General features: G+C 42.2%; 10 protein-coding genes and 1 long non-coding RNA gene across 24 annotated transcripts in view; 4 read left to right on the forward strand and 7 right to left on the reverse strand.

Moving 5' to 3' along the window:
• Positions 1 to 2,417: 2,417 nt before the first annotated feature.
• Positions 2,418 to 18,073, reverse strand: dcaf5 (ddb1 and cul4 associated factor 5). Of its 3 annotated transcripts, none has more exons than XM_034577327.1 (10): positions 17,182 to 18,073; positions 14,255 to 14,398; positions 13,635 to 13,671; positions 13,405 to 13,544; positions 12,456 to 12,585; positions 11,043 to 11,256; positions 7,520 to 7,586; positions 6,295 to 6,422; positions 4,071 to 4,493; positions 2,418 to 4,031 (listed from the first exon to the last, which is right to left on the reverse strand). In XM_034577327.1, exons 1-10 carry the CDS (start codon positions 17,387 to 17,389, stop codon positions 3,165 to 3,167), a joined length of 2,358 nt encoding a protein of 785 aa, XP_034433218.1. In that variant the 5' UTR covers positions 17,390 to 18,073; the 3' UTR covers positions 2,418 to 3,164. The 3 variants fall into 3 exon arrangements, with proteins under 3 accessions (XP_034433218.1, XP_034433219.1, XP_034433217.1); XM_034577328.1 differs by having other exon boundaries at positions 2,418 to 4,028; positions 17,182 to 18,072; XM_034577326.1 differs by having other exon boundaries at positions 2,418 to 4,034; positions 17,182 to 18,070.
• Positions 18,074 to 25,281: 7,208 nt separating this feature from the next.
• On the reverse strand, positions 25,282 to 78,370 carry pacs2 (phosphofurin acidic cluster sorting protein 2). Of its 5 annotated transcripts, none has more exons than XM_034577322.1 (26): positions 77,973 to 78,368; positions 39,959 to 40,046; positions 39,077 to 39,166; positions 38,197 to 38,322; positions 37,546 to 37,708; positions 37,191 to 37,264; positions 36,932 to 37,012; positions 35,539 to 35,595; positions 35,258 to 35,412; positions 34,107 to 34,197; positions 33,706 to 33,774; positions 33,300 to 33,424; positions 33,042 to 33,174; positions 32,810 to 32,914; positions 32,457 to 32,563; positions 32,214 to 32,368; positions 31,965 to 32,075; positions 31,744 to 31,852; positions 30,754 to 30,786; positions 28,678 to 28,722; positions 27,936 to 27,978; positions 27,796 to 27,838; positions 27,408 to 27,543; positions 26,618 to 26,838; positions 26,392 to 26,505; positions 25,282 to 25,694 (listed from the first exon to the last, which is right to left on the reverse strand). In XM_034577322.1, the coding sequence occupies exons 1-26, from the start codon at positions 78,089 to 78,091 to the stop codon at positions 25,576 to 25,578; spliced, it is 2,712 nt and encodes a 903-aa protein (XP_034433213.1). In that variant the 5' UTR covers positions 78,092 to 78,368; the 3' UTR covers positions 25,282 to 25,575. The 5 variants fall into 5 exon arrangements, with proteins under 5 accessions (XP_034433213.1, XP_034433211.1, XP_034433214.1 ...); XM_034577320.1 differs by having other exon boundaries at positions 35,539 to 35,598; XM_034577323.1 differs by lacking the exon at positions 28,678 to 28,722 and having other exon boundaries at positions 35,539 to 35,598.
• LOC117756685 (homeodomain-interacting protein kinase 1-like) lies at positions 59,802 to 60,928 on the forward strand. Its single transcript, XM_034577367.1, has 4 exons — positions 59,802 to 60,062; positions 60,282 to 60,376; positions 60,515 to 60,635; positions 60,746 to 60,928. The coding sequence occupies exons 1-4, from the start codon at positions 59,880 to 59,882 to the stop codon at positions 60,872 to 60,874; spliced, it is 528 nt and encodes a 175-aa protein (XP_034433258.1). The 5' UTR covers positions 59,802 to 59,879; the 3' UTR covers positions 60,875 to 60,928.
• A 2,837-nt stretch (positions 78,371 to 81,207) lies between the features above and the next one.
• srsf5a (serine and arginine rich splicing factor 5a) lies at positions 81,208 to 87,846 on the reverse strand. Of its 4 annotated transcripts, XM_034577350.1 has the most exons (10): positions 87,669 to 87,828; positions 87,138 to 87,143; positions 85,393 to 85,529; positions 85,233 to 85,303; positions 84,826 to 85,002; positions 84,220 to 84,289; positions 82,688 to 82,761; positions 82,498 to 82,602; positions 82,106 to 82,314; positions 81,208 to 82,075 (listed from the first exon to the last, which is right to left on the reverse strand). In XM_034577350.1, exons 2-10 carry the CDS (start codon positions 87,139 to 87,141, stop codon positions 82,008 to 82,010), a joined length of 915 nt encoding a protein of 304 aa, XP_034433241.1. In that variant the 5' UTR covers positions 87,142 to 87,143; positions 87,669 to 87,828; the 3' UTR covers positions 81,208 to 82,007. The 4 variants fall into 4 exon arrangements, with proteins under 4 accessions (XP_034433241.1, XP_034433237.1, XP_034433238.1 ...); XM_034577346.1 differs by having other exon boundaries at positions 81,208 to 82,314; XM_034577347.1 differs by lacking the exon at positions 87,138 to 87,143 and having other exon boundaries at positions 81,208 to 82,314; positions 85,393 to 85,526; positions 87,726 to 87,846.
• A 3,578-nt stretch (positions 87,847 to 91,424) lies between these two features.
• On the reverse strand, positions 91,425 to 99,506 carry LOC117756681 (deubiquitinase DESI2). Its single transcript, XM_034577360.1, has 5 exons — positions 98,346 to 99,506; positions 94,509 to 94,581; positions 93,012 to 93,105; positions 92,775 to 92,916; positions 91,425 to 92,009 (listed from the first exon to the last, which is right to left on the reverse strand). The coding sequence occupies exons 1-5, from the start codon at positions 98,382 to 98,384 to the stop codon at positions 91,764 to 91,766; spliced, it is 594 nt and encodes a 197-aa protein (XP_034433251.1). The 5' UTR covers positions 98,385 to 99,506; the 3' UTR covers positions 91,425 to 91,763.
• Positions 99,507 to 100,787: 1,281 nt separating this feature from the next.
• Positions 100,788 to 108,342, forward strand: LOC117756691. The gene is made up of 3 exons (XR_004612834.1): positions 100,788 to 101,004; positions 105,000 to 105,006; positions 108,331 to 108,342. It is a non-coding gene; the product is annotated as an uncharacterized LOC117756691 (long non-coding RNA).
• Positions 101,798 to 106,038, reverse strand: synj2bp (synaptojanin 2 binding protein). The gene is made up of 5 exons (XM_034577370.1): positions 106,022 to 106,038; positions 104,873 to 104,997; positions 103,838 to 103,974; positions 102,657 to 102,752; positions 101,798 to 102,256 (listed from the first exon to the last, which is right to left on the reverse strand). The coding sequence occupies exons 2-5, from the start codon at positions 104,934 to 104,936 to the stop codon at positions 102,113 to 102,115; spliced, it is 441 nt and encodes a 146-aa protein (XP_034433261.1). The 5' UTR covers positions 104,937 to 104,997; positions 106,022 to 106,038; the 3' UTR covers positions 101,798 to 102,112.
• Positions 106,714 to 111,796, reverse strand: lgals3a (lectin, galactoside binding soluble 3a). Of its 3 annotated transcripts, none has more exons than XM_034577342.1 (6): positions 111,593 to 111,794; positions 111,154 to 111,252; positions 110,288 to 111,016; positions 109,000 to 109,088; positions 108,091 to 108,247; positions 106,714 to 107,733 (listed from the first exon to the last, which is right to left on the reverse strand). In XM_034577342.1, the coding sequence occupies exons 2-6, from the start codon at positions 111,166 to 111,168 to the stop codon at positions 107,578 to 107,580; spliced, it is 1,146 nt and encodes a 381-aa protein (XP_034433233.1). In that variant the 5' UTR covers positions 111,169 to 111,252; positions 111,593 to 111,794; the 3' UTR covers positions 106,714 to 107,577. The 3 variants fall into 3 exon arrangements, with proteins under 3 accessions (XP_034433233.1, XP_034433232.1, XP_034433234.1); XM_034577341.1 differs by having other exon boundaries at positions 111,154 to 111,171; positions 111,593 to 111,790; XM_034577343.1 differs by lacking the exons at positions 106,714 to 107,733; positions 108,091 to 108,247 and adding an exon at positions 108,787 to 108,859 and having other exon boundaries at positions 108,919 to 109,088; positions 111,154 to 111,171; positions 111,593 to 111,796.
• A 952-nt stretch (positions 111,797 to 112,748) lies between these two features.
• Positions 112,749 to 121,630, forward strand: gmfb (glia maturation factor, beta). Its single transcript, XM_034577371.1, has 7 exons — positions 112,749 to 112,829; positions 116,442 to 116,538; positions 118,072 to 118,121; positions 118,328 to 118,377; positions 118,913 to 118,995; positions 119,122 to 119,195; positions 119,330 to 121,630. Exons 1-7 carry the CDS (start codon positions 112,827 to 112,829, stop codon positions 119,399 to 119,401), a joined length of 429 nt encoding a protein of 142 aa, XP_034433262.1. The 5' UTR covers positions 112,749 to 112,826; the 3' UTR covers positions 119,402 to 121,630.
• A 2,303-nt stretch (positions 121,631 to 123,933) lies between these two features.
• Positions 123,934 to 130,639, forward strand: cnih1 (cornichon family AMPA receptor auxiliary protein 1). Of its 2 annotated transcripts, XM_034577368.1 has the most exons (6): positions 123,980 to 124,137; positions 125,468 to 125,536; positions 125,835 to 125,882; positions 128,249 to 128,361; positions 128,491 to 128,634; positions 129,317 to 130,639. In XM_034577368.1, the coding sequence occupies exons 1-6, from the start codon at positions 124,057 to 124,059 to the stop codon at positions 129,342 to 129,344; spliced, it is 483 nt and encodes a 160-aa protein (XP_034433259.1). In that variant the 5' UTR covers positions 123,980 to 124,056; the 3' UTR covers positions 129,345 to 130,639. The 2 variants fall into 2 exon arrangements, with proteins under 2 accessions (XP_034433260.1, XP_034433259.1); XM_034577369.1 differs by lacking the exon at positions 125,835 to 125,882 and having other exon boundaries at positions 123,934 to 124,137.
• A 112-nt stretch (positions 130,640 to 130,751) lies between these two features.
• The window catches only part of cdkn3 (cyclin-dependent kinase inhibitor 3), a 3,967-nt gene continuing 40 nt past the window's right edge, over positions 130,752 to 134,678 (reverse strand). The window contains exons 1-8 of one of the 2 annotated variants that reach the window (XM_034577358.1): positions 134,604 to 134,678; positions 132,917 to 133,013; positions 132,742 to 132,797; positions 132,602 to 132,646; positions 132,254 to 132,476; positions 131,905 to 131,936; positions 131,604 to 131,707; positions 130,752 to 130,986 (exon numbers count right to left, since the gene is read on the reverse strand). The exon at positions 134,604 to 134,678 is cut by the window's right edge and continues 40 nt beyond it. In XM_034577358.1, the coding sequence (XP_034433249.1) occupies positions 130,897 to 130,986; positions 131,604 to 131,707; positions 131,905 to 131,936; positions 132,254 to 132,476; positions 132,602 to 132,646; positions 132,742 to 132,797; positions 132,917 to 132,996 (630 nt within the window). In that variant the 5' untranslated portion in view covers positions 132,997 to 133,013; positions 134,604 to 134,678 and the 3' untranslated portion in view covers positions 130,752 to 130,896. Of the gene's footprint in view, positions 130,987 to 131,603; positions 131,708 to 131,904; positions 131,937 to 132,253; positions 132,477 to 132,601; positions 132,647 to 132,741; positions 132,798 to 132,916; positions 133,014 to 134,319; positions 134,363 to 134,603 lie in introns of those variants that run through there. The other variant, XM_034577359.1, reaches the window with a different exon arrangement.

Consider the following 134,678-nt stretch of genomic DNA (forward strand, 5'->3'; position numbering starts at 1 on the left):
CAAACTCCCACCACACATCAGATAGTTTTAACAAACAACGTAAGATCTATTTCTATGAGCATATCGCCTTTATTTTATACCTTTTAGTAGTTCTATGCTTTTACCCTAAGATTGGTTCATTGCGAACGTGTTCTTATTGATCTAACTTATTTCATGTCTGTAACTTTAGCAGAAAATAGTGTGTTCATGTCGGACCACAGCTCTCGATGTGAGAATCTGATTGAGAAGGTTTTTTTGGGCTTTTAAGAGGCTGAAAAAGTTCTGGTGTCACCTCAGAATCCAATATGATCCATCAGACTAAACCAGTGGACGACCTCAAGGGTTCCTCCCTGTTGAGAGTGTGACCTACAATAAGAGGGAGAACACACAACCTGCTAACCTTCCCTGAATAAATACAGATAAAAACCTCCATTGCTGCGTTCACTAATGAGTGCCAGTCTCCTCCGATGTGACACTTGAGCTCTGTGGGCAAACAAACGTGACTTGATTCCTTCTTCAGGGAATTTGTAAAATTCGACTCGACACACTTTTTGATTGATGCCCCAGCTGTAGAGCAGTATTGTTCCCTGTGAACGCAGCCGACTCTCTGCATCTGTAGCCTGTAATTAATCATTAAGCCATGTGCAGCCCAGCAGGCGCACTCCAGTCAGAATGTAAACAAGCCCGCAGCATACAATATCCCTATTTGAATACGTGTCCTGGGGGAGGGATGGGGGTTAAATGAAGGGTGTCTACTTCCTGCAGATAAGTGACAGCCTCACTGAGAAGTTCTAAGAAGTCGAGGAAACTATTTTGACAAGAGAGCTGTGCAAACAACTCGATTAACCCTCAGCTACATGTCTGCCTGCCCTCAGATTACCACTTCACCGCCATGGGCTGTGTTTTCTTTCGGAATCATTCCTCACGACTGCCTGTGAGTCTGCTTTGTCTGGCAGAGGAGGGCCGTCGTGCAGGTGGAGACAACGGGCATGGCAGCTTCCTCACAAACCAGTGACATCATAGACAGTCACCACGCTCCCAGGGAAACTGAGGAGGAGAGCGTCTCCGTCCATTTATGGTTGTTCACCTCATCGCAGGTCAATACCTTGTCTGGTGTTGTTTTACTTTAAAAAGGGCATTGATATCAACCCGTTTGACGTCAGAGCTTCATAACAAACACGCAGATATCGATCTAGTGTCAATTACGAGTTCAAAAGGAAACATGATGGGCACTGAGTTAGTTGATTAATCAATTGTTTTAGAATGAGATATATTTCAATTTATTTTTGTTCATCCAGAACAGTTTTGACAATCAGACAGAATATCTTGTTAAATGAGAACTTGGTCTCGTCATCTGATCAGAATGTTTTTATACCAATTTGCTCATTTGTTTCTTTTTTAAATCAGCTTTTCAAAAATAAAAGGGGTTTGTACAGAATCATCTTGTGTTGTGTTACAAATTAAATAACATTTGACATGTTCTAAGTTGTAAACACCACCCAGATAATCTGCTTTAACTAGACTTAATATGTCAAATGAATGATTGAACTTTAGTTGACAACCACCACCTGCTGCACTTTCTCTGTGTTCTGCAGCTTTTCAATGATATCACTTATTTTCCTCTGCAGCAAAGGTTTGACCAAACACTATGAAATTAATTAATTAGATTCCTCCAAGTCCAATTTTCCTTGTGATGATTTTGCTTTGTAGAATACAACATTTATTACCATCTATAATTCTCTGACAACTGAGGGATATAATTAGGAGCTTGAGAAAAGCAACCAAATGGACCTTGTTCTGTCAACTGATTGAAATAAATGTTTACACAGAGGCCTGAGACTTTGGGTATTTAATTATACGCATCGTCCTCATCCATCCAATTTTCAGAGGTGGATCAACTCTGAAAAGAAACTTGTTTATTTCTCACTAATGTTGAACTGTTCTCATGACATGAACTCCAGAAAATGTCCGGAAAATTGAGTTTGGACATTTTCCTGAGTTTGTCTTTCACAGCTAAACGCAGCAGGAGATTGTCCAGTTCAGACACGTTCACAACAACAAGATAATATCCAGAACACGTAGGCGAGGGGTGGAGCCTGGGTAGAGCAAGCAAGAGGCAGGCGATGACAGATAGATAGATTCCCCTGTAGAACTCATGAAAAGCTCTTGAACCTGGTTGTCTTTCCAATTTGACATCAAAGATGGTTTCTGGATTTAATCAATACAATATTTTTGCTCTGGTTGACAATGGTTGCTCAGGCGTCACGGCCAGATGAGCAGGCTTCACATTTACTTCACGGGAAGTTGAGGCTGTGTTGCCATGGCAACTTGGTCGTGGAGGCCCCGCATCTGCAATAAAAATGACTCGTGATAGAAAAAACATTTCATCACTCAAACAGTTTTGTGAATCAGCAAGTCCTCAGGAAGAAGACGGTGCGTTGTCACTGGAGAACAAATTAGTCTTTAATTGCAAGGAAACAAAAGCGAGCTGGCTTGTAATGGCGCCCAGGGGCTGGATAATGAGACAAAAAGAAAATTGGTATGCAAGACAATGAAAGCATCATTTCAATGCACAGATTAAACAAATGCTGCTCCTTAGGATTTCTATGGCGACTCAGTCAATTCTTCAGGCACCCTGAAGCAGTCACAGCCGAGAACCTCTTAAAAATGACAATAAGCTCAATCAGATTTACGCTCAGTGTGAAACCGTAGAAATTAAAACTCTGCAAAGCCTTTTTACTCAATAAGAGATTTTCGTAATGGTTGGAAAAGCTCCAAATCCTGGGAGGAGCTTTCTGCAACCACCAGAGCGTGACTGAGAAAAAACCCACTAACGCTGCATGAAAACAAATGATGAGCCATTGCAGTTCACTTAAAATACCATTGTTAGCAACAATATTTACCGTTTGTTTCATACTTCCCATCTTTTAACGTCATCTATGGTTTGACCTAAAGAACGATGACACTCAAATTCTTTTTGTTCTGAAACAAAAATTAACCACATCGTCTTTTTTTAAAAAAGTTGCTTAAGGTTTTCTGCTCATTAGCAGCACAAGCTCAAACGTGTCACATGACAACAAGACACAAAATGAAATCGCTGAGTTGTAAAAACCCATAGAAAACCCACTTCCAAATTAGGTCCGTTAACAAATGATTTCCTTCTGGGATGAAAAGAAAATAGTTCATTATGTTTTTAATTTCTTTTCTGAGGGTGAGGAGCCTGACTCTCCCTCTTCTGAGCCCTTGTGAGTCCGTTTCAGAGCCGGGCCTTTTCCTCTCTGTGGCCTGGTGTCTTCAGGCGTGACGTCAGTCTCTCCGTCGGATTCTGAGGAGACACACAGGGTCTCGCTCATGTATGAAGCCACAGTCCGGTGCTGCCCGTTCACTCCAGTGCTCCGTCGGCTCTTGGAGTTACGCTCTGCAGCTGCTGAGCTGCTACACGCCTCTCCACTGTCGGAGCTGTCCAAAACAAAGTCTGTCAGAGTCCTCGCTTCAGTCCTGTGTCCGTCCAATGTCCTGTCACTCCCCTCCTCATTCTCCTGACTTTCAGGGGTCATTACTGGGCTTGAACACACAAAGTCAGAGGGGCTCAGACATTTTTCCTCCTCTCCGTTGCCACCACTTTGGGGCTTGATTTGGAGAGATTTTTGTACTTCTGACGAGGAAGAAGACAGGTCCTCGAGGGAGATTGATGGGTAGCTGCAGGAGTCAATGGCTGAAAACAAAGCCTGTACAGACTCAGGTCGATACCCCGCTCTGGAGACCACACTCATGCGCCGTCGTCTCATGACATTGCGCCGCCTCACCGCGCTGCGCCGCTCCTCGTCATCACTGCTGGAGCTGGAAGTGGACGTGGAGGAGCTGGAGGCTCCGGCGGGGAGTGAAGGGGAGGAGGCGGGGCTGGACAGCGTGGAGTTGTCCCGGGGGCTGGGGGAGCGAGGCCGGGGCATGGGGTCCAGCCAAAACCCACTCGAGTCTGAGTCTTCGTTCACCAGAAAGCCGGACTGTGGCTGCTGATTCCTGCTGCGTCTCCTTGGCTGCTCCTCTTCCTCTTCCTCTTCCTCTGCCTCTGCCTCTGCCTCTGCCTCTGCCTCTGCCTCTGCCTGGGTGGGCTCATCCCCTCCTGAGGCCTCGGGTCCAGCCAAAGAGGAGGACGACGAGTTATCTGAGTCACTTGGCTGAACAGCAGGCGGGGCAGCGATAGGAGGCGCTGGCGTGGGTCGTGTAGTAGTGCGACGTCCGCGGGCGTGAAGCTGCATGATGGCCTCCTCACTCAAGTCGCTGTCGGAGTCTGAGCTCCAGCCCTCGATCTCTCGACGCACCAACGAGTCAAAGAACGCCATCATGCGCGGGTCCTCCTGGATGGACTGGCTGACGTAGTCATGGGACAGACCGCTGCCACTGTTGAGCACCAGGCTGATGTACTCCTCATGGGTATAGAGGCTACGGGATTTGTCCTCCACACGTCCCTCCAGGTCACCAAGACTCTCAGGCTGCTGGTAGGGACTCCACACCTGCATGGATGGAAAACAATGGTGGAATGAGAAGTGGAAGATACAAGGAACAGATTAAAAAGTTGGACGGAACGAATGAAAAATGGATGGAGAAACAATGAGAAGCCAGAAGGGAGAGGGTCAGTTTAAACTGTCTGTTCTTCTGAACACCTGGGCCTGTATCATCTTTCACTCTGTACAGTCTAATGTACAAAACAGAGCTTGTGTTACTGTACTGACACAAAAGAAAAAAAAGTCTTTGTCGTCTTCAATGGAAATAAAAAACGACTTCTTCTACTAAATGTAATTTTTGACAATGTTAATGTTGAATTACATATTCTTAGATTCCCACAGTTAATACAACACTGATCATTGCCTGTGGACTTCAGGGTTAGAACACGTTAAAATGCATTTCAGACATTTGCCAATCTGCCTATTTGAATAAATGTAATCTTGCATCGTTTACATTCATACTAGTTTCCTGTTCTGCTTTTGCATAAACACCATAAACCGTCCACAGACTAAAGAGCAAGAATCCAGGAGCAGAAATAGGAATCCTGTCACCTACAGGTTGTGTTTATACAAAAGAAATGAGGTACCGCTCATAAACACTGGTAAAAAAACATTCCAGAGTAGATATTTCAAATGGAGACACTATTTAGGCTATTTACCATTTAGACGTAAATAAACTTAAATTAAAACGACACCTAAAAGATGTTCATGTATTCACCTTCCAATTGATAGAAAGACTTTTGGGTCCCAGTGTTTCAGTTGGGTTAATGTGCTGATGTGAGGTATTTTATTTAACAATAATAACAAGGCTCCATCAGACTTTCCACTGTGTCTATCTGAACTGCCCTGAAAAGGACATCTGAGTGTTTGGGAACGATTACTGATAGTAAAACAGCATGTGTTACGTTTCCTTCAGCACTGGCAAAAACAGTGAGTCAGCCGAAAATTGGTGAGACGTGAACTTTAAATGTTCCCTGGATTATTTATAAGGTCAGGATCCGAACTGTGACTCAGAACTTGTACTGAATAAGACTCGTAATACATCAGTCGTGCTGTGATAAACCCTAAATTTAACTGTGTAATATATCAATGTTAGAGCATGGTCAGAGCATTGGGGCCAAGCAAAACAAAAACTTTTCATTTTAAGAATAAAGTCAAAATGTCAAGAATAAAGTTAACTCTTCTGGTCCATTAAAGGAGTGACTGACTCTGACCTCTTCTGTCTTTTTTTGCTTAACACTCAAATAGTCAACAGATAAACAAAATAAAACATGTTGTCTAATTAATCTTGAGCTACAGTTCAAGCTTTAGCTTTGATTTACTTTATAGGCGTATAAATCCATTTCCGTTTGACTCCGGTTACTTAAGCCTGCTGAGACTTTAGACCGACTGGCTCTGCATCACAGCCTGGCTCTGCTTTAAAAAAAACTCTCTGAGGAACCATCCCCGTCTCCCCATGACCCAGTTTCAGAAAAGTGACCAACATTATCTGTTACAGGCGGCAGTCAGTGGTAGAGGAAATCCGTCTTTGCTCATTCCCGGCTCCACAGGGGGAAGTCAGAGCTCGTTCAGTTGCCGAGTGGTGTCACTGGAGATCAATGTCTCACTTAGTGGCACATCTACTGTCTCAACAACTGAGGACACTGACAACCCAACGTTCGACAGTCCACTTAAAAAACTATTTCTCTAACCACAGCATCTAAAGTCCAAATCCATCTACTCCTGTGGCACTTTTAGATAAACCAAAAATACATATAACACATAAGAGAAAGGAAAGAGTGAAAAAGCATCATATGTGTCCTTCACTAACCTTGATGACCTTCTCCACACCGGACGAGCAGATCATGTAGGTGTGAGGGTTGAAGCGAACCTGGTTCACGATGGAGCGGTGGCCTTTCAGAATCATGAAAGCCCCGTTCACCACACGACCTGCGCCTCCTGAGAAGTAAACACACATCGCAGGTTTTTTTATTCAATGCGATACAGGCAGAATCAAAATAAATATAAACTCAGAGTCCCAGAAATTAAAAGATATACGGACGAGGATTCATGAAAAAGAAACACAAACATTCAACCTGTTTCTGGACCTGAGAAATGTGAAAAATACTGCTGGTGAAATTAAACAGTCCCAACAGCAGTAATGTAATCCTCAGAATATGCCATTAGTCTGACACAGAATAGGCCCAGTGAGTGCACATATTTTCAGTGTGAGTAACTCCGGGGAAAATAAAATCCAGAAATGTGTCAGGTGGTGCCACAGAGCTGCACACGACCACATTCTTGGATTGCTGCATTCCCCAAAGTAATTAGTACGAATAGACTTAATTCTTACGTTTCTCTGTATTTAAGCTTGATTTTTAGTTTGGTTTGAGCAGGTGAACACACTCAAACCTGACAGATAGTTCATGCAGTTTAATACAAATCATAATTAAGAGTTAAAATGGAAAGAATCATGCCTGGAAAATATATTGTGTCCAAATGAACTGAGGGCAAACCACAGTCTGGGCTGAGGCTCTTATGTTAAGAACACAGAGGAGTCTATTATGCTTCAGATTGTGGTTAAAACCTACAGCGACTGAAATCGGGTTTGTTTTTGCCTGACGCTGACGCCACTGAAATCTTTAACCTTGCAGCATGAAAAGGTCACGAAAACTCAAACAAGCTCCTTTTCAGTCATGGGACGTGTGTTGAGCAGCTCCACTGACGATGAACAGAGTGAACTCACACAAACCAGACACACAAAGGAAAACCAAGTGAAATATCCCACTATTCTTCAGAGTAGACACAAGAAAATGAACTGTCTGATGTTGGGATATATTAATGAACTTCTTTTGTCATGTGAAGTTGATTCATTGTGTGAGTACAGGGTTTCTAAAGGTTTTAACAAGTTAAAAGACTTCTTAAGACCACAATGAATGAAATTTCAAACCTTTGTAACGAAGGACAAGAAGGAAAATCTGAATCCCATTATCAGTTATGTATTCCCATAATTAAAGATAAGATTAAGTAAAGAATAAACCCGGTCGATAACTCACCTGCTTCTGGATTCTTTGGGATTCTCCACATGTAGAGGTTGAAGTCATCGGATCCAGACAGGATGTACTGCCGGGTCAAACAGGGATATTTACAGATTAGATTTTCTTTGACAACAGAAAAATAAATGTTTACATATATATCACAGTTCACAGTGGGGGAGGTAGATCCTTGGGTTGGAGGTCTTAGCAGATTAGTCAGTCTCATAACCTGCTCTTGACGTGACATGACAATCTGACCCAACACAGTTCCTGCTCCTTGTCTCAACCTTGGGAACAGATGGTTCCACTTAAACCTGTCGCCGACGGCAAGTTTGGACAGGTGGGTGACGTTTACTCTTATAGATACAGATGTGGTAAAGCAATTAGAAGAAAAACTACAATTACCAGCTCACAGTTGTACGTCTCTGCCTGTCGACCAGTTAAAGGTCCAGTGTGTTAAAGTGATCCATTTAATATAAAATAATCCTAGTGAGGTTTTCACGAGTGTGTGATCATCTAAATTGTTGTTTTCTTTACCCTAGAATGGGCCTTTATATTTAAATACTTTATATTTAAATACTTTATATTTAAATACTTTATATTTACATCGGGAGCGGTTCCTCTCTACGGAGGCCGCCATGTTTTGTACAGTAGCCCAGACGGGACAAACTAAACATCTTTTGAGTTTTTATGACAACCGAAGGCTGCCACAGGTTCTCTTTTGTGTTTGGAAGAGGAGGGTGAGGTGAGGGGTATTCGCCACTAGATATCACTAAATTCTACACACTGAACCTTTAATTTTCCGACCGTAGACTCTATATAAAGATGGACGACATGACAGCTCGCCAAAAGTGAAGCCAAAACATCCTGATCGCAAACCTGGTGGCTGTGTCCGCCTGCAGCATAACCCTAACCCATAAACCACGCCTCCTCCATGTTAGCAGATGGGACATAAAGAATTTTGAGTGTTTAAAGCAGCGTCTTGTGCTGTTTAGTAATTTGTGAGTTTAACTCTTTGACCAAATTCAACTCACATTGACAATTGAGTTAATTAGCATTGGGTGGGAGGTTGATTATGCAGTCAACTCTCACAAACATTAACTTATTATATTCATGTGAAGAAACCAGCATATTTTCCTTTTAAGAAAAATACATTTACCTGCCTTATCCTCCTCTGTTCTGCATATTTCCAGAATGTTTTTTGAGCCTTGTTTGACCATCTGGATGCATATTTCTGTTAAATCATGTGGATTTGTTTTGAGGCACCGTCTTGTGGGCTGACATCGTGTCAAGATGTGGAGTATTTTTCTGCCAATGATTTAAACAAATGTCTTCAATTTCCATCTGCAAATATTCTGCTGGTCTCTGTGGCTGCATTTATCTTTTTTCTACCCCCCTTATTCTAAATGGTTTGTGTGAAAAATAGCAATATGACTTCATCTAAAAAAATTTCTGCAGCGATAATAAAAAATCCTCAAACTGCAGCTCAGACCAGTTCAGCTTCAAGACACATGAACCCACTCTGATGTAAACACCTGTGTGCTCAGCCTCAGGTTCCCAGAGGACACGTCAAGTAGGAATGTCACACCAGGAACGCCCTGGCTTCTTTCCCTTCTATCAATTCCATCTGATATAAGCTCCCACTCTGCACCACGGCGCTCGCACCATAGTGAGAGAATCCTCTAGTAGTTGTGGTTGTGTGTCTGTATAAAGAGGTTTGTGAGAGTGTTGTGAGAGCAGGGCTGAGAATTCTGGATAAAGCTCCTTCTTAAACAAATGAAATGATCTCACAGCTTCTCCTCTTCTCATTTCCTCTAAACTCTACTACTATACCTGACATGTACTTTCTTATATATTGGCATGAAGGTCCTAATGGTTCTTGATTTGAGTTTTTGTATTAAACTGGATGGGCGGGTCTCAATGCCGCTAAATATTTCTCACAACCCCTGCAACGGAACTGTAGGCGGTTTTTCACTGCCCATAAATGTTTATACAATATGTTGAGGCAGCAGGAGCAGGTGGTATGAATGAAATTATCACAAGATACGTACAATAAGTCTGTGTAGTATATTGCAATATAGTATTTTTATAGAATATGTATGTAAAATAAGTCTTTTTGGCTAAAATCTTCACATTGGTGCAAAAAAATCCTAAAAAACATGAAGCAGTCCTGTTACAATATAGTCTACATTTCATCCAGATATATTAAAGAAACAGCCACTGGTATAAACACTGTGGTGTAATCTTATCATGTCATGTTTACTCTGTGTGGTCATATTGCTCAACTTAACTTCAAAGCATCAGTCCAGTTTTTTCTGGCTCTTCGCAGCCATGAAGTCTTGAGAAATGTCTCATGCAGCTTTAAGTGTATCACTAATAATAAATAAACCTATTATTTAATGTAAAATCACCAGCAGGACAAGATGTTAAAGAAGAATTCCATGTTAGTGACCACACCAGACATCAGTGCTGGGTGTAGTTGGATGTGCCCGGTTTCATCTCTTACCACAAGCACCAGTGATGTCACAGCGCACACACACGCTGCAGTGCACTTCTACATTAAGAGTTTGAAATGGTATCAGGTTACACTGCATGGGCCTGTAATCTGGAATAACATCAGGCTTGGGTCGGGCTTGGATATAAAAGAACTGAACGCCTGTCGGGTTCGGGTCGGTTAGTTTTCTCTGGGGCTCGGTCGGATTCAGACAGAAAAGAATTGGGGCCCCGAGCTGGACGCTAATCTACATCACAGTGAGACGTTTACCTTGATTAACAGAAGAGTCGAGAGCTGATCATATTTGAACACGGTTGCACGAGGGATGTTAATTCATATTTCTCATCTAATACACAAGTAAACCTCAAAAGCTCAACAGCGCCTCCGCTGGTAAGGTAAAGAGATTAGAACCAGCAACCTCCTTCTCCAGTCCTGACCTGCTTCTGGAACCTTTAAACCACCTCCTTCCCCTCCTGTAGGGAGGATCACCTTTAAGCCCCCGTGAGCTCCAACGACACCCGAGGATAATGTTAACATAACAAACATGACTGCGGAGTGATGTCATGTCTGAGGAGGACCACTGGGAAAACCACAGGCTGAACATAAGGAATTCTGGCATTTATCCACAACTCATCATTCCCAGTTTCACAGACATAACTGGTATATTCTTCTATTTCTGTTCTATTTATTGATCCCACATGTTCCCAATATTCCTCTTAAGTTGACTTTAAAGTGAGCAGACATCAAACATCTCCAGCGTCTGACATCATTTCCATTTTGCTGTGTCTGCTTTCTCCGACAGAAGCCAAATCCCACTCTTGGGAGCAATACGTTATATTTTAAGACCTCTTGTATAACATTTCACATTCTCCTTGATATAAAATTTGATGTATACAGAACATGTTATCTTAAAAAGATATCTTGAATATCTTATGTATCACGGTGATCACGTTTTTTTTAGCCAAGTTTCTAGTATATTCTAATAGTAGTTATCTTAGTGGCTGTAGTACTTTTTGCTTTATTTTCACATTCATTCATCTGACGACCGACCTGATCTTTGTCGCCGGCGAAGCAGCAGCTTTTCATGGTGCAGGAATTGAAGTAGCCCTGGTTGTCGAACTGGTAGCTCGGCAGGCGGGAGTGCAACTCGTAGAGGACCGGCGGCAGGCGGCGGCGCAGCGCCAGCAGCTGGGTGCCGGTGCTGTTGAAGCGAACGCTCATGGCGCTCTGCAGGGACATGTTACCTCCATAACGCAGAAGCGAGCTGAGGAAATAGACGGAAAAGAAAATGTCAGATGTTGGTTAGACCGATCCTCGTGTGACCAGACAGTTCGGTGTTGTTTTTAAAGCTGTGGACGGACATTAGTTGGGTATTTGCTCCAATGTTTTACTTTTACTCCGAAGCACTTTTAACAAACAAAATAAATAAATGTCAGACCGTGCAGCTGACATAACATCGCCATCAGAAAACTGCAGCATAGTGCAAGATTAAATAAGTGTTTCATCACAAAGGCATTTCATTGAAACTTCTTCATCTGTTTTTAATAGTAATAACAGACATTAAGTGACTAACAGTGAACATTAGCTCACAGCAGAGACAGAGCCAACAGTGGAGGACGAGAAATGACTCAGTGCTTACTTTAATTTAAAGAGCCGTCATTCATGTACTAATAACTTAAACCTAAGCAAACCTGAGGATGTGTAAACACACTCGCCGCAGCTCAGTGTTTTCACAGAGTAATTTTATTGGTGTAAAGATTAGTTGTGTTTTTCTGAGATGATGCTGCAGTTGGCCGAGGAGCTGCAGTGCCGAGTGTAACAGTAGGCCAACGGCGCCACCCAGTGGGGAGAGGATGTTTGTTCCTCGCAGGGTAAACACACAGATCAATAATCTTTGTTAGGACGATCATGACTCGATCGAATAGAACGTGAACGACAGGCCAAAGTCAAAATGAAGAATCTAAATGACAAAGTGACCCAACTTCTTTATCGACACAGAACATACAAATGTTTAAAATGGATCCTCTTTCATTTTAGAGAAATTACATTTCAGTAATGTACATCTTTTATAATCACTATTTTATTGGATGTGTAAATATTGTGTATTTTTCTTACTATTGAATAAAACAATTGAAACAAAGAGTGAAACAACAATGTCCATTATATTTTTAATCTTCCCACATTTCCACCCATTTCCAAACTTCTACATTGAGATGGATAAACAGCATCTTAAATTTAAACAACCTCCAAAAATGATTCTCGTCCATTTTACTCCCTCAGTGGCTTTTACCGTTTTATTATTTCTAATAATGCTTACAGCTCTTCTTGTTTTTATTATCTCTGCGGCTTATTTTAGTGCGGCTGTAACAAACAGCAATTTCCCCACAGGGAACAATAAAAGTTTCATCTTGTCTTAGAAATTGGGTCAAGAGATAGAAAGAGAAAGAAAAAACAGACTCCAACCTGCGCGGTTTGCGGATGTCCCATAATCCAACTCCCTCCTTGGAGTTGGCGGTGGCGAGCAGCCTCGGCTCCACAGGGTTGAACATCACGCTGTGGAAGGCTGAGGGGTAGCTGGCCAGGCAGAACGGCTCTACAGGAAGAAATTAAAAGGTAAACATGAGAATTGCATGATCACTAAAAGAGATGGATGCTTGTTTTGTTCAGATCTTTCATTATGTAATGTCGAGGTTTTGCATTCCAGCTGCAGTCCTGCTGTTAAACACACTGTCACTGTTAATAACCTAATAACAAATACATCTATATTTACTTTGGTGAATCCTATAGAATGAATAATATTTTGAACCAGGCTCATCAACACCGCCATAAAAAGCTGCTGGTGGAAATAGAGAAGATATTGCTACTTGATGTATTATTAGTCCAACGTGGTCACAAGGAAGAAAGATGTGGACATCATGAAAGATGATCCAGCTGCATATTTAAAATCTCACTAGGTCCGATCATGAATTACTCTACGAACACAATTCAGCCCAACAAGATATGTCTGGGCCTATGAACAGTTTTTTAACTTTACAAAGAGACAAACTTTTATTTCAAGTAATCTGTCCAATGTGATGATTTGTTGATTTTCTTTGTTTTGTTTAGTGAATATCTCTGGTTTTGGGCATAACTTAACAATAAATAATCAATTTTATCAATAATTCAATAAATAGTTGCAGCCCTGCACAATATAGACTGTAAAAAATATATTTAAATTTGATGTTTCGGTTTAATCTTGTTTTGTTTTGTTTTTCAACAGAAATTAGGGCATGAGGGTAAAGGGCATCACTGTTGGAAGTGCATGTTGTGTAATTTGGAAAATGCTTTAATTCCTCATGTATTTCAGCTTTAAGCACAAACATTAACAGCAGCATCATCAAGGCACTGGAGCGAACATGGCTCCTCCACTTACCTCCGTGTGGCGGCTCGCGAGTGTCCCAGATAAGAACCCGTCCGTCGTCAGATGAGCTGGCGAACACGTTGTCGTTCACCGGGCTGACGGACAAACTGTACACGGCATCGATGTGCAAGAACACGTTCAGAGTTTCCCGTCTGTGTGGAGGCAACATCCATCAACACATACACATTTATGACGTTTATAAAAATGTTTTGATTCTACAATACTGAATAGTTTGTACCCACCTCTCCACATCATGGAGAATGACTTGTTCATCATTTCCTACAAAACAAGCAAACAGAGAGGTTGTGAGGTGAGTGAAGGACAAATACAACTTTCTAATCTTAGCTTCTTCCTCGGGTGTGTATCAGATTGTGAGGTGACGTAGTTATTCATTTATTAGTGGACAACTAAAGCTTCACAGCTCTGTACAGATTTAAAAAGCAGCTTGACAGTGGACAGTCCCTTTATAATTCAGCAGCTGCAGCTTTTTGGAAAATGTTCACTTTCCCATCCATAATTTACACTCAGGAGTCAGGACCATCACGTGCAATGAGCTAATGACACGTTTTCTGTTTCCCCCGGTACTGTTACCCCTTTAGATTTTATTTCACTGCTCTGAACCTGCACTTTCTAATGTGGTGTCATTTGCTGCAGCTTTGTTTTTGCAGCACACAAGTGACACAAGTGTCTAAAGTTTTATCATTTCGTCAGATTCACATTTTACCTGCAACCCTCACACTGATAATTCGCCCACAACACTTACATTTCCTGAACAAGGACTAAAAAATAAAAGAGGAAAAGCTTTTCTGCCTGTTGTGAAAAAGTCAGCAGAGATCAGACAGAGTTTTTTTCTCATTCTTACCACCAGAGAAGACCTTGTGGTTGCTGCTGTCGAAGGCCAGGCAGAAGATGTTAGACAGATGCTCCCCCTTCAGTTTCACAGGCTTGGACCGAGCATGAAGGGATTGCTCCATGTGCCACAGGAGAACCCGGCGGTCGTCTCCTCCTGCAGACGAGCAGAAATGTAGTTAAACCAACTTCACAGGAAAACAAAAGCTTTCCATCAAAGACTCTCACAACACTGTCCAGCCACTACAATGTGATGATTTGCTGCTTTTCTTTGTTTTGTAAGTTTCAGTTTTCCCAGTTTAAAAGGAGCCTGGTTTTCTTATCTGAATTAAAACTGAAGATGGAGCTTGTTGTATGTGGTACTGAGGCTGATCGTTTCATGGAGCCGGACCAATACGAACCTTTAGGGGCCAATACCGGAAATTCCAACACCAAAATATATATTAAAAAATAGAAATTGGCAATGATTCCCAAGATGTTGTTGTCAAACACTAATGACAAAGAAATGTGATTGAGGCTTGATACTTTAACCATTAATTAAAAATAACTGTAAATAAAGGAAAACACAAATACGGCCGGGCTACATCTATTTAATTTGTAGTATTGGGGAGAATAAAAAGTGAGAACTGAAGAAAATGTTGGATGTGCAAAATGAGTACTTAGAAAACAACCCCTCCCAGTTTATACCAGATGTCTCAACTTGCTCAGAGTTTGTCTATTCCTGATCACTTCAAGATCTTAGAAAGTTTTGGGGTGACACACACACAAAGGATGTTTAAGATCTTCCCACAGATTTCAGTGATGTTCATGAAGTATTTAGTGGTTTGCGCAGTTTCAGCTTCTTGACCAGCTGCAGGACATGCGCCTCCTCCCTGTGGAATCCATTTATTTCCCTGTATCGTGCAACTCGCTGCCACACACAACCCCAAAGCACAACATTTCCTCCCCCTCCATGTTTTACAGTTGTCAAAGGGGGGGGACGAGGTCACAGTCCTGACTTGGTGCACAAACTTTTGCACATTATGCAATTACTGCATAGCTTTAAAAAAAATGGGAAGTGAGAGTGTGGTCAGATTTGAATTAGGGATTTTTATCATTTAATATTCACCCTTTTCACATTCTATTTCAACAAAATGTGCAATCCTCATTTCCTGTGCTTCTTTACATGTGTTCACACTGATCTGGTGCATCTATCAGCAGGGAAGGAGAAAATCTGTATAGATTTACATGTTAAATATAGGTGAACTGCAGGTCTATGGTGCCCAGCAGAACCCTGTTTATATACAGTCTATGGCTGAACCCTGTTTATATACAGACTATGGCTGAACCCTGTTTATATACAGACTATGGCTGAACCCTGTTTATATATAGTCTATGGCTGAACCCTGTTTATATACAGTCTATGGCTGAACCCTGTTTATATACAGTCTATGGCTGAACCCTCTTTATATACAGTCTATGGCTGAACCCTCTTTATATACAGTCTATGGCTGAACCCTCTTTATATATAGCCTATGGCTGAACCCTCTTTATATACAGTCTATGGCTGAACCCTCTTTATATATAGCCTATGGCTGAACCCTGTTTATATACAGACTATGGCTGAACCCTGTTTATATACAGACTATGGCTGAACCCTCTTTATATACAGTCTATGGCTGAACCCTCTTTATATACAGTCTATGGCTGAACCCTCTTTATATATAGCCTATGGCTGAACCCTGTTTATATACAGACTATGGCTGAACCCTCTTTATATACAGTCTATGGCTGCTACACTGTTTATATACAGTCTATGGCTGAACCCTCTTTATATACAGTCTATGGCTGCTACACTGTTTATATACAGTCTATGGCTGAACCCTCTTTATATACAGTCTATGGCTGCTACACTGTTTATATACAGTCTATGGCTGAACCCTCTTTATATACAGTCTATGGCTGAACCCTCTTTATATACAGTCTATGGCTGAACCCTCTTTATATACAGTCTATGGCTGCTACACTGTTTATATACAGTCTATGGCTGAACCCTCTTTATATACAGTCTATGGCTGAACCCTGTTTATATACAGACTATGGCTGAACCCTGTTTATATACAGTCTATGGCTGAACCCTCTTTATATACAGTCTATGGCTGAACCCTCTTTATATATAGTCTATGGCTGAACCCTCTTTATATACAGTCTATGGCTGAACCCTCTTTATATACAGACTATGGCTGAACCCTGTTTATATACAGTCTATGGCTGAACCCTCTTTATATACAGTCTATGGTTGAACCCTGTTTATATACAGTCTATGGCTGAACCCTGTTTATATACAGTCTATGGCTGAACCCTGTTTATATACAGTCTATGGCTGGACCCTGTTTATATAGTCTATGGCTGAACCCTGTTTATATACAGTCTATGGCTGAACCCTCTTTATATACTGTCTATGGCTGAACCCTGTTTATATACAGTCTATGGCTGAACCCTGTTTATATACAGTCTATGGCTGAACCCTGTTTATATACAGTCTATGGCTGAACCCTGTTTATATAGTCTATGGCTGAACACTAGGCCACATGATTGTTTCTTTAATCCTCTCGGGAACATAAATAGCTTTGTGATATCGGGGGGTGGTGGGGGGGGGGGGGTGAAGAAGCCATGATTTAGACTCATCACCGGGGTAATAAAGGTGCTGCTCCGCGGGCACGGGGCTCATGTTGTGGGGCTGCCATATGGGACAGGTCTGCTGCTGCCCCCCCTCCTCCATGAGCCGTTTGGTTTGACGTTAGCACGTTAGCACGGAGAGGGGAAAGCGCTATGCTAACCTAGCTTAGCCCCGGGGGGGGCAGTGCAGCGTTTCAGCTGACTGCCAGGCTAGTTAGCGTTAGCATGCTAACACTACAACAGTGTAAGCTAGGGGCTGAGGGAGAGGATTTGTCAACTTACCGGACACCAGCCATTCGCCGCCGTTGTTGGAGAACTCAATGGCGTTGACGCAGCCGAAGTGTCCGAGCATGTCCTTCTTGAAGAGGCTGGTGCAGCCGGACAGCCGCCGCCTCTGGAACTCCTCCTTCAGCAGCGGCTGGCCGGTCAGCTCTCTGCGGGACAGAAAGCCCACCGAGGAGCGCATACCGCAGCCCCGCAGCTCCTTCATCTCCTCCACGCAGGAAGAAAGAAAACACCGGAGAAAGGGATGGACCGAGGGAGGCTCGTGTTCGCGGCCCCGCAGCCTCGACACCTGCTCGTGTTGTGGGGTGGATGTGGCGCTCGGCTGGGTCTACATCATGGAGGATCCCCCGCTGTCTGGCTGCTGTCGACGTTGTTCCGCACCTCCTCTGAACCTCGGGTCGGTCCCAGCAGCTTCCTGCTCCGGCGGAGGATGTCTCTCTCTCCCCCTGTCTGCCGCCCAGCTCCACCGGGGGGAACCGACTGTACCGGCAAACTGTAGTTTAATGATCCGGGGTTGAATCAGGCAGAGCCGGGGAGTTCGAACAGGAGAGAACCTGCTGACAGGAGCATTTACCGTTTTAACTCCAAACAACAGGGATAAACAGGTCATCCTACCTGGTTTATCTGCAGGGAAGAAAACACGTCCAATAAACCTGTAAAATTCAATTCAACTAGGAAATAATATTCATTATGAGAAAGTGTTTTTATTGTTTTTAAATAACTTGGATATTTAAATTTGTGCAACTTGATTTGTTTGATTCCTCTGCAATTCAGCGAACAGTCACTTTTGTACTCAGCCAGGTTTTTTAATGACTACAATGACCAAAGGTACAGATTTAGTAACGTGTCCAATCTTTTTTGCACATGCTACCATTACAGTTTATTATATAATCTATTTATGGTGGAGAGTGAAGTTTGAAACCTTTGCGTTCATCCTACCTGGTTTATCTGCAGCGAAGAAGACATGTTCAAACAAACCTGTTGTAATTTTGCACAATATTACATTTAAATTAGGAAATAATATGTGGAAATAAATTGTATTTTTTTTATTAGTATGTTATAGTCATTTCACCAGGGACAACAGTTATTAAGTACTTGTACCTGAATTTTTACTTTTGTGTTATAAAACATTTCTATTTCTCTGCAATTCAGGGAAAAATCCGACAAGTTACGTTGCTGATTTAAGTTACCAAAACTAGCAAGTACAGATTTAGTTGGATTCTCTGACTTTTGCATGAGCCAAAATTAGTTTAATTAATTTCTATTTTTATCTCCATGAATGTTTATTTTTAATGTCTGCTAGCTGTTGCAGTTACAAAATCTAAATTTGTATTAATTTATTTGCTTGTTTTTAGTGGTTTAAAAAAAAAAATCCTCTTAAAAATAAAGCGGAAGAAGACATGCAATAATAAAAATGCAAATAAAAAAGATCCTTTAAAAAAATAAAATCCCCTTCAGCCTATAACACTATTTTCATCCAATTATTAAATATGAGACTGATTCTAGTAACTAACACGTGGAAATAAAAGTACATTTTAGTGTGTATAGTATTTTATTACTCCCAGTTTTGGGATTACAGTGGTAGTCTTTAGGGGAACCTTTCAGTTTCAACAAGCCTTTCTCTGAGACAGACAACATGGGAAAAAAAAAAACATCTATAACATCTTTATAGAGAAACAAATGTACGCTTTAACATGAATGGACTGTATAGTTTTGACGGTTATGTTCTTATAATAAATCCAAACCCATGTCTGAGAGTCAACTGGCCAGAGTGTGATTTCCCCTCCTTCCAATGAACATAAATCATCGCACTGTACTAAGATATTTGGTTGTTGTCGCACCAGAATCAGCACCATGTTAGCCAGCGACCTTTATTTACATTGATCTGTCAAAATTAAGCAATTTAGGCACTTATCAAGAAATTGGCAAAGGTTGTGATGAAACTGCTACGGAAAGAAATGTTTATAAGCAAAATACTTTTTTTTTGTTTAATAGTCAACTAAAGATTGAATCTACTGACAGAACATTTTTTTGAGATGTTAACGTCACATACACGTTCTAGGCCAACCTGACAAAATATTCAACTAAAACCTAGCACAGCCCAACGAGGCTTCGGGTAAAGTGATATTAAACAGCACTGAGAAGATATAGATGCCTGGTTGACTTTGCATATGCACGATATGCCCCGTCGCCCCTGCTTGTGCTGTTGTTGACCTCAGGTATTGTGTCATATGTGCCTCTGTGGACCAGTTGTGTGGCCTTCAGGTTCCTGGGAGCAGGTCGAACACACTAAAATCTATCATGGACAAACATTTAAAAGTGCTTTACATTAAGGTACCTTCAATACATTCACCTCTACGTCATGAAGTCATCTATAATACCACACAGTAGTGATACAGAGGGAGCTGCAGTGGATGAATATTCCCTTTGGCAAAAACAACACTTGCTTTTAGCAAAAACTATGGAGTGTGATGGAGGAGTGTGGGGCTTGAGGAGGAAGAGTTTAATAAAATACATTTGAGGAAACGATTATTTAACACGGAGGAAAAACTCTAATAAACAAGCTTATGGGAAATAATTTGTACTTTCTTGCTGAGAGTTCGATAAAAAAGATCAATGCTTTGAGGTGGTTCACTTAAGTTTAGCACAAAGGTGGGAAGCCTGGCTCAGGTTTTGCACGGACTAAATAAAAAAGATTTATTATTTTGTGTTATTTGAAGAGGCTAAAAAAAACATCTTTTGTTTAATTCAAACTAAATCTTGACTTTAAATCTCGACAATCGGCAATTGATGTTCCCTGTAAAACCACAGAGAACCCAACTTGTATTTTTACTACTCTGTTTCTGTAAAAATGTAACAAACTAAAAGTAACAGTGTAGCTGGTGGGCAGATTTTGTTCCCATGATTAGTTCCAGAATGGCTGTTTCCCCCGTGCTAAGCTAAGCTAGCTGCAGCTTTTTGTTCACCCTACATACGAGAGAGTTCATCCATCTCATCTAACTCTTGGCAAGAAAGCAGACAAGTGCAATTCCCAAATATTCCTTTATATTTGTATCACCATCTAAAAGTTCCCCTCGTGTTCTAATATTTTGGACCAAGTTTTGGAGCAAGTCTTCAAACCTCAAGCCAGTTCACCAAGAAAATAAAAAACCAGAGGGGATTACGTACAGTGAAAATCACAACTAATCTTCCAACAGTGTCAGATTATTAAACGCATTCACACAGTCTATTGCACATTAGACGTCTTCATATAGTGCAGAGGGTCAAAGGTCAGGGGCCATTTATTTTTAGTTCTTCGGGGTTAAGAAGAGGAATCGACAAGTCTCTGAAGAAGAGCGTCCGTCGTTTCTTCATCATGGTTAGAAAAGAAGATGCTCGTCTTCATTACAAATCCGGTGCTGTTGTCGTTTTTTTTGTATGTTCTTGATTAATTGTGCTGGGGCCAAGTGCTTGAAACCGACCTCACCCAAAGAAAAACCAACATGCTCACACTCGTACGGTTTGTCGAAGGTTATTAGGGCCCGAGCACCGAATGGTGAGAGGCCCTATTGAAATTGAAAGGATTATTCTTATTATTAGGGCCCGAGCACCGAATGGTGAGAGGCCCTATTGAAATTGAAAGGATTATTGTGACTAAAGTGAATTGGCTTTTTGAGGGCTTCAACATGCTGAACTTCTTACCAAACTTTGCACAAAATTAGAAAGTGGTGAAAATTTACGTATTCTGGAGTAATTTGAAATGGGCGTGGCAAAATGGCTCAACAGCGCCCCCTGGAACACAGCCCCTAGGTTTCCCTTTGACCGATCTTCACAAAAATCGTAGCCCAGGTGTATCGTGACCAATCATGAAAAAAAGTCTCAAGGAGCATTATGAAAAACGCAACAGGAAGTCCGCCATTTTGGTTTTAGTGGCCATTTTGGCCATATTCCACATTTTTACTTTGATGTACTTGTCCCAGGGCTTTTATCTGATCAACTTCTAATTGAGATGAGTGTCATCACAACAAGACGGAGATCAAAACTAACTCAAAGATCGATTTTTCGTCACACGGTGTGACCGTGGCGTGGCGTCAAAATTTGATTACACGCCATCAAAACACGAGGTTCTGTATCTCGGACATACATGGTCCAATCGAGTCCAAACTAGACACGTAAGACAAGAGTCCCGGCCTGATGACATCTACACAGAAATCATGACTTAAAATCACAGCGCCCCCTGGTGGCAACAGGAAATGTCTTGTTTTTGGAACGTCTTACACGTGGAGGTATTCCTCCTCACCCACTGCCCGCAGCCACGTCAAACCTGTGTCAAATGGTTCTCAAGACATTGATAATGAAGGCATAAGATTACTGTGACTTTTCCTCAAACGCCATAATAGTGGCGTGGCGTCAAAGTTCATCACCTCGCCGTGACACACGAAATTACTATATCTTCGGTGTTGGAGGTTCAAACTCCCTCAAACTACATTTGTGTAGCAACAGCCCCCCCCTGCAGACATTCAGATGGTTTTAAGAAATGGGCGTGGCATAATAACTGACTAGCGCCCCCTAAAGTGCAGCCCCGGCACTACGATTGGCCGACATGTACAAAAATCGACAGGGACATGTGTCTTTTCATAACAAACAAATAAGTCTCTTGGATAGATATGCTCGACCAAACAGGAAGCCCGCCATTTTGACTTTAGTGGCCATTTTGGCCATATTCCACATTTATACTTTGATATACTTGTCCCAGGACTTTTATCTGATCAACTTCAAATTGAGATGAGTGTCATCACAACAAGACGGAGATCAAAACTAACTCAAAGATCGATTTTTCGTCACACGGTGTGACCGTGGCGTGGCGTCAAAGTTTGATTACACGCCATCAAAACACGAGGTTCTGTATCTCGGACATACATGGTCCAATCGAGTCCAAACTAGACACGTAAGACAAGAGTCCCGGCCTGATGACATCTACACAGAAATTATGACTTAAAATCACAGCGCCCCCTGGTGGCTACAGGAAGTGACATGTTTTATACTTTGATGCACTGCTCCTGGCTGCTTAACAATATACAGCTCAAATGAGCTGAGAGAAGTCAATGGATCATGGTCAGAATTGTGACATTTCCTCAAACCGTGTAAACATTGAGGTGCGGCGAAGGATCATCCTTCGCCAAAGGACACGATGTTGTCATAACTCCAGTGTGCATTGTCCCATCACCGCCAAACTTCTGTCACATGATTATAGTCCAAGCCTGAACAGCTCCACGTGTCAATATTTCCTCAGTGTCATAGCGCCACCTACTGATTCGCCATGACACAGGAAGTACTTTGTAAATCCACTCTGCATTATCCAACCGGCTCCGAACTGCTGTCCTATGATCACAATCTTGACCTGAACACATCCATATATTAATATTAGTTCAGGGTCATAGCGCCACCTACTGATCGGTGTGAAAATTAAGTTGTTGTAACATTGTCCGATTGACACAAAATTGCTCACGCTACATCAGAGCCCCTACTTGAAGAGATATATCAGTCTGTAGGTAATAATAGTGATGGCGCCACCTACTGGCAACAGGAAGTAAGCTTTGTTTTACAACTATCATTCGATTTACATAAAATGTTCACAGTGTGTTGTGCAATTGACAGCGTGGATCGCAATGAGCAATTAGCAGGCAAGGATCGACGTCGCTCGACGGACGCAGGAAGCGAAGCGTTTGTCCTTGCCGCAGTGCGCAAAACGCGTGCAACGCGGAGACGTGCGCTTGGTCATTGATCGCTCTCTCCACCGACCGCAACAGGCTTCAACGTGCGGGTGCTCGGGCCCGTCAGTGCTACAACGTAGCCCTAGTTATTATTATTATTATTGTCATCCAAATGAATTGGCTTTTTGAGGGCTTTAACATACTGAACTTCTTACCAAACTTTGCACAAAATTAGAACGTGGTGAAAATTTACGTATTCTGGAGTAATTTGAAATGGGCGTGGCAAAATGGCTCAACAGCGCCCCCTGGAACACAGCCCCTAGGTTTCCCTTTGACCGATCTTCACAAAAATCGTAGCCCAGGTGTGTCGTGACCAATCATGAAAAAAAGTCTCAAGGAGCATTATGAAAAATGCAACAGGAAGTCCGCCATTTTGGTTTTAGTGGCCATTTTGGCCATATTCCACATTTTTACTTTGATATACTTGTCACAGGGCTTTTATCTGATCAACTTCTAATTGAGATGAGTGTCATCACAACAAGACGGAGATCAAAACTAACTCAAAGATCGATTTTTCGTCACACGGTGTGACCGTGGCGTGGCGTCAAAATTTGATTACACGCCATCAAAACACGAGGTTCTGTATCTCGGACATACATGGTCCAATCGAGTCCAAACTAGACACGTAAGACAAGAGTCCCGGCCTGATGACATCTACACAGAAATCATGACTTAAAATCACAGCGCCCCCTGGTGGCAACAGGAAATGTCTTGTTTTTGGAACCTCTTACACGTGGAGGTATTCCTCCTCACCCACTGCCCGCAGCCACGTCAAACCTGTGTCAAATGGGTCTCAAGACATTGATAATGAAGGCATAAGATTACTGTGACTTTTCGTCAAACGCCATAATAGTGGCGTGGGGTCAAAGTTCATCAACTCGCCAGGACACACGAAATTACTATAACTTCGGTGTTGGAGGTTCAAACTCCCTCAAACTACATTTGTGTAGCAACATCCCCCCCCTGCAGACATTCAGATGCTTTTAAGAAATGGGCGTGGCATAATAACTGACTAGCGCCCCCTAAAGTGCAGCCCCGGCACTACGATTGGCCGACATGTACAAAAATCGACAGGGACATGTGTCTTTTCATAACAAACAAATAAGTCACTTGGATAGATATGCTCGACCAAACAGGAAGCCCGCCATTTTGACTTTAGTGGCCATTTTGGCCATATTCCACATTTATACTTTGATATACTTGTCCCAGGGCTTTTATCTGATCGACTTCAAATTGAGATAAGTGTCATCACAACAAGACGGAGATCAAAACTAACTCAAAGATCGATTTTTCGTCACACGGTGTGACCGTGGCGTGGCCTCAAAGTTTGATTACACGCCATCAAAACACGAGGTTCTGCATCTCGGACATACATGGACCAATCGAGTCCAAACTAGACACGTAAGACAAGTGTCCCGGCCTGATGACATCTACACAGAAATCATGACTTAAAATCACAGCGCCACCTGCTGGCTACAGGAAGTGACATGTTTTATACTTTGATGCACTGCTCCTGGCTGCTTTACAATATACAGCTCAAATGAGCTCAGTCAAGTCATTTGACCATGGTCAGAATTGTGACATTTCCTCAAACCGTGTAAACATTGAGGTGCGGCGAAGGATCATCCTTCGCCAAAGGACACGATGTTGTCATAACTCCAGTGTGCATTGTCCTATCACCGCCAAACTTCTGTCACTTGATTATAGTCCAAGCCTGAACAGCTCCATGTGTCAATATTTCCTCGATGTCATAGCGCCACCTACTGATTCGCCATGACACAGGAAGTACTTTGTAAATCCACTCTGCATTATCCAACCGGCTCCGAACTGCTGACCTATGATCACAATCTTGACCTGAACACATCCATGTATTAATATTAGTTCAGGGTCATAGCGCCACCTACTGATCGGTGTGACAATTAAGTTGTTGTAACATTGTCCGATTGACACAAAATTGCTCACGCTACATCAGAGCCCCTACTTGAAGAGATATATCAGTCTGTAGGTAATAATAGTGATGGCGCCACCTACTGGCAACAGGAAGTAAGCTTTGTTTTACAAATATCATTCGATTTACATAAAATTTTCGCAGTGTGATGTGCAATTGACGGCGTGGATCGCAATGAGCAATTAGCAGGCAAGGATCGACATCGCTCGACGGACGCAGGAAGTGAAGCGTTTGTCCTCGCCGCAGTGCGCAAAACGCGTGCAACGCGGAGACGTGCGCTTGGTCATTGATCGCTCTCTCCACCGACCGCAACAGGCTTCAACGTGCGGGTGCTCGGGCCCGTCAGTGCTACAACGTAGCCCTAGTTTCTAATTATTATTTAATTCGGCTCTTTTTCTCTCAAAAGTCTATAAAACATCAGCAGGATTCTTTCTTTTTAAAAAGCAGAGTAAAGAAATATTCCCTCAGCAGCTTTGCCTCGGGACATTTCTTTACATAAATAGAAAATTAAAAAAAACACGCAAAAGATTAAATAATTGGACAAATTGCAACAGTGGAAAGCAGGAGCTTAAATTAAGACAGCAGAACAGAAGACGTGTGCCGGGGGGGAGTGAGGTGAAGGGGGTTAAAAACTGTTGGCACCAGGGCGAGGGGAGGTGGGGGGGAGCTGTCCTCAGTGTCTCTTAGGTGCTAGTACGGGCCTTTCGAGTGTCCAAAGATCCCGATGGGGAAATGTTTGACGTGTGACGACCACTGTGCCGCCAGCTGGAAAAACTTGACGTCGTTCCACTCGACGCCGTCGATCAACACTGACGAAACACAAAGTTTATTTACATTACAAAATACGTTTGAGAAGTTGGGCAAGTGGAAGGTTTGCTTAGAATAACAATAATTAAATAGTAATAATGATAATTTAATAATGAACAGCATAAAGTTTGTTGGTTGCAGTATTTGACTAGCAGCATAGTGACGATTTAAAAGTAAGCAACACATTCACACTAATAAAATAAAGTACACTTAAAAATCCCAACATAAACCAAATATACTTGCAAAGTATACTGATTGTTTTTTTTTGTATTCTGTCATTAAACTCTACATTGAACACGATATTTATTTGGCAACACACAGACATGAGCTACTTACATATGATATATTATTTAGAAAAATGAAAATAACATAAATATATTTATAGAAAAAACTATTAGAATGTATTCAGAAAAATAACTGAAGATTTTGAAAAGGAAACTTTAATAACACCAAGCCTCGGAATATAATATAATTATAAAAATCATTTTTGTCTTGATGGTTTTATTAGTCAGGAGACTAGTCAAAACATTATTCATCTTCATTGTTGATTCATTTATTGTGTAGGAGACAACTAATGCTTTGTTATTGCAACTAATTCAATTGAGATCTTTAACTAACAAAGACTAAAGAAAAAAACCTGTGATGTCTGTGTGGACAGTTGAGCAGGGAGGACACACGGGGCTCTGTGGGGACAGTTACCTCTCAGCATGGTCTGCTGGTGCTTGGCAGTGCAGATGAGGCGGCTGATTCCCTCGATCACTTGACTCTTGGACTCCACCTCCTTGTCTTTGCTCTTTTTTGGCAGGAACATGACTGACGGGGGGGGAACGACAGAGATTCATGCTGTGAGTAACTGAGGGATTCAGACTTTTTCTGGTCTGTGAGGATTGAAATGTGATGACGTTTGGCCTTTGGCAGATCTTACCCTTCTTATTCTTCTCCTTGGTGACCACTGTCATGGACATGGTGGGCTGGGGGCTCGGCTCAGCGCCTCCCAGTGGCAGCCGGCTGACCTGCAGCGAGCGGAAATTGCACTTCAGAGTATTTTTGGAGGAGGAATCTCGCTTCTCCACGTCTTTCTTCCTTTCTGTCGGAGCCACCCAGTAGTCCACCTGAAGCCCCATCAGCTCCGCGTGACTGCCAGAGCTACAGAGAGCAGTAGAGTCAATGCAGTAAAGCAGAAGAGTCAATACTGGGCAAGTAATTTTCAATTTGGAATTCTACAAATAAGAGTTAAAGCAGGTAAATGTGAGGATATGTGGAGGAAATAGCACCGTGACACAGCAAACACAGAAGTCATGTTAAGAATCTCATGCATGAAATATGTAATTAAAAATATAAGTTTACTTTACTTTTTAATGACATTTTTCATAGTATTTTATAAGAATTTAGTTACAATATATGTTCTTTTACAATTTCTATATAATCTTTTTTACCTACACATGATAAAACAATTCTAACAAACGAAAAACGATGGTTCTTATTTTAAAATCAAGAAAGAAAACAATCTGAATCAAGGATTCCAAATACTAAACAATTGATGGGATCGGAAATAATCAAAGAACACATTCTGCTACACAAAAATATGTAAAATTATACTTTAAGGACTTTTCTGCGATCATTGTATTTTTCTTCATGCTGGCTGTTGGTTTATTATTATTTATTATTTATTATTATTTATTATTTATTAGCTGAAATGTCTCTTTGTGTTCTACCTGTAAGCACAGAAGCTGGTGTTGACGGACGGAGAGGAGGGCGGGGTGGGCGACGCCTCTTTGAGAGCAGGAGATATCTGTGGAGGCGTGGAGGAGAGCAGCGAGGAGACCAGAGGTGCTGCATCATCAGAGTCTCCTGAGGAACCAGACGATACACAGGATCATTCGAAAACTAAAAACTGTAAGACATTCGTTTTCAATTTAGACAAATATTTGCACCAAAATGAACAATTTGGATCCTCCCTCTAATGATTTACATCTCTGATCATAACAAGGAATAATAGCAATGTAAAAATTAGCTTTTTATTCATAGACTACATGTGTAAAAGATGCATTTTTATCTGTATTCTACTTTGAAAGTCCATAAACAAACCAAACATTGGCTGACCTGACGCTGCCGACGACTGCTCCACGATGCCAACTTTCACCATCTGAAGATTTATAAAGGAAACAAAGACACACAAACATAAATCAGCTGGACAACGACTGAACCAGAGCAGGATTTATAGGGAAAAGGACGAGACTTACCCCAATGAAAGGGATGAATTTCTGACACGAGTCCTCGTCGGGGCTGTGGAGAGGCAGTGAAAGGACGCGACAGCAAGAAGAACATTTAATTTGCCTTGTTCAAATGAGAAATCTCATAGAAAGTAAAAGAAACTTAAAACCATTCTGTGAAAATCTAAAAGGTGAGAAATGAAAAGAAATGGCATCTAGGGGTTAATAACACTAAGATCAACTGTTAGTTCAACTTGTGCTGATTTCCAGTGCATCACATCTGGAAATACTGCGGTTTCCCCATTGCATGTAAAGTATGCAGACACAATCAACAGAGCATGCTGCACAGATTCACGATCCCGTCTGCAGGCCCCCTGATTGTAGCTGGAGAAGCAAGAGAGAGAAAACATGCAAACTATCGGGCCTCCGCAGAAACCGTCCAATCGCTGCAGAGACGGAGCAGATCTACCAGAGTAAAGTCAGCAGGGGGGGGGGGGGGGGGGGGGGGGGGGGGGCATTCAGGAGGCAGCAAGTCCGTCAGGGGAAACACTCAACTGGTAAAACCATAGAGAAGAGGATGAGAAGGAAGAGCACCAACCTAAGTTTAAAACCTCACATGCACTACCTGGGAGCGGTAGTGCATGTATACGCTTACAAGCCTTCTACACTATGAACTATTTTCCCAGTAAGGACCGGAAAAATAGCCAGAATGGAGTCGTACTGAACTTTTTTCTAAATGTGAAGACATGACGTGAAAGGTTGTTGCTCTTGCCTTGAAGAAACCTGCCATCGCCCCCCCAGGGAAGAAACAGAGAGACTACAGGAGGAGGGGGAGAGAAGAGAGAAGACAGTCTAGGAATCAGTTTGTCTTTTTTTGGGGTTTCCAACACAACATCAGCCTCAGCCGCAGCCACAGAGAAGAAGAAGAAGCCAGATGTCTGCCTGGTATGTGAGTGATCTGCGCGGAGTCTGACAGAACACGTGACTTCTGTCCATTGTATTTGTTCCAGATGCACATGCATGTCAGTCCGGGTCAGAGGAATCAAACTACAGACATTACACATGCACTTTTCTTGATAACAGCTCAGGGCCAGGGATATTTTGGTCTTTGATCTCGATAACAAACTTGATTTATTTAATTTCTTGAATCCAAAAATACGCTTTGATTTACTGGAGCAGCAAAGGTCTGTTCAGAAGAGGGTAGGATTCAGTTTACATTACTGCACGTGTTCTTCCTCTGCCGGCAAGATTATGCAAAAAAATACTGAATGGATTTCCATGAAACTTGGTGGAATGATGCAACATGAGCCGACAAAGACGCCATTAAATTCTGGTTTGGATCCACTATTCAGTTTTTTCTTTTCCACGTTATTTAATATTCTGAGGGCTTCTTTTGACATTTTCACCAATTTCCTAGGGAATAATTGATGGATCTTGATGAAACAAACATATTTATATATATATATTTAGAGGACCTTGGCCTTGGTGGAGGTTGAGTGCTGTTTCACAAGATGTTATTACTTTTTATTTTGTCAAACAAGAATAAACCTAACATTTATTTAGTTTCCAAATGTCTTTTGAAAGTTTTACTCTATTTCTTTGAGTATATAATTTCTCCAGTTATTATTAAATCCCAATTCATGAAGTCCTTTTACATATTATGAATAAGATTGATTATGGTCAGTTTCATAAGTTATTTACCGTCACACTTTGCTGTATTAAATATGTGGAATCTCTTGATAAATGTGATTTATTCATCCTATTTATCAAAAACCTTTTCACTACATGGGAATTATTGATAATCTTTCATAAATAAGTGACAATACTTCCCTATATGTGACACTTTGTAGATTAATAGTACAGAAAAAAATTACATTAACTCTGCTCCACGGAGAGTTATATAAGCTTATAGGCTTCCTTTAAACATAAGAGGTTTTTATTCCATTACCATTAAGACATTACATTGAATCATGATATGTTTGATGTTGGTACTAGACGAGGACAAACCCAACATATAACTTTAATAACTTAACTACAGCGGAGGACGTTATTTGCACTGTGACGTTTGTTATTTTAGTGACAATGTGCAGGCGTCGTACATCTAACTGGACAGAGAACAGACACGATGGCCAGAAGCACATGATGATGCAGAGGAAAGAGGAGGGAGGACGACACAGACACACCTCCAGAGGAGGGAGGACAGACATGATTGGTTCTCGGGTCTCCTGCCACTTTATCAGCATATTTTGAGAATGATTTCTCTTTGGAATAATAACAGGAGAGAGCAAATATTTAGAAATTGTCTCACAAAATAAAATAAACCCAATATGAGCAGACATCTTTGGACTCCCACTGTTTCCAGTCCTCATGTCAAGGTAAGATAACTGGCTGTGAGAGCGCTATCGATGTTCTCACCTAAAGTCTAAAGTCTAAAGTCTAATTTTGCATTTGGCCGCTAAAAAACTGTGCATCATGATATTGTGACAGATGTTTGAATCAATAGCTCCCAATAAAGTTTAACGAGGAGTTTAGCATCACAAGTTCAGTTTTTGTTTTGGATATAGTTTGTATTTTCCTGCAAACCAAATAATAAACACTCGTCTCTATTGCATCATCTTATAAAAACCTCTCAATAGAAACTTGAAGCTTTAATTAGTTGAAGAACTCTCCTACAGTGTCGTCTGTTCTGCGGTGTGAGCGGCAGATATACAACTTTTCTGAAGAGGCTGTTCATAGCAAACACAAAAACAAAAAACCTTTGTGAGCAGCTGTTAAAGTGGCAGAGAGGGTTGGGAAGGAAATGAAATCACTGGGCTACATGAGAGACAAACTCAATTGACCACAATACCTTACTGCAAAATCAAAATGAAAGCTCTTTTTCCTTCAAAGAAAGAAAAGAAAACATACAACAAAAAGGTCAAAGGTGTTATTCACACACGCAAGTGATGGAGAGACGCTGATGTTTAGACAGACTCCACCACGTCCACCACAACACCTCCACACAAACACCACAAGTGTATTCTAACTTTCACCTGTTGTTCAAGAGGGGATTTAAAACAAGTAAATGGAGGACAGAACTCGCAGTATTTGTACACGTGATATTAGAGGTGAACGTATTAATCACTTCAAACCACCAGAAGTCGATGATTCTACTGCAATTTTATAGTATTACCTGTCGCTAGTAGTTATTATAGTGATTTGTAGTTTAGTTTACACTTTTCTATCTTTTCACGTTCGCTCTTTTGGACTCGTTGTACTGTGAACTTTGATTAAATACTTCGATTAGTTCAACTATTGAATTGCAAAATCTGTCAACAAGCTTCTCCAACGCCAACAAATTCACTTCATTCATACAAAACCATGTTAAAGTGTCAAAATTACAATTTTTCTTTTCACTATGTGCCAAAGTGGAATCGTCTTAATTAGTCACTCTAGCTCTTTTCTCCTATTTCTAATCTATGTGCCTTAAAATCTTTGTAATATAAATATCTTCTCATCACTACATTTGTTGTCGAGTGCTGCAGTTAATACTCTTTAGTGGAGGTGTCTTGATCTCACTGTATACCTCCATGCTTTGTGGGCATCAGGTCTGTCTTGTGTAATTATAAAATTGCAAAACTTATCTACTTTGCTTTCGTTGCAAATTTGTCCCAAACCGTATGAAATGCATTTTGAAAAGACACCGACAAGTTCAATCTCCCTTTTGAAAAACTGGTGAAAGATCCGCATTCGAAGCATTTGTAAGACGAAACCTTCAGACCGATCTAAATTCAAACTTTAGTAGTTTCACAAACACATCTCAGGTCTCTGCACAATAACGTAACATGAGAACATGTACCTCTTCTGTTTGTAGGTGAGCATGGCCTCTGCGATGGGAAGCTGGTGAGCTCCGTTAGCGCCCACCATGTACTGAGTGACCCTCGAGACCACGTCTGGATTCTCCTGGGCTGCACGGGACACACGGATTAACACCCACAGCTTATCATCTTATATCTTAAAGTTAAGTTACGTTAAAATAGTGTTTTGTAGTTTAAAAGTCGATAAGACAAATGAGCCCACCAAGAACAGGAGCTTCTGGCTTGAGGAACAGGTCCCTCCAGGCAGAGTCTTGGAACAAACTGTTGTATCGATAGTCAATAGTGCCCAGATATTTAGAGACTGGATGTGCACCTGAAGGAAATAAAACATGCAGTGGTCAGTCTTTATGATGATCAGGATTATTTTCTACTTCCTATCTTCTAATCCACTTTTAAATATTTCCAAAACTAACACAGACCACACAACCTTCAGTGTTGGACGGTCACTGACCTAGAGGGATGATGAGGAACCTCATGTATCCGAGCCAGTCAGGGGTCTTATGGGTGAGGTGGTCCACAAAAAGCCTCAGGACTGCACTGAGGTAGTGCTGCGCTCCGGCCACGGCTATCTTTATGGGAATGGGCGTCTGGGAGTTACAGTTACAACTGAAAAAACAAAACAACAAGGCATCATGACAACTTACAGAGCTTCACAATAAACTGATCTTATCAAGCGTCAGTCACTCAGACTCACAATCTCTGTATGCGGGAGACGATGGTGTTGAATGCAGCCTGGATGTCTGCTGTGGTGCAGGTGCACACCACTGGGAGGTGGTGGTTTTGAAGCATATCTGAAAGATACTGGGAGGAAAAGAAGCGAGTGAAAGTGAAGAGTGATTTTATCATAAACATAACAAGGTGAAAAAAGCATTTTACTGTCAGGAAGTTACAGATTTAACCATCTGCTGTCAGTTATATTTCAGAAACTTGATAATCATTTTTTAAACAATTATCAGAGGCTGAAAAGCTATTATACAATATAGATAATATTCTTATTCAAGTATAGATAAAGTCAAATTGTTGTTTAATATTTGTAGTAAATGTTACCTGGCCCTGCCAGTCTGACGTGTTGATGAGGATGATGCTGTCAGGGAGGTGGTTATCAGACACCAGGATGTGGTTCAGTTGGTCATAAACCGTCTTCCTTGGGATCTTGGGAGGGAACATTAAAACACATAATCCTCATTTTAGTCTCCAGATTCAAACTGTTGATGTTTTACCAGTAAGCAGAAGCTGAACCATCTAAACATGCTGTGTTAGTGAGGCTCTCCCTTCATACCTGTAGGTGGCAGCGTGTGTCCAGGGACCGCTCGTTGTCCAGGCTGTTGGCCCTCTCGTTCAGGGGCCTGCTGGGCTGACGCTCCTTCAGCGACGTGCTCCTGCCTCGTCGACCGGCCAACTTCGGCTCCTGCCTGACAACCAAAACACACATTCACTCTTCCTCCCCTTTGAAAACACTGTTCACGTTGATTTTGATGATAAATACTCATGTCAGCTTTGAAAAGAAGCGATTTAAAGAGGTGGATTTATTTCTCACCTGTTGGACGAAATGATGAGGGACTCTGTCTTGGTCATTTTTCCACTAGGTGGCAGTCTCTCTAGAAACGTGTCCATGTTGTCCATCTCCAGCTCAGTGGTGGGAGTCACCGCCTCCGGCTGCTCCTGAGGGAGAAACTACAATATGAGTCCAGGGCTGACAGATGTGTTTTTATTTTCAAAACAACAAACTGAACTTTTGCTTCGACTGGACAAGAGCTGTTATTCATTATGATTTATTATAATTATATCTACAGGTGTACAGAATATACAGTCATGCATAGCTGAACATAGCAAATGTGCAGTTTCTAGTTCTCATTTTTCTTTTCTTTAAGTTATTGACCTTCAGAATAACACTGGTGTTATTGAAGGTTATTGATGTAGCAGCTGTGAGAGTTCATACTCACAAAGGAGACGTTATCGGACACATTATCATCTGGAAACTTGGCTCCGCTCTTGTTTTTATCCGTGTCAATCTGGAACGAGACATTTTGCAGGGAAAATAAACATTACCTGGTTTTGATGGAATCCTCAGAGTTTGTATTTCACACAGATTAAAGCGTGATGGAATTCTGGGTTGAACAGAAATCCTAGAGTTTCATAAACAAACTGCTGATCCCATGACTGATGGGAATGTCTGAGTGGGCCGAGTGACAATTCAAAACCTTTCTGCTCCAGTGGACTTTGCTCACTGGCTCATCAATGGTTACACTGGGCTGACTCCAGCTGTTTCACCGTGGTATTGAAATGCTGAAGGGAAGCTACAGCCCTGATAAAGGTTTTTAGGAGAGAGGAGCTCTGGTCTCACCGGGCTCGGAGGCTCCCTGTGGCTCCGGATGCTGTGGATGCTGCCGATCTCCGTTTGAGAGCTGGAGAGGGAGAGACCCTCGAAGTACGGCCTGAGAGAGAAAACAAACAAGTCTGGGTTGAGTCAACGTGATTTATAGACAGATATGAGGAGTCGTCTCGGGATCAGTGTTTTTTAAGATATTTTCCGGGCATTTTTCTGCCTTTATTGATGGGACAGCTTCATCGTGTGGAAGGGGGACAGTGGGGAAGACGCACAGCAATCTGCCGCAAGCCAGAATCAAACCAGCTGCCCAGAGAGACTCTAACCGAACTAAATGAGAACAGTACTTTGAAGAAGTTGTATGAGAAATGAAGCTAAAATACTCCGGATGTGAACGCTGCCATCTTGAGCGTTTGGACCCGCAGTCTGCATAGTAGCATTCAAGGGGATGAAGCCATTTTAGCGAGGTCACGAGTCTGTCTCAGCTGTCAATCATAAAATGACAGAAACCATCTTTGATAAAACTGTATTTGATATTTTGAGTTTATTCCATGTCCCATCCACTTACATAAAAAATGTTCTTAACATAAATGTGCAAACGAAATCTAAACGTGTCCGTTATGTTCACAGTATAATGTAGTGATGCTCACAGCAGATACAGTGGAGGTTAGTGTTACTGCTGTATCGCTTTAGCTTTATCTTGAACCGTCTGCTGGTTAAAAACTAAATAATCCGTTCCTCTCAAGCTGCTTTTTACACATTAGAGTTAATTCACCAGTCGAGATGAGGCCTCAGTTGTTTAATGTCTTCTGCTGCTCTGGAGCGGATTTCTAAAGTGGGAGGAAATTACTCGAGGGACGTTACAGCTCGAGCCGGGGAGAAAGCCAGCGTTAGAAACTGGAGATGTGGAGTCTGATGAAAGAAAGACACTATAGAATTGCATGATGGGAAACGAAGGATCCTGTGTGAAGAATAATATAAATCTGGGGCGTCGACCCTCCAGCACCAGTAAATCCATGGATATGTTCCAATGTGGTGTTAAAACATGCTGAGCTGTGCAATTTTCCGTCATGTAACTGTGGTGTTGTCATTCTTTGTCTTGCAACACCACTAATAACAATCGGTGTTTGGAGAATGAAGATACACACTCCTCAGTGAGAGCCACTCACTTGAGCTTGGGTTTGGGCGTACTGAGGACGCTGTCGTCGTCATCCAGCTCTGGGCCGCTGTCACTGGGGTTCTCAAACTCCACGCTGTCCAGGTCCAGGTCCTCCTCCTCCACCTCAGGAGGCGGCTCTGCAGGGTCCTGCTCCGAGTCCAGCACCTTCTCACACACACACACACACACGCAGAGGCATTCGATGTTAAGTGGTTCAGCAGCTCCACAGTGGAGGCTCAAAGGAAGATTAGATTCCCAGTAGACGCAGCAGCATCTGGAGAAAACACCCACCTCATCTGTAACTCTGAACCGCTTCAGGAGAGCCACCACTCGCTGCTTGAAGTTCTGCTGCTAAAACACAGGAGAATAAACACAAGTCAGAGTGTGACCTAGTTCTGATTCATCACAGAGCGCTGATCAATGCAGCGCAGAGGAAACAGCTGCAGCTCCTTTACTTCACTGAATTTACCGGCAGTAGATACATTTGCAGCGTCGGCTGCTGATCGATTTTACTGCGCGTGTTCATGTAAATCAATAATCACACAGCATCATGCTTCATCTGCTTTCTGGGGCCTTCTCACTTCCTGCTTCTGCTCACTCGATAACGCAGCAGCATCCCCGGGCAAGAAAACGCTAAAGCTGTCTCTTTACCGCTCATTAAAAGGTGTTTAATATAACGCGTTAGCATTCAACCACCTGCTAATGAGTCACATAAAAGATGGGACGCACTGAGGTGTTACTTGGAAAAGCTGGTGTGAAAAAAACTGCAGCGTCTGGACTCAATATTCCGTTACAACCACAGACCTGTAGATATGGATTCATATGTTCCATTTTTATGCCTTAAAAAAAAAACTATGAATCTCTACCATGTATGTGTTTCTGTAACTGGCTGTTACCTTCTCAAGATCAGAGTTAGGACTGTAGTTAAACACTTCTTTATAAAATTAAAGGTAACAGATTGACCTTTTGACCACCAAAGTGAATTTTTGTACAACATCTGATGACATTCCCTCAAGCATAAACATACTTTGTGAGGCAAAATAACAGCAATACAGGACAATCTACAGGGACGTCCTCTACCTCAGAGGTTTCTTCCACAAGAACGATAAGAACGTCCTTCTCTGGCTTCTCAGCTGCCGGTTGCAATGCTTGCATATCACAATAGAGTGTTTACATCCAAATAAATGCTCTGCTATGTTTCCTCTGGGGTGAATGTTGCCCTGGCTTTGTTAGAACGTGAGCCAGAGCAGCCACAAGGTGTTCGTTATGGACATGTACCTCCCTGGAAGTATCAGGAGGACGATGACGAGGTGTTTCAGGATCAGTGTTTTCTGTTCTGTGGGGGAGAGGAGCTCCCTTCGCCACAGACTTTGGGCTTTTTAACTTTGCAGACACTCGACACAAGTAGAGGAAAGAGAAACTGAAAAAGCATCACGTGTCTCTTTTAAAATAAACAGCTGGTTGACACTTTATGCTTTAACAAGTGTAAAACTGATGAATCGTGCGTTACAGCCTTTGAAATCATGACCTTTACGAATAAATATGTTTTATCTGTCCAGTAGATTCAAGAGAAGAAGCTCTGAAGCTGCTCTGTAGGTTTATGATGGTCCCAGCACCTTCATGTTGTTATTCATGCACCAGCTGACAGAATAATGGATTCCTTAAAACCCAGCCTGGTTCTTACTCTGGTGATGGAGGCCGTCCTTACAATCGACCTCCTCTGCTTCTTTGGCTTCCTCACATCGTACTCATCGTCCTCCAGATCCTGAAAGCACAAGTTAGAATGATGAGAACAGCTCCTCCCATAAAAAAAAAATCTAATACATAATTTACACGTCCACGTCCTTGAGCTCTCCTCAGCAAATGGTGCAGTGCCAGTACAGATGTTTTATCCCAACCCTCAGCTTTATTATGAACCCGCCGGCCACCGAACTCGGACTCACCTGCGCCTGCACGGCGTCGTCGCTGGCCTCCTGCTCCGAGGAGAAGCTCTCGTACTCTTCCTCCGAGTAGTTATCTGAAGCAGAGGAAGTCAGGGGATTAAACGCTGGAGTGTAGAAGATGTCTCATGAATATTTCAGCTACCCCCCTTTTAAATTTGACACGCAGCCAGGTTCTAAAAATACACGACGAGCCGTACGACTTCATTTGAATGCTTTTCTGCATGAGAACAGAGGAAGAAAAAAAGCCATTCTGAACCCTGTGACCCCTCCTCTGTTTCAGCTCTTTAGAATATTAGGTGATTATGATGGCTCCGTGCTGTTTGACCTCAGATCAGCGGGGGTAATGAGAGCGTACCGGAGCACTTGGTCTTCAGTCCGTCCTGCAGGGCGGCCTCCTCGTGGTCTATCGGCTGACTGGACAGAGAAAAGATCCAGATCTCCGCCACGTTGCCCAGCGTTTCTTTCTGGTTGCTGCAGAGAGGCAGGACCTGGCCTCCCTCGGTCGGGTGCTGCATCACCTGGGAGAGGAGGACAAAGGAAAAACGTGAGATGAATGATTCACTGCTTCATCTGGACTCACTCCCTAGTTAATGTGATTCTGCAGACTCAAACTGCTCCACCTGCATTGGACTCTATGTATTAAACAAATCTAAATGTTCAATTAAACCTGATTCAAACACTGGAAATGCAGTAAAAATGCTACGTTTTTATCTTATGTCTATTTTAAGACCAATTAGATGTTTATTTTTAAGAAGGCTGTGTGATTTTAAGAGCCAGGAGTACAAGCAGAAGAATCAGAGCCAGATCCCGGGTGAGCATGAAGAGGTCAAAGTCGTGAACATTAAACTGCAGCTACACCATCCAACATTTTCTCATTTTACCTCTACCCAGGTCCTGAGAAGATGCACCTTCCTGTCCCGAGACGTCAAGAGACAACACACAACCCAGTGATCTTCTCCACACAACATGCTCTCTGTCAACCCTCATTAAATCAAGCAGCGTTTACCTCGGCCATGTCGATAGATCCCACCGCCAGAGTCTTGTAGCCCAAGATCGTCCGGTTCTTGTATCTCTTCCGTCGCTGCAGCATGATCTGCAGCTTGTTTCCTTCTCGTTTTAAGAAGTGCGGGTACTGGACGTGGAGGAAGGAAGAAAATATACAAGTGATTCGAGGAGAAGGTCTGATGATATTCTTTATTTTCTCAGTAAATCCCGTGAAAAGACCAAAACCATGTGTTGTCAGTGAACTGAAACCTGACATATCTCATACCTCAGTGCCACTGAGCCCCAAACACCAATAAAACACACAAGTGAGTTGGTAGAAATGTTTCTTCATTAACATGGACATGATGCTCTCCTGCTGTTTTTTTTTGATTACACACTAAGTTTGTGCAGTGCTCTCCAAATGACATCATTACCTCCACCGAGGACGACATGATTCCATTTCTTTCTTTTACATTGAGGGCGTTTTTGAAAAGAATCTACATTTCTGTCGATTTCTCAGAGAAGTAAAATATTCAGGCATATTTAGGGGACTGATATTTATGAGTGTTTGCAATTTGGTGCAGATCCAAATAAAAATCTGCTTGTAGAAGAATAGAATAAATAAGTATTACAAGAGGAGGAAGAATGTAATGTTGATTTTGCTCTCACACAGGAAAAATATCTCCATACAGTATATATAAAATTCAAGTCTCATTAATAGCTAATGCATATTTGAATGGTTGTCATGGTAACAAAGTAGTAGAGGTAATAATACGCACATAAATTTCACTTCAATAAGAAACAGTACAAAACACTAAACAATGAGCTGCAAGCTGTTAATGTATTATTGATTGTGGGCTTATAATGAACAACAAACAGCTTCGTGGGGTTTTGTCTTGTACCTGTAGTGAGAAGGTGAGAGCCAGGTCTGTCTCCACAGAGCCACTGGGGGGCAGCACTATCTCATGGGACCTCAGAATCCGTTTGGAACCCTGGAAATAAAATAAACACGTAAATAAAGGTTTGAATTCAGTTTGCAGCGCGACTCGGTTCACTGTGCAGCGAAGGTGCAGGACATGTTTTATTCAACAGGATTCAACTCATTATAAAACACCAGGCAGATGTTTTCACACGTTTTACCTTTTTTACAAAACCCACAGTATTTACAGCGGAAGATAATATACACAATGCAAACTAAAGTATTTCACTGTATTCTTGATGTGATGATTGTCCTCAATTCTAATCAGATCCTCTTTGAGTCTAACTTTGTGGCTGATGTGATCTAATTCCCTCCGAGTGTTCCTGATACGTCACGTTCACAAGAGCGTGAGGTCACATGACTTCTATCTAATTAGTTCGTCCTTGAGTCCAAGTCGGTGTTTGTGCAGAATCTTAAGGAATTCCCTGAAGGTTCAAAAACACACTCCCATCCTGGAGGCGTGAAGATAGAACCAGATATGATGTTGTGTTTACTGGAATATAAAACAATATAACTCAGGTCCGTGCACGTTGGTATTTACACCATACAAGGGAAAGTACGGTGGCCCTGCAGTGCAAAACACATCAACAAGTTAGAAAACATTCACTTCTAACAGATGAGGAACAGGCACCTGCTGTCCACAGGGCTCGTCACTGATTGGATGGAGACACTGGCCACTTGTTTGTGATTTGCTGCATGTGTGTGTGTGTGTGTGTGTGTGTGTGTGTGTGTGTGTGTGTGTGTGTGTGTGTGTGTGTGTGTGTGTGTGTGTGTCCTACAGGTTTTTGCGTACAGACAAACATACCTGGATTTTTACGGCTATGACCACAGAGATCAGCTCTTTATCGAGTTCCTTCATCACGACCAGCTTCTTCAGAGTCAGGCTGCACAGCCTGCAGAGAGACGCAGAGAAACATGTTTGGTTCAGCTCCGCCGGCACGATTCTCTAAATCTGCACAAACACATGAGTCATTCACAAAAAAAGGCTGAACACGTATTTATTAAACAGTTCCACGTAAACTGTTTACAGAAAAACACTTGAGGTTTGGCAGGAAACACGTCGGACCAGATGCACCAGAGCAGCTTCAGTCCCCCCCCCCCATGTGCGTTCCTGACATGTTGCACTCACAATAATGTGAGGTCGCCGTGACCTTTGACCTTTGACCACTAGAATTCAATCAGCTAATTTGTGAGGATTCTCTCAGTCGCTCTTAAGATAAAACATTCACAAGCCTCTTTAGGTTTCATGAGGTCACTGTGACCTTGACCTTTGACCTTCGAGCAGCAAAATCGAATCAGTTCATCCTCGAGTCAAACTGTTGGAACTAAATATGAAAAGAAGGTTTTTCTGAAAATGAATAATTATCAATATGCAAATATAAAAAGAAAATCCCTGATTTAGTTAAAATTGAATCTCGACATTTCAACTTTATTCACACAAGACAAATAAATATCTTCCTGCGTTTTATTTTGACTGTATTCCCGACATTCTTGTCATCATTTCAACTTTATTCTTCAGAGTCCCTAAAGACATGTGAGCACATTTTTAAAGTTTCGTTTGTGCAGGAGAGACTTATTTTTTTCCGCCCATGTCCCCATAAGGACTCCATATTATTCTCCAAATGCATTTTTGTCCTCATCCCTGATCATATAAATCTTCAGTCCTGTTATAAATCAGCAAGTGGGGTAATAAAACAGCAGAAACCAGCTCATCTAAGTTGTATCCTGCAGGAACGACTGGCTGAAGATCACAGAAACATTTCAGGATTCCCACACTGGTGAATGTGAAGCGAGGTTGTCGCGGCACGCTGAACTAAACCCTGCCACCGCTGAGGCCGGATGGTGCCGGGGCAGCCGGGGGTGGCGTCGTTAGGGATTCTGGGCAGCAGAGGCGAGGAAGGGCGGGAGGAGGGGGGGTGTTTTAACAAGCCTGTCACGATTTTGTCACACACTTTGAAAAAGAAGGAACTTTTTCTTTTCATGCATTCACCGGCTCCTTTCATTAAATCATTCAGGAGAGCTGCTCCGGACAAACTGGCTGCTCACACTCTGCGGAGGCCGACCATTTATCATCCTGGGAAATTAAAACGGCGTTAACACGGCGGTGCTGCCGGTTAGGATGACATCACTCCTCAATTATTCTGGGGCAGGAAAACACGGCATTGAATGCGGTCCAGCAGCAGCAGCGACGGCCCATTGTCACGCAGAGTGAATGAATGTGGGTCAAAATTGCCGCGAGTGACCCAGGAGGGTGAAGTGTGCAGAGTGGAGGTGACATTAATACGTCCCTCCGAGTCCAGACTGAGGGGTCGACCTTGGAGGAAACCTCACCCCTCTCGGATTCTCCTATTTTCAGAACAGGAGGTAAAACACTGGGAAGGTGAGACAAAAGAAAACCACACAGTTTGCTGAGTGACATGAGCAGCAGAGAGGGAATCAATCAGCCTGGACTGAAAGGAAAACACTGCGATGACAATGGCAGGTTTGAAGAGGCCTCGACGGGCTGAATGACGACCTTTCACTTCTTCTGCGGACCGAGACGCGACCCAAGAAATGCCGGGCACAATGGACACAAGCCAGTGAAGGCGCACATTGTCTTCAGCGCTGCGCTCGCACTCGCACAATACGCAGCATTCTCCTGCTTCGTGTTCTGCCCCGTTTCCATCAGCTCCGAGCCCACAGCACCGTCCACGTCGGTTAATGTTATAGGTGGAGTTGGTTTGCGGAGGCAGCTGTGATAAAAAAAAGTCACATTTGGCTTTGGGGATTTTTTTTTAGATTTGACATTTCATTTTCTTTTATCCCCGACAATGGGTTTGTGTTGCTCGAGGAGCTAATCGGCTGAAAAGAGCTGCACAAAATGTGGTTTCTGACGCAACAGCACTTCATTTATAAGAGGATCTGTGCTGTTGACCCATTTCTCTTTAGTAAGTGACCTCAAACTCAACACGGGACTTTTCCTCTTTTACAGGTTAATTGTTCTGACATTGGAGATTTTTTCTTTTTAAAAAAAAAAAGTATTTGATTTCAGCTTCCAGAGATTCACACCAGCTTCTAGTGAATCAGGCTGTAAAGAGTGAGTCACAACTATACCATGGAAACATTGTTGGTTTTCCTCCTCACCATCATATCTAAAACATCAATATCCCTATTATCCAATATTTATATTTGGGAGTTTTTAAAAGTCTGACAACAATATTACACATTTCTACCTGTTCACCAAGACTGATATGTATATAAATAATCTCATATTGGCAGATATAGATTGTGGTTGATACGATACTAGAAGAGAAGAGTTTATTTATCCCACACTGGGGAAATTCAGTTGTTACAGCAACAGATAGTTAGAATGAGGAGGACAAGAGAATAAAAAAGGGCAATAGAATAAACATTTTAATATAAATACGGAATATGTACATAATATACACCTTTTACGACAGACATACTGTTTGTGTAGAAATGCACTTGAGTAAACTACATGGTAAATGGACTGTATGGACATAGTGTAGCTGCTTTTCCAGTCTTATCGACCACTCAAAGCACTTTATAGTACAAGTCGCCTTCACCCAGTCACACACACATTCATACAGCGCTTCTACCACACACCACACACACACACACACTGTCGGCACAATCCTCATGGGTACTTCTGCGTATAGGCTCTTGCCCAAGGACACTTCAGAATGCAGACTGGAGGAACTGGGGATCGAACCACTGACCGTCTGGTTGGTCTGTGGGCCGGGACAAATTATTGGTGTTTTGCAAACTTGAAAACATAGCGACTGAACAGAAGAGTTCAAATCTCAGAGTTAGTCAACTTACAGAAGTAACAACCCCATAAATCTTCATATTTTATATTATTATGAAACATATTAGGTTTAATGCTCCTAATAACCTCTATCGCTAACTCTGCAATGGGAGAAAATGAAATAGTAACAAATCCATCACTTGCTTCTGACTGGTTACAGCAAAACTCTCTAATTAAAATAGAAGCTGGAGAACATGAACAGGATGAAGACTGCATAATAAAATCATATTCTGTGATGTACAAAGTATAAAGGGAATAAATCCTGAGTAATTTTGTTCAGTTGAGAGAAAAGATTTTCTGTTACAAACTGACTCAGTTTGACATTTAAATCAGCCTTTAATTCTCAGTTCAACTCTGTTACTGGATCAAATTGGGTTCAGTACAAATCGACCTTTCAAAGGTTAATAGCTCCGTTCCTGTGGATTTGAAGCTTCGATGGTAAAAGCTACAGACTCGTTCTGCAGCACTGATGTTTCAGCTGGAGATAAACACAGCTTTGTTTATTCAGACTCTAAACTGACAAAGTCAGATTCATTTTTTCCAGCTGTGACGTCAAACTGAGATCAACTAACTTCAACTAACACTTGAATAACATCTCTGATCGCAAAATCCCTCCAGGACGACACAGTTCTTGTTTTCCTTGATGCTGCCTCCCTCTCTGTTTAGGAGCAGCTTGTAAATCCAGGGGCGTGGGATGGGTTCTTTCCCCATCTTCATTTAAGAGCATGGTCTTTCTGTTGGAGAGCAGGACTTATCGATTATACGTTCAGATTTTGTAAAGCTTGCACACTCAAACAGCCCCTGCTTGGCTCCTGAATAAAGATGCGTCAGGGAAGACAAAGCAGGCAACTTCCTGGGCCCCTGCGATTGATGACGCTAGTCCACAGCAACGGCAACTTTGTGAGACCACCTTTAAATTCAAGGATAAATTCAAACCCCCTAACGAGGCGCCACGACAATGACTTTCTCCCAAAAGCTTCGTGATCTGTTGGTTTGGTTGAAGACGACAACGTATAAATGTGTGAATGATGTGTCTGAGATGCTGCTGGAGGTTTGCACTTAAACTTTCCAACTGTATTATCTATGTTCATGCACAGTCTGCATTTTGCTTTTATGCATCAAGTGATTAAAAAAAATTTGGGATGGTGGTGGTGGGGGGGGGCTCATGCCTTTTGCCCGGGGCCCCTAGGGTTCCTTGAAACGCTCCTGTGCAAATCCTCTTTGTTCCTACACAACAAACCAAATATCAGAACTATGCAAACGAGAGGTTTCACGTCAGGGACAAACTCACTGCCACTAGCTATAGTGTGTTTGTGTCAGTGTGTGTGTGTGTGGTGTGTGTGTGTGTGTGTGTGTGTGTGTGTGTGTGTGTGTGTGTGTGTGTGTGTGTGTGTGTGTGTGTGTGTGTGTGTGTGCACAGCTGCAGCTCTGGCGCCGCAGCGGAGGAGCCTGTCCCCTGTCCCGTCCCAGAGGGACTCGGCTCTGCTGAATCACGCGGCCGGCAGCCTGAAGCGTGGCCCTGCCAAATCCCCGTCCAGCGGCCAAGCTCAGCACAGATGCTCTGGCAACCGCCGAGGGGACGACCCGCAGACCCAGTGCGGAGCTGCGATAGCACAGTCCCAGTCACCTCGTCAGCCAACAACAACAAACCAGCAGGAATTTGTTTTGGTTCCAGTGAAGCAGAGACGTAACAACAGCGGAGGAAGATCACCTGAAGAACTGTGTCGGATCACATCAACACTAGATTATGATGATAAATATAAATTCTCTGTGAGCGGCTCTGAAGCTGGGATGAAAAGTGGAGGACGGATATGTGCCCTCATGTTTACACAAAAACTAGAATTCCACGAAACCCAGGATGGGACCTTGGCCGAGAAGGAACCTGCAGATCTGCACCTTCACGTACTTTAACACAGCGAGATAGATTTTCACTGATTTCACAGGGAATCATTCCTGGATCTCAAAGAAAAATCATCATATCTAGTGGACTGATATCTACGAGTGTGGGTAATATGGTGCAGCTTGTTTGAATTTAAGGGGACAGTTGGGCCTTGGCGGAGGAATATGTTGTGAATCTTACAATTCAGATCACACAAAGATTAGAGGTTCATTTCAAATGTAAAATAGATTTCAGATCTTAATCTCGTTTTATATTAACAGGAAAAAGGCCACAAGTCAAATCGTGATGGTTTTTACTGTAAGAATGAACCATGTGTACCTGCTGTTTATTTATTTTCTTTGGTCGTGACCTTGAGTTGTACACATGTTTCTTTTTTTACACTTCCTGACGACTACAACAGACAAAGAAGAGCTTCTTGTTGTTGTCAGGAGGTCGACATCATGTTTTCTACTTCAATGTAGTATGAATAGCATGAAGGAATGCACTGTATAGATGTGGGGGTATCTATCTATCTATCTATCTATCTATCTATCTATCTATCTATCGACCTACCTAGATATCCATCTTTGAAGAATATTTACCATAAATATTTAATATGAATTTTTCCGGCTGTGTATCTGCTCCAACCTCCAGAGATGTTGTTCTGCTTGTATAAAGCCTGTGGGTAAATACTTCATTAAGCTCTGAGAGCTCAATAAAACTGGAATGTCCCTCAGACAAGTGCATCAACAATCCCATCAGCTCGGGTCTCGTGGCAGCGGCAGGAGCTGGACAGTCAGAGAACAATGTTTTTTACGAGAGATTTGCATAAAGAAAATCAACCTAAATCTATTAAATCCTCCAGTGGAAATGGGGAACGTCGAGTGTGTGAAGGTCAGACAACATCCAGGGTTCAGCTTCACCTGCTGGATTAGCTCCTCGTGTTAATATGGAGAGAGAGGCAACTGGAGACGGCAGCGGCGCTGCATCCTTAATGAGATTTCCATACTTCACACGGCCACTTCCTGCTCCTCTGCCCTGGAACTCACCCACACACAAGAGACACTCAAAATAGAGGCTCGAACACAAGGTATGAAATGAGTTTGCAGTGTGTCGGGTTTGCACGATGGGTCTTCCCCTCTCTCACAGACTAACACGTTTATCACGTGTGAGAGAATCCCAGTTGTGCATCTGAAGAAATAAATGGTCTGATTTCAGGATCTTTGAGATTAGAAGCTATTTCAAAACTGAATTATTATCCAACAAAAGAGTATAGAGCCTTATTAGTGGGAAAGATTCGGAGATTTCAACAATAATGTCGTAATATTATGAAAATAATGTCGTCCTGCCACCACCAGACATCGGCCACTCGCTGCTCAACATCTTTTATTAATCGACACAGAATATAACTAGGCTCCAGCTCAGTTCAGCTCAGCTCTCCCAGCTAGTGTCCTGTGTGTGTGTGTGTGTGTGTGTGTGTGTGTGTGTGTGTGTGTGTGTGTGTGTGTGTGTGTGTGTCTCTCTCTCCATGTGTGTCACTGTGGCAGCTCTCTGCTTCCTTTTAAACCTGGGGGGGGAATTATTCCGCTGGTACAGCTGCTCCCTGAGCCCCCTTCACGTCCTCTTATATAAAAAGACAAAAGTCAGAATATTATCAGTAAGAAAAAGAAAAAGAAAAAGAAATAAGCAGCAAAGAGAAACCGTCCTCGCTGAAAATTCCACTCTGGCTAAATCGTGAAATTGCGACTATGTTCTCGTAATATGTCAACTTCATTGTTGCGATATTGCAACTTTAGTCTTGTAATATGAAAACTAAATTCTCTTAATATTAAGACTTTAGTTTCATGATATTACAACTTCATTTTCAAACCCTTTCAGAGGGAATAGTAATACTCAAGTCTGCTTTTCTGAATTATGACAAACTAATGAGTCTGGTTTTTGCCTGACAGCAGCAGCACTGCATGTAGCTTACGTACATATTGAGTTGGAGGCTTAGACTACCGGGCCAAGGATAAACCAGAGGATTTACCATTTGATCTGCCTGCATTCCTTTTTCATTACATGACAGAGCTCTAAGGTGTAATTTAAAAATTACAGTCTCTGCTGTCCTGTAAAAGGATTGGAGGACAGTCGCTGCTGCTGCTCCTGTTTCAGGCAGAAAGTAAAAGATTCAATCTCGTCACAAGCGACGCATCAAGCCTGAAGAGACTTTCAATCTCTTGAAGAGAATATCCAATTTCTGAATGTGCTGAATTGAAACTGGATGCAGGCCAACGTTCTGCCGTTCGACGACACCTCAGGGCCGAGCGACAGAAAGAAAGTGATTTCAGAGAACCACAGAAGTCCCGACTCTCCTGACCTCCACACCTCAGCCTCAGTCTGGCTGAGCTGGCACCGCAAACCGCATCGAATTATACTGAACCCGACTTTTCTCTGCAAGCTCGCCGTTATTCCTCCGTCCTGAACCAGACATCCGATCTGGGTTTGCTCGCTTGTGTGTGAGAATTTTTTTAAAATGTCTCAATATTTGTGGTGTCCAGTGTCTGTCCAGGGTATCAGTGGTTCAGGGAGTCTCTCATGAGGCCTCGTTACGTTACAGTTTTGTCTTTACCTGTTTTTTCAGATGGTCCCCAAAGTGTTCACCACATCCCTACACTCGAGGCTCATGCAAGGCTAGCTGTTTCCCCCCGTTTCCAGTCTTTATGCTAAGCTAACAACCCCTTAACTCCAGCTCCATACTTAAAACAGACATGTACGACCACCACTCCTACGACCACAAACGGTTTCTCTCTCCGGACTTTAGCTCTTGATTGGATCTGCTCAGGGATTCGCACCAGCAACCCTTTGGTCCGTTTGAAGTTGTGACACTTAACCGCAGCAGGCGGGCAGAGTCGAGCTCCAAACCAGGAGACGCAGCAGGATCTGATTACCTCCAATATTTGAAACACACACACACACACACACACACACACACACACACACACACACACACACACACACACACACACACACACACACACACACACACACACACACAGGAAAAGCTGACCACTGACACTTCTGTTACATTCATGTTGGTTCGAAGCTGCTACGCTGAATGAATTTCCAGCGTTACCATGGAAACACTTCCTCCTCCTCTGATGTAGGTTAACAGGCAACCATCAGTTATGAATAAAGTAGAGCAGTTAGGGTGTGTGTGTGTGTGTGTGTGTGTGTGTGTGTGTGTGTGTGTGTGTGTGTGTGTGTGTGTCCCCTCCCTCCCTGGGCTGGAATACATTAAGAGACAATCTGATGTGCGACATATTGATGCACTTCTTCTGTCCTCACGTTTCCATGACTGCAGCACCGGCTCAGATTAATGTGTTTCTCCACCACATTTATCCGTCTCACGTCGTCATTTATCAAGTTTCTCGTCGTCTTTTTGTCACATCTGAGCAACAATTTCACACAAATTGCTTCCACGCCTCGAAGTCACTTAGAAAGGGGTCTGTTTGGAAACGTAAAGTTGGCTGAAGAGCCGTAGATCTGAGATTTAAAACAAACTACGTGACTCAGTGACACGTGGAAACCAGCGTGCAGGACTGAACTGAACTACATGTGTCTCTGATAACAGACAACACACCACTGCTCTGCACCACTGCCCCAGGTTGATGAATGACTTCTTCTCATGAATGCTGCATCCCCAAAAGCTGTTTAGAGAAACTGAAAGTGTATGCATGTAAGTGCTGTTGCACAATTAAAACAAACCATAATGTAGGTTAGTTTATAATATACCGAGTATGATATTTAATTAAATTTATTTAACGCCTGCAACAACTTTCAGTTCTTTTCTGTTTGTCTTATTGAGTCACATCTGAGGCTTTTTAGTGATTTTCTTTTTATCACCACCACCGCGGAGGTTATGTTTTCACCCCCGTTTGTTCATTTGCAGAACAGATTTCTATGAAACCCGGTGGAAGGATGCATTATGGGTAAGGGAAGAACCTATTAAACGTTGGTGTGGATACAGATCAGGGGGCGGGTGCAGGTTTGTTTTTTAAATCCTTTTCCTTAACACTGTGAGATCTGACTTTTTGGACGATTTAATCAATTTCCCAATTAATGGATCTTGATGAAAATATTCAAATTTAGAAGACTGATATTGAGTTCTGTTCTAGTTCAGACGTGGCACAATTCAGTTTTCACATCGTACAGCTTCTCTCTCCTCTCGTCCGACCGTCCACTACAGAGGGTATAAAGATTCTCACTACTACAAACTCCCTATACACTGGATTACGTGTTGAGTAGTGAGCGATTTCAGTCCAGATGATAAATAACATTTTCTTTCAATGACGCCTGAATCTTTCATGGATGACTCCTGCACTGGGATGGGGGGGGGATTGTGCTGAATCCCCCAGAGGACGCACAAAGGCCAGAAGTCGATTCTTCATCTGGAATCTGAGTGGAATTCTACAGGTGTTGCTTGACCCAGTTTAAACCAGTTCAAATAAACACCCTCCAGTCTGAACAGATGTAATGAAGCTCTAACAAAACCTGTAGAATGCTGGTTACATTGTGATTCTCCTGGTGACGGTGCATTTACAGCTCAGAACCCTTTGACCAGGTGATCGTTGTCAGTCCAGAGTTAATGTTTCCACTGAAAGCTCCTCGGGTGGTTATTAACCCTGAGCCGTAAATGTTCTCTGCTGTTTTTACCCCCCCGGCAGTCAGACACACTGTGTGTTCCTGAAACTGTTGTATGTCACATCTTTAGTGGGATAAATAACAAGACCACATTCCTTTTCTTAAGCTCTGCACAAACCAGGAAATATTAATTTAACCTACAAAGATGAGACAAATCCCAGTTAGAGACTGTTTCCTGAGTTCTGGGAATAGGAGACGCTGCAAATTCTGCAAAAACACAAGCTGCAGCCTCTTGTTGTACCAGATGAAGCAGGAGGAGAGAAACCAGCAGCTTGAACTGTTTACATTCAGAGCAGATTCTGCACTGAAAAGGCCCAAAAAAGGAGGAAAATCGCAGCTTCTTGCTCTTTCTCCTGCCAATGTTCAGTTTTTCCTTCATTTCCTTTCTCCAGAGCACAAATGTTTTTATTTGCCATTCCTCTGTGTTTTTAATCACCAGACCCAGACTGAATTAGACCCGGTCCCATCAGGCATATTCCTCATATTCCTTCCGTCTCCCTGATTTAAGCCTCATGCAGATACTCAAGCTGGAGTTGAAGTAAGTCAGTTTTATGTGTTGAGTAAATGTAGATTTATTGAAAGCGATCCACAGTAACTGAATAAATTAAATTATAATATATAATACATTTTCGCTGAGTATATTATTTCTCTCACGTCATGACCATTACCACAGAAAAACACTGTTAAGAGCCATTAAATGATCAATATCCATTCTTCAAAGTCTGGTTGTAGCCAGTTGAACTCGTGATTGGGTCCGTTTCCAACTCTGCAGTAATGTTGTCCTGTTGCTATGGTTACCAGAATTCTAAAATTGCATGGCAACTAATTTGGTTAAAGACTAAAGTTGGTTAAAGGGTTTTTAAATGAGTGTAATATTAGAACGTGGGTAAACATGGTACAACAGAATGCTACGATCAAATAAAATGTGTTTGTTGTTAAATACACTGATAAAAAAAACCAACAAAACATCAAATACAAAGTGTGTTGCGTGCGTGCGTGCGTGTGTTTATCCTTGAATCCAGCATCTTAATCGACATCATCGCCCTGAACTGACCGGAACACGCAGCTCGTGCTTTCTCCCACAGCCTGAACGCTGTGTGTCAGAGAGCTGACCTACATTCTCACATCTGTAAGGGTTCTGAAAACCCACACCCCCGTGTCCCGTCCCTCCCTCCGTCAGCCTGATTCCAACCATCTCTGACTCACTGAGAAAAAAAACACATGAAAACAAGTCTCAGAAACTCTGAGCCAGCTCCTCAGCTGCAGAGAGTGGAGTTTATTTTAAGAAATGCCATTATCCCACCGACTAGGAGGAAACGTGGAGCGGATCTGTAGGAAGACAGAGGGATTTTCTCTGTCAGATCCGTCACCTGTCAGCGAATTAGAAACGGCACATGGGACGTTTGGTTGTGGCACAGAAGAAGTGTCAGATTTTATTGTGCAAAAATGAAACTTGAATTTCTTCGACTGCACATAAAGTTTCTGTGGAGAAATCTTTGTTTCAGGTGATAATTTCAAATACTTTAAACAAGCATTTCAGAGCTGAGGTTAAACTTCCCTAACTTAAAAATCTAAGCTGAATGGAAATATGACAAAAATCATAGTAACTGATGGTCTAAGAGGCGAGAAAACTACTGCTCTTAAATTAAATATAGTAGAATGGGTGCCAGGCTTTTTGATATCTGTAAATTACTTGATTAGAAATATAAATCTGAATTTTGGACACATTTCATCGCCACGGTCAATTAAACCAAAACTCAGTTCTCCATCACAGGTTTCACTGTATATATTATTATATTATGAAGAGATTTGGATTTCTCTCTCTTCATCTCGTTCACACTCTGTGTACTGAAGCACCGTAACTCATGGAGCTGGAGCTGTTTGACGGTCGGTTCCACGTGCGTCTCAATTTAAAGGAAATAAACGGGTATTGAAACATAACAAATGTAAATTGTAAAAGGGAACCTGCTGTTCATCAAATTAAAAAAACCTTCAGTTCAATCTATTGTTGACAGTTTGAATCACACAGCTGTGTTCAGGTAAAAACCTGTGGCAGCTTAAATGTCCATCAGCTGTCACGTGCTTCTCTGAATTGGTCTGGATGAGTCATCTACAAGCCTGTGATGTACATATATGTAGCTGCCATTAACTCTCCCAAAGAAAATCAATGCTTTATTATGTTCGGTTGCATTCTCCATCACACCTGGCAGCCTCCACTATTCTCTCTCTTTCCTTAGTGCCTCGTCTAAATGTTTGAAATGAGATTGTAATTGCTGCTCGTTTATCTTTCCATCGAGGTGTAGAGCGTGATCACACGTCTCCTGCAAAGTCAACTCCATACCTCCAGCCTTTGTACACTCCTACATGCATGATGGCTCCTATTTGTCATCCTGATATATATTTGTATTCTATCTGTTTTGTGTCCATCGCTCACTCTGACATTTTCCTACAGAGGAGAAGTTCTGGACAACATCAGGAGCAACCGACTCGAACATTTAGCCTTCTCGAAAACAGCCCCTCTGGAAAACGTTCAGTTCAACTCTGGAACCACGACTGACACTTGCCAGTAATGTGACGCCCCCCCCCTCCCTCAAGCCTCACGCCCACCTTGGATATTCCTGAAAGCGCCGACCCTGCAGGTCTCGTGTGTCCGATGGAGAAACGCGGGCCTCCTCATCACACCCTTTCCACTTAGGGGTTCCTATGGGAACTGCAGCTAACTGGACATTACAGTACAGCGTGCATGTTGATACTGGAAGATCTTTTTACACACTTTGACATCAAAGATGGACGACGGGAGGATGCAACGGTCACATGGGACACGGTGACCTGCCAGACTGAAACCTGAGATACAAACATTACAGATGAATACTGACTTCCAGCTATTTAAACACACACACACGCACACACAAACACACACACACACTCAGAGCTATCACTGCTTCATTCCGGCGGCATCCCACTCCGCACATACTTCACGCTCTCAGCCTGGAATGGCCGACGTGCCGACACCTTCTGTAACACCACCGCCACCAACTCCTCGCCACATGCCTCGCCCGCTGCAGCCAGAGGCCGAGGTTGGTAAACAACACGCACGGCTGCATTCCTTCTTTCAAGACCTTTCTGCTGTGGTGAGCATTACAGAGCGGAGAGTGAGTGAGAGGAGAGCGCTGGAGATCTGACGCAGGATCAGACACTGAGCACACAGAAGAAATACAACCCATAAAGTGTGAACTCACAGTTTGCACCCATCTAAACACTGGAGCAGATTTAAATATATGTATTTTCTTAAGAGCAATTATTTTCAGAATGTGAAAACTGTGAAGAAAAGAAAGAGTCAACTTTGCTGTTTAGGCCCAAAAGTCAAAAGGGAAAAACTATAGACTGTAAATAAAGATGGTTGCTAGGAGGAGCTGGGGTTTATGAGCTGTACTGCAGCCACCCACCAGGGGGCGATGGAGGCGCCATTTCGTCCATCCTTATATACAGTCTATGGGAAAAACTTAACTCGAAGGCGACACTGATTTCGAAGTTATAGGTTTCTTCCTATCGACGAAACCTATCCATTTATGAATCCATCATCATCATCGCTAGTAGAATTTCATCTTCTTCCACACAGGATTCAACAAAAAGTCGTCGTCATGACAACTCGACTCTGACATGCCGCAGCTTGGTGTGACATTCCTGAAACTATTAGAGTAGAGTGACACTTCCTCTCAATGAACTCAAATAAACTTAACTACATCTAAAATGTCCCTTTATGTCCCACACATTATGAATTACACGGATATAAAAGCATATTAGGAATTGTTGAACATTATTTTCTCTCAGGTTAAAGTTTATCTACACACTAAAATGTGCCTGGTGTGATTTAAGGAGTTTATTCTCCAGAGAGAAGCTTCTGCTCTTGATTATCGCTTTTTTTTCCCCACCGGTGCTGAATTTGTAAAAGCTATACATTGATTAAAGGACTGATGATGAGGCTGCACTCTTTTCATGTCCCCCCCCCCCCCTGTGGACTGGTATTATCCTGGTGCTGGAGTGGGGCACAGGGAGAGATGCCAGGAAGCTTCAGGAAGGAGGGCAGGGAGGTGGAGGAGGAGAGAGAGGGGCAGGGAGGTGGAGGAGGAGAGAGGGGGGGGGGGGGGGGGGGGGGGGGGGGGGGGTCCTAGACTGGAACGCAGCCCAGGGACCCCTGAGCTCAAACTAACGTCCGTCAGGCTGCAAGTTAGTTTTGTCAGACATGAGAGAAATGAAGAAAGCAGAAAGTGTTGAAAGGGAAAGTAAAAGGAGAAAAGGGAAAGATATATAATGACACAACAGACAGAAAGAGAAAGTGGGCAGCACAGTCTCAGACCAGAGCTGCTTCTTATTTTAGACGGTGCAAAAACAGAAATGAAAGCCAGACCAGCTTTCATCAAGGTTTTGGATCCAAGCTGCGACTTCTGCTCGTCTGCAGCTCACAATTACTGCTGCTGGAGAAAGATACTCACAGAAATACGACTCAAACAAGCACATTTATTTTTAGGGACTGAAGAAAGAAAGAATTTATTTTTACATAATGAATTAATCTAAAGAATTAGGCCAAATACTACTGCAGAGTTTTAGAGCCACTAAAACAGAGAAGGTTGGAAACGCTGCTGGATCCGTTTCTTTTGGACGATGCAGAAACTGAGATGTTTGGAAACGATGACGTAGAAACTCACAACCGCCTTCTACCGACGCGGCCAGAGCACAACAGGTCACGTGATATATGTTTTTAAACTAAAACATAGTTGTGTGGATGCAGCCTTAGTTATATTTTAGAAGCTTGTCATAGTTTTTATTGTCATATCTTCATTTGAGAAGTAAAAAGAAATGACATATTGTATAATTTAAAGCTATCACATCATTATAGTGGAGTAAAAGCTGCAATAATGGAGAAAAATTGTAAAGTAGAATAAAATGAAAACACAAACTTGGTGCAGTAGGTTAAGTCAACGTGTCTCAGGCTGTTGCATTAACATGATTTGTCATTCCACACTTTCAGATGCAGAGTCCTCAGCTTCACTAATTCCGACAATAACTATAAAAATGTGACAGATCTATCAGATACTTAGAAATCTGAGATATCAGAGGGTGATGCACTGGGGCTCCAACACTGGCTTGTAACAGAGAAACACTCATTCATCCTCAACAAGTGCAATAAAGTGCAAAAACAGTGAAGTGATTTAAAGAGAATCAGCAATTCTCATTGTACAGAGGGTGAGAAAGTGGAAAGAGACAGACGTCCATCATTATTACACATGAAGCTGCTGTCACAGAGACAATGAATCCTGTCAACACTAATTAGGACAAAATGAGAAGAACCCCCCGGAGAGCAGCTCGGTACAAGTACACAGCTCCTATTGTAAAATCACACAACTCATACTCCACAATCATATATCAACCCTGCCAGAAATCTGACAGAAAGCTGTGATGGGCCCTTAAAGCATCTCATCCAACTTTGATCAAACACACAGGTCCTGTATTCTGTGTCTGGATTTCATGTGAACGCAGCCCTGCATTCGACAGATGGGGTTTTTCGTTGCGTGTTTAAATATACATGACTTCATCCAGAGGGCAACCACATCAAGAACCATAACAACCAGGGGCAACATCAACAAAGGAGTTGGGAATAGTTCCTTTGATGTGGCTTTTGGTTATTTGATGAATTCCTGTGTGTTTAACTGAAAACAGCAGCTTTAATGGACTAATGACCCCACGTGTTGTCCCTGCATCACCTTTGTGTTGACAACAAGCTTGACACCAATGAGTTGTGTCAGCACAAGTAAAGTTTAGACAATCATTGATCTCTGTTGGGAAATCTGTCCTTTTGACCTATTTAAACTGTTTCTTAGCAATAGGCTGACACTATGCAGTGCCCAGCTTCAGGTGGAAGTGTTTATACGTTTTTACCTCAGTGTTATTTCATCTTGTCTCTTTTTGTCTGTATTTATTAAACTTTAACACAAGAAGCCTTGTTTTATTGTTTTTATTCTAAAAGTCTATATTGCATTGAGTGCATTAACTGTACTAAAGAAGGAAAGTTTATTGTTATCACATATCTTGGAAACATGGATTTAGGTATTGGTGACTAATTGTCCACATCTTTGACAGAGACCTGATTGTATTACAGTTAAAGTAACTAAAATTAAGTAAAAACATGCAATACATAGCACATACTTATATTCAGCATTAGCAGTAGTATTTATTCACTAGTTTTTGTTTTGTTTTGTTTTGTACTTCTATCTTATTGAGGACACTCATTGGATTAATGCATTCCCTAGCCCCTAACCATCCAAACTAAATGCCTAACCTTAACCTAACCCAACCCTAATTCTAACCCTAAAACCAAGTCTTAACCCCCAAACAGTCCATTAAAGGGGGGGTCACAAAGTGAGGACCGGCCAAAAGGTCCTCACTTTCCCAAAATGTCCTCACTCCGTAGGTTGTAGACTCTAACTGGTCCTCACAAAGATAGCTGTACAAGAGCACACACACATACACACACACGTTTGCACTATCTTAGTGAGGACACGCATTGGGTTAATGCATTCCCTGGCCCCTGCCCCTCCAAACTAAATGCCTAACCCTAACCCTTAACCTTACCTAAACCTAATTCTAACCCTAACCCTAAAACCAAGTCTTAACCCTCAAACAGCCCATTGAAAAGTGAGGACCGGCCAGGAGGTCCTCACTTTCAGACATGCACAACGCAGCGGGAGGTTTTCTGCACAACGCAGTCACAACAGCAACAAGCCTCTGTGTTTTTCAAGCGAGAGGTGGAGCAGCCGGGTGCAGCAGACAGAGGCAGGAAGTGTTGTATTAACTCTGTTGCAGAGATCACGTGATTTTGTTTACAGCACACCGACACTGTCATCAGCTCTTATCACCACAAACTCTCTTGACATCTTTGTTGGTGTCTTCTACTTGTCACTCCCCTGCTGTGTTCTCACATCAACTTCTCCTGGATTTCTATACGGACATTATATCAGGAGGTCGGGTGGATAAAGTCTGTAGAAACTGCGGAGCGTCTAACTCGGACGTGGGACCTCCTCCAAAGATACGGAGTAACTGCGGAGTCCAGTGCATGTCTGAAAGCAGCTTTAGTGAGGACACTCAATAACCCCTTACCCGAATCAACAAAACTAAAGCCCATTAAAAGTAGGTCAGAAAGTGAGGACCGGCCAAATTGTCCTCACAAAGATATCTCTACACACACACACACACACACACACACACAGCAGTAAACAACAATGTTATGAATAATGGATGGATTAAAATGCAGGAACTGAGGAAACGTTATAATAAAGCTCATGAATTTGCATAGAGTGGAGTGTCTGTGGTCCCAGTGGGAGTCGACCCTGCAGTGTTAATAGTCTGAGGCTCGCTAACGTGCTGACAAAAGACTGACAGACACACACACACGCAAGTTGTTTAAAGGTGAGAAAGGTTCAAGTCAAGCTTTGCTGTGGTAGGCAGAGCAAGCAGTCATACCACACACACACACACACACACACACAAACACTATAATCAATCTGCCGTGGTTCTTTCCCATTATTCAGATGTGTGCCCGGGGCTCTCCAGTGCTCAGCTGCTCATGCAATATTCAGCTGTGGGATTTGCCGGCGTGACAGAGCTGAGACTAGATGTGTGTGTGTGTGTGTAGTAGGTGTGTATCTATGCGTGTGTATGTTTGACTTTATGTGTGTGTGAGTGAGAGAACTTCAGCCCACGTTCATTCACAGACTTGTTCTCTTCCTGTCAAAGCTGTTGTCTCTCTTCAGACAGGTTGAACTCAGATCTATTTTCAGCTCGGTATGTCCTGGGCTTCGTGACACACACACACACACACACACACACACACACACACACACACACACACACACACACACACACACACACACACACACACACACACACACACACACACACACACACACACACACACACACACACACACACACACACACACACCATTTATTTATGTATTCAACTATTTATGTATTTAACTATTTAGTCATAGTGTATTGTTTTTTCAACTAAATACATCAAAGGCATATTAAGATGTGATTGTGGATCAATGGAACTTAAGTTCCACGTTTCCTATGATCTTGTCTAATTAGACTTCATTGAAGTACAAAAGGTACGAACAGTAGGCCCACACCACTTCATACAGAAAGGAAATAAAACACAGAAGAAGAAAAAAACATCAGCAACAACTTTTCTCTCATCGAAATTTAATTACAACCTTTGATATTACCACTGATAAAACTGGTAAGTAAAACTCAAGACACAGTGATGGGGAGCAACTAAGTATGTTTACACAGGTCCAGTTTTGGCTTTACTTATAACGTTTCATACAAACCACTACAGTGAAAAGGTGTATATAATGTAAGACAGAAGAACTTCTATCTGCAGGAGTGTGTTTCACTGAGTGTGTGAGTGTCTGCCCGTCTCTGTCCCTCTTTACACATGAACTGATAATCACATGGGATATTCACCATCTGGTACTATATTCTAAAATCGTTGATGTCGGATCATGACTCTGGATCGTTCCAGTCACTTTAACCCAGATGTGCTGACTGTGCGCGATACGTCACGCCTTGTGTTGTGTAGCAGGTTTAAACATGTGTCTCATAAACTCTTGAGCGAATCAAACAAACACAAAGTAAACGTCAATAACTTGTGGTCAGTGCTGGTGTTTATTGTTAAAGTGAGCGCAGGTCAGAGGGAGTGACCCGCCAAAACAATGAATATAGCTGAAAACATGTTTATGTTCCATCACTGCATCGGTGCAGAGTCGTCCTCCTCTGTGCAGGAGCCCAAACATTAGCATGTGTGCTGCTGCTGCTCCTACACTCTGTGCTGTGTGCGTCAACTTAACCTAATGTGGGTGTAACTCTATTCCAGCCACATGATTGGTTCAGCGCGGCGCTATTCTCATTATCATTGGCTGTTCGTGTTCTATCCACGTTATATCGACATGTCTTAAACATCTATCGAGGAAAAGTTATATCGCGATAATTATCACTATCGTTTTTTCGCCCATCCCTAAGTACAGTACTTATGAGGCTCTATAAGTATCCGAGGTTTATTCTGCTTTATACCATGACTTCATGCACAATATATATTTGACAGTTGAAGATACTTTGCAGGTAAAGAGTTTGGAAAAATATATTTTTGCATTGTGTAACAATTGATACAATTTTGATATTGTGAATCCAAAGAACAATTATTCAGATGTTTAAGCGAAAGTAGAGATGAAGAAACAGAGAATGTGGTGGTTAAATTTATGGGAACAACAATGTTGGGGCAATAGTACCGGCGAGAACTTGATTTTATGTTCACCGCTGACTCCTCATTGTAACCTTCACATGTTCTCCTTCTTTGTCACAGATGAAATGATCAAGGCAGAGAAATGTGCCACAGAGGAGCCACAGAGCGACATTTTGTGCAGCAGCACCAATTGCTACATCGTCCAGGAAATTATTGGAAAGGGGGTCTTCGGCAAAGTTGCCAGGGCTTTGAATATGAGCACAATGCAGGAAGTGGCCCTCAAGATCTTAAAAGATGGGAGGAACGCTGAAAGAGAGGTAGAGTAGATCTCAATTATATGGAAGATTAAGGGCCTGATCTACGAAGATCCTAAATGAAGAGTGATAAATTGCGACTGCATTATAACGGATTGCATGTTTGGTCGCTGGCCATTTTGCGGGTGATCTACAAAAAATAATTGTGTAAAATGATAAAAGGTGCAAACAGGGTAGAGGCAGTAGTATTTAAATGAGTGTTTTGCATGCGTTACTGGTTTCCACCATGGAGCATTACAGAGAGCAGAATGGCCGCAAGCCCAAAGCTAAATTTAATGCCATGGAATTGACGTTGTTAGTGGAAGAGGCAAACAAACATGTTGTTGAGCTCCAGCAAAGAAATATTAATAAAACCCAAAGAAAGTCGATATGGGAGAGTATCTGCGAGAAAGTAAATCCTGTGGGTAAAACAAAAAGAACAACCGATGAAATTAGGAGAAGATGGCGAGACATTGGAAGAAGAACAAAAGAAAAAATAGCTCATAATAAAACCATGGCAAATAAAACAGGTGGGGGGGGGGGGGGGGGGCCAGTGGAAGAGATGCCTCTGACCAGTGTGCAACAAATTTTTGCGGGTGAAATCAGGTTTGCTAACGTTTTTACACGTGCAAACCTCGAGTAGATCAGGCCCTAAGTTTTTTCACATTTTCTTGCTCCTGATTTGTTTATCAAAAGAACTGCTGACACCACGCTGTCCCTTACACTTCCTTTATCCGTTCTCCTGTTTCCTCCACAGATCAAGATGCTTGAAGCCGTGAAGGTTCTTGATCCAGTGAAAAACAACCTGGTTCATTTCATTGAGACGTTCCAGGACAAAGGTCAAACATGTCTTGTGTTTGAACGGCTGGATGTGGACCTTTACTGCCTGGTTTGGCAACAACAGAGGCCAATGACACTCCGTGAGATCCGGCCGATAGCGTACCAGGTAACAACCAGCCGACTGAGAAAAGACTTGCTGAAGTAACATAATTGTATTTCTTCTTGATCTGTCAAAGCCTGCTCTCTGCTCAGTGGTATCTATAACTAACATTTGACATTGTTTCCTTTGTCTCTGCAGTTGCTTAAAGCCTTGAATGCGCTGAAAAGCATTGGAGTGGTTCACTCAGATGTTAAACCCGACAACGTAATGCTGGTTAACCATCAGAAAGAGCCCTACAGAGTCAAACTGATTGATTTTGGCGTGTCCTTCATATCTTCGCTGGGCACTCTCAGGATGACATTTCAGCCTTTGGGCTACCGGTAAGTTTAATGTGGAAAACTCATTGTTTAACACGTGTGTTATTGTTGTAAATGATCCACCAGACATTGTCCTAATATTCACATGATGAATTTAACAATGTACTCAACAGCTCTTGAGATTCTTCTGTGTTCACACAGTGCACCTGAAGTCAGCCTGGGCCTCCCCTTCTCTGAGGCCATCGACATGTGGAGTCTCGGCTGCCTGCTTCTCTTTTTGTATATAAACAACCACCCATTCGCCAGCTGCGAGTACCAGACAGTGAGAAACCAAATATATGTTCATTTAAATACAAAGATAGTTGCATTCAGACACGTGTCCAACAACAGGGGACTTGATGTAGGATGTGATTCTTTGTGTTCTCTCTCCAGATGAAAGCACTGGTTGACATGTTGGGAATGCCGGCTGACCACCTCCTCAGTGCTGGGAGGTACACGCACTACTACTTCAAGAAGGACGAGCACTGGTTCGACCCAGGATGGTGGATTAAGGTATTTTAACCATGTTCCAATATTTTATCTCCCAATGAGACAGCAGCTGTTGTCTGATGTGTAACTCATTAATGAGGAAGAATCTGACCAACATGTGTGGTTCCTGTAGACCCCCCTTGAATACCACATCAGCACTGGCATTGAGCCCAAGAAAGACCGAGGCGTTTTTAAAACCCTCCAGGACCTGATAACAGTAAGTCGGCCATTTCAGTACTGACGAAATAATACATGCTAAGCGTCTCTGTTGAGGGACAGGAAGCAGTTCAACTAATCTCTCGTCTACTGTGTTTTAAATCCAGCTCTACCCAGTGACGCAGGGCTACGTAGAGCTCACAGACAGGAGAGCTTTCATCAGCCTCATCAAAGGCCTCCTGGTGATGGACCCAGACATAAGGCTCACCCCAAAGATCGCACTGTCGCACCCCTTCCTCACGACCGTCCATCTGATGGAGGACAAGGACAGCCCATAGTAAGTAACTGAGTTTCGGTTTCAGTACAGATATTGAATCAATACAAAAAAGTGTTTACTGATTAAGTGACGTATTGTTGTGTTTTATTCAGTTTTGCAGATGCTCAGTTTATAATGCGGGAGTTGGGATTGGACAAGGACAATCAGGAGTCTTCATCAGACGATGCGGCTCAGGAGGAAGAGGCCTCCGCCGTCTCTTCTTCATGTGGCGAAAGCTTAGCTGTGTCTCACTCCTGTGACAGCGACAAAGACACACGCTACAAGTGGGTTGATACGTCAGCATCGGAGGTGTCAGCCATCCCCAGCTGCCGACATGAGGACGCTCCGGCTGAGGAGACATTGGTCAATGTGAGGAGTCGACCTATCAAAGCGGAAAGCTGATGGGAGACGGCCAATGAAAAGCGTCCCAAAGTTCTTTGGCAGAATTGTGAGGAGAATGTTTGGAAGAAAATGAACATAACTGAAGGACAATGTGAACAGGCCAAGTGCGACCCCCCCCATTGACATTGAGATCCTCATCAGAGGTTAAACACTGAGGGGGACAGAGTATTTGGCGTCCGGGCCCCGAGGCTCTGGAACAACCTGCCTGAGGAGATCAGGTCAGCTGACTCAGTGAACTCTTATAAGTCTCTTCTTAAAAACACACTTTTATCGGAGATCCTTTCCTGAGTCTTAACTTTCTTTATAACTGCCTTTATACGTGTATTTATACACTCGTTTATTTTACCTGCTTTCTTCTAACCTGCTGCCTTTGTGAAGCACTTCGTAACATATGTTTTGAAAAGTGCTCTGTAAATAAAATATTTAATGAATCCCAGTTTGGACTGTATGGGCTTCCTCCCACAGCCCAGTAACATGCAGATTGGAGTTAGGTTAATTGGAGACTCTTAATTGTCTGTATGTAGAATAGATAAAGGATGAATGTATAGATGAATGGATGGATTTTAGTTTCTATTAATATCCTTAAATATATATAATCTATCTAGAATAATAATCTAGACTTTCTCATGTTATAGCAGTTAATCCTTTATTTGGACTTAAAACTTAAAGAAGTCAGCAACATTGTGCACAAGCAGCAGCGTTGTGGACTCACACATTCGCTACAAAACAACAACACATGCATACACTCATACACATTCATTCCTCTCTTTGAAGTTGCTGGGGTTCAAACACAAACCGCCTCTCATGAATAATAATCAGACAACTGGAGGCAAAGTCTAAACTCTGTCCTCATCGCTGCCCTCGGCCTCCTATAAATAACGCTCATATTTGCTCAATGAATCTGTGTCAGTAGATCATTAAGCTTCCGAAGGCCAGCAGAGCGGCAGGAGACGGATACAGCTCGGCTTCAACCTCTTCACACCGCACCTTACGTCTCCACGTCTCCACCACGACAAGCTTTTATCATGAAAGGAGATGGGGGGGGGTTGAAGATGCCGGCTGAGGCTTTCCTCCGACGCTGCCAAAACACAGGAATGCCATTACATGTTAGGTGGAGGGAAAACAGAGCGAGAGGAGGAGAGAGAGCGTTTCAGATTTTTATCTTTAAAGAAAAATCAAGGTTGGAATTCTACCTTTGTATTTTCTAATTGGCTCCGAGGGAGGAACTATGCAAAATATCAAAGTCAATATGACTTCAAATGTGAGCACATGAAAACTGCGGATGAAGAAAAAAGAGAAATTTAGACGAGCTAAACAGCTTGAGTTGAAATAAACTGTAATAAACTTTTTAACACCTGATGTTCCACTCAAATGCTAACGAGACGCTTCAACAGAGCAAAGGACAAGCATGACATGCATCCACAATGAACTGAAGGAAAAGATGAAAACATCAGCCGCAGTTTCTCTATTGTCCTCCTGTGATCAGTGTAAACAACCTGCGATTGTGTGTCGGTGTGTTTGTGTGTGTGTGTGTGTGTGTTTGTGTGTGAGGGAGAGAGATAATTTTAATTTTTAATTTGCACAGCAGGATAATAATGAGCACAAGCAGAAATTGTGTGGGCTTCAAAAGCATCATCCAGAGGGACGTGAAAAATAAAAGACGTCACTAAATGAAACTGAATACACAAAAAGAGAAATAGCGACAAAAATTACAACAACACTGGATCAGATGAAGGAACTAGCTTTGACCCTTTAGATGTACAACGCCAACAAGTCATACTTTTAGCTTATGAGACATTTGTGTGCGAGGTTTGGTCATAATTAGCGTATGAATTCTTGAATTAATGCCAAAAATGAGCTTTTGAGGTCCCAGTGACCTTTGACGTTGGACCACAGAATTCTAATCAGTTAAGTCAAGTTAGAGTTCGGGTGTCGACCAGAGTTTAAATCTGTTTTTTTAACTGGTTTCAGAGGAAAGAGGAGTTTGCGGGTTGAATTAAGGACCATATTTTGCCAGCTGACACCTGCAGTGATGCGTTTTCATAGCAAGAAATAAAAGTTAAACGAGAATTAATGCCTTTCGGTTGTCTGCCTCTGTCAACATTTGCAGTTTCAACCCCTCTAGGTGTTGCTGACCTACTGTCTTCACAATAATATGAGGTCATATTGACTAATGAAATCTAGTCAGTTAATCTGTGAGCCTAAGTGAGCGTTTGTGCCTGATTTGAAAGGATTCTCTCGATGTGATCTTAAGATAAGGTGGTCACAGGGAAGCGAAGGTCGCAGTGACCTTGAATTTTGAGCTTCAACCACCAAATTCTCATAAGTTCATCTTTGAGTCCAATCGAGTTTTTGTACCAAATTTGAAAAGATAACCCGGAGGTGTTTCTGGAATATCAAGTTCACAAGGCAAATAAATGTCACAGTGACCTTCACCTTTGACCCTCGGCCCTTGAAATCTAATCAGATCCTCCTTGAGTTTAATTGAACGTATGAGCCAAATATGAAGAAATCCCCTTAAGGCGCTTTTGAGATATCGCGTTCACAAGAATAAGTATAATACTTCCAGCCACTGGTTGTCTCAAACGTTGAGGCACAGGAAGAGCGACAGAGAACAGACAGAAGAAAAAAGGAAATGGAGAAACAGAACCGATTAGAAGAAGTCAAGTTAAAGGCAAAGCGATAAAGATGACAGGTGAATTAGACGGGGGAGGCCCCGTTCTACCAAATATCTCCTGAGACCAGGAACGTTTAGACCCCGAGGATCCCGACCGTCTCTCCTCCACTGCAGCTCAACCATGAAATCCCCCCCCCCCACACGCCTCCTCCCTCCCGGCCCCTGTCGACCCGAACGTTACTCTGACAGCTCAATAATTGACTGCTTATCTTTTATTAATAGAGGGAGCCATTAGGCCTCAGAGCCGTGTCTGGGGTTCCGTCTCGGAGACAAAGCACCGCCGGGCGTCTCATCAGACACCTCCTCCTTTCGTGTTGTCTTCGTTTTGGCATCTGCACAATGCACCGCTGTACCGTGACCTCTTAATTAGTCTTATACACAACAGAGGTGTCTCCAGTGTCACTGTGGTGTTAGCATGTTACCCACGATGCTTACATCACAGAGCAACAGAAGATGAACTGGTTCTTTCCACAACATCGTCCTGAAATGTCTATTTTGGGAGAACAAGACGCTTTAATCTGAGTTTTGAAGACCGCAGGTGCTGAGAGACGCCTTCAAAGGGACTAAAGGAATCAAACCATCTCAAATTGTCTTCTCGTGATCAAAAGTTAAATATCTCGTTATCTCAAAAATAACAAATCTGATGCTTCTCAGAGCCAAACTTGATTGATTCGGTGACGGTGCCTCAGTTCGACAGAACAAGGACAGAGGAAAAGAAATCCATTGATCACAGGATCAAATTTGACTTTAATCAATCTGTAAACAGACGGAAAGACAAGATTCAAAGAGGTCAGACAAAGTACGGAGGGTCAGAGAGGACAGAAACAAAGACGATTATATATTCATTATATCATAAGAGATTATAAAACAATTATTTTGTACAATGGGAAAAACAACTGTTTATTTAGTTTCTTTAAATGTTATTGACTCAATGCATTGACTGTTTATGACATGACTGCTCCTCCAATGTAAAGCCAAAGCCTCTCGATCGCCCCCTGGTGGCTGGCTGCACTACAGGTCTATAAACCCCACCTCCTCCATGTTGATAAATGGAACATGGACCAAACTAAAAAGTCAAAATACATGTTAATATTTAGTTTGTCTCAAATATGTTATCTGTCATTTCAAGTCATTCTCATCACACAGAAATTATGTCACAAGATATTTTGCCTAAATTTCTGGACAGTGGGAGGAAGTGGAAACACATCGTCTATCTTTGTTTACAGTCAGTGACTCAATGGAGAATAAAACAAGCATATTACCATGATTTAAATACGTTTGTAGTAATGTATAAGAACATTAGGGGATAAAAAATAAGTAGTATTACTCATGTTATACAGGTGCTGAGTGTGACTGAACACTGAAGAACACACACTGGAGAGATTTGACCTCAGAACACTCATCAACCTTCAAAGACGTGTGTCAACTCATCGGGAATCGTTCCATTTCCTCAGAGTCAACCTGCAACTGCTCTCCACAAAAACCACCAACTTCATCCCATTAAATCTCCAGATGGAGGCATCTTGTTTACTGGTGTGTGTGTCACAGACGTTACACATCCAATGACTTGGACAGACTCGAGGCACACACAAACTCTAGCATCTCAAAGCTTTTGTGTAAGTTTGTTTGTCTTATAACTAGAGAATTATCTTGAAATCTTCCGGTTCAGTGAATAAAAGAAGCTCCTCTGTTTTGTGAATTGCAACAAAAACAGAATCAATCCCCTAAAACTTTTTGTTTTGTTCTGCAATAAAATGGGAAAAATGTCACTTCTTAATCCTTGTTTACTTTTCTGGCTTTTTAATATCTAATATCTAAAAATATCCTCGTTCATATCCTCGGATGAAAAGACTTCATTCGACACAGACAGCAAAGTGTTCTCTTCACTCAGTGAAACACTAATAACAAGCTGTTAAACACGGACATCCACACAGAGAGAGCCTCGTAATCAAATCTCCTCAACTCTGCCAGATATTCTCCACCACAGAGTCAGAGGAAGGAAAACAGTGGAGTAGCTGTGACGTCAGCTACGTTCACTACACCAGAAGGAGATATATCTTTCTTTTTTTTTAAATCTATAATGAATGAAATCCATCAAAAATGCAGAACAGGGAGATATGAATTCTATCTCCTCTATCAGCTCAGAGTGAGAGTGACCTAGAAGCAATTAAAACCATGATCAAACCAGTTTATCTCCGGGGAGTGTGTGTGTGTGTGTGTGTGTGTGTGTGTGTGTGTGTGTGTGTGTGTGTGTGTGTGTGTGTGTGTGTGTGTGTGTGTGGTTAAAGCAGCTGACGCAGAACAGGGGAGAGCAGAGAAACATCAAGTATTCAGCTGAGAGCCAAGTCATTGTTTTATGTCTCACAGCCAAAGTGCGGAGAATCTAATCCACTAAAAAGAGCACAAAATGATGCGTGGCCTTTCGAGAGCCCTGGGGGGGCCGCAGCAGAAACCGGAATACAAATGAGAGCTTTGTACGCAGCGATCCGCATCGCGCTGCCCCGGCTCTGCTCCACCCGTGACGCCGGACACCCACAGTCACCATCCCTGGACTGGAAAGGAGCTTCCTTTACAGCTGGTCGGTGAAGTAAGACGCTCACGTGAAATATTCAAAATGTCGAATGAAAATACAGATGAACATTTGCATATGTTTGTTCCTGAAATACTGGTTGATTCAGTGGGTTGATATAACTGGTAGGAAACATTTTTGCATCTCTTCCAAAGTATTGGAATAAAACTTCTCCCGAAGTCTCCTCTCTGTAAACACAAGATGTGGAACCTGGCTGCAGAGCTTTGCTCCCATTCAGCCAAGAGTGAGTCCAACACTGGGGCTGGGAGGCCTGGCTCTGGGGGTTGGGTTCAGAGGACTATAAAGAAAACTCTATTAAATATTGGTGTATCAGCACCGGCTACTACAGTTTATTGTCATACTGCTACTTAGTCTTTCGGATTTTGGCGGATATAAAGCCCCGGGTATGATTTGAGCCGTTAGAAGCTAACTTAATACAAGAAAAGATGAGAAGAGGGAGAAGGTTAGGGTTAGGAAAACATATCAGGGATAGGTTAAATTAGGACTTGTAAATGGTTAGGTTATGGTGAAATAAAACAAATATAAACTGGTACCAATATGAATAAGTTGGAGTTGGGGTTAGTTGTCCAGATTTAAAGTGTTGGACAGTGTTTTCCACATTAAACTCTGAAAACCATTTCTTCTTACATCATGCTTTGTGCAGAGTCATGTTCAAGAAGAGGAGCTTTATCCAAACTGCCAACAAGAAGGAAGCTTGCTACCATTTTAAATATCATCGTATGCTATGTTTGGCATCAGGACGGTCAGTACATTTTTGAAAAGCTGCAACACAATGACAGCGCTGACTCTCCCACAACTTTCATTGTGAGCTGTGAGAAATGTCGACTCAAGGTGGATTAAACCAACAGCCGACACTTCAGGCCCCATTACACCCGGAGCCGAAGTGTCCCAGATAACGATTTTCAAACCAGTCGAGAGTTTGTCAAGAGGACATATAATTGCGACAACAAATAAATTGGCCCGGCTCTTTTGTCACAGTGTGTAAATGAACTACAGTCACAGGAGAGGAGCCACATCAGTGCTAATCTCTGGGTTGTTGGTTGAAGAGCACTTCAGCAGGATCAGTTATTGGTGCTGCGGCAGCTCTCTGTGGTGAAGAGCAGCTGAAAGTGGACTGATGTGGCTGAGAGAGTCATATTTAACCACCTCGACATACAGCTGCTGATGACTGATGCTCCATTAAAGGTCTTTACGAACTTGATGTGAGTCTGAATGTATGTTAGACAGATTTAAAACCCACTTTAAAAAGGAATAGTCCAAAGAAATCATACGTAAAACCAAATATTCAACAAGGTTAATCATAACACACAAAGTTCTCACATCTCAACAGGACTTAATTTTGCATCTTAAGGAGTAAAATGTGTTTTTAAACATTTCAATTTTTATATTATTTATTGTTTGTGTCTCTGTGTCGTAACTTTTTTAAAACTCCATTGTATTATCTTGCACAATGACGATAAAAACTTTCAACAGAAGCATTAAACAATACAGCTTTTTGGGGAATTCAGGCTAAAGGCAACAGCATCCATCTCTCCTACTGGTTTTCAGAGGAATGTTCCTTCAAAATCTCCAGTAAAAGGCAGAATGACGGCAGTGGAAAGGTTTTGCAGAATTGCACCTGCTTCATTTTACGACACACGAGGAACCACAGGTATGAATGTTGAACCATCTCTGCACAACCACCTCCAACGCTCCACTTTTACGTCCGTTGTTGGAACAGAGTATTTCTTTTATAAGATCACACACCAGACAGCTTCAGAGAGCGAAGCCTGTCTGTTCTCTAAGCTGTGACCGAACCTTTTAATATCCACTGTCTGCCAAAAACAAATATGGATTAAAGAGACAGCGAAGCTCTATTTTACAGACGGGTCAGACACAACACGTCCCTTCCTCCTCGACTAGATTTGTATAAACTGGGCCCTGACGGTATTATACGCAGTAAATGAATGTGAGGTTTCTCTGAATCGTCAAAGTCACTTATTTTCATCAGCCTGTCCTCGGCAGCTTCAGTCGATGTCTGTGCTGCAGCAGATTAGATCAGCTGGGCCACGCTGCCGCGGCCCGCTCAGCATCCGGGACGCCTGAGTGGTTTTGTTTACCGGCTCGTAAACGTGACTGGCCACCAACGCTCATTTCCCCCAGTCACACATGGGCAGAGATGACTGGTTTTTGGTTCGTTCAGTTTGTGTCGATCTGACCATCAAAACTTCAGGGAGGAGTCCGGTGGAAACGCGGCAGAGGTCGAATGACTCAGCCACACGGGAGCAGGACGCCAGACGTGGCACAACAGCCCTTCTTAATTACAACAATATGTTCAACCTTCTCAGCTCTCCTGCCCACCGCAAGTTTTCTAAAAAGGATCCTGACCTACATTTCTCCTCCATGCTCTGAATTCAGAAAAGTTCTTTGAGCCTCAGCGAAAAAAGGGGAACTGAAATAGCAACTCCCCGTTTCTACACCGGAGGCAAAGAGGCCTGCAGGGGCCTCGTGTAATCAACCAAAACTACAAGGAGGAAAAGGTTTATTGAGCAGAGAGAGGAAGAAATGATCAAGGAAGGCACAACATGAATAATCAGCGGCTAAGCCTGGATCTACAGGATGTGTTTGGCACTAGCAAAGTAGAAAGTAACACAAGTTGCTGTGGAAAACAGTGACTCATGCATTACAAGGATTTCCCTGGAAGTCACAGTTTGGACAAACAATGAGACGTTGACTCCATGGTTAAGTAATAACTCCACTCGGTCTGCAGGTCTGAATATTCAATATGAGACTGAGGGAGCACATCAAGATGTCGCATATTATTAATAATGTCTTATAAACGTCTTGAAATGTAAATTTTTGTCAGACTTCCTTCGCCCCCAAAAAACAGCAGCTGTGGAAAAAGTGTGTGTAATTAATTCTACGTGAATATGTTTGTGTGTTTTGTGACAGTAAAGATTAATGTGGCATTTCGGGAAATGATCTCGAGACTCGAGAGGACAAGAGAAGAAAAGACAAGATCAGGTAAGATAATGAGATAATGAACGAGTAAAGAAATATAATATAAACACAAGTAATATAAACAGTATTGCACATACGATATTGAAATTGCACAGATAGACCTCTCATATGAATATTAACCAAAAGTAATATTTCTATCAGTTAAAATCTCTAGTTAATGGAAAAACAGCACTAAATATTGAATATTCCCCTCCACTGCTAACACACCGTTATTATTCCGGAGCAGAGACGTTTTCCCTTTGTGGTTCAGCAGCTGCCTCGATAAAATCTCATCTACATCTGCCACAAAGTTTGGACACATCTCTCTCTCTCTCTCCTTTTCGGTCTTTTCAGCTTGTTAGCCTCATTTTTTTTTTCTGCATTATCCCCAAAGCTGCCGGAACATGGGACAGAGCACACGAGGCCCTGGATGACCTGTGTAATCACACGGCTATTTTCATATGAATCTGAGCTTCATTCAGAAATAAGGTCACGTCTGCAGCCAACAGTCACCGGGAACACAGTTTTACACAGAGACACTCAATTAGCAGAATGGAGACGGAAGTGAGATTTTTGGATTTGGGATAAAAAAAAAAACGAGTTGGACATTATCATAACTAAAGAGAACATAATCCGCAGTTATGTAAGGGGGGGGGGGATAATGGTGATAAAAGCAATGAGCAGAGCTTAATGACTATTTTAAATGGCACTGAAGATAAGCATCAGAGATCCTTCCGAAACTTTATAAATAATTAATAATAAAAAAATAATCTGAAGGGTCAAATTCAACTTTTTACCTTTTGAGACAACTTGATGACAACTGTAATTTTTTGGGGAAATCAGTGAAAAAGTTGAAGAAAGTGACACAAAATTCCTGGATCCACCAAAAAATCAACACCCCAATTTAATGTCTTCTTCTCAGACTCATTCCACCAAGTTTCATTTAAATCCGTTCAGTTGCAAAATTTCGAGAAATGCAATGCAATATGTAATCATTGCATTTCTCGATATCCTCTGTTTGCAACCCTGTTACACTGGACATAAAATAAACTATTTTCTTGTGTTTATATTCTATCTTTGCTCATTTATCACTTTCACAGCGTGTCCAATTTTACTATCCCCTTCGTAACACCTCAAATCTCCCCATAGTGGAACTAATAAAGGATTATCTCATCTTATCTCATCTTATTTTAGCATTATGACGTCATTATGGCCTAATGTGATGACGAATGACTGGTGAATCCAAACAAGCTGTAGATCATGTCTCTAAGTTCTTGCATGACGACACTATATGATGCCCCCCCTCTATCTTCATTCCTACATATATCTATCATGGATCTAGGATATATCTAGGATATCGAAAAATTTATTTTTGAACTAAGCAAGACTTCATTTTGAGAATTCTCTGTCATATGGTTTCATGTCATGTGAAGGGGAATAACTTTCTGATCTATACAAGCTTTAGATTGTCTTTCTAGCCCTTTTACTTGTGGAGATATCAAGGAATATCTCTGTTGACCTCGACCTTGACCTCTGACCAATCAGCTGCAAAGTGTCAATAATCTGGAGACATCCTCCAAAGTAACATTTCCAACGGGTTTGAAAGTGATCGCCCTGCTTCGACCACGCCGACACGCAGGGTGATGAAGACGGGGGGTTGACAGTTGTGTAACAAGCTTGTAAATGAAGCTTAAGTGAAGATTAATTTTGTCAAACTGGCTGAAGTTGTTTTCAGCGATGCAGCAATCATCATCATTTGTTCTCATCGCGCGTGTCGGGTGGAGCCTGATGCCGTCTGGTCTGATCTCCATCTCTCGGAGGTCTAGTTAGACTAAAGGACGTTTCGCTCGAGGACTAAACACCGACACTCGACACTCTGACACTTCACCACAGGTCGGTTCATCTCTGCTGCATCAGAGCGGCGCCGAACAACAAAAGTCTCTCTCCATATCTCCGGCAGCCCCGCGTGCTCGTCCCGTCTTCCAATTAGCATGAATTTAATTTGTGGAGCGTGTGCTGATAAAATGTCAGCGCAGTGGACGCTTGTAGGAAATTGCACAGTGACACAGATTTAGCTCCCGAGCCCCGAGGTGTAAAACTCCTCAAACACAAAAGCTGCGTCTCATTTTTCAGCAGTTATTTCTCACTCTGTGATAATATGAAACTAAATATACGACTACATCCTTGACACTACACATTCAGGCTGTTTACAGTAATCTGGTGTTTATGTCTACACTTAATCAGTCGTATAATATCCGTCATTCTTTTGACTGGAGCCTGTCACAGCCTTGTCCCTGCTGGCAGTTCAAGTGCATCAGTTAAATTCAATAAAAACAAACCCATACTGTGCATGTCGCATTATTTTTTCAATATTTCAGGACACACACTGTCATAACGCAGCGTTTTCCAGGCCCCTGATCTCATTCTGCAGAGGGTCAGTGGATTCCAGCTGAAGAGATATTATCAACACGGGTTCCTTAAAATCAAATATTGTCTGTGGGGAAATAAGAGAAGAACACAGAAAGCAGGCGGTCAGGCATGACACCAGGCACCGAGGCATGAGGAAAGTCAGCTGGAGGCAACATCGATCGGCCGGCAGAGTCACAGAGCATCTCAAGTGTGTGTGCGTGCGTGTGCGTGTGTGTGTTGGAGAGAGGAGGCGACCGCCCTTTCCTGTCCTGCCCCGTCTGTCCTACAGAACGTGCTGCCTCAGCAAGATGGAGCCGGATATCTTACATAAGGAGCTACAACTTCACATTCAGGGAACAAGACAGGGATTCTCTTGAGAGGGAAATCTGTATGAAACATGTTTATGAGCTGGTTTTTTCACCAGTTTTTATTCAACTTCGTCAGAAAAGAAAGAAGGAGTGGCCTGAATATCTAATGATGGTAAGATAATAATTGGAGCAACCTAGATATTTAATTGATAAACACAAGGATGAATCTGAAAAACTGAGACTGAGACTCTCAAAAACATGATGAAGAAATCTCCCGGGGCCTGAGCAGAGCAGAACGATCCATTATCATCTGACACATTCATTTTTTATTATGTCTAAATGGTGTAAAAAAGCTCTATGAATGATTCTTTAATCATCAGTCCAACTCTTTAGTCTTCAAACATCTGAATAAAATAGGATGGATTTAGTATGAAATTCTATACAGACGTTCATGGTCCCCAGAGCATGAACCCGACTGACTTTGACTATTCCCAGACTTTTGAGTCACCAGAGGTGAAACCATGTTCACGTATTCATTAAATTCCTAATTATCTTCTGAATGACACAAAATGTAAGGTACAGTAATGGACATTTGTGAATGGATTCGCAGAAAATTTGGTGTTAGATGTTCATGGATCCCAGAGTATCAAGCTGAATTACTCTGTTGTCTTTTTGTGTTGTAAGTTCTTTCTCGTATTCAGTAAAATATCTCAACATCTGGAGGATGGACCAGCACAACATTTGCTCCAGACGTTCATGGTTCCAAGATGATGGACCCTAATGACTTTGCTGATCCAGCAATTTTTTGGTGCCACGATGAATAGTTAAAACATTGGTGATCCCTTTAATCTTCTTCTGGAGCCATCGCCAGGACTACATGTTGTTGATGTTGTTTATTAACAAAACAATAATAATGTTAGCGTGCTGCACGATGATCTAAGTTGTTGAACATTGCGACATTGCATGTTAGCATCATAACATTTTCTGCATGCTAACATTAGCATCAAAGCACCACCGAGTGCAGTGTCCCAGATGCTGGCATGGCTGCAGACTCTCAGTCTTATTCAAACTCTCAAACATTGGTACAGAACAGGCACCGAGTGCAGGACAACAAGAATAAAAAGGGCAACGCAAAACAATGAGATGCTTTAACTGCCTCTCGTTCGTCCCACTCTAAATTCCCGCAGTGTGAGCAGCTCCGGCAGCCGGGGGACAAAAGAGCGAGTGTCTCAGTGCTGTTCAAAGCGACATCTCAGCACTCTCGCCTCCGACAGGCCCAAATATGACAGCCTACTGGGTCCAGCTGCCACTCGAGGGCCCGTTCAATCCCGCCTCTGTCTCGCAGATTGGCCCCCGTCTCTCGCAGCACTCAGCCTCACGCCTGTGGGCTGATGTGCAGAAATGCAACCGATGCCCACTTTGAAAATACCAAAATGGAGCTCCTGAAGAGCAGGGAGCCGAGGAGGAACCATGCGGTCTGAAGAGGCTCTTAGAAAACACGTCCATCGTTAGGGCGCTTCATCCAAAAGCTTCTCACGATGAGCTGACAGAATTTAAGATTGCATTTCACGTTCACACCCAGCGTGTCACTTAAACAGGCTGCAGGAGAGTATAATAAGAGCGGCTCTCTGCGTATCACTCAAGCACTTCACATCCCCGGCTTAATATCACGAGCAGCAGGCGACCAGAGCCTCGTAAACGCCGCCTCATAAAAACACTACAACATTTGCATTTCACCAGCCAGTGTTTTCCTTATCGGAGGCACCTTGGATTCATCTGAAGTTGACACCTAGATTTCCAAACCACAGGCAATTATCTTTCACCCCCAGAGTTATGCGATTAAGGCCCCTCCCTCAGCTATGATGGGTGATTATGAAGCATCTCAGCGTGGAGTGGCACATGTCCTGATGTGACTCTGGGAAACGTGAGATCGTTGCCGTGGCAGCACTTCTGCCAGCCTCCCGGCCTAATAGCCTCGGGCTTCAGAGACCTCCGAGCCACAGCGAGCGAGCGAGAGAGCGAGAGAGCGGCCTTTATGGAGACGTGAAGAAATTACAGGATAAATTGACAAAATCGGCAGAAGAACCCATTGTACCGGTTCACATAACATGCAAGTCAGTCCCTGATGTCACTGTTACAACAATGATGAAGCCATGCGAGGAACAGAGAGATGGGAGCATGGTCCCATTATGAATTTCTTCCAACCTGCACTTTAATTTTACATTTAAAATTTAAAAAAAAACAAGCTTCATCTGCTGGAAACTGTAAAATGGGTTGAATGCTCCTGGAAAAGCTCATAAACTGACCTCAAACTGTTTGTCAAACTACAACTTGAAAGGTCAAGATTGAACTTTAATAATGATAATAATGATCTTTTTTCATTTTTAACTTGTAAAAGCACCTGTGGTGAAATGTGCTTTATATATTAACTTCATTATTATTATTATTAATGCTTCACATGATCAGTCATTAGTTACCCAACTATCCAGCTACTAAAGTCTTACTTGCAAACTGAATGACCTTGATGCTTTGTTCCCTCTGGTTTAAGAAATACATAAATTAATTTGTTATCAATGACCTGACAACTTGCACTGTTGTACTTAAAGCTCATAGTTACACACTGTGGGAAATGTCCTTATTTTCTCCTGCTTGCCAAGAGAAAATCAATGAGCTACTACTTAAATATGAGGCCGGAGCCAGCGGGTGATTAGCTCAGATTAGAATTAAAACTGAGACTGCAAGCCTGGCTCTGTCCAAAGGTAAAAGCTGCACACCAGCAACTCTACAGGTCATAAATTAACACGTCATATCTCCGAGGCCGAAGAATAACAATAACAAACTGGACGATGTTGAAATATTTCTTGGCCGGTACTTTCCCCCGGAACAAGGAACCTGTGCAGGAACTGTGCGTCTCCACCGCAGGGAGCCGGGTCTACATTGATTCTCCCAGGTTTCCCCTCTGCTCATCTCTCTGACTGTTTCCATTAGAAAATAAAATATCAAGAGGAACCAGCAGGCTGCTCTTCTGTGGACACGTTGTCCTCTGAAGATAGGCAGCGGTCATTTTCTTTCACCACCTCCACAGGCCGGCATCACAGGAGGAGGCAGCTGATTTGACGTGTGGCGAGCTCCTCCTGTCTGACGTGACGGACAGCGCTCGATGAAGAGCGTCCTGACTGACACGTGAAGTGAAGCCTTCATCCAGACAAACTGTCTGCGGAGGCCGAGAACACATTAGAGAAAAGTAGATCCCCTCAGTAAAGCAGCTTCATATGACAATCCTCACTGCTCACTGACACTCGGGGGTCACGCAGGGGATTGAACCCGCGACTCTTTAGTCACAGGAGCCCTTTTATCCACTTGTCCACTCTGCTGAGTAACATCACAGCTCTGCTATTTCTGGAAATGAATTAGTCTTATTTCAGCTAAAAGCCATGCAATGTAATACCCACTGAAGGTATTAACTTAAGAGGATAGAGCAGAGCTAAGGAGAAGCAGAACAAAATATAAAAACACACATACTCTTGTAGTAGTAACTGCTTCTGTTACACCTCACCACTGACAGACGTGGAATTTAAACTAACTCAGGTTACAAAAGTGTCAGATTTCAACATGACGTCAAAAAGCTTGGATCAGATGTCAAGAAAATACACAACTTTGTCTTAATTCTGATCCCTTCCACTAAGGGTTTGAAGTGTTTACACATTACGAGCAGGTACGAGGTGACTGGAACTCAGCGTAGATCAAAATGTACGTTCAATCGGGATCAAAGTCACTTCCCACCATCTCGAAGCTCATTGTCTCTTTCTAGCCAATCACCTGTAAGCTGTCAAAGTTTAAAATATAGTTGTCAGTTCGGCACCGTGATCACTGAGCGACCCACGTCCACCCCTGCACCCCCACAACTATGGATATCCTCTCATCTCCCTTCAAACCGTCCAATCAGAAGCCTCCATGGGACGTCCTAACTTCATCTCTCTTCAGGTCTAAGCTGTCAAAGTCTGTTCCTCTTGTTCACATTGAAATCAATCACAATCTAACTTACTGATTTGTCTCACTCCTGATTGAAATATATCTAAATGGACAATGTTTTGAAACACGTTATGTCTCATGTTGTCAAATTCATGTCTGATCTGCGTCTCATCTGAAAGAAATGGCTGTATTCAGGTGTAAATGTTGTTCTGACCCGACACTTCACCTCAGGAGAGATGAACAACTACAACAGAACTTTACCGATTTCCATCAAGTCCATCAACAAGCAGTTTACAAAGCTGCTTGTATAAGAGCAACAGCTGCAACTCACAATCGTTCTCACTGTCATTTAATCTGCTTGTTGTTTTCTCGGTCAAATCAATTGATTGTTTGGGATATAAAACAAGAGAAAATTATGAAATGTCAAATCACAAATTCAAACGATTGCAGGGGATGTTTCTATCTGATCGACAAAACTTTATTGTCTTGAGTTACACTTAACACTCGGTTAAATGACAAATTTTCCAGATGAAGTGTTTAATTTATCAGCAAACGTGGGAAATAGAACCTAAAAGAGCTGAAATGATCAGTCAAGTATTCAAATCAGTTGATCGACAGGAAGTTACAAACTTACATGACAAACTTTTGCTAATTCCAGCGTCTTAAATATGACATTTCTTCGGTTTTCTCTGGTTAATATTGGATTTTTACACGTTGCTCTGATAAAACTACTCATCTGAGAACATCCCATTGAGCTCTGAGACGCTGTGATGCGCCTTTTCCGCATTATTTTCTTACATTTTAAAAGACAAAACTATTAACAGGCACGTCCATAATTGCATCCAGTGTTGTGGCCCAGCCATCGATGAAACAATATCTGCTCCTGAGCTAAGTGGACCAGATCTGACCCAGACAGTTCCATCTGAATGAGGCTGTGATGACGTGCTTGGGTGTTTGGGTCTCTGGGGGGGTCCCAGGAGGCGGACTGGTCTCCATGGTGCAGCCTGGCACAAAGATGGAGATGCATCCTGGCAACATTCAGACTAAACCTGCAGGACACACACCTCCTCCAGGCTGCACGGAGGCTGGAGGGAATGTTTATGACTTTGTTTGCGTTCACCCCCCAGCTGCCATATAATACATCTCTTATTTACCACCTCATCCACACAGTGCAGGGGACTGGGGGGGGTGCTGGGTGCCGGGCCTGCATGGGCACCCTCCTGGCACGACGGTGGGTCGATGCTGGAGGTGTGAGCCGGAGCAATCCGACGAAATGACTGTGCAGCTTTGCAAACACCTGCGGTAAAGTTGCGGCGACTCACCTGGGGACGCAGTTCGGGGAGGATCCGTCAATGTCCCACGTTGCAAACAGGTTCATGGGCACCGGTCTGTTGAGAGCCCCGCTCCCGGGGAAGCTCAGCCGGCCGCTTCGCTCCGCCATGGTCCGGGGCGGCCGCTGCTGCTGCTGCTGCTGCTGCGGGTGTCCGAGGAGGAGCTGCGGGGGGTTTGCGGGGACAGCGGACCGGTGCGGGTCCTCTGTGGATGCGTGTGTCCTGCGGGGAAGGAGCCGTCACGCGCTCACGGTAGTGCGATGCGAAGGGCGGAGGGCGAGCTCATCCCTGCGTCCTCTGCGCGCCGGGCGGGTCGGTGCGGTGCTCGGTGCCGGGGAGGATCTGCAGAGTGCGCAGCGCAGCTCAGAAACACGGAGGTGCGCTTGTTGTGCCCACCACGCTGCTGCCGGTGTATGGGGGGTGGTTAGTGCCACACAACCACTCAGGAGGAAGGGGTGGGGGGGGGAGGTTTCACAAACACATGCTAGGTTCCAGACTACTTGGATGTCAGATATTCAGACTTGAAATTTCCGACTTCCAAGCGTTTCAATTCACGGTGATGGCATCTGATTGTGAGAAGCTAATGGTTATTCGGCTCGTGGTGAGACGATTCAACTGGGACCAGTGCAGCCTCCGTTCATAAACGATGCATGAGGCAACAGACACTATTATACATTTTATTTAGCAATTTTGATACTTAGAAACACATTCCAATACATAAGAGGGCGAGAACACGCACTGTCGCTCGATCTCACAAACGAGATCCAACAGAAGGTCGTCAGGCCTCAGCGCTACAACATCTACGCCTCCGTGTGCACCGCCATTGTTGTTTGACATTAGGGGTAGATGAATCTTCCCTGAGTTCGCTGGTCGGAACACTGACTTTGAGTGGCGTTCCAATTCCAACATCCGAGGTTGTCTGGAACGCAGCAGTATCATTCTTTATGTTGCACATTCCATTAAACCCCAGAGGTCAGAATTACCGACCCACGAGTCGAAAGTTACACCTTGAACACCACCTTGAGTCTGAATTTCGACTCGGAACATCGGAGGAACCTCACCACCCCCAACTTCGAAGTAGAAGAGGCCCCTTCGTATATCAACAGTGGTGAAAGCTGTAGTTTTTAATGTTTATTAGCACTTTAGTCATAACATATGCCATTTAATCATCTTGCATTTTGCATAAATGCTTCAAACATTGTATATCTCTCAATTTGATGTCAGACATTGTATTTTCGCTTAAATTGTTTAACTATTGTTGTTTCGTTGGTGTGCTGCGTTTTTTTATATTAATTTGTGAAAATGAACTATATAAATTCAATTTGATTGATTGACTGATTTAAAGGAGCATAACTAATCAAATAACAAATGAAAATGTTTCCTACTGCTCTCATATGATATAAATATGAATTCAATACAATACCGTGAGAGACTGAGCTGTTTTATCATTTCTTGCACTGCCGCTACATTTCTGATGGAAAATGAATGACACAGCTTTCACTTTTCAAATGGCTCACCTTGTGGCATTAATCACCCCTCATATATTTCCTCCCCAGGAAAGACGTCACTGAAGGTCTCTGGACTCAGGTGCAGCTCAGGTCACCTCTTATTTTGAAATTTGGTGCATTTTAATCAGCCACCTCCTCTGTTTTAATTAAGGAAACGTTTTACTTTGAAAATCCCATACTTGTGCTGCCACACCTACCCTGCTGAAGTACTGTTGAGCAAGTCAAACACCTAAAAACAGCTTTCTAATCATCAATAACTAATAGATTGATATCGATTAGGTTATTGAACATGGATTCACAGACATGTATTCTCCTTCTTGTCCCTGCAGCATGAGAACACACTGCCACCGTGTGGTGATGAGTGTGTGTGACACTGGATGAACTCAATGACCTTTTGTTCTTCACTTCACATTTTGATTCAACTAAACCTCGGGAAAGTTTTTCAATGAAACTCCTCACAGACACGTTTAACTGTTTCTGTTACGAAGTGTAAACCGTCCACCAGTTACCAGAGACTGCAGGACACTGGTAACTGTGGATTAGTGGGAGCTGATGGATAAGCTGTTATCAAATTAATCCATGCAGAGCTGGTCCACAAGTTTTATTTTATTATCAGACCCTCTTCTCACACTATTTACAGCAGCGTCTTAAACAAACTTATTTCTACTTTACTGATAGTGACTCATGATTCAACATAGTGATTCAACACAGTAATATAAATCTAACACACAGGCCAAGTGTGGGTTCATCCATCAGATTCTCTAACAGTCCAGAGAGAGGATTTATTTCTCACTGTGGAAAAGAAAGCATTATAGAAAGTGAAATATCCTCCAGCAACATCTCACCAGTCATTTGTTATAGAGATGATGATCCTCCAGCCTTGGATAGCAAAACGTTTTTCACCTGAAAACATGACGGTGCAATTTTTCACTGTGCTTCTAAAAGTGTAGCTTTTATATTCTGATCATTTGAAGTCATTTTAAGCCATTTTGTGTGATCACAGCTTGTTTTTCATCATATTCATATTATTGAAAATTGACTATAAACAGTTAACAACTAAGCACAGCCGAATCAAGTAGTTGACACTTTCAATATATTTATCTCAACCAAGGAGGTTTATATTTGCTCCATGTCTCAAGGTATTTCATACAAACCACTGTTAAATCATAGTGTGGTTTAAAAATGGCCGACTGCCCTTAAAAATTGAGCCCAAGAGACGTTTGATACTAAATCAGTCTCCAACAAACCACAAATTTCATTACAGGATCAAGTATTGATGCCTATGAATACATCAGTCATTTTTGACTCAACACTAGCATCTGAGGTAATGAGTCTACTTGCTTTTCCAGATGCTTGCATGTTATATTTTGTAGGAGAAATTATTAAAAAATTTTGTTACCTTTAAGAACCAAATATTTTTGTAAAACTTAATTGTCATATTCATGCAATGTACTTTTTTGCTGGTCGTAATCTAACAGATTCTAGAATTTTATGTCAATTATCTTTATTTCGTGTTATGAATTTGGGTGTATAAAACTCATCAAATGTTATCTGTACAACAGGCTGAGCTACATTTAAGCCAACAGCATGATGAAAAAATAATTTGGCTGCAAGCATTTTCATTTAGGTAAACTGCGGAGAATTTATTGAATGTACGAGTGACCTGGATTCACAAAATATAAGAGTCATTCTTTTCTGGACAAAACTAAAAAAAGAAATGACAATATGAAGTGACTTTTATTAGTATCGAATCAATAAACATTTCTTCTTGCTGAAAAAGACTCGTGTTCAGACAACATCACACTAGTCTGGAGACGAAGTAAATAAAAGCAAAGAAACTTAAGAAAATTAATCACGAACACAAGACACCGTCCTGATACAGCAGTGTTTAAAAAAAGCCGCTCAAAATTAGTTTCGAATCACAATATCATTACACGGGGAAGCTGAAATACACCACCAACTGAGAGGTTAGCATTTTTATCATCACATACATATCAGGGCAGTGAATGCAACACGTGTGGAGGCGCCTGTATCGGTGCCTCGCCAGAAGCGGAATCACAGTTTCACGGCGACACCAGGAGCTCACGTTTCAAACATAAACGGACTCAACAACATTGTGGGAAATTGAAACCGTTCCCAGCTAACTTTCAACACTCAGGCAAAGCACAGAGGAGTGGATGGAATCAAAACATGGCAGACGGGCTGCGGGGTTGTCGTCACCGATTAAAATGCTTGCCGTTGCTCAGAATGTCGTCAAAATATGGAGTTTTAAAAAGGGGGGAAATGTATAAATCATTAAGTAATGGGAAAACAAAAGTAGTTTCCCAGTGGAAGCACATCCAAACTAACAAAAAAATAACAAGATGGGCACATTAACAGCTGATCTTATTTCAAAAGAGGCAAGTATTTGCAAAAGGCAATTCCCTCTCTTCATTAAAAAAACAAAACCACATGTCACCATACAGGCCTATGGTGATCAACTACCAGTCTATGTTACGACCAAACACAGGTATTGATCTCAGTGCTTGCTGTCTGCTGAGGCGGAGCGAGAGCGTGAACGGGAGCGGGACCGGGACCGAGAGCGAGAACGGGAGCGAGACTGTTTCTTCTGAGCCGGGGCCGGCGAGCGTGAGCGAGACCTGGAGCGGGACTTGGAGCGAGACTTGGACCTGGAGGGGGATCTGGCTGCGCCCTTGCTCCCACCTGACGACTTCTTCTCTGGGGTGCGGCTGAGAGACCTGGAGCGGCTCCTGGAGCGGTTGCGGCTGCGGGAGCGGCTCTTGGAGCGAGAGTAGCTGCGGGAGCGGGAACGGCTCTTGCTGCGACTGTCGAGGAAAGAGACACAGGGGTTGTGTTCAATATTTGTGCAGTTCTACACAATAAGACAAAAAAAGCGACAAAACTTATCCATGAGCTGAGATATTATCTGTTCTGAAGTTTCTCTCTGATACAGAGATTTGCTTTATTGCCCCAAAATTTGTCAAGGGAAAAGGTCAAAACTAAATTACCTTCTGCTGTCCTCAAATATCTTCAGCTTGCGTCCGTTCAGTTCTGTCCCATCGAGCTTGGAAATGGCGTTCTTCATGTCACTGCGAGATGCAAACTCAACCACCCTGTATATCAAAGCAGAGACGTCACATTAGGACCAAACTCTGGTGACAAACATGAACAGTTTGAGACGACAGATGAACAACTCACCCTTCGTTTTTGTTGGGTCTGTGAGCGTCCACAAAGGTAACTTCACCTGCTTTTCTCATCAGGTCTTTCAGGTCCTGTTTCAAAGCATAACACAGGATTAGTGACACTGAACAGAACAAGAGGTGCCAGTGAGAACCGTTTCTGACCTGGAGGGAGAGAAATGAGCAGGCAGCAAGAAACCAGCACACACACACACACACACACAGAGACATGGGTTATCTAATGCTGACTTTTGTCACTTTGTGATAAGCTCCCATTTCAGTGGAGGGCATGTAAACAAAAAGAGCCACTGAACGTTCTTTATAAGAGTGGACAAGTGTTTTTAACAGACTTTTTCTCAAAACAATATTTCTTTGTCTCATTAATTGGCTCCGTGAATTTGCGTTTCGTTTTTCTGGGACGGGTTAACCAGCAAAAACCTAGTAAAACTCCAGGGGGAGACGCCTGATAAGTAAACAAGCTGTTTGGGGTTTTTATGTGTCAAGTTAAAACTAGATGTATTTTGGGTTTAAGTCAATACTGGACTTTGTGTCTGCATGTCTGAGATCTATCTGATTTCATTAGGGGCTGTATAATAGAACTATGGCTCAACAAAAACCTAGAGAGTCTCTTTTTGTTCATATTTAAAATAATTTGGCTCCAGGTGTTTACAAATTAAAACTGCCCCGCCCCCCTCCCATTTGAGACTAACTCTACACTCCTTTACCACCCGACCCTAAACAAACCCAATCACATGAGTTTTATGCTACTTACCGCTCCATACCCAGGAAGACATTAGCATAGAGCCACTTGTCCAAATAGCAAATGGGAACCAATGCAGTGTTAAGCCCTTGAGAAACGACCTCGGCCTTGACTCAGCATCCGGCCTCCACAAGTAAGGAACCACCAGAGACCAAGTAGAGAGAGGGGTGTGCGCCCGACTCAACACCCCCCCCAGCTCCATCAGCAACAGAAAAAGACCCAAATGGGAGAGTGTAGGGACCGTGGATTTGAGGGGGGTTACAGCAGTCGGGGGTGCCAGCCCACAGAACCTCCAGACTGTGGCTACGGACCTCCTAAGGCTACCGTATCCTGCGCTAGACCACTTTCACCCGCTACGGGGCCCAGCCAAGACTTTAGACCGGCGGCAACTGCGTGTAAGGAGAGGCACCAAATGGACACTATTCAGAAAAACAACCAGGAGATGGCGCTACACACTTGTGACACCTCCATGGAGGGTGTGCATTTACCTCTGATGTAAAGGAAACCATATAAAAGCAGCTGTTAAAAAAAAATAAAATCAGTAAATGTTTTAGTTAGAACAAGTGTTTTATTTTTAGATGGAGGTAAACTAAAAAAAACTGGGGCTTTATATTGTAATTAGCCAATTATCAACTGAGTGCACAATTTTCAAAAATGTATTCTGACTACAAAATGAGCCGGCCTGATCAAATGAATGCTGCATCATTTAAAAAAAAACATGTCATTACAAGGTGACTATGAAATTTGAAAGAGGTTGCATTTTAAGACGAGAAAGGTTAGTAATCTCTTACCTGCCAGCTGATCCGTGAAGAGAGGTTCTCTACAATGAGCCTGTGGTCCGTCCGCACAGGAGGGCCGTACCTTTACAGGAAAAGAAAATTAAACAGAGCATTTAATACAAAATTTCTTAAACAAAACAGATGATACATATTCCCTAACCAAACAGGAAAGCGTTCAGTATTAATCCCAGACTGTAAAACCCACCCGAGTATATTCTCACAGCACAGAGAGTTTTCACTTTGTGTTTACTGACGTTGTATTTACTTAGTCAGCCTGAGGAGCTGTGTTAATATTTGAATTAGATTCAGAGCTGGAACAACAGGTTTTTATTTTCCATCACCTTTGACTTTGTTCTGCTTTAAAAATCTCTGTTTTTGTATCTGCATTTTCTGCCACATGCATCCAATTATATTTTAGATAAACACACAGTCAAGTGTAATTGTGTTCTCACTTTAAAATCAAGTTAGATATATGATGACTGATCAGAACCAAAAGATGAGTTTTCCACAAGAAATACTCAAACAGGTAAGAAATCTGTATTCTGAGATTTACTTTAGTGGAAAAGCCACATCTGACTAAACATCATTAGTTTCTATTAAAAGAAAGACTTGATGTACCTGGATCCACTGCTGCGAGATGGGCGATAGCCGCCGCCACCATCGCTGCTGCCGCGGCCACCACCTCCTCCACCACCACCACCTCCACCTCCACCCCCACTGCTGCCGCTACTGAAACGTCCCATTCCAGGGCCGCCACCTCTTCCTCGTCTGGAGCGAGCATGCTCGATAGTGACCCTGAGCAAGATAGAGTATTGGGTTCAGGAAATAACCAAAAATATACAACCAGCAATCAAATCTAATTCAGTCAGTTGCTCCAGAGAATTTCTGGAAATTCTCCAGCCAGCCTCAGACTGAAAAAGAGGAGCCATACAAGATATAGACAAAGACGTCAACTTGGAAAGAGAAAGACATTCAGGGCTTTGGTGATTCGGACACAGACAAAGCAGCCAAGATTAGATGATTACCTTTCACTGCACAACTCCTTGCCATTCAATTCGTACACAGCATCATCTGCATCTCTATGGTCGTCAAATTCCTGAAAAGAGAGCCAACAGTCATTACAGAGGCTGAAAACAAGACAGGATTGGTCATCATGATTTACATTGAGTGGTCTGTGACACTAACCACGAAGCCAAATCCATTCTTCAAGTTGATCTCCCGAATCCGTCCATATCCCTTGAAAAACTTCTCCACGTCTCTTTCTCGGGCGTGTGGGCTCAAACGGCCGATGAAGACACGACAGCCACTCATGTTGTTTTCTGGTGGAAATGGGAAAACACGCGTTTGGTAAATATCTCACCACAAAGGGAGCAAAGGTAGAGTAAAGAAAGATTAATATTTGACAATTAGTCAGTTAACTAACTTTGTCAGCAGTTCATGCAGCTGCATTTATTACCAATATGTTACTGATCAGTAGCAAAGTCGAGAGTGAAGCTGCTGTGTCAATAGTTTTGAAAGACTTTTTGACCATAGTTAAAGTAGTTTGCAAGTCTTGTAACTTGTAAGACCCGACCCACTCGCATCATAAACGTTTTACATTAACCTTCACTGATAAATAGCCGAGATGCTGTTGGGGACTGTAAACAATAATTTTTTAATAGTTATTTTCATGAATTGTAAAGTCTTTTGTCCATTCCAGTTTCTCAGAATACAAAGTAAACATCTTCAAATGCTTTGTTTTGTTGAACTAACAGTAGGATATGTAACAGAAAAGCAGTAAATATTCATACTTTAGACTGAAAAGTACCAGTATAAAGTATTTTCTATTAAAAACAGTAGTCGCAGATAGTTTGTTGTTGATTGATCAGCTCATCTTCGGAGCTCTAGGTGCTTTTTCAAACCGCAAACTCCAAATGTAGTGTGTGGTTCTTGCTGAGGCCATTTACTATAAACAATTACTTAAAATCTCCTTTAACACTTTCCTTACTTGTAAATAAACTACAAACTGAGTGATATTAATCCCAGGTTGTGGTGAAACCCACAAGCTATAGTGAAACTGGATGAACCTGAAACGAATCAAAGCCTAAAGATACACCCGGTTAAACCAGTTTCAGTACAGTCGTTAACTTTACAGCCCAGTTTGGTTTCACAAAGCTGAAACTACTATCCCCCAACATGCATATGCTCAACCCCCAGTACATCAGATTAGCCTAGCTTCAATTAATGCAGTGTAATACAACAGGGCAGCTGTAAGTCCTGACTTCAGGAAGACTATAGGTTTTTCATGGGCCTGTTTCCAAGATGTGAATCCAACATCTGAGGATTTTGGGGGGTTGTGCAACACAATTCTACAACACCACAGTCTGCAGCCCCACAAGGGAACATCAAGTCCATTGTATCTGATCACAGTCACATCAAATGTTATCAATTTCAAGGGTAAAGACAACATAGTCCTTAAGGATTTAAGTTCCTCTTAGAGAACTTACTTACTGGTTTTGGTTTCAAATTTTCACATCAGCAGTTGTGAAATGGAACTACGATTTACTCAAGTGCTGAATTTAGATACAGATTCAAACTACCTGAACTTGAGTTTTTTGGGGATTTATTGGTGAAGGCATTAATCTAAAATTATGAATTAAAATAAATGATGAAATGATCAGATTTACAAGGTGAAAAAAAAACAGCCTCAATCACCTGAACTAATGGTAAAATGCAGTTTAAACACAAACACATCAATAAGTCTTAAGTGCATTTACAAAAACCTTTTAATTTGTAGTATCTGAAGTAAACCCTAGGGCTTTACCGATTAATCGGGTAATCGACATAAAAAAAATGAACCGCCAGCTATTTGGATGACTGCACAGTTGCGTTTTACACACGTGTGTTTTGCTGGTTCTTTTTCATACATGATAATAAAAAACAATAACTTCCCATTTAGGACCCTCGAAAACAAGGCACGTGGAGACATAAATCATTGATCATCATTTTATAGACGAGATGATTCATCGCTAATGGAAATAATAAGTTCTGACTCATTCCTCCAGATGAGATACGAACAGATCTAATTAAATGTTATTTATAATGATTTTAACTGTAATGACGCATTTCCACAGTAGTATTAGGTCGCTGTATTGAAGTAATGGAGGAGAGTACTACTCCCTCCAGTACTACCGGATTAGGCCCGGCTTTGGCCCTAGGACACCGGGGAGATAATCACCGCAATTTCAAGCATCGATTAGAAGAAAGCAGAGTAAATGAAAACCCACCTTCCATCGGATTAAATACTGATTTAACTGTTGAATATTTAGGGTCCAATGCGCGGTTTGGCTCGGTTAGCTAGATTAGCCTGGTTGGCGAGGTAGCGGTTGGAAGCTCGCCTCGAGGTCGGCTTCAGCTAAGCTAACCGCCGTTAGCTACAGGGACGTGACTGAACGGTGGAAATAAACCAAACCAACGGCCACTTGTTGAGTCCTCCAGGCTAACGCGGTGATTAGAGACGGATTCGGCCCGGTGCTCACCTCGATTCGCGCCTCTGCTCGTCCCCGGTGGTGTTGTCTGCGTGGTTGTTAGCCGCAGCGTTAGCAGCACCGTGCACTCGACTGTGTCAAAATGGCGAATGAGTCCAGAGAGCAGGGGGACGCGAACAAGAGCTGTCCCCCGGGGTTGCCAGGTCGGAGTCACCCAACGGGTTTATCCGCTTTATCGCCAGAGCGAGTATCGGGTCGGTCGTAGTTTCTCATCGCAGTAAATTATAAAGTAATTTTTTTACTAGAATAAACCAGAATATTTGATTAATTAAGACTAGAATAAGGGGATTTTCGTGGAATCTTAAAAGGGGGAGATGTGACTGACTTGGCAACCCGGGTCAGAGCTAGTGTATAGGAGATAAACTTATTAAACCAGATACTGTTTATGATGTAATTCTTTCTTCTGTGTCTCCTTCACTTTACATTACTCTGAGTGTCTCTGTGTATAAGAGCCACGCCATCAAGTGTAGACCACACGGGGGAAATGTAATGTAAATCGAATTAAAGTGGTAAAACGGGGCTTACCTCCTTTTGGCAGTAGGTGGTGGTATCACTATCACTACAAGCAGACTACAGGTAAAGAACACTCTCTTGTTTCTCTTCAGATCGTGTAAATCTTTCACCTTCGCAACAGTCAAAGACATCAAAGGGTTCTATGACCACTGACACTGTGACATTAGACTGACAGAAAGGAATTCTTTGCTTAATGTATCCATTGAAGAAGAAAGAAAGATGAAAGAAAGAAAGAAAGAAAGAAAGAAAGATACTGTTTATGATGTAGTTCATTCTTCTGCGTTTCCTTCACTTTACATTACTCTGAGAGTCTCTGTTTTATGACATTTAACATTGAACTAGGGCTGCGTGCACCACTGTGCGGGCCAGAGCACTTGCGATCTCATCAAGTGTAGACCACACAGTGACAATTTATGTAAATCGAATTAAAGTTGTAAAACAAGGTTTACCTCCTTTTGGCAGTAGGTGGTGTCACTATCACAACAAGCAAGTCTAATAGATCAGTTCAGGTAAAAAACACTTTCTTGTTTCTCTTCAGATCGTATAAATGTAAGACATCAAAGCAACTGAGCAAAAATGTTATTCTTTCCCTAATGAATAATTTGAAGAAGAAAGAAAGATGAAAGAAATGTTCATCATGTAGGATGACTATCTGGGCTCCTGCCCAGTGAGGAAGTGGTGACAATGAAAAATGAGAAAAAGGTGGCAGATGACACTATAATTCTAGAGGCAAGTGAGCGGGAATCATAACTCAGACAGGAGAAAGAGAATCTGCTAAATCAAAATCTGGAACTCTTTGAATTGTTGGTACAGGAGAAGAGTTTCAGTGCTGACCTCAATATCCAGCTCTGTGAAACAAAGAAGACTCTGCTGAGTTTATAGATGGACTGGAGAAAACTTCAGGAGAGATACAGTGAGGTCAAAGCAAAGCTGACAGCTTTTTTGACGGCTTCAACAAACTCGAAAACTCACCAAACTCCGTGGGCGCATCGGGCCTGGAGAAAATGTACCTATTCTGGAGTAATTGGAAATGGTTGTGGCAAAATGGCTGAACAGCGCCGCTTAAAATTCAGCAACTCCCTCTGGTTTAAATGATCATCACGAAATTCGGTACAGACGTGTATCATGAAAAAATTTCCAGCACACCAATTTGATTAACGCAACACAAAGTCGTCCATTTTGGATTTAGTGAACATTTGGGCCATTTTACACGAGAGGTGTGCATCTTCACTATGCTCACGATTCGATTGCGATTCAGCAGTCCACGATTCGATTCATAACGATAGCTGCCAGAGGGGAGACACTCTGGACAGAGACACAGAGGAACACGGACAAAGACAGAGACACAGGATCACAGAAACAGAAGATACAGAACATGTTGTGGTTATCCATCTCTTTATTCTAGCACTACATCATCATTCTTGAAATGGTCTTGGGTTAGGAGAAGAAAATACAAGGTTATGGTTGACACAGTACGGCAGAAAAAAAAATACCAGTCTGGTCTGCTGTGTAGAAAGTGCCAAATACTTCTTGAATACTGATCACTGTACAGCCCCCGTCAACTCAAAACACAGAACAAAGAATCTGAACACAACCTGTTGGGATGTCAGATGACACTGAAAATAAATAAGGATGTAGCTTATTTAAGAACACGAAGTTGTCCGCTGGTTTGAATTTGCACTTTCAGCCCTGTTTGTCAAAGTGTTCAACGGGAACGAGCAAACTGCCGCCATCGCAGGTCATGTGATTTCCTTCCTGAGAAAAGGGTAACTGTCCATGAACGCACCACAGCAGGAGGGACGGGGAACAGGATTCAAATCACACGACTCGTTTATTACAGATTAAAGAAAAGCAAGCGACAGGAGCTGAAATGAGTAAAACTACACAGAGCCGGATGTTTGTCAATAATTTTGTGATCAATCACCAAAACCCTCGATATCCGAGGGGGGGGGGGGGATAACACATGCTGAATCCACAATGATTACTGATCAATTTATGACATCATATTTTCCTCGTCTGATATTCTCACTGCATCGAACACAACCTCCGACATTATGAGGAGTTTCCTAAAAAGCTTTGTATCTGTAAACAGTATGAACAGTTCAGTTCACTGTTGAAATCAATCAAAAATAAAAAACATAAAATGTTAAAGAAATAGTGATGCATTCTGGGAAATACTCGGAATCTTTTCTCGTTAGAGGAGAAGATTGATTTAAGACCTTAGAAAATGTAAATGTTCAGTTTTGACACGTGCTGCTGTCAGATTCCTTTGGACAGAGCCAGGCTAGTTGTTTCCTCCTGTTTCCAGTCTTTATGCTAAGCTAAGCTAAGCGGGTGCTGGATGTAGCTTCATATTGAACAGACGTGTTATCGATCTTCTCCTCTAACACTCTGCAGGAAAGAGAATAAATTCCCCAAATGCTAAGCTATTCTCTTTCAAAGGAAATGTAAAGTAAGTTAAAGTTGTTACCAGTTTAATGGTGAAAAGATTTGACCAGTGTTACCAAGGAACAATCTCTGGGTCTAAGTGTTCGTATCCTGGCCCGGAAGTAATCGCACCATTTTAATACAAATACCGTTTGGATATAAAAGCGTAGACAAAATTTGTACAGGGTCAATACTCAGTAATAATCAGAGCTGCAGCTTGACTTCCTTTGTGTTTGTCCACAGATAGTGACTGGGCTGCCCAAGGCTGTGTGAACAGCCACTATTTAAACTGTATTTGCAGAACAGTAATTGTCAATGAACCGGTTACAGTTGGCAGCGAGGAGCCAGTTTACTGTTTAAAATGAGTGTCGGTTTAGTTCGATTACAAAAGGAGGTGAAATAATTGACGATATGATCAGAAATGTGGCGACTCAGCGTATTTCAGTGGTTTATCAAATTCCTTCCACATGCAACATTTGAACGCATGGGATGGTCCAATCGTCTGTAACCCGCTAACCGTCTAAATGGCCAAAGTAAAGCTCCACACAGAGAAAGCAGAGTCAACATTATCAACTGAAGGCCACATAGAGGTTAGTGAACGAGAACTTGATGAGATTGAGCAGATGAGCAGTTTCCTGGTGACGTCACAGGCAGTCGCCTCAGGTGTCGATCTAGTTATTCTACAAAAGCAGCTCTGAAGGCAGGGCAGGGAACAAGGCTGACAAAGGTTTAAAAGTTCATGGAAAAAGACCAAGAATAACGTACTACAAACTTCAGATCTACAAGTGGTTGTTGTCCATGTCTCTTGAGCTCAGAGCTCAGGTCAGAGTTTGCCCTCTGTCGTCGCAGCGTCTCTGTGCTGTAGCTCTGAAGTCTCTGGCAGCAGATCCCTCCATGATGAGGAGACTCTGCTTTTCCTGCCCCTTTACTCAGAGGACAAGCATTATGAGGTCAGGTGGTTGTTCAAGCCGACTAATGCCACTTGAGCCACTAGCGGTGGTGGCAGGAAGATCCAGAGGTCAGTGTGTGTGTGTGTGTGTGTGTGTGTGTGTGTGTTTGTGTGTGCGTGGGGGGCGGGGGGGAGTCAGTTCACACCCTCGTGTGGCGACAGGTGTGGGAGGAGCCAGAGCCGGTGGCAGCAGCGCCGGACGGGGACGCAGGGTCCTCGTCGCTGGACCCGTTCTGGTCCTCCTTGTGGAGGCCGAGGCTGATGTGGGTCTGCAGGGCGGCCGGGGTCAGCCACTCCTTGGGTAGGCAGCTCTGCAGGAAGGGGATGCAGGAGCTGAAGTACGCCAGTCTGTTCACCCAGCGAGGGATTTCCCGTCCACACAGCAGCTGGAAAAAAGGCAAAGTATCTGATGTTAAACATGTTGTTTTTGCTGAGTCCTCGCTAAGACCTGGAAAGTGGACAATGTCCAGTCCAGTCCTTAGACCTCGACACTGGCTTTAAATGCAGCTGATGGTTAATGAGGCCTTAAATTACGATGGAATATTCGGGCCATGTTGAAAATAATACAAAGATTCTGAGATTCGGGAATAATATTACAAGAATAAAGTCGTAATTTAACGAGAAACAAAGCCATCTTGTGAGGAGGAAAAAGATGGAAAAACTAATAATTTAATGACAAAAGAGTCATAATATCATCAGAATAAACTCATAATTAAATGAGAAAAAAGTATTAATCTAATGAGAAACCAATTCATAATATTACGAGAAGAAGAAAAGAAATTTAAGAAAAAGATCAGCAAGAAAAAACCCGTTCTCGATAAAAAAAAAATCGGGAACCAAGCTCATCGTTTCATGAGAAACCACGAAACCGTTTTGAATTCACGCAGATGTAACTAACGATAACCTCACAGTCCTGATAATTATGATAATTTCATTATTTGTGAAACTTATACTAAAGTATAACTTAACAAGATGCTCCACATTCCTCGTTGTATCACAGGTGACAGGCTGATCTTTGTCTTTTTTATTCCCCACATTACATAAACAGGGTTACGTTTACGGACTTTTAAAAGCTCCCTTCAGAAACACGACAGAATCCTGACTATCAGGTGTAAAGCTCACAGTGTGTATTACAGTATATACAGACTGACCTCAGAGAGCGAGGAGGAGAAGTGGTTGCAGTTTTTGTGCATTAGATGGTAGGCGTTCCCTATGAACTCTTTACCGAGCTCCTCCATGATTTTATCCATGTCCTCCTGTGTGAAGTCTGTGGTGCCTAAAACAATGGCCTCCCTGTTTTTAAAACAGCAACAAAGAAGAACACGTCAGCACTCTTATCTCCAGCGTTAACACGGACAACATCACACTGTGCTGTTCGCTAAACACACTTGAAATTGAACGTCTCTCCCAGCTCCGCAGCGTTGCCGGGGCTGATTTCGAAGATGCCGCTGAAAGGGTACGGATGACCTCCGTATGCAAACTCTGTGAGAACAACAAGGAGCAAAACGTAGGTTAACACTTGAAGAATAAGCTGTAATTACTCAGAATAAAAGGGATTAATCACAGTCCCACTGTATTTAAATCATCAGGCTAATTACAGGCTGCTCTGTGTTCACAGCAGTATTTACAACAGTGATGAACACCAGGGCCACAGCTTCTTCAATAGAGTGACTTCAATTATTGGGTAATCTGAATTGGACAACAAATATAATAATTATAATAAACTTTAGTCATATAGCACTTTTCTTAACAATGTTACACAGTGATTTACAAAGAAGAAATAATTGTAATTATAATCAATATTTGCAATGTAACTGTGTGAATATAGCGAACAAATAAATATACTTTCATCGTACATTTACATTTTAAGGCAGCATTTGACTTTGTGGAATTCAAGTGAATCAAAACTGTTAATGTACTTAGTTTTATTCCTCAATTGTTTGTGAGTTATGTAATTTCTGTAAACTCGTGGATACATAAAACCTTTTCAGATTCCCATAAGAAAGAACATTAAGATGCCTGCTCATTGTTTTAAAACCACAATTTTGTTAACATCCCAATTTGTAATATCCCAATTAGAGCCGCACCTAATAACATTTGGCCAATATGAAAACTTTTACGCTACAGATTTGATAACGACATCTTAGGAATCATTGCCAGTTATATACATATATAAATATATATCGGAATTGTACTTTTTTTTACTCCCTTATATCTGCATCTGCCCCAAAAATCCACATTAGTCAGGCTCTAATCACAATTTTTCATAACCTAAAAAGCTCTGGTGCTTAGTCTCAACACATTACACAGATTCTGTCCCAAAGATGGACGACGTGCAGCGGGATTCAAACAAATGCGACTTTATTATTAATTTATGAATCGTTCTGAGACGTTTCTGAGTTCACCTGACAGAGATGCTTTTTAAAATTCATGGCATCATTATGCAAATATATGCTGCAGCCTCAGGATATTCTGCTGAAGGTGCATTAGAGGGAGCGATTTCCTGCTCCAGTTAAGAGAGTTTTTTTTTTTTACTATCATCATATTTCTTGGAGCGCGGAGACAACATCTCTGGCTCCAAGGGCGTGATGGAATTCCCAGGGATGTAGTTTCACGCTGGTGTCTGCCCCTTTTTTATAAAATAACACACACACGGTGAGTCAGCGGTGACTCAACCTTGAGAAACGGGTGCTGTTATATGGGAACCTGACTCCATGTTACATTTTTAGAGCCAGACTCCGTCTGCGTGTGTGAAAACAGCCTTGAAAAAGACCTCGTGCTCAGACGCTGATGCACAGGTTCCAAGTCTGACCCGACGTTTTTCTGCCCAGACTAAGTGAGATGGGATTTCACAGACGTAAAGAGAAAAACACAATCCGTCTCACCTCTGCCATAAATCTCGATGCCTGAGTGGAAGACTCCAATACCCAGATTGGAAGTGTACTCGTTTATCCAGTACTGCAGAGACGGGGGGAGAAGGGGGAGACATTTAAGATCAATATCAAGAGTTCTCTTGTCAAAGAATAAAGTCCTGTATGAGGCAGAAACAACAGAAAATACAGTTTATCACTTCATTGATGAGACTTCACAGGAGAAAAGCTGCTGTGATTTAACTGATGAAGATCCCAATTACTCACGATAATAAATCAAACACGTTCTTGTGACTCTTTAGAGCCTGATGATTAAGCAGCACTTTAAATACTCAGGTAAACTTGAAGTAACTCGTTTTTTCTGTTAAGGGAAATAGTTTGATGAGATATAAACCAGTACAGCTCTACAGCCAGTGAGCAGGAGGAGGTGGGAACAGCAAGTCAGCATTTCTAAGAGATTGCCAAACAATCACAAAAAAATGATGTAATGCTGTCAATCATCTTTCAATATTATACCATTAACAAATCAATTCAATTGGTAACACAAATTTATCAATTTTTCCCTTCAAATTAAACTTGCAATTGTTTTAATACCTTTTTTTAGGTTTTTCTTTTAAGTTGGTTCAACAACTTTCTTTTTATTGAACACAGTTTTTTGCTCTGGGAGATATTTTGGATTAAAATGACATCTGCACTTGTTTTTTCTTCACATCTGTACAAGCACGTGTTTACTTCTGTTTATCTCAAGGCTTTAAACGGCTCATGGGCTGTTGTTGTTAAAGGTGCAGCTTTAGGATTTTTCAACAAGATGTGTTGAGTCTGCTTGTTCTCCACGTGTCTGTGTGGGTTTTCTCCGGCTTCCTCCCACAGTCCAGATAGAGGCAGATCGGGGGGATGTTCATTGGAGACTGTCTGACCGACCGGATGTTTGAATATGAGTGCGACTGCGACCCTCACTGGAAAAGCAATATAGATGATGGATGGATTTTGTGAGGCGGCTGTAGCTCAGTTGATTAAATTAAACATCTCCTCCTGCCCATGTGTTTAATGTCTTTTAGAAAACATACTGCTCTCAGTGTGGAGATAAAACTGTCAAATAAATGCAATATGACAGTATTTGATACTTGAATGCTGTTTAATATTGTTATACCCTGTTTTAAAAGAACAAATATTCATTCATGCATTTGACTTTATCCCTTAAGTCAGGATTGTAACAGCGGGAGCATCCCAGCATGCACCAGGCACCAGAAAGAAGACGCACAGGATGGATCCGTCACATCACGGGCAGATATACACTCAGTCACAGACTCTGGTTTTTGCAAAGCTGTGGGAGAGAAAACACACAAGACAGTCCCGGCCATCAAACCTGGTTTGTTCTCGCTGCGAGCCGAGCTTCCGCCCCCGCTGCAGACAATCAGGGGATTATTCATGGAGCAGCTCCCTCCACCCCACACCCCCACACCCCCACACCCACGGACACTCCCTTACTCTGGGACGCCCGTGAGGAAAGCGGCTAAGAGCTGCAGCCCCGCTGCCCCAGCTGTCCCCTATTAATAATAGAACACGTTCAGAGCTCAGAGTGATACAATAAGAGCATTTCCTCCACTTTCCTTTGTGTCAACAGAGTCTTCTCACGTTTCTGCACTGACCTCTACCCGACTGGACTCTTTTGCTATTTCACATAGAAATAGGATGAATAGAAATGTTTTGTGCAACCTCTCAGCTTCCTGGAGGGAAACTGAGGTCAAAATCTTCCACCTGAGTGAAAACGGGACCTTTCCATAGTAATTCAGCCTCATAGTTCAGATTCATAGAATTAAATCTTCCTTCATTGATGCACCTTCACTCTCGTGTCTTTGTGAAATCCTGTTGCAGTCTCTCCTGCCTCTGCACCGCTACACTCATCTGCCATCTCACTTTCTCCCTCTTCAACAACCGCTGCACGACCTGAAGAGTCACACTGGAATTAAGGACCAGAGTTCAAAACTGCACCTGGCTTTGAGTTTTAGTGTCTGATTTGTTATCTGGTTCATCATTTGTCAATATGCACATGTGATGCTATTGTTTTATAGTTTTATAGTAGTTTCCGAGTATCTCTCGGAAATATGGAGCAAGTGAGGAAACTTGTTGAAATACTTCAAGTATTTGAAGAATTCAGTTACATATCACTTCAGTGAATTGGTGCCGCATTGTCAACCAAATATATTCCATAGTCATTTTCAATATTTCATGGGTACACATAATTAATAAATGATTCAGAACAAAGGGATGCCATTTGAATCCTGGGTGGGGTGGTTGACCTCTGATAATGAAATCAAATGAATTCTGGCCTAGATGGTGAGGTCACTAACGGGTGTGACATTAAATGGCCACAGCAGCAGCGTTGACCAGAAGTTTTGGTAAAACAAAGAATTTGAAAACTTTATATTTATGATATATTAAGACAGATTTAAATGGTTTCAGCTATGTTTTATTATATTGTCAACCATTCATTTTGTTATTTATGTACCAGATATAGATGCTTAACGAGGAGAGTTCTAGAGTTTTGAAGAAACACCTCAAATATCCTTATATGGTCAAAGTACATATTATGATTGTATTTCTGAATTTAATACCAATATTTGTTCTGACTTTTCTTTACTCTCATCACAAGATACAACTAAAAGCTCTGGAAAACAATGTGTAAACACAGACTTATAAATGTCTCTTGATACACTAGAGACATTAAAATCATTAAATGTGATTACTGCTGTTCTATCAATACTTTAATGTACATTTGAGGTGGAAAGAAATGATCATGTAGACAAATACATTAGAAAACACTTACAATGTCTGTTCAGTGTAACAAACAGCTGTAAAAATAGCTGTAAATGGAGCGATTCTCTGGGTTTGTGCGGCAACATGTTGCGTAACGTTCACACAGGACGCTGTTCAGCAGCAGTGTGTGAAGACCAGGCAGACCCTTGTCCTTGGCTGATGTGTGTGGGCTCATGTGAGTGTGTGTAAAAATGTGTTATGAGTGTGTGCAATTATGTGAGCTGGGGGGGGGGGGGGCGGCACAGTGACAGAGGGCTGAGGGAGGCTCTTGTTTCACAGGCCTGAGGTTGGAACATGAAACTGTACTTTCTTTCTTCTCTGTGTTGTGTCTCTTTATGGCTGAATATCACGCAGGATTTCTTACACAGTGACGCTGCACGACTAGATGAGCAGATAGAGAAGAGTTTGACTGGAGAAGCACAAAGCGCGTCTGCAGCAAACCAGCGGAGGCCACGTACACGCTGTGTGGCCACTGAACCACCCAGAGTCTTTCCTCACTGGGTATTGCAGTAAATCTTTGAACATGTGTGCGAGTGCTCAGCAGATTCAATTGAAAATGTCATTTTTTTTGGAAGTCCATGTTTGATTTTCTCAATTCAACTTAATTCTTTTACTTTTTTCACCCCAAATGTATCACAGCTATTGGCTAGTTGGTCATATCTGGTAGGTTTGATGCATTAACAGTGAGTATTTCTGAGGTAAATCAATGGTTTATTCATAAATAATAGATTATCCAGACGAGTCTTCGACCTCAACCCTGCAGTGTTCAACCCAAAGTTACAACCCCTGCCACATGTGGTAAGATTTAAATAGGATCAACCGGATTATTTGAACAGATTTAGAATAAAAACTTGTTTCTCCATCTGAGTGCAGCTCTTTGCAAACAAGCAGTGAACAAGTGAAACAGGTGTGAAGTGGCTCTGCCTGCTATTTATAGTGGTGCCTTCACTTTCCAAGGAAAGTGTTTGATTACAAACATCCAGCAACATGTGCACAGCGTGAATGGAGTCTGGTGGAGGAGGGTGGGACACTCACCATGTCGTACACGTTGAGGATGACAGGTTCATTGGCCATGGTTTGACCCTGAGCTGGACAGGGGGTCAGCCCCTCCACACCCCCCGGGGGGGGGGAAGTCACAGGGCCACGCGGCGCACAGAGGCGGAGGGCAGGTGTCTGCTGGAGGGACGGAGGGAGCTCATTCCCGAGCGGGTCTGGGGAACAGTTCTGCGGGTAAGAAGCCAGGAAAGTGTCCGGGATAGGTGAGGCTTTAACGGGGGAGATGTCACAGAGCCATGAGCAACCGGGGAAGCGAGAGGCTCAGATCCCTGCAGGGCAGCGCGGGGAGCGGCGGCGGCTCACGCGGCCCATGCCCCGGCTCCGGCTCCGAGGATTCAACAGCTGCGAGGAGGAGGTTAACACAAGCGGTTAAAACATCACATCGGGGGGTGATACCGTGATCCGCAGCGGGTGTAAAGGGCCTGCGAGGGTGGACGCGTGAAGCGGGCGACCTGCTGTCATCGTGGGCGGAGGAGGGACAGCTACAGGCGGACCGAGGCCATTTTCACGCGGAGGATGTCGGAGCAGTCCTCCGGGGCCATGGTGCCTGATGACGGCCGACAGAGGCTGGAGGACGGAGGGGGAGGAGGGGGGGTCACCACCAGCAGCTGCTTCCCCGACCGACCGGTGCTGCTGCTGCCGCTACAGCTGCTGGCCCACATCCGGCATCACCATCCTCTTCGTGGGCTCAGACCTCCGCGACACGAGCCCCCCCAAAAACACAACCCGCTCGATGGATGAGATCTCAGAAAGATCCGTGGGTGAGGTGTGGTGGAGATCCAGCAGCCCCGGCTCTGTGTGCCTCTGTCCCCGGCTCTGGGTCCGTCTGTCCCCGGCTCCGTGTCTCTGCCTGTGGACGGACTGGAGCCTTTGATTACATCATATCTGCCTCCGAGGCAACATCCTCCAACAGCTGATGAGAGGCTGAGCTGCTGCACCGAGCACATTTCATTACAACACACGTCTGTGTGTCAGGGCGGAAACACGATCAAGTTCACTGTCTGCACGAGACGTTCACCCAATTAAAGTCCCTTCATTAACAACTCTACATTATTATGTTATCATCTTCCACATTTTGCATCTTTAATTCTTGACTTCAAAGGGATAGTTCACCCAAAAAATGAAAAATTCACTCATTATTCACTACTATGTCGATGGAGGTGGTGGGTGAAGTGTTTGAGTCCACAAATGACTTTTTTGAGTTTCAGGGGTAAACAGCGTTGCAGCCAAATCCAGTACGATTGAAGTAAATGGCGAGCACTTCTTCTAACGTAAGAAAACAACAGTTAAAAAACATAAAACACCTCCATGCTGCTCCCGTGTTGTCATCCAAGCGTCAGTAAGCTCTGACATTTAAATTCAACTTGAAACGACGTCACTTACACAAAGTTTTTAGCCTGAATCTCCTCTGTTATCCTCGTCTGGAGCCGCGTTCACGTTCGTCGCCGTTTACTTCAATTGTATTGGATTTGGCTGCAACGCTGTTTACCCCCGAAACTCCAAAAAGTGTTTTGTGGACTCAAATCGGCGTAATGGTGAGATGAGTGAATTTTCATTTTTGGGTGAACTATCCCTTTAAACTTGCTTCAACCTTTTTGTCCTTTTTATTGTTTTAAGATCTTTTCTTATCTTAGTCTGTTTGGTTTGTATCATCTGTTGTTCCATTTAAAGTAAAACACTGAGCAGCATTTGATGCTATGAAAAGTACCATCTTAGTAAAGATTAATATTATTGTCAATCATGACATTGGACCGTTTTTACAGCAGCAAATGAAAAACAAACTTGCAGCAAAAATTAACACTTCAACAAACATCAGTGTGATAAGAACTAAAATAACAGAAACCATCTTTGAGGAACATTTATTTGATGTGTACTTTGATGTATTTGTTTTGTCCATGTCATTTATGGTAATTTATGGGAAATAAACATATTTTCTGCCATTAGAAATGAATAAATAACAAACGCCAAAACCAGGTGAATTCATCATGAATTTTAATTGGTGCTTGGATGTCAAACACACTGTATTTGCAATAATGTAGTAGTGCTTCTGATCTTTTCTTCTGGCATACTGCACATATTCACAGCCCTAATCAGCAGAGCGACATGAAATGTATTTACAAACAAATAGTCGGAGACAGTTACATTACAGACGCGATGCAGACTGAACAATGTGGACAACAACACCCAGAACTCACAATTCATACACTTCATCTGCTCTATGGCCGTTTTCTGGAGGAGTCCCATGATGGTGGATAGTGCAAAAAAAAACATTTTAAGTTGTTGACAGCGACTCGTTACAAGAAAACTCTCCTTTAAGTGAAACTGGCACAAGCTGCTTCTCAGTATGAGGCTGCCTGTCCTTCACACTGAAACAACAACTCGTTCCCTTTAATACAACATCCTCCGATTTGCATTTTTCAACCCACAAGACAAATCACGAAGTGGAAGGTGCGATGTGTTTAGACGCAGAATGAGGAGAATGTTTTTAACAATTTGCTTCAACACTAACATGGCGGATTCTGTAAGTGTCTTGGGCTGTGACTGAACATTTGCAGGTGGGCTGCTCACCTCATGATATATATTTAGTGTTGACCCTGAGTGAACACGTACAAATTTATTATAAACTCTTGTGAAAATAGTGTAAATCTGGTGATAATCTATATTTTTATGCCCGTCAACAAACCCCAACAAGTTTTGTCTGATAGATCTTATTCCTCTGAAAAAATTATTAAACATGGGCACAATAGTTTAGAGTCAATACCATACACAATGTCGCTGAACGTGTATTAATCTGCACTTAGTCCCAAATAAATGCACTTTGCAGTTGTTTGCTAAAAGCGACAGTGCCCAAGTTACCGAGCTGTTTTTTGAAAGTGAAACTATACATTTGTGACCTGTTTTTAAATATTTACATGTTGACGAGACTAGCTTGTGGAAGTTAGAAACTATTAAATATGGATGAACTGATTGTTTGTTTTGGAGATTTTTATGGGGTTTGTTGTCAAGAGGGAAAAATATATATATATATATATATATTGTTTTGTACTTTAATTTATTGGACGTAGTGGGTTGATTTTCATTTTGATCAATGATTAGGAGAAAAAGAACCGACCACTTGAAACGGACGACAAAAGGCACAAATAAAGGTCCATTACCAGACACAATTTATCGCTTTGACTTCAAACTCTTTCATCCCCTGGCTCCGTCTAAGCAGCGCGGCAGGATTCTCCCATGATTCTGTGCAACAGAGCAAAATGAAAATCAACACCCCCCCTCCCCCCCTTCACATCAGTGATGGAGGTACAGACCCACGAGTGACTGAACACGGCAACATCTTTCGATTTGTGAATGGACCCCAAAGCTTTTCCGTCTGACTTGACCCGAGGTTTCAAAAGTTTTTCTGCCAACAACCGCAGCGTCTGCGAAGCCGCGTGTTTCTGCCTGAGCTCAGCCCGGCAGCGGGAATGTCATGACTGCATCCTTCTTTGTCAACTTACATCACAAAGTTATCTATTAGAAGTTACCTCTGTGGTAAGAGAGCATGGTCCTGTTTCGGAAGGGAGTCAAGAAGCTACCAGTCATCACATAATAAACATGAACATGGAGAAACTCGTCCGTGACACCAACACCTGCTAATAAAAAAATAAGGTCTACCGTTTTGAGTCTGTTCCCTCTTTAAGTTCTTTGGCCTTTAGCAAAGTTTTTGATCTTAAAAAAATATAACATACAGACATCAGCAGGTTTAGTTAAAAGTGTTTCCGAATGTGCCGCGTGTACACGAATGAGAAGAGCAAGGCGGCTCCGGCTAAAGCGAGCAGGATTCCCAGAGAAAGCGCCGGGGATGGTTGATCGGGTTGTGGGTCTGTGGATCCGTTATCGTGTTGAAGCAACTGCAAGACACAGATATGAAAACAGGAATAAACATTTACATCAAAACGCACTGGACTGTCAGTTACGGCTGTAACTATGCCGATTATTTTTCAATAATCAATTATTTTTTTAAATATTGAATTCTGGGAACTTTGGTTATTAGGACTGGGATAAGCACATTAATGTTTGAGAAATTCTTAAGGACATGACAAAGGTGTGTTTGGCAACCAAAAATATATTTTTTTTTATAAGACTTAAATTCCAATTGCATTCACAATTTTATATATCTATCATAATTTTAAATATTTCATATATACATTTGTTCCACTGTATTTTATTTTAAGGTCACATGTTTCAGAGTACTGTGATTTATACTATGAATACTATGTAGAGCAAATTGAAAGTATAGTGCCCTCCTACCTTCTTCAGAACACGGAGCTCCACATCTTCCCCGGCCATCCTGAACAGATCCACTGCAGATTTATGCATCAGATCCACCAGCTGGACTCCATTGATCTGAGATATGCAACCCACATGAAACAAAAACTTAAATGAACTGATTCAGGTTATGATTTCTACCAGGGACCCTTGAACAGTTTCAATCTAATATACTAATTAAAATCTGATTATTTGACTCACTAACATCTACCTGAGCACTGTCCTCTGACTATCAAGCTGAACACAATCATTGATATCCTCCTCTTAGCTCCAAGTATTACCTCATGCTTGAAACAATAAACGTTACCAGGAGAGGCTGACGTGTGGGTCTATTGTGCCCCGGGTTCTATCCTCCTCCTACATACAGGCTGCCTGCAGGAGGCTCCGGGGCAGGACTCAGCCTGAGAGGACGTCCACATGCCCTTTTTTACAATTCACTGAGTGCCATTCTAGTTGATACTGTTTCATTGCCCTGCACTATTTCAATCAGTCAGTAGATAATGTTGTCACAAGTGCTACTTAATGTTCACTTAGGGATCATGTGAGGTCAAACTGTGCAAAGGTTGTTGGGATGACACACACATTCTTGTACTATCTTAGTGAGGACACTCATTAACATAATGCACTTGCCAGCACTAACCCTAATCCTAACTCTAACCTAACTCTAACTCTAAACCTTAAAAACAAGTCTTAACCCTCAAACAAGCATTTCGAAAAAGACCTAAATTTCCTAAAGTGTCCTCACTCTGTAAGTTCAATGCTAAAAATGGTTCTCACAAATATACAAGTACATATGGAAATAAGGGGTAAAAAAACCCCCCTCATTTGTCAGACATTTTAATTTTACAGAAATACTTTAAACATTCTAATAATGTCTACATTTATATGAGACACAGCCTTTTCTCAGAGTGTTGTAAATATTGTTATTTTGTCGATATGCTCTGTTACACACGACACCTATCGTACTTCTGTCCATCCTGGGAGAGGCTCCCTCACTTGTGACTCTCCTAGTCAAGGCTGAGGGACAGAGGATGTCCCACCTTGTACAGATTGTAAAGCCATATGAGACAAATTGTGATTTTAGAATACGAGCTCTACAAATAAATATTTGATTGATTGATTGATACTCCTGCACTTCCTTGATAAGAGACAACATGTATTACCGCCAGGATCTTGTCCCCCTCTTGGAGTCTCCCATCCAACGCCGCGGCTCCATCTTCTTTTATTTTGGCCACATATATTCCATTGTCATTCACAACATACTGCTGGTCCACACCTCCAACTATGTTGAAGCCCAGACCTTAAAAAAAGATGAGAAATGAGAATCAGAATCAGCTTTACGGGCCAAGGATGTGTGCACCTACAGGGAATCTGTCAATGTACTCAGAGTTAACAAAATAGCGTATAAAGAGTATAATAGTGCCAAAAAGAAACGGTAGAGAATAAATACAAAGAGCGATGAATGGGAAATAAATACACAATGACTCTAGTGTTTGCAAATCAGCTTTCTTAGTATGTTTACATTGTGAAAGCAGTGCAATAAAAAAGTAGTGCAAAGAAATATAAACATAAGTAGCTACTGGGTGATGATTGGAGGTTATTTCAAATATATGTAGTTGAATATGTGTGTACTTGTACATACACATTACTGACACTGATGACACTGAGTTTTTAATGAGTAAAATCTGATATACTCGTTGTTCACCAGGACACAAGCTGCTGTGACATTTATCTGAATTGATCAAAGTTCAGCAGGACCCCCCCCCCCCCCCAACACGTAAAGGCCACTTCACTGCAGGTTACCTAACAAATCCAGACATGATCCCGACTGGGAGCTAAACAAACCCAGTTGCCCGTGCAGCCGCTGACAGGCCGTTACTTCCCCGCACACACACTTCAGCTCCCAGCGTCCGAGTGCAGAAAGCCCAGTTCCCATGAATCAAACTGGGCTGTTACAGCTCCACCAGCGTTTGAATCCCAGTTCCAGTGTCTGCACAACTCGTACAGACGCACGGGGACGAGGTTCTGACGCATTTCTGAAAGCGTGAATTAGCCTTTAGCTTCAGGAATGCGTGTCCACACACACACGCACACACTCACTCACTCACACTTTAGCTGTGCTACGTTGGTTTCATTTTTAGCTGCTACGTGGCTAGCTGCGTGCTAGCAGTCCTGCGGGCTGTGTGTCCCCCCCCTACCTGCCGGTCCCCGCTTCAGCTTGATGTCCACCACGCTGGGTGAGGGGCGCAGAGAGCCGTTCATGTTGTCCCGACACCCGCGCGATTAAAAACAGCGAGTTCAGAGAGAAGACATGAAGAAGAAGAGGGAGGGAGTTTGACTGAAGGTGAAGAAGCAGCTGAACTCATTCAGGACTTTCTCTGCGCTTCCTCTCGGGCAGGGTTGCGCTCCTGCTGCCCCCTCACGGGGCGAGGCGGAACTGCAGGCTGAACTCTGAACTGTTCACCACGTAGAGACGAGGGAGGGAGAGAGGGAGAGAGAGAGATGGAGGGATGGAGAGAGAGAGAGAGAGAGAGAGAGAGATGGAGGGAGAGAGAGAGAGAGAGAGATGGAGGGAGAGAGAGAGAGAGAGAGAGAGATGGAGGGAGAGAGAGAGAGAGAGAGAGAGAGAGATGAAGGGAGAGATAGAGAGAGATAGAGAGAGAGAGAGATAGAGAGAGAGATGGAGGGAGAGAGAGAGATGGAGGGAGAGAGAGAGAGAGAGAGATGGAGGGAGAAAGAGATAGAGAGAGATAGAGAGAGAGAGAGAGAGAGAGAGAGAGATGGATCGATAGATAGAGATAGATAGAGATAGATGGAGAGAGAGAGAGAGAGATGGAGGGAGAGAGAGATGGAGGGCGAGAGAGAGAGATAGAGAGAGAGAGAGAGAGAGAGAGAGAGATGGATCGATAGATAGAGATAGATGGAGAGAGAGAGAGAGAGAGAGATGGAGGGAGAGAGAGATGGAGGGCGAGAGAGAGGGAGGGAGAGAGGGAGAGAGGGAGAGAGAGAGAGAGAGAGATGGAGGGAGAGAGAGAGAGAGAGATAGAGAGAGAGATGGAGGGAGAGAGAGAGAGATGGAGGGAGAGAGAGAGAGAGAGATAGAGAGAGAGATGGAGGGAGAGAGAGAGAGATGGAGGGAGAGAGAGAGAGAGATGGAGGGAGAGAGAGAGAGATGGAGGGAGAGAGAGATGGAGGGCGAGAGAGAGATGGAGGGCGAGAGAGAGAGAGAGAGAGAGATGGATCGATAGATAGAGATAGATGGAGAGAGAGAGAGAGAGAGAGATGGAGGGAGAGAGAGATGGAGGGCGAGAGAGAGGGAGAGATAGAGAGAGAGAGAGAGAGAGAGAGAGGGAGGGAGAGAGAGAGATGGATCGATAGATCGAGATAGATGGAGAGAGACAGTAATAGAGATAGATAGTTAGATAGATACATAGATAGAGATTTAAAGAGAGAGAGAGAGAGAGAGAGCGAGAGAGAGAGATTTATAGACAGAGACAGACAGATGGATAGATTTGCCTCAGTTTCTCAAATATGGAAGAGATGAAATATTACTTATGATAGATTATGATTCATATAACTGTATTATCAACAGGATCAGCGTATATAAAAAAAACTATAATGACGTGTTCATGATTATTCATACGACATCTCAGGGGCTGGCCTCTGTAGTTTCTCTGTAAAATCTGATTGAATCTGACTGTATCAGCATTTATGTTTACCAATATTAAATGTTTATTTTACAGATCAAACAATGCAATAAAGATGTTCTATTTGATTCTTAATTTTGCCATTGACTTTTGTGTGAAGCACTTCGTAACCTCGTTTAGATAAGTGCTATACAAATAAATATATGATTATTAATGTTTATATTTTACATAGAATATATATTATTATAAAGTATATTTCATCTAAATGTGACGATATACTTGGTTGTCTATAACAATATAATATGTAATTGCACAATAAGATTAATATTGTGGTTCTTCCTGGGGGAGGGATCCCCGCAGGATTAGCTTAAGAATGAAGATGAAGAAAAGTGTACAGGGGAAACTTATGTTTATTACATGTGCAGGTAGCAAACGAAGAGTTTACAAAATCATGAATCAGTCACTATCTGTTTGTTGCCCCTTTTATTCATAAGCAAACAATCAGAAAACACTGTACCACTGTTTTCTTTGGCAACAAATAAGAGAGCCTCATCCCTTTTCTTTTTCTTTTCGATTTTGATTTGACTTCAACATGAAATCGTAAAAGCATCATGCGACCCTCCGGTCCCAGAGCTCAGGAGGATTAGTACTAAAAGAGAAGGAGGAGATTAAAGTCTGTATTTAAATTAATTTCAAAGCAACTTCATCATTAGCATACTGCATATGTTGGCCAGCACTGATAAACGACTGTGAAAAGGGGACCAGCATCACACTCTCATGCACTACACAGGCTTTCCAAGATCTTGATATAAAGGACAGAATAAGAAGCAAACACATACTGTAAACATAATACAGCATAATCCTGGAAAATATATGAAATGTTTAGGACAAGTCGCAATTTTCCACTGGGCCGACAATCTTCTCATCAGGAATAAATTAATATTTCCTTATAGTATCAGTTTTAAATGCACTTCAACTCATTGACTAAGATGCTGTTATGTCATAAAATATATTTTGGCTATACAATGAGACATCATCCAGTAAAAAAGAAAAGGATTATAAGTGTGCAGACCTGTGTTCCTCTGTTTTGAAACACATGATGAAGAGCCAGGAGGGCAAAGATTGCACTGCGCTGACGATTGTGCCTTTTAAATCCCAACAAATGCATCAAATCATTTGAAGGGCTGTTAGATGCAGAAATTCAGTGGTAAAGTTTGACGTATGTCTCTTGTACAGCTCGTGGTTGCCTCTGAGACTCAGATCATGCTCGGGGCTGCACTGTAGAGGTGGACGTCTCCGACGACGCGCACCAGAGTCACTTCCTCCAGTCCGCCGACTCTGTGCTCGTACTCCAGCAGGTGAGTGCCGTCCACCGCCACTTTGAAACTGTCGTCCTCCACCAGGATCTTCAGCTGCAGGGAGAGAAATACAGAAACCCGTCAGGACAAGTCGGGTCAGTGTGAGAAGTTCAACTAGAACTGAAAAGTTTGATGCTTGTCTCACTTGAACTAGTGGCTACACCAGTTTCATATTTCTGATTTAATCTGGTGCCTTTTTTTGAACGTCATTCCCCTTATCTAATATATAAACTAGGTAAAAAGGCAAAAATGCTAAAAACAGGAGAGTTGTTGAGTCAAGTTTGGTCCGTACAAACATTTCTGTGGATGACGATATGTCAATATGTGATAACATCTGTTTCCATGGGTGTGTGTGACACTGACAATAGAAGTCTTAGTCTTGGCTGCAGTCCTGTGGCTGGAGCACCTTACCTCAAAGCGGTGTCCCTGAACAAATGGAAATCCTCCATCCCGCTCCTCAGGCCCCCAGCATCCATCGAGGTTGGAATTTCTGACAATATTCTGCTCATGAAATCGAGGATTGAAATGAAAGACGACGTCTTCATCTTTAATGAAGTCAACATGGAACCTGCAAAAAAAAGAGATTTGTAGAAAACAATGTGCTGCTGCTGACAACTAATTATTCTGCCGCTATACAATTAAAAGATAAAGTGTCTTGAACAAAACAAAACTATGATTAATAACGGTTGAGACTTATTTTCCTTATGCAGAACAAAAGACATCGTCAACACCATGTTAACAAAGAGGAAGGAAATGGTGCAGAGTGGGTGGGTCATAGCTAATGATGTGTGTTCAAGCAACACTACGCAACTTTTTTAAACTGACAGTGATTGTGAATATGGAGAATGTTTCCTCTTTCATTCCCACTCCTCACGCTGAACTGTTTTATATTCTATGTTCTGTTCTATGTAACTTTAGTAAGTGGGTTCGATCTCCTGTGAGAAGAACCGACAGAGTCTCAGCTTCAACTGTCAGAATCAGGTCCAGCAAGTTGAAGAGTGAAGCTGAACTTTAGATCAGTTAAAAAGACTTAGAAGTTATTAAAAACCAGAGTTTATCTCTGATAATCAGAGCGGACACTTTTAAAATATGAGCAATTCTAAGCAGAGTTTGGTGGATCTGTTACAGCGACAGATCTGCTGATTCAGGAAGCTGGGGATAAGGGAAACATCCACCGTTCAGTTGCATTTCAGTTCAGTGAGCGGGACGACACCGTCAGAGCTCAGCCTTTTTTATTTCTTTAATTTGTTATTATTAGGAATTTGGTTCAGTTTCTTGCATCTGACAGCAGCAGATTTAGAAAGTGAGTCTTGTTCATACCTGTCTGCTCCAGCTACGGGCTCCCCAACTATCGTGATCAAGAGTCGTGGCATCATTCCGGCATGAAGAGGGAGATCATGCGGCACCATCTGAAAGACATATTTACATTTACATTATATTTACATTTATTTTTAGATCATGACAATACATTTATGTTTTATTTTGAAATGAAGTTACTTTCTGCTTATGTCTTTTTATGAATAACTCTGTAGCATATATGTAAATAGTGTTTACCCTGCAAAAATATAGATTAAATACATTTAATCACAGAGACTCGGAACTTGTTAATAAACAGCTAAGTGCTTAATGCCATAAACATAAAAGGGTATTTTTAGTTAAACATTATTCCACACTTGGACCCTGCCCACATTCTTAACACTCAACCCAGTGAGTCATCGCATCTTTTCCACCCTTACGCAATTCACAAGGATTAGTTGAGACAGTGACACAGTAAAAATCAGTTTTCAACTTTATTAATACATCGAGGCATCAACTATACAAAAAGACTTCAGAGAAATCAGACACAAGACAAAATAAACCACCTTTTAATTATAGTCATGTACAAAAAGTGACAAGTCAATCTGAATTAGTGATGAAAGTACAAGTTGTGATTTTAAAAGAGAATATAAACGTGTTTTAACACTTTAGTTTCATTTAAGTCATATTGCACTTTATTAAAACATGTGACCTCATAGGTAGATTAAGCTGTAGACTGATCAAGCACTAATCAAACCATCTGTTGATTCTGGAAGTGACGTCCGTGTCCGACTGAAAAGTTGATTTCATGCTTTCAGTAATATGGTGGATTATATCTGGGCTGAAAGACAAGAATACATTTGCTTTTGTAACTATTCTTGAATATTTCTTTCTTCGGCATTAAGTTTTTCTTTGCAACCCCAGCAGAGCCAAAGACACAGAGAAAAATATCCAAGCGCAGCCCTCAGAGAAAAAGTCACCATCTTGCAGTGAATGCCAACAAGGCAGGAAACTCCAGCTTCAGTATGAGGTGGACACCAAATGAGTCAGGGTAAATATTTCAGAAGAAATCCAGAGCTAAAGAAGAGTTGAATATCTAGGTAGCGGGTGACCGACCACAGTGGCCGACAGTGGAGATGAACTTGACAAAGTGAAAGGTTTAGTATTTTTAGCTGGTTGTTATTTCCCCTCCTGAATCCCAAAGACAGCCACACCAAGACAGAGGCTCCACTCGCACCAGAGCAACCACACAAAAGAGTCCAGCAAGCAAGCAAGCAATGTAGTGTGATGTGTGAGCAGCGATGGTACTCACCAGCATGCCTCCTGGTGCAGCAGGTCCACCATATGGAGCCATAGGGCCAGGGCCAGGACCGAAGGGGCCAGGAGCAGGAGGGAAGCCTCCACCTGCCTGTGGTCCCCATGACCCAGCGGGCATTGGGGGGAAACCTCCAGTAGGGAAGGCCGGGAAACCACCAGGGCCAGCTAGAGGGGGGAATCCACCTGGACCTCCTGGTCCGTACATGCCGTTGCCTCCTGGCTGGCCACCCGGGTAAGGCACGTTTGGATAAGGCCCAGGAGGAGCTCCAGGGCCAGAAGGAAATGGTCCGGTTGGGTAAGGAACAGGACCTCCAGGCAGCTGTCCTGGAGCTGCTTCAGGTGGGTAATGCCCAGGGAACTGCCCAGGGAACTGCCCGGGGGCTCCAGGGCTGGAGGGGAACTGCCCTGGAGCTCCTGGTGCAGGTGGATATTGTCCAGGCATCCCATGACCAGGGGGGAACCCTCCAGGTGCTGAAGGGGGTGCTGGGTATTGCCCTGGCGCTCCAGGACCAGACGGGTACGGGAACTGCCCTGGAGCTCCTGGGCCTGATGATCCCCCGGTGAAGTCAGTCGGAGCTGAGGGCTGGGTGGGGGCTCCGGGAGCTGAACCAGGCCATCCTGGGTTTGCAGGAGGATGGTTGGCCGGGCCAGTCGGGCCAGTCGGGTTGGTGTTGCCTATTCTCTTAGCCTGGCCTTGGGTGTCGTCTCCTAAAGCATCTGTCAGCTGGAGGAGGAAGGAAAACAGAAAGTGACTCTCTCTCTCTCTCTCTCTCTCTCTCTCTCTCTCTCTCTCTCTCTCTCTCTACAGCCTGCAGTTAAACTATATATATTCAACTACTGGCATTGAAATGAAGAACTCACCGAGAAATCTGCCATGATCTGCAACAGAACAAGACAAGTTTCATCAGTGGGGTGGGGTGGTGGGGGGTGGGGGGGGCGAAAACAGGCGAATAGAACAAGCTGTCAAACCGAGGAAGGCATGTCACACACAGGCGATGAGTAATAACTGGCTAAATGTTTCCATCTCCTCCCCGATGACCATCTAAACCCGTCTGGTCCAAAACATCTTCACCTCACTCACGTACTGGGACGATAGACTCCACGGAAACCACTCGGACTTTAGCTTTAACGCCGATCTACTTGTGGAAATGTGAAGTTAGCTGGTGTTACACAGTTGGCTACGGAGCTAGCTAGCGGCTAGCTCGCTAACAGAAAGTGTTAACTGCGTTCAGCTGGTTGGTTTTAGCTTCACGGACTCAAAACAGGGGGAAGTGAGCGAAAGCGGGTATTTTCACGGTACCTCGCCGGAAGGTGGGCTGCTCCTCTCGGGTGATAGAGGCGGATGACAGCGGTGGTTCGTCCGGCTGTGGAAGTGGAAGCCCCGGTTCGGTTCAGTTAGCCTGCTAATGCTAAGTTAGCCTGCCGAGGGGGGACTGGACTACAAGCTGACACACACAACTACAATCTCATGAGGGGGAGGGGCGGGGTGTGATGACGTCTACTGACACACACTCACACACAAACACACACACACACACAAACAAACACAAAACTACAAACTCATGAAAGGGAGGAGCAAGGACTGATGACGTCTACTGACACACACTCAGAAACAACAAGTTATATAAAAGTTCCAGAAGCCAAATTTGTGCATTTTCACAAATACAATAGAGGTTATACAAATTTAAAAGAGCCCCTCAGACACTGTTTTTATTGGATTATTTGCTTTAAATTTATATCTTTTGTTAATTTTGGTTGTATATCATTACAGAATAATTTTACATTTCTTTTATTTTTGACCAGGGGTGGGAAGAGGGTGTGGTCAATACCCATTATACTCTGCTTTATACCCAGATGTGTGTGTACAAGCTTGTGTAGACGTAAGTGTGGGACTACGCACATACAAATACCTTACTACAAAAAACACCAAATGGAAACTCATTTGATGTTCCACTATTAAGAGTTTATAGACTCCAATGAATGCAGTCCAGTTTATACTAAATTTACTAATGCTTTGTACTGTAGATGTGTGATATGTTATTATATATATATATATTTTTTTGTATACATTAAGGAGACATCATCAATGAGCTGTTTGAACTCTTATATCTTCTGGAAACGTAGCTGCAGGACATCTGTTTACAAACTGATGATCAAACTTATGAGCTGAAGACTTCATGGCTTGTGGATATTAAAAGATATTTAATATTTATTCAAATTGATAAAATTCAGGTAATTCACAAGTTTGTTTCCTAATGACTCATTTGAAATAGAGAAACACTTTTATAACTGCAAACCTGATGTGTTTTTTAAAGTACTAATTACTTATAAATGGCTCCACAAAGTTATACCTGCATTATTAGATCGTAACACTGGGTGAGATGTGACTATGAGCGGTCTGAGCAGCAGGGGGCGCTCGTCTTGTGCGGGATTGGTCGAACCGGTCACAAGATGAAGTGAATTAAAAAAAACATTGAAAGCGTCTGAACGTCAGAGCTTCATCTTCTTCTTCAGGAAGACCTAACTCCTCCAACATGGTGAGTGTCTCCGCGTCTCTGTCCCCGAGCCGCCGCCGTCTCTCCCTCCGTGTGTTAAACCGTGTGTTCCGAGCGGAAGTGAAGTTAAAGACATTGTTCGGGTTTGAAAAGTCCGAGCGCAGACTCGCTAGCTGTAGCCTGCTAGCTTAGCAATAGCTGCACCCTCCGTGTCAAGGTAGTCAGAACGGCAGCGATGGAGTTCCGGCGTGGGATTCCAAAATAAAATAATTGCGCTCTAATAAAAGTAAATGCGAGTTCTTGAAATCCAAACATCAAACGTTACATTTGTATATTACTTGTAAGATTAGTCATCAATATATTAAGATCAGTATATTAAGTCTGACCTACAGTTGGTCCAATTCAATTCATCAAACCACAGTTTATTTATAATATACTAATATAAACTAAAAAGCAGCATATTGACCGTAATCAGAAGTAAAGAAATTGTATTTTTTCTTTTGACTCCTATCCAGTTTATTGATCATCAAATGAGGAAAAAAGCAAATTGATAGTGTGATCTGATCTGCGTATTATGTATATAACAAGCTTTTGAACATGCACCAATTTTAGGTGGATGTCTTTCAAGGACTTAGCATGTGTTAAGTATGTTGAACAGTGTATTTATAAAATAGTAATAAACATAACCCTTGCACCATTATGACACTGACCTGCTGCCATGAATGTATTGGCTTTAAAATCAGGGGGAAAGCTTGCAGCATAAATCATCTGTATGTTTAATAATAAGCTTTTGAACATAGAACATGAACATGTTTAATGAGGTGTATTTCCTCTGAGGACTGAGCTTAGATTCAAGATGCTTTGTACTTTTTATATAAACGCATCAATTTGTGTTTTAAAGGAAGAAAGTTGCTGTGGTCAGTTTGACTCTTGGTATTTTGAACAGGAAACTAGTCAGCAACTCATTGACAAGTGATTGTCAATAGTTTGTCATTGAGGACCTCTATTGATATTAGAATTGACAAGTGATTGTCAATAAGTCTATAATTAGTACTGCAGTAGTTCTGGCTGTTCCTTTGTGTGTTATTTTTTTGTAATTGACTATCTTTGGACCAAACAAGACACGTGAAGACGTCACCTCGGGCATTTAGAACATTTTAGTAGGAAATTGTAATGAAACTAACTGCAGCCCTGTTGCACTTCACATGTTGAGTACAGCATTTTCCACACACACATTGCATGCTTTTATGTTGAAGAGCCCGCCGGGGGGGCTTCCTGCAGCTGTATCGCAGTGATGTGTTTCAACATGTCTTGATCTGAGCAGCTCGCCTCAGTCTCGATGAACAATGTCTCCCTCCGGCTTCTTCCTGCCTGTCACGACACTTTAACTCTCTGTGTTACCAGCCAACATGGAGACAGTCAACAGATGTGTTCAAAGTTCTCCAGAGGAATTTAATCCAGAAGTAAAACCTGTGGCTCTTGTTTCTTTTGTCATGTCTGTTCCTCATCTCTTGTCTTCTGCATCCTGTTTGTCAAGAGTCACAACCACAGACACACACCCACTGTTGTAATCTGCACACACACACACACTCACTCTCTCTCTCTGAGCTCAGTGAAATCCTGACTCCCACCAGCCATCTGTTCACCAAGGTGTAATTATAGAATATACAGACTCTGCAGAGACTCCTCAAGAGTTTATGTCTTTGTGCTGGAGTTATGTAATGCTGTGTGTGTGTGTGTGTGTGTGTGTGTGTGTGTGTGTGTGTGTGTGTGTGTGTGTGTGTGTGTGTGTGTGTGTGTGTGTGTGTGTGTGTGTGTGTGTGTGTGTGTGTGTGTGTGTGTGTGTGTGTTTTATCTTGATTAAACCTGCAGATCAGTTTGGACTCGCACAGTTCAAAGACGTAATCATTCAATGAGTAATACTCTGACATTAACCCGACTAAGACAATAGTCTGAATAAGACCCTGTATCTAATCAGCATTTTTTAATTATCTAAACCCGAATAAGGTCACACTGGGAATAAGCATTAGGGTCAGTCCGTGTCAAATCATCACACTCTCCGGCTGCACCATCTTTTCTAGAATGGCATTCAGAAGATCGCAATAAATTTGTAATAAGCACATTATTTCTTTTCCAAAAATATGTGTGACCTTTGACCTTTGACCACCTCAATCTAATCAGTTCGTCAATGAGTCCAAACCTTTGTGTCAAATATGAAGAAATCCCCTCGTGGTGTTGCTGAGACATCGCTTTCACAAGAACGGGATGGATGTGCGGAAAAGTGGGCGTGTGCTGTCCTACATAAGATCAGATCATATAAAAGACCGTCCTAATCACTTTAATGTGAAATAACAAGATATTTTTTCCATACAATTTGACAGAGTGACCAACTAAATTTCAGAATAAAATGGATTTCGTTGTTGCGGTCAAGTCTAATTTACAAAATCTAAATATTGAATTGCCACAAGTATGAACTAAAATGTGACGTGATTGTGAATTTAAAGAAAATATTGAGAAAGAAAACTGTGGTTCCTGCAGACAAGACGTTGCCTTCCAGCTGATAAATCAATAAAAAGCATGAAAACCACCCAAAGCTACAGTCTGTGACGCTGCAGCTGTCTTCAGTGCATATAAACCCTCTGTAAATAACCATGAAGCCACATTAAACACAACGTGTAAATAACAATTGTACGTCCGTTGCAACTCTGTCATTATTATTTTTATTCTAAGGCTTTGCATGTATTCATTTAATATGAAAGAAGGTAAATGAGTTACTATGAATGATGATGATGATGATGATGAGGAATGAACACAGTTTGAGGAATCAGCACATTGTTTTCTAACCAGGTAAATGATCTATATGAGGAGACGAGTGACATGGGAGCACGCAGGGGAAAAAACACTTGTCTCAGCAGTTTGTTTGCAAAATACATGGATGGAAAAAAAAAAACATGTGGTTTGATTTACCTTCAACCCTGTGGTTGGTTTCCTCTGCCATGACTTCCAACAACAAAGTGGAACTTAATTTAGACGCTGGTTCCTGCAGACAAAGGTTCCTATTGTTCCTGGAAAAAGTTCCTGTGGTGGAAACACAGCTGATGAGTCCAGATCCTTCTCATATCTTACGAGTGCTTCATAACCACCACCATCATCATTTCTAACACAGTCTGGTGGATTTTCTTTATGCTCAACGTAAAGCTGAATTAATGCAGGAGTTTGAATTGTGTCGTGAAAAAGTTTTGGAAACGTGTATGTGTGATGGAGGTGGAAGTGGAAGTGGAAGTCTTTTTATAGACTCTGCAGAACAGAAACGCAGCTCTACTGTTTCCTGTCATAGCAGACACAGAGCAAAGTGCGTGGCTGATTTAAAGAAGGCCGGCTGAGGATACACTCTCTGATACAACAGCTCAAACGCTACAGAACACTTTTTATACTTATTACAAACATTTACATTCAAATCAGACTCAATAGTTTAGTCCAGGTGAACATTATGATCAGAGCACAGTGTCCTTTTTGGTTTTAAATCAAAATTTGGAGACTTTGGTTAAGCAACTCTATACAAAAACAAAGAGATTTAAAAAGTTGAATCTACTAACTTTTCGTTTTTAACATTTTAGTGACCACAACAAAATCTCCTTATTTCCCCCCCATTAGTCTGATACCCTGGTGGTGTGTGGTGTTGACGAAGATCTGGTTGCAAAGCTGAAGGCGTTCCGTTTCCGGAAGGAGACCAATAATGCGGCCATCATCAGTGAGTACCGGCAACACATTTTCACACATTCAATATCATCTCTTATATGTTTATTAACAACGTGTTCTAGGTCTAAATGCTTCAGAGAAGATGATGTACTGAGTCCAAATGAAAACACTAAAATCGTGATTATTACAGTATATGATGCCGTTGTTGTTAGCTTTTATTTTTGTGTTACAGTGTGAAGCTTTTTTTTTTTTTTTGGTGTTAAAATCCTCAGCCGTTGGCAGAACTGGGACAGCTTCCAAATGTCCCCTTCCTTCAGTAAAGCTTAAGCCATGAGCCAATACTTGTGGGTTAAATGCATCATTAACGCTCGCACAGCCGGCAGATCGGTCACTGCCTCCCGCTGTGTGGAACAAAATGGAGGCAGACGCGTCGCCTCCTGCATCAAGCAAACAGACATTTTAAATTTCATCCAAAACGCTTGTTTCCTCCCTGAAATATTGTCAGAAACAAGCATCAGTTTCCGATCGAGCTGCTTTTGTTGAGTGCAGTTTGTTCACTGACATTTAAAGGAGAATTTCACCAAACTCAGGGGTCTTACTGCTCGGATTAAGGCCAGGGTTTATTCTAAAAGAACTAGTACATATAATTTGTTGTCCAGCCATGTTGGACAGCAATACTGTTGTTCGCAGCTGTTTTCTAGCGGCAGGGTTAAAAAGCTTTGTTGTCACAGAAAAGGATCAGATATAATCTCTGAAATATGATTATGCTTCTCTTTGACATAAACTGTGCACTTGTTGGGGGGTGTCCAACATTTTGGGAATTAATCTTATTTACTTTCTCGCCGACAGTCAGATGAAAAGATACATGAGCAAATAACCAGCTCCGGTACAAGGTTGAGGATAGAGAGCTGCTGTGATTAACCAGCAGTTACCTTCAAACACAGCAGGTGGTGTGAGTGTGTCGAGTCGCATCGGTGCAAGTATCAAACTCGGCTTAAGCTTTATCCTCAAGCATCTAAGAATCAAAAGGGTCACTGCTGCTAAATTGGATTTTCAAGAATGTGTTTGCATGACGGAGACTAAAGGCAAAGACGCCAAACACATTGACAGTAGAAAATATTGACCAAAATATAGAATATCTAGATTTAGTTCTTTTTGTGTTTTATTTTATTCTCTTATAATTATGTACTTATTTTGTACCTGGCCGACATGAGCCTTTGATTCATCAATATCTGCGGATATGTTTGCTTGTATGAAATCTTTTATTTTACAGATTAAAATATGCTTACATTTTAGGTGGAATTTTTCAAGTTCTATATATATTTGGTTGAATTTATGTTTTCTTTTTATTTATAGTTATTTATAATAAAGTTTATTGTTAAACTGTAAAATATCAAACCTCAGTTACATTTCTTAAAGGTCTGATAACGACATCTTAGGAGTCATTGCCAAATTTTGTTATATATTTTGTTATATATATATATATATATAGTATTGGAAATGTTTTACTCCCTAATATCGGTATAAACATTGGACTCTTCATTGTGCTGTTGACCTAAATGTTTTCTTTCTTTGTACCCTTCAGTGAAGATTGATGTAGAAAAGCAGCTTGTTATTCTGGATGAAGAGTTCGAGGTGAGCTGTCTATGGTTTATTCTCTCCATCGAGCTCATGTTCATCATTTTAAATAAAACTTTTTTATCAAACTGAATTCTGAAGTGATTAAATTCATGCCACACAACATCGTTTAAAGAGGTAATGAATTTGTTACACTTAGTTTTTACCTGACATGTGATAACGTGTACAATAACAGAACTGCTTTTTGTTGTTGTTTGTTTTAGGACATTTCTCCTGATGATCTAGGAGGCGAATTGCCGGAGAGACAGCCAAGATATCCTTCAAAATAAAAGATTAGTTTTATTTCACCTCAAACATAGCTATGTCTATGTGTGTGCAAAATAACTCAGCAATGCAAAGACAGATTTGGATAGAGACAGTATTTTCGGATGATTCACTTTTGGAAATGATGAGTCATCGGTCAACAAAAGGTGATGTCCAAAATGAAGTCATGCATAATTTAGAAATGCATTAAAATAAAGAGGTATCTCTGCATCCTATAGGACTACAGACATATTTAATAATACAGCTCATATAGATTATTATTTATGATCATATGGGAGGAATTCCATCATCATATTTACATTAACTAATCATTTGTCATCCAATGGTTTAAATGACATCACCTGTCTGATGCTTTTGGAACTTTAAAATTGCTTTAAAGTTGATTTCAGTTTATCAACATGAATCAGATTTGTTTTATTCTCTTTATTCTGGATTCTTGTTATATGAGGTTTCAATTTCTGTCAATTGAATTAGTCCAGATGAGTTAGTCCTGAAATACGTGAGCTGTCCTTAGCACCGTGAACGTTTGTCGTCTACAGTTATAAATACGTACACGATGATGGACGCGTGTCTTATCCCCTCTGCTTCATCTTCTCCAGTCCAGCGGGTAAGAGCATCTCTGGAATTACCTTTGACTATAGATTTAGAGCAACACTTAAAAACTAGGTAATATTCACTCCACTGCTTTTAGAAATGTTGTTTCACTTGTGTTTGGCTCACTTGTGTTTGGCAGGTTGCAAGCCGGTGCAGCAGATGATGTACGCAGGAAGCAAACTCAAACTGGTCCAAACGGTTCAGATGAGCAAGGTTAGTGAACTGTGTGTGTGTTTTTCTAAATCTTGGACAGTGCAAATTATTTCCACATTTGTCATCACGCTAGTTGATGATAATATTAAAGGTACCAAATCTGTCTGATACATCCAGCACATGTGTTTTTCCAGGTGTTTGAGATCAGAAACACAGAGGACCTAACAGAGGAGTGGCTCAAGGAGAAACTTGGCTTCTTTGGCTAAAGTCTCCACCTCATCCAGACGTCTGGGACGGGAGGAGGAGGATCGGGGGAAAACACACAACGGTTGATGTTTCGCTCCTCTTTGTCCGGGACCTGAGTTAAATAGTGTTTGAAAATACTTCCTGTTGTCAGTTTTAGGCGGAGTTTGGTGGAGTTTACAGTAGATTCAGAGTTTGTCTGAAGTGTCGGACAATCGCGGAAAAGTTTTTAACTAAACCTCACCCACCTGGCAGCCTAAAACTGAGAATGCTATTTGACGCAGGTCTGCTTTTGTCTCCCACACAATCTCTCTCCATGTGCCAGTTACGTGTCTGTGTTGAATTAATGCTCCTCGAGCTCTTTGAGTGAACAGAAATCCTCATCTACACTTTCTAAGCTGTTCATTCAGGAGAAGGCATTTTAACATTAGTTTCTGTTTCCTTTAGTCGTTCATACTCTCAGTTTCCCCTTTTTATCTTTAATCATTTTATGGAGTCTTATGTTTTGATTTTTGTTTCTGGTGTATTTAGGGTTTACGCAAGCAAATGGTTTATAGTGTTAATATTCCTTTTGTTGTGAAAAACAAACTTCCTGCCAGAACTTTACAACATTCACAGCTACAGAACAACTCCTAGGTTCTGTTGTCCTCAGTTGTTCCTTCAGTATTCGTTTAAGGACATTTAAAGTATGATTTAAGTAACAAACTTTCATCACTCCAGTCGACAAAAGACAAAAACATTGTGACCATTCGAAGAGAGGCAATCCTGAGACCTCTGGTTTATATATGATGTGTTGTGACTTCTCTAGTGCACGTGAACAAGCTGACAGAGGCCCTGAAGTGAAGTGATGCTCATCACACTGAGTCTGTCATCAAAACATTTCTTCTCAAATCAAAAAGAAAAAAACTGCGCTCTGCCTTTTGACCTGCATTTTGTTACGATGACATCACACTCCAGGAAACAATATTTCCTCCGAAAACATTCCAGACTGAACCGTTTCTACGAACCACGACAAACACAGCACACGGGGCGGCGTCACGTGTCTTTTGGGGAGATTGTTAGCTAACGTTGTGCATTATTGCGATTACTGTTATTTAGTGTTTATGAATGTTGTGCTTATTTCGGATGTAAAACCACTTTGATCGCTACGTGGTGGTCACAGCTTTGAGAATGATGGATGTGACTTCTCCAAACGCCAGTTGTGCTTAAAATTCAGCCGGGGAAGGCGAAGGACAGAATCTGGACGATGGACACTGTCCATACAGAACCGGGTTGGACCAATATATTCATCTATACTTTGTACCGATCTTTAAATTCTACAGTTACACTTTTTGGTTGTGTTTGACCTGTATTCTGTCATATTGGGGTTTTAATTAATCACAGGCCTAGGTTAAAAGACCTAATTTGAGCTTTCAGCATATTTCTTAATCGACGTGCAGGAGTAGACAGCGGTGGGAAGAAGGTGCAGGGTTGTGTGGGAGACAAAAATAATACAGACACATAGAAAAATAAGTTTTCTATGTGTCTGCGCGGGTTTTCTGCGGCTTCCTCCCACAGTCTGAAGACATGCAGACTGGGGTTAGGTTAATTGGAGACTCTAAATAAACCATATTTGTAAATGGTTGTTTGTCTATATGTTGGCCCTGTGTTACGCTGGGTGTACTCTGGCTCTTACCCACCGTCACACGATATAGATAATGGATGGATGGATTACGCAGTTAAAACAACTAAAATGTGTCACTGTAAGCACACTAATGGACTCTATTGTATATTTTTAGTTATTTTGAAGGCCCCAAAATTAATAATTCTTCCCTGTTTCCTGCTGAAAATCCTCTCAAACTGCATTCAGACTGGTGCGGCACATTAAAAGCCTAAACCAAACTAATACTCAAAGGATTAGCAGCTCCTAACAGCAGTGAGCAGTTTTCAGTAACTGAATATGTTACTGAATGGTTTTTATGATGGAGAAATGACTCATTCAGCAGATTTCTTAATAAAAGCTTAATATCTGCTCAGTATATTGGTCCAACCCGAATACAGAAAAATCGGCACAAATGAATTCCACACATTCCCTTGTCAGCGTCGTCTCTCGTTGAGAAACTTTGACGTCTACCAAACGGATAATGGAGCGTTGTGGCAGATTTAAAGCCCTGAGGCAGGAAATCACCCCATAATGTACGATGTCGTCCTGCTAAGTCGACCGTACCAATGCCTTGTCTGACATTTGTCATATTTATGTCTGTTTTAAAAAACCATGAGGCCAAAATGAAAACATGACGAAGACAGTATGTTTTGTCAGAATAATCCACGACGATTGAAAAAGCTCTGTCTGTGATTTTCTTTTATTATTAATTTTTTTTTAAACTTTCTGATCTATTAAGTATGAGACGTCTTTTTTGTGGGTTTCATTAAATAATAGAAGGGTTAGGGTTAGGGTTTTTTTTTAAAGATCTGACTCAAAGATGTAAACGGACAATAAGACAGATATCATGTAAATCATTGAGAGACGTCAAATGTTAGACGATAATCATTTATGATTTACACGTCAGGCAAGGTTTCATCCAACAGGAACGATGGGAAAGGACTGTAATCACTTGTTTTTGCTGCCTATGAATAAACTATCAGTTTGATATCATGCTGCTGTAGAGGAATAACAATTCTGTTGACTGAAGTATTACAGGCTCACTTGGAAACAGCTTGTGTTTCACTTGAAACGTGCTTTTCGATGTTAATATATACAAACACATATTTAGCTGTTCTGTTGTTAGGAAAAGATTCTGAAAACCTGGAAAATGTGGAGGGCTACTGTATAAGAAGTGCATGATTTAATGTATGAACTTCTGACCTGTTCTGTTGCATGCATTCTTTCAGAGAGTTAAATTATTAACCTCATTTGATTTTGACTGAAACAGCTGCATCTCAAACATCTGCTCCCAGCGTCATTTTCTTATCTAGAATATTCACACACCAACAACCCTCTTCTTCTTAAGATTTTCAATGAAGTGGGAAGTAACACACTGTAACACTGGTGGCGCATCATAAACAACTTCCTCGAGTACAAGGTCTATCGGAAAAAAGAGTTCCCTTTGGTTTTGAGCCATGTCCTGTGGATCAAAGCTTTTCCTCCCTCGTGGTGAGCCTGTTTAAATATAAATGGCCTCTTGAGTCTTTTTCTGTAACCTGCAGATGTGTTGTTGAGCTTTTGATGTCTTCTCTGAACCGATGCCTACTCTTCTACTCTTCTTTCCTTTTTAATAAAAACACCTGGACCATGTATGATCATGATCAGCTGCATAGTGGCATCAGTGAAACTTGAGATATTTGTATTTTCCCATACTTTATAAAATTGTCTGTTGTCCCATCGTCCAAATAAAATGACAGCGATGTTTACTTGTGTTTTCACACGACTGCTGTTTTCATATATGTATGATGTCTGTCGTCATTGGTCCAACATTGGGCAGATGATAAATTCAATTAGTTTGATGTTGCACTGAAACAGAAATCTGGCAAAAGAGCTATTTTTACAATACGATTTTTTAAAATGATAATTAATAGGTTAAGAAAGTACTTCATATAGGCTCAACTTGTTTGTGAACAATATATATAAATCAGTACTGTGCAAAACATTTCAAGGCACTAAAGATGTTTAGATTTTCATCCATTCATTATGTAATGTCATCAGGGAGGGTCTGATTAATCCCAAACATACAACCACAATCATAAAGAACAAGGGGCCCTATAGCAGATGGTGTAGCCCCCACTGAGCCCTGATCTCAACATCATTCTAACCTAAAAACCCCTTCATGCCCTGGTGCCCCCAGTCTGACCTTCTCCTTCCCGGAACCTCTGCTTATCAGATCCGGGCCTACTCACCATCCCCTGTGCCAGCCTGAGAACCTATATGGTGACATTCAGTGTGGCAGCCCCTATACCCGCTATACTCTCTCCAGAGGGTAGCTGCAGTAAGTTGTAATAAATCATTTTACGTTTTATTACGTCTAAGTCACCCTTTACTTCAATTGTATTGGATTTGGCTGCAACGCCGTTTATCCCTGAAACTCCAGAAGGGTTTTGTTGACTCAAACACTTTTGTTGACTCAAACACTTCACCATCACCATCATGAGCAGATTTTTGGGTGAAGTATCCCTTTAAAGGTTCAGTGTGTAGAATTGAGTGACATCTAGTGGTGAAGTGTCATGCTGCAGCTGAACACCCCTCACCTCACCCTCCCCTTCCAAACATGATCCTGTGGCAGCCTTGAGTTGTGATAAAAACTCAAAAGGTGTTTAGTTTGTCCAGTCTGGGCTACTGTAAAAAAAAAACATGGCGGCCTCCGTAGAGAGGACCCGCTCCCGATGTAAACAAAAAGTATTTAAATTGGAACGGCCCATTCTAGGGTAAAGAAAACAACAATTAGTACAATTAAGATGAAACAAGGATTATTTTAAAATAAAATGTCTGCCAATATATACTTTCACCTAAATCTTACACACTGGGACCTTTAAAGTAAATTGTCTGTTGATAATATTGATGTCGAGGATATGACGGTGTCCAGCAGATGGCAGTGACGCAACAGCAGTGACAGCGGCTCGATAAACAGAGAGCGAAGAAGAAGAAGACTGCGGGATCTGCCTGCATCATCAGGAAACTCACAGAGCCGGACGGGAGACAGAAAAGATGGCGTTCACATTCGCGGCCTTTTGCTACATGCTCGCCCTGCTGCTCACGGCGGCGCTTATCTTCTTCGCTATCTGGCACGTAAGTACCCGGGCGGGGGGGACCTCGGAGCGGAGCGCGGGCCCCCCGGTTCAGCGGCGCCGGGCACGCGTCGCTGGGGGGGAGGTGGTGGGAGGCTCCGGCCGCGGGCTAACGGGAGGCCGGCGGAGAGGGGCTGCAGATCTCCACGCAGTCTGGATAGGACGCGTTCGCAGGGAACTCCGTGTTCTCTTTTCGAATCCACTCTTTTTTAAGATCTGCCGCGTTCTTCAGAATGAATGGAACACACCCTGCTAGCGGCTAACGGCTAAACGTAGCACCTCAACCACCAAACGCGTTATTTCACTGTATTGTCGCTATCTACTCGCGCTCTTTAGCTTCTAACGAGCCGCTGCGCAGTTACAATAAACCTCCAGTTCCACGACGAGCTAAGTGTTAAGTGACAAGTGTTTGTTGCCAGTCGGCTAGTTAGCAGGCTTAGCTAACAGGCGCTGTCACCCGTTAGCTTGATTCCTCCCCCCCCCCCCCCCCCCCCCCCCGCTAGCTCGCAGTTTCTTTAGCTACATTAGCTTTAGCTTCACGGTCAGAACGTCAACATGTTGCTACGGAATAAAACTTTAATGTGACGCGTTCACGACTTTAATAGTTTTGATCGTTAACGTTGCTCGGGTGCTTTCGGTTTCTGTGAGTCACGAGACAACACGTGACCCGCTTATTAGAATAAAAACAATGCGAAATAATGCAAGAGAAATAAACTCTGAAGTTTAAATACATATAACGAAACGATATGAACACATATTGCACATATTTAATTTTGTACGTATTCTCTTGTTATTTTCTATAAGTATATTCACTCACTTTAGGTCCTGTCTCAATATTTACTATTACTAGCTTCTTAATTCACTCTCTCACCTATTTTACTATTTAATGTTGATGTTAAAGTCAATAGCAGATTCCTGACATGTTGAATATCTACTTTATCTAACAGCTAATTTGTCAGTGGTGATTATTCTATTCAGACGATTAACCTAAAACCAAACTGATTAGTAAACAATTAAGTCATTAGCAAAGCAAAACTATGAAACATTGTTTATGTAAAACTTAGTAAACGTGAGGATTTGTTGTTTTTATTCCTTGTCGATGGTTTTGTCTTTTTATCGGACAAAACAAAGGATGACAGCATCATCTCTCTGTCACTTTTCCATTACACTGTCAAAGTAATGGAAAAGTTTTACAATATCTGGCATATTGAAGATACTTTACACTGACAGTATTCTGCATATATGTTATTACTCTTAGTGTAACACACACGTGTAACGCTGTCAATCGTAAAGTTGTTTATTGCTGCATTCTGCTCCTCTTGTTCCTGCAGATTATAGCTTTTGACGAGCTGAAGACCGACTACAAGAATCCTATAGATCAGTGCAACACTTTAAATCCGGTAAGTGACCCCCACACTACCTGACACACACCCCCGCCCTTGCCTATGTGACTGCATGCAGATTTGCTGTGTCTGACAGATACTTCATTTTGTTTTCAGGAGTTTTTATCCGCCTATCTGTCTTTCTTCAATCATTTCTCTGCACTGTTATGCTAAATAACCTGCCTGTTGTGAATTCAGTGATCTCGTCAGCTGTCAAACTCTAACGCCTTTTTGTTGTTTTGTTATTTCCCCCCCCCCCCAAAAATCTGCTTTTTTTTGGTTTGTTTTTTCTTACACTTTTTTTAACGGCATAAAGACAGTTGAAAAGGTCAAAAAGATTAAAAGAGTCAAAATTGCATTAAAGGTTTGTACCAGTCTTTTTTAGAATGCCCGCTCAGTTCGACTCAGTCTTGTCATTTTGCACGGGGAAGTGTTTGCAAACGTCTTTTCAGTTAACTAATCTGAGAGTCAGAGTTCAGCTCGGGATTAGACACCGTGCCACGTGTGCCCCAGGTTCTCTACCGTCCAGTAGATCTTCTTCTTATACTTGTCCTCACTTATCTTACTCGTATTTTTCACTGCTGTGGATTTCAAATCTATTAGTTAATCTTGCTATTTAAGCTATTAAACTGTTTTATAGGCACAGAGGCCACGTTACTCATGAGAAGCATTAGAATATGAAGGAGGTGGATAATAATATTATCTCTTGGATGAAATATTCCTTGTTATTAAGTGTAGCTGTTAACTGAAAAGACTTGCAAATGCTCAAAACATGCATGATCTTTTACAACCTACCCTTTGTTTGCATATACTGTGACTGGAACAGTACATTTCCAGTAAACACAGAAAGTTAGGTAACTGGTCTTGAGTTTACAGTAACATGTCACCAGGCGTATACACTGTCCTGACAGAGACTTTGTATAATAATATAAAGAGAAATCTGTAGAGTCGGACTGATTTATAATATAAATATATGAGCCTCTATGGTTGCTGAAATGCCTCGAGATGAAAACATGTATTTCACAGAAACGATACATTTATATTTACATTTTATTTGTTATAACGTTTACGGTTAAACTGTAAAACGTCAAACCTCAATTACACTTTGTCATAAGGGTTTGATACTCGACATCTTGGGGAGAATTTACCCTAAAAAATGTTAATATTTATCTGCCGATATATATCAGCATCAGTTGGTATCAGCCTAAAATCCATTAATCAGATGATTTGATTTTTGTTGCAAAGCTTTTTGAACAGTGGACACTTTCATCTGTGGTTCGAGGTGTCAGAGGAAATAAAGTTTACATTCCAGCTTTAAATTAAACATTTCTTAATATGTCACAATTATCTGTTCGGAGGAAGCTGCAGTTTGTTTCAGCAATTAGCAGAAACTAAGCTCCTGTGCACGAGCTCAGCGTTTGGCTCGAGCCTCCATCACCTGGGGTTCAGAGCAGATGGCTGCAGAGTCCCAACACACTCCAGCTCAGCAAAATTTGTCACGACTGATTGGTTGATAATTTCACTAGTAGGAGGAGTTACTTATCCACTCGACAGTTCGATCTGTTCCTTTGACCCCACTGGTCGTTCTGCGTGTCCAACACTCAGGTGGCAATTTTCAATTTTTCCAGCTGTGATCAGTTCTGTATTTGGCAGCACAGTGCAGGATTCCAATACATTCTAGCTCCCCCCACCCCCTTCCTCCTCCCACATGCCCTTCACCTTTCCATCTGTGGGCTGTTGGTCCCCCCCCCGCCCTCCCCCCCCAAACTACCCACCCTTCTGCCCTTTTTTTTTCAAATGCATGGCTTCCATGTGGTGCCTCCATCTGCCCCCCAGAACCCCGCACCAGTTCAAACTCTGTCAACCCGAGGGGGGGGCTGCTGCATCAACCCTGCTCGTGCTCGCAGCATGGTGTCTCTCCCGTGTGTCGCCCACTCCCCCGCTTGTCAGGGAGCCGGGCAGCCTGTAGGCTCCGCCCCCTCGCTGTAAAAGATGTTGCGGTTTGAGATGCAGAGCGAGATGTTGATGGGTTTTCTCCTCTCACTCGTGGTCAGACTTGATGATGCATGACATAAAGAAACCTTATCCATCTACTTCAAACTGCTAAACTCAACCAGCCGCTCACAGGATTTACTATAGAAGATAATCTGGCTGTAACAGTTCCTCATTACGGTTCCACATCAGATTGGCGATAGTGACTAAACCTCACTGCAGCAGCTCGTTAAACATCAAATGAGTGAAGTGGGTTTTTTTTCTCCTCAGTTTTAACGAGCATTTTCAAACCCTCCGATTTTGGCTCAGGTTGCGTGTCTTTGTTTTTTCATCCTGGTTGTGTTTCACATTTGGTCAAATCAGTGCTGTTGTGTATTTCACCTACAGCACGACACCTTCCTACACATTTAATAATGTGAAGTCCTGAAACGAAGCTCGGCCTGATGGCGTGACCCAAACGCAGAGTTCAGAGTTTAGTCCATGTGTGTTTCACTCTGTGGAGCTGGCTGCAGTTTGTAGAGTTCTGACTCTTTTAAATAGCTCAATTTTCTTTTTTATAAAATGGCCTCGTTGCCTGTGAGACTGGAACTGGAGGCTGCGTCGTCTTCAGTATTTCGTGAGGACGGCCAAAGAGTTTCTTTTGCTATTAGTCAATAAAACCCACGGTCTGATGAGAACGAGTTGGACTGACTGTTCATCACCTGACGATTCTGACATTTTGTCTAATTTTCTTTGCAGCTGGTTCTTCCAGAGTATCTCATCCACTTCTTCTTCTGTGTGATGTTCTTCTGTGCGGCCGAGTGGCTCACCCTCTGTCTCAACCTGCCGCTGCTGGCTTATCATGTCTGGAGGTGGGTATCTGAACGAGAGGACTCCATTGTGTTTGGTCCTTCAATACAATTCGGTACCATTAACTCTGTCTTAACAAACATAGAACACAATCTGACTTGATCCCTCTCTGTGGTTTCCCTGTGACGCAGGTATATGAGCAGACCCGTGATGAGCTGCCCAGGACTCTATGACCCAACAACCATCATGAACGCTGACATCCTGGCGTACTGTCAAAAAGAAGGCTGGTGCAAACTGGCTTTCTATCTCCTGTCATTCTTCTACTATCTCTATGGGTACGTATTCACTTGGCTGCAGGCATCTACATCTGTTCAGTACAAAGCCTCCTTTTAAAACTGTAAAATGGCATTTTGACACAGCTTTAAAGTAGAGTAGCACTCAGAGTTCATACCTTCGTCAAGGCCCAACAGTTCTAGACATCAGTCCTCTAAACATTCCATCAAGATCCATCAATGATTCTCTGGCAGAACTGTAAATGTTGAAAAAGGCACAAATTCCTTGATCTGCCCCCTGATCCAGATCTAACGCTGAAGTCAATAAGTTCTTCCCTCATCGATACCACATCCTTTCACCAATTTCTTAGAAATCAGCTCAGTTGTTTTGGTGTAATCTTGCTAACAAATGAACAAACTCGCATAGAGGCAAAGACACAACGTCCTTGGTGACTGTAACATTCATTATAAGTTAGATTTAAAGGTGCTGGAAGATAGATTGCTAACTGGTTCCCTTTATTTCCAGCAGTCACACTAAGCTAAGCTAACTCTCTCCTGGCTGTAGCTTCATATTTACGGTCACGTTTTGATCGTTTTGTCTCACTCGGCAAGAAATCTTACAGCCACGTTTTTAAGTCTCATTTACGCCCATTTTAATAAAAAGTATAAAGAACTTGTAAAAAAAACATTTCAAACAATCCACACTCAGTAACAATCTGTCCCCGTGTCTGATCCGCTCCAACAGGATGATCTATGTGCTGGTGAGCTCTTAAACCGGACGATGAAGGACAAGGACCTGCATGTACAGTAGACGACCAGACACTATGAACTTAGTGCTGCAACACTGGACCTGCTGGAGATCCCCTCCCCCCCCCGCTCAGCCATACAAGGCGCCATTTCAAGCTGACGAACTCTCCAACCTCCCCACACACAGCGCAGAGTGTCATTTCGGAAACATTTAGCCCGTCTTAAGGGAAAATCATGGTCGAGGCGTTCTTTTCATAGCATTACAGTTTCAAATTTTATAGAAAATAAGGACAAAACCTCATCCACGGACAAGTTTTCTTTTTTTTCTTTTTCTTTTAAGGGTGTGGTGATTTTTTTTTGATACTTGGGATTTAAATAAAGTTTTGTTTTCATCTTGGTTCCCAGGTGAGAATCTGAGCTGCATTTGCTTTTTTCTGCCGATTTACATTCGGAGCTTTTAACAGCTAATTTCCGCCACGTGATTTCATTGCCATCGCTAAAACAGCAAAGTGCAAACCGGACTCCTGCTCACAGACGGATATGGTCTTGAAATGAACATGAAGGTACAGATATGTACAGCGAGGGCTGACGTGCATTGGGTTATCACTTAGAGAAACGTGTTGCACGGGGACAATCGTCGTCTGGTTGTCACTACATCTGATGAATAGCTTCCATGTTTCAGACCCATCTATCACGTTGAATAATGTAATCCCCGCTGAAAGTATCGGTGATATGTTTTAAGTGTGAATCCAGAGTAGAAAGCAACGTGTGTGTGTGCGACCTGTGTTTGTGTAGAATCACCCCCCCCCCCCCCCACCCCACAGCTGTGGATACATTTAAAAAAGGCTGACTCAACAGTACTCAACATTTTGATTCTCTTGCTTTCTGCATTGGAGTTTCTCTGAATCTGCTCCTGTGCCACACTGTTGAATGGACCTTTTTCAAATTCCTCTGCTGTTCTCGTCTTTGTGAGTCTTGTTAATTTCAACACCGAATACTCCAGTGTTAGGAACGCCAACTTTTATTTATTCAGTGTTTTTCCTTTTCCTTTTCCCTCCAGGATATCAAACACTCCTCGGTGTTGCTCATGTCAGGAATCAAGAATCTGGAAAGTAATCTCCTTTTAGAGTCGAGGCCGATAGACTTCATTTTTCAGAAATACAGTATTTATTGCCATTTTTAAATGTGTAAATTTATCAGGGAAAGGGATAAAGATCATTTGTCACAATAATGTTTTTATGTATTAGATCCCATTTGTGTCGCATCTAGGAAATGACAACTCGAGTTTATTTGAATCTAAATAAATTCATCCCACTCTTTACAATGGACTGGAACTTTATTTTAAAAAGGAAAATTAGAACAAACACATTTTTTATCATTAAACCAAACAAGGTAAATACATCATAATAAACTCACTGCCAACACAAACATGATTTCCTCATTTAAGACTTTATTCCATTACAATGAGGAGAAGAAAATCAATATATTAGAGTATTCTGTTAAAGTGCAGTCATTAGAGAATGCAGTTATAAACACCCACAATCAAACACACTAATATTTCCCGTGTTGAAGCAGCGATCACCGAGACACGGAGCGCTCTGTGGAAACCTGTCTGCTCTCCTGGTACGCCGTGTACTTCTCACGGAACTCGTGCAGGAAGTTGTATTGCTGTGAAAAGTCCATTTTATTAGTAAATATGTTTGTTACGAAAAACTATTTGAGTTCAAATTCAAGAATTTACAGAAAATGAGCTGCAGCCAAAACAAACTAACATTAAGAAGGATCAGTTGTGGTTTGTGGGTTATTAAAATTATAATTCATCACATAAGTTTCTCTCCAATACTGGATTTAAAAAAAACATATCAATTTTAATATTTGAGATTTCAAAGATCTAATGATACATTGGCCACTATTGGTTTTTAACATATTTAACAAGAGGAAACCATTCTTAAAAATCTTTTTAGAAAATAACTGATCAGTTTAGGGACATTTAACATTTATGTAAAAAAATTTTACATGTAAAAATAACAAGAAGCTAATTCACTGGTATTTGGCTCCAAATTCATCTTTTCACACTTTCCATGTTTGCTTGTTGGCTAATGAAGGATTTTCAGAAGCTAAATCTTTGGAAGGATTGTGAAGGATTATCCACCTTCAGCAGGTTTAGAGTCTCTGCACATTCTTTTTCATTTATTTTCACCAGTGAAATGAAAAACCTGCAGCCTGGAAGGAGGAGGATATATAATCTATAACTATGTCATGGAAGAAGAAGAGCAGCCTCTCACCTTCACAGTTTGTATCGCTCCTCCTCCTCGGTGCTCCCTGAGGATCTCGATGGCTTTGTTTGCCGTCATCGTCGACGAGAGCTGCAGCAGCAGACAGGCGGCGACTGAACAGAAACGAGAACACGACACCGTCATGTGATCAGAGCGGCGATGAACACGAGTAGAGAGCATTTAGCATTTTTTACAAGAGGTCAAAGTTTAGCAGATAATGACGTTCGGGCTTAAAACTTGAGTTGCACGCATTGATTTGATACAAAGATTAAAAGGGGTAACTTTCAAAGCACAAATAAAATATTCTTACTTAATCCAGATCGTCCCAGGCCTCCATAACAGCTGAAGGGGAACAGAAAAAAGAGCAAATCCCAAATCAAAGGCACGGCTGAAAGCAAATTGTTCAAATGCGCAACGAGACGTGAAAATGACTTTTGTGGTTGTCGGGCTGTTGGGCGCTTGATTCAAAACTCGCAAGATACAAAAAGATTTTTTACAATATTTCAAATATTAAAACACAGAAAAGAGTGGTAAAATTGTAAAAAAAAAAAGAAAAGAAAATCAAGCCTCACACCTTTCTTTGTCAGAAGTAACAGAATCATTGCAACATTACACACATTTAAATTGATAGTTTTAGTCTGAAGGATGACTTCACTCACTGGATCACCGTCCTCCTGTTGTTCTCGATGCCGACCTGCAGCTCCTCGAGGATCTGGCAGCACTGCTGCAGCTCAGGAGCGTCTCCGTCGAGGAACGGCGTGTGGTGCACGGTGAGGCCTCGCTGCCGGTAGACGTCCAGCAGGGAGGGAACCCGGTACTTGTTGAGTTCCCCTCTGGTGCAGAAAACAAACACGTCCTGGACGCCCTGGTTCTTGAGCTCCTCTGGCAACAAGAGACGCAGCATATTTATAAACTGATTAAAACTCCAGAGACTGAGGTAAAACAAGAATTTGAAAACTGGTAACTTTGCTCAGTTTAAGAAACAGAAAGAATCAAGTTCCTCTCACCGACGTCTCTTTGCAGACTCCTGCGAATCTCTTTGTATTTGCAACCTGAAGTCAGATGAGAGAAATTTAATTGAGATGAAAAAAACAGGAGAAATAACACAAGAGCAGCAGGAAGTGTGAAGGATGAAGTGCAGCTTCACCTGGTAGTGCACATATCCCCAGAAACTGAGAGCACTCCACCATGGACAGAGGTAACCTGAGAGCCAATCACAACACACGTGCACAGTTTAACAACAATCTGAGCAAATACTTATAATCCTGAGAGAAAATTACACATTTTGTTTAAAGACACAAAGGAAACGAGTGAAAACGCACCAGGTGACGTGAAAGGGCGTCAGCTGCTCCTCGCCGATCTCCTCGTCTTCTGACGACGAGTCAAACTCACTCGTCCTCATGACTTCAGACCAAAACACTGTTGGGAAAACAAAAAGAAAAAAGAGACTATGTTAAAATTCAGTGTCGAGTCGCAGAACAAAGCGATTTTTGTGTTTGTTGTTTGTTTTTTCAGCTCATTTGCTTTTGATCATGTTTTATTTTTGATAATATTCAAAACAATAATCATGATTTTAGATTCTCTGAGGATTTCTGTGCAGTTTGAAACTTTCTTAAAGAAGCAGAATCTACTGCTCTGAATCTTCTGGGTTGAGTCTCCACAGACTCTGGAGACCTGGACCTGGCAGTTTGTCCTGTTCCTCCTGTCAGATCCTGTCCGTCTCCGTCAGACTGGACGTGAAGCCTCAGTGAGCCGACGCCTTTCGGCCTCATCACAGATACAAGGAATGTTTTACTCAACTCGGCTTCATTCTGGCCTCTTAACAATAAAAGCCCGACTGATGGTGTAAAACTGAGATGATCGTCTTTCCGGCAGATTCTCCGACCTCCTGACGCTTTGAGACACTGACCGAGGAAAAGTCCTGGTGTCTTTAAACTTCCATTTCACATTTACTGTTTCTCCTGGACACACTTAACACTGGTACTTCCTGGTTTGTACACAAACAGGTTCTAGAAAACCCCCCAAGGGTCATTACAGCAAACAGGATTCACCTGATCCGTCTGAAGACTTTAGATTTTCATTACATTTCCCTCAAAATAAGTAAAACCTCTTGAACCACAATGGAAAGACTTAAATTATGATTAAAAACCAGTGAAGAAACAAACAGATGTGACACACGGATCCAATTTAAAAAACTATATATTAAAATCAGGCGTGAGATGGTTTTGTGATGTATTTTGTTCTTGGGATGTTTGAAAGTAGGTTTGTATTTATTCTGATTAACAAAATGTGATTCTTTCTTAATTGTTGAAGCAAAACATAAATAAAAAAAGAGGGTAGAACTAGAAAAGGTTTTTATTTTTAATTCAACTTCCTCCTTTTCCAGCTTGGACTTCCTTATTTGAATTTCACTAGAATTTGATATGACTTGATTTGTTACCATGTGTGGAATAAATAAATAATAAATAAATATCATGTTTATAAGTTATTTAGTGTGGACTTAAAAATCTAACATACAACATGAGGTGTTTATAAAATGGGCGTGACTACTTCCTGAAGCCACTGTGTCCTAATGAAATATTCAGTAACACATTCTGATGCTACTAGTTGTGTGTGTACATTTCGTAGTAGTAGTAGTAGTAGTAGTAACAGCTGGCTGAGCTAATGGCTAACACATGCTAACACCAGGACATACGAGGTCCTTTAAATAAAAATAAACACTCACGTGTAAACTGAATGAAACAAGCGACAGTTTCTACTCTTTCCAGGACTTAGTCAGATCCACTGAAGCCACAAAACAAACCCACACAGTGTTAAACATTAGCTTCAGTGCTGAGCTGTTGTTAGCTCTCGTTAGCTCTGCGGCTAATCCGAGTGAACGAGGTCGGACAGAGACTAATGTGGTTTTATCTTGATTTATACTTTAAGATAAAAAACAGACACAGAAGTATTAGTACTATTTAAACTCGAGTATTGTGATAAATCCTTGTAGTTCTCCGGGTTTCTTACCAGTCGCACTCAGCTCCGCTCCTCTGCATGTTTTTGACAGATCCGTCGGCTTCGATTTCAAAACTCAGCGAGTAG

This window comes from Hippoglossus hippoglossus, chromosome 22 (genome assembly GCF_009819705.1).
Source record: "Hippoglossus hippoglossus isolate fHipHip1 chromosome 22, fHipHip1.pri, whole genome shotgun sequence".
NCBI classification, from domain to species: Eukaryota; Metazoa; Chordata; class Actinopteri; order Pleuronectiformes; family Pleuronectidae; genus Hippoglossus; species Hippoglossus hippoglossus.

What these genes read in the sequence shown, in the direction of transcription:
- LOC117756685 (XM_034577367.1), top strand. Translation starts at nt 59,880, where the DNA reads ATGCTTGAAGCCGTGAAGGTTCTTGATCCAGTGAAAAACAACCTGGTT. An exon ending in TCCGGCCGATAGCGTACCAG is followed by an intron (nt 60,063 to 60,281) that starts GTAACAACCAGC and finishes GTTAACCATCAG; the next exon opens with AAAGAGCCCTACAGAGTCAA. An exon ending in TTTCAGCCTTTGGGCTACCG is followed by an intron (nt 60,377 to 60,514) that starts GTAAGTTTAATG and finishes GTGTTCACACAG; the next exon opens with TGCACCTGAAGTCAGCCTGG.
- srsf5a (XM_034577346.1), bottom strand. An exon ending in AGAATGGATTTGGCTTCGTG is followed by an intron (nt 85,304 to 85,392) that starts GTTAGTGTCACA and finishes CTCTCTTTTCAG; the next exon opens with GAATTTGACGACCATAGAGA. An exon ending in AGACCCAACAAAAACGAAGG is followed by an intron (nt 82,603 to 82,687) that starts GTGAGTTGTTCA and finishes TTTGATATACAG; the next exon opens with GGTGGTTGAGTTTGCATCTC.
- pacs2 (XM_034577320.1), bottom strand. Translation starts at nt 78,091, where the DNA reads ATGGCGGAGCGAAGCGGCCGGCTGAGCTTCCCCGGGAGCGGGGCTCTC. An exon ending in CATTTTGATTTTGCAGTAAG is followed by an intron (nt 28,723 to 30,753) that starts GTATTGTGGTCA and finishes CTCCTCCTGTAG; the next exon opens with TCTCTCTGTTTCTTCCCTGG. An exon ending in ACCAGCTTCTGTGCTTACAG is followed by an intron (nt 26,839 to 27,407) that starts GTAGAACACAAA and finishes TGCTCTCTGTAG; the next exon opens with CTCTGGCAGTCACGCGGAGC.
- LOC117756681 (XM_034577360.1), bottom strand. Translation starts at nt 98,384, where the DNA reads ATGGCCAATGAACCTGTCATCCTCAACGTGTACGACATG. An exon ending in CATCGAGATTTATGGCAGAG is followed by an intron (nt 93,106 to 94,508) that starts GTGAGACGGATT and finishes TTGTTCTCACAG; the next exon opens with AGTTTGCATACGGAGGTCAT. An exon ending in TCTCCTCCTCGCTCTCTGAG is followed by an intron (nt 92,010 to 92,774) that starts GTCAGTCTGTAT and finishes CCTTTTTTCCAG; the next exon opens with CTGCTGTGTGGACGGGAAAT.
- lgals3a (XM_034577342.1), bottom strand. An exon ending in CTGCACCAGGAGGCATGCTG is followed by an intron (nt 109,089 to 110,287) that starts GTGAGTACCATC and finishes TATGTCTTTCAG; the next exon opens with ATGGTGCCGCATGATCTCCC. An exon ending in CCCGTAGCTGGAGCAGACAG is followed by an intron (nt 108,248 to 108,999) that starts GTATGAACAAGA and finishes TTTTTTTTGCAG; the next exon opens with GTTCCATGTTGACTTCATTA.
- cnih1 (XM_034577368.1), top strand. Translation starts at nt 124,057, where the DNA reads ATGGCGTTCACATTCGCGGCCTTTTGCTACATGCTCGCCCTGCTGCTC. An exon ending in GAGTCAAAATTGCATTAAAG is followed by an intron (nt 125,883 to 128,248) that starts GTTTGTACCAGT and finishes TTTTCTTTGCAG; the next exon opens with CTGGTTCTTCCAGAGTATCT. An exon ending in CTGGCTTATCATGTCTGGAG is followed by an intron (nt 128,362 to 128,490) that starts GTGGGTATCTGA and finishes CCTGTGACGCAG; the next exon opens with GTATATGAGCAGACCCGTGA.
- synj2bp (XM_034577370.1), bottom strand. Translation starts at nt 104,936, where the DNA reads ATGAACGGCTCTCTGCGCCCCTCACCCAGCGTGGTGGACATCAAGCTG. An exon ending in GCTGAAGCGGGGACCGGCAG is followed by an intron (nt 103,975 to 104,872) that starts GTAGGGGGGGGA and finishes TCTTTTTTTAAG; the next exon opens with GTCTGGGCTTCAACATAGTT. An exon ending in AGCTCCGTGTTCTGAAGAAG is followed by an intron (nt 102,257 to 102,656) that starts GTAGGAGGGCAC and finishes TGTGTCTTGCAG; the next exon opens with TTGCTTCAACACGATAACGG.
- dcaf5 (XM_034577326.1), bottom strand. Translation starts at nt 17,389, where the DNA reads ATGAAGGAGCTGCGGGGCTGCGGTATGCGCTCCTCGGTGGGCTTTCTG. An exon ending in ATTCTCCATGATGTGGAGAG is followed by an intron (nt 13,545 to 13,634) that starts GTGGGTACAAAC and finishes GCCTCCACACAG; the next exon opens with ACGGGAAACTCTGAACGTGT. An exon ending in CCACCCAGGCAGAGGCAGAG is followed by an intron (nt 4,035 to 4,070) that starts GCAGAGGCAGAG and finishes GCAGAGGAAGAG; the next exon opens with GAAGAGGAAGAGGAGCAGCC.
- gmfb (XM_034577371.1), top strand. An exon ending in TTCTGGATGAAGAGTTCGAG is followed by an intron (nt 118,122 to 118,327) that starts GTGAGCTGTCTA and finishes TGTTTGTTTTAG; the next exon opens with GACATTTCTCCTGATGATCT. An exon ending in AAACGGTTCAGATGAGCAAG is followed by an intron (nt 119,196 to 119,329) that starts GTTAGTGAACTG and finishes GTGTTTTTCCAG; the next exon opens with GTGTTTGAGATCAGAAACAC.